General features: G+C 44.0%; 8 protein-coding genes across 11 annotated transcripts; 2 read left to right on the top strand and 6 right to left on the bottom strand.

Annotated features, from left to right (window-relative positions):
* The first annotated feature begins 17297 nt into the window (after positions 1-17297).
* On the top strand, positions 17298-22810 carry rdh12 (retinol dehydrogenase 12). The gene is made up of 7 exons (XM_010751429.3): positions 17298-17504; positions 18138-18256; positions 19078-19233; positions 19321-19425; positions 19523-19732; positions 20004-20193; positions 21794-22810. The coding sequence occupies exons 1-7, from the start codon at positions 17431-17433 to the stop codon at positions 21894-21896; spliced, it is 957 nt and encodes a 318-aa protein (XP_010749731.2). The 5' UTR covers positions 17298-17430; the 3' UTR covers positions 21897-22810.
* A 108-nt stretch (positions 22811-22918) lies between these two features.
* Positions 22919-41944, bottom strand: zfyve26 (zinc finger, FYVE domain containing 26). 3 transcript variants are annotated; one of them, XM_019277978.2, is made up of 43 exons: positions 41835-41944; positions 40804-41080; positions 40636-40711; positions 40452-40538; positions 40172-40315; positions 39753-40092; positions 38923-39047; positions 38550-38714; positions 38351-38439; positions 38112-38263; positions 37815-38030; positions 37011-37628; positions 36764-36928; positions 36519-36670; positions 36105-36348; positions 35752-36015; positions 35470-35589; positions 34824-34994; positions 34470-34703; positions 34274-34379; positions 33226-34085; positions 32860-33059; positions 32660-32764; positions 32404-32526; positions 32018-32194; positions 31422-31671; positions 31029-31127; positions 30721-30908; positions 30449-30585; positions 30203-30240; positions 29981-30117; positions 29570-29790; positions 28483-28630; positions 27892-28101; positions 27092-27307; positions 26144-26341; positions 25953-26033; positions 25722-25849; positions 25381-25555; positions 25206-25265; positions 24945-25127; positions 24794-24844; positions 22919-24585 (listed from the first exon to the last, which is right to left on the bottom strand). In XM_019277978.2, the coding sequence occupies exons 2-43, from the start codon at positions 40995-40997 to the stop codon at positions 24373-24375; spliced, it is 7860 nt and encodes a 2619-aa protein (XP_019133523.2). In that variant the 5' UTR covers positions 40998-41080; positions 41835-41944; the 3' UTR covers positions 22919-24372. The 3 variants fall into 3 exon arrangements, with proteins under 3 accessions (XP_019133523.2, XP_010749730.3, XP_019133525.2); XM_010751428.3 differs by having other exon boundaries at positions 30212-30240; XM_019277980.2 differs by having other exon boundaries at positions 37815-38027.
* A 911-nt stretch (positions 41945-42855) lies between these two features.
* Positions 42856-46825, top strand: si:ch211-10a23.2 (Galectin-related protein A-like). Of its 2 annotated transcripts, none has more exons than XM_019277836.2 (5): positions 42856-43007; positions 43647-43765; positions 44058-44143; positions 45525-45705; positions 46239-46825. In XM_019277836.2, the coding sequence occupies exons 2-5, from the start codon at positions 43739-43741 to the stop codon at positions 46380-46382; spliced, it is 438 nt and encodes a 145-aa protein (XP_019133381.1). In that variant the 5' UTR covers positions 42856-43007; positions 43647-43738; the 3' UTR covers positions 46383-46825. The 2 variants fall into 2 exon arrangements, with proteins under 2 accessions (XP_019133381.1, XP_027130654.1); XM_027274853.1 differs by having other exon boundaries at positions 43642-43765.
* A 303-nt stretch (positions 46826-47128) lies between these two features.
* On the bottom strand, positions 47129-51773 carry plek2 (pleckstrin 2). Its single transcript, XM_010751426.3, has 9 exons — positions 51361-51773; positions 51002-51166; positions 50345-50529; positions 50104-50195; positions 49721-49908; positions 49529-49630; positions 49156-49239; positions 48757-48835; positions 47129-48215 (listed from the first exon to the last, which is right to left on the bottom strand). Exons 1-9 carry the CDS (start codon positions 51412-51414, stop codon positions 48088-48090), a joined length of 1077 nt encoding a protein of 358 aa, XP_010749728.3. The 5' UTR covers positions 51415-51773; the 3' UTR covers positions 47129-48087.
* A 2761-nt stretch (positions 51774-54534) lies between these two features.
* On the bottom strand, positions 54535-65829 carry tc2n (tandem C2 domains, nuclear). The gene is made up of 12 exons (XM_010751425.3): positions 65733-65829; positions 64489-64557; positions 64197-64400; positions 62926-63096; positions 62488-62567; positions 60059-60128; positions 59380-59480; positions 58590-58706; positions 58274-58465; positions 56266-56380; positions 55971-56170; positions 54535-55831 (listed from the first exon to the last, which is right to left on the bottom strand). Exons 1-12 carry the CDS (start codon positions 65734-65736, stop codon positions 55721-55723), a joined length of 1434 nt encoding a protein of 477 aa, XP_010749727.3. The 5' UTR covers positions 65737-65829; the 3' UTR covers positions 54535-55720.
* Positions 65830-66996: 1167 nt separating this feature from the next.
* Positions 66997-77273, bottom strand: fbln5 (fibulin 5). Its single transcript, XM_010751424.3, has 11 exons — positions 76874-77273; positions 76656-76710; positions 76374-76422; positions 75984-76259; positions 71499-71621; positions 70566-70682; positions 70212-70328; positions 69750-69872; positions 69329-69455; positions 68995-69190; positions 66997-67782 (listed from the first exon to the last, which is right to left on the bottom strand). The coding sequence occupies exons 1-11, from the start codon at positions 76915-76917 to the stop codon at positions 67621-67623; spliced, it is 1389 nt and encodes a 462-aa protein (XP_010749726.1). The 5' UTR covers positions 76918-77273; the 3' UTR covers positions 66997-67620.
* A 257-nt stretch (positions 77274-77530) lies between these two features.
* trip11 (thyroid hormone receptor interactor 11) lies at positions 77531-95778 on the bottom strand. Its single transcript, XM_010751423.3, has 21 exons — positions 95138-95778; positions 91629-91705; positions 90387-90497; positions 89727-90032; positions 89585-89653; positions 89106-89271; positions 88668-88997; positions 88546-88586; positions 88336-88434; positions 88043-88249; positions 84863-87895; positions 84615-84755; positions 84335-84528; positions 84061-84224; positions 83809-83912; positions 83597-83696; positions 82356-82437; positions 81793-81907; positions 79961-80083; positions 79199-79343; positions 77531-79043 (listed from the first exon to the last, which is right to left on the bottom strand). The coding sequence occupies exons 1-21, from the start codon at positions 95274-95276 to the stop codon at positions 78829-78831; spliced, it is 5961 nt and encodes a 1986-aa protein (XP_010749725.3). The 5' UTR covers positions 95277-95778; the 3' UTR covers positions 77531-78828.
* A 1222-nt stretch (positions 95779-97000) lies between these two features.
* On the bottom strand, positions 97001-104175 carry golga5 (golgin A5). Its single transcript, XM_019277901.2, has 13 exons — positions 103973-104175; positions 100540-101212; positions 100248-100451; positions 99943-100162; positions 99735-99858; positions 99435-99638; positions 99181-99351; positions 98839-98967; positions 98642-98740; positions 98314-98533; positions 97591-97690; positions 97439-97502; positions 97001-97351 (listed from the first exon to the last, which is right to left on the bottom strand). Exons 2-13 carry the CDS (start codon positions 101195-101197, stop codon positions 97271-97273), a joined length of 2274 nt encoding a protein of 757 aa, XP_019133446.2. The 5' UTR covers positions 101198-101212; positions 103973-104175; the 3' UTR covers positions 97001-97270.
* Positions 104176-105695: the final 1520 nt, after the last annotated feature.

Raw genomic sequence — 105695 nt, 5'->3', positions numbered from 1 at the left:
GTGGGGGTCGTGCGAGGGCGGTGAGTCATTGCGTACCTCTCGTATCAGTGACGTCTATCGCCCCATTCACGACCTTGGTCGCGCAGGGTTTCTTTCATCGAGGACCTCCTCCTCTCTTTTCCCTGTTCTTTGACCCCACCGCTTGTCTCCCTTTAGTAGAAATGAAAAGTGGATGAAACTATTTTCACACAGATCAGCGGGACAGAAATATGTATTTTATCTTTTCCTCAGCATACCCTCGTGGCACTCCTCTTCTTGGCCTTCCATCGTTACTCTGGGCTGGTCTTGCGTCTTCTACTTTGACAAACAGCCTCCTTATCACCCAGGAGAAACTCGTGCAGAAGTCTGAGGGTCGCTTAGTGTCGACTCAGGCTTCTTTATACTCAAGAACCCAAAAAAAGCTGCCAGGATTTAAAAAGCAGAAGAAAGGAAAGTAGTTAACAAAATACCTGACTAACTGGACATGTTTGTCCTTAATTTCTGCTTAAGAGGCTGTCTGTAACTACGGATCACAGTGCTCTCAAGTCCGATCATACCAGTACCATTGATGCACCAATAAGGAGAAACATTGATTTGTGAAGTTTTGTTTTACCTAGAATTTCCCATGAAGCACCTTGGACCCTCTTTTCCAGCTTAGAAACAATACCCCATGTCTATCATAAAGAGAGAAGAGCAGAAATAAAAGCAATTATTACAGCTGTTAATTGTTTAGTCAATGGTCAATTAATTGTGTTATAGGATATCGAGGTTTATACTGTTTCAGATGTGTTAAATCTATACGATGTGTTTTCAGTTCTCAGAGTTGACACAAGGGTGCCGCTCACTGTTTCTCACGGTACGGAGCTGAATGTGTTTACTGACAACATCGGGCTTTGGCCGACGCCCTCGGTCCACTCACCGCTAGAAAGCTGCCTGACCAAAAACTGTCAGACGACTTTTCAGAGATGTTCCATACAAAAACGTTGGTGGTCGGGCCGCCGATGTCCTCGCGTCCTGGGCTTCTCAGGTATCCTTCTTTGGAGCCATTGGCTTCTGTTGCGACGCGATTGTGGTCGGGACAAGAACCTGCGACATCAAATGACATCTTAGGATATTCAAGGGTTTTATTTGACCAGAGCAACAGTAAAAGGCAACAAGGATGAATCAAAGTATTCAATAATCACATAATAATAAGATTAGTTAAAGTGGATTAATGATGCGTTTAAAGCAGGAATCTGTCTCTGACTCACTGGGGCGTGGGAGTCACAAAACCCATATACCGGAATAATGGAGTACCTGAAGACGGAACCAAACAATCAAACCATGTTAAGGCAAAAAACAATACACAACCACGCACGATGATGGGAGGACGGTGTGTGTTGTGGTGTGTGTGTGTGTGTGTGTGTTGTTGTGTGTGTGTTGGCTCACCAAACAAATGCCGACAACTGTACTTGATATTATTTTCTGTGATGGAGATCTGATCTGTGACATGAACTCCGGTTACTTGTTTTAAAGTTCCTTACAGATCACTGAGCTTCTAATGTTCTCGTGCAGTAGTTAACGTACTGTCTGACATCAAAATCAGAATGTGAGGCAGTGCTACCGAGAGATCACCTGACTCAGAATTCGAGACTTCTTTCTTCATGTGAATGTGGGACAGAGACGGTGGAGTGATGGGCAGCCACCCAGAGCAGCAGGTTGTGGGGGTCAGCGCCTTGCTCAAGGGCGGTTGACCTGGCACCTCCAGGCTTCCGTACTTTGGTCCATACGGACTTGAAACCGGGTAAAAAATGTTAAATATAAATCTGTAAAAATCTATAAATCTATATAATTAATGAACTCTATGAACCATCGTTATCAACTATGAAAACATTTCAAATACAGAATATTTAGAGGAGCAAGTGACTTTTTTTTAGATATTAATGAGGGACTGATTGTTTACAAACAAACACACACACACACCACACACAACACACACAGAGTTAGTTGTGGTTCTCCACCTGCATATGTTCGGGACTTGAAACGGCCAACCCTTAGGTGGATGAGTGATGCTGCCACAGTCACAGAGACTCACCTGCTTCTGAAGAGATCTGGCACTTAAAAAATGTGATTCTGCTGTAGGTACCACACACACACACACACAACACACCACACACACCCAAACACACAACCACACAGGTGTGACGTTACCTGCGAACAGTCGGCCCAAACCCTCCGTACTTGTCGCGGGATCCTGGTAGGTTGGTAATGGGAGGCCGAGCTGATGACGGTTCAGAGTTGAGGAGGGTAAGGAATCTGATTACACAACAGGACATGAGGCGGAGAGAGGAGAGAGGAGAGGTGAAGGAGGAGGAGAGGAGAGGGGAGAGAGAGGAGGGAGAGAGAAGAGAAGAAGGAAGGAGAGGAGGAGGCGAGGAGAGGAGATGGGAGGAGAGGATGAGGGAGCGGAGGAGGAGAGGGAAGAGTAGAGGAGAGATAAAGAGACGGAGCAGAAGAGGAGGGGAGGAGGAGGAGGAGGAGGACGGCGAGGAGGAAGGAAGTGGAAGGATAGAATGAGGAGAGGAGAGAAGGAGAAATGAGCGGAGAGAGGAGGAGAGGAGAGAGAAGGAGGAGAGGAGAGGAGGAGGAGAGAAGGTTGGGAGGAGAGGAAGGGAGGAGAGAAAGAGGAGGAAAGGAGAGAGAGAAGATGAGGAGAGGAGATGTAGAGAGAGAGAAGGGAGATAAGGAAGAGGAGAAGAGAAGGAGAGGAGGAAGATGAGGGAGAAGAGATAGAGGACATTAAACGGACGTTGTGTGTTGTGTGTGGTCGTGTGTGGTGTTGGTGTGTGTCTTGTGTGTGTGGTGTGTCGGTGTGTGTGTGTCTGTGTTATGTGTCTCTGTGATGTGTGTGTGTGTGTGTGTGTGTGTGTGTGTGTGTGTGTGTGGTGTTCCTCTGTGTGGTGTGTGTGTGTGTGTGTGGTGTGTGTCTTGGTGTTGTGTGTGGTGTGTGTGTGTGCTTGTGTGTGTGTGTGTGTGTCTCTGTGTGTGTGTGTGGCGGGTGTGGTTGCTGTTGTGTATATCGTCGTTATATGTGATCTGTGTGTGTGGTGTGTGTGTGTGTGTGGTGTGTGTGTGTGTCGTAAAACGTTAACTCGCCAATCAGCTCCTCTGAGCAACCTCCGCGGCCTCGCAGGTCACCGTCTCTCTCGGTCCCGGTTCTCAATCACCTTGTCGGTCGTAGAAACAGAAACCAAGCCTTAGTGAAAACTCTGTGTGATTCGGGTCAAAGCCCTAAACGCGCCTGAACGGGACAAACGGAGCGACGAGGGGATTCGCGTTCAAGTGATCCCCGTACCGACAACTGGACCTATTCTTTTCCCGAAAGGAATCATGGGATACCTCAGCGACCGAGAGGCTTTAATGCCCCGCCGAGCGAAGTCTGAAGGAGAACCTGAACCTGAGGGCTGAGCACGCCTCAGCCACACAGCTTGTCTGACCGGCAGGAGCATGGATAGATAGATAGCTAGATAGATTAGAAGATGATAGATATGATAGATAGATAGTAGATAGATAGCAGATAGGATAGATAGTAGATAGGATAGCAAACACAGGGTTTCCAAAGTGCTGCACAACAAGATAAAACACCCTAATCAACAATAGAAACACAAATAAAAACATGATAGTACACACTAGAAAGATTAACAAAAAATAAAATGAAAATACAATCAATAAAACGATTTCCCCGCACAAGCTTAAATAACTAAATAAGTAAACTATGCACTTATACAATAAAAAAAAACTCTCCATGTTGTCAGTCAGTGAAGCAGAGCCTGGGTACACAGAGTGTCTCTTCTGACAATTGCAGAAATCTGTTTGTATTAAAATTTGTACAAAAAAACCCGGATGGGACAAGTCTGGCTGTAACATCTCAGTCCTTCTCCAGCACATTCAAACTCTCTGCAGTCTCCGGCTTCAAACCACGGTGGCGACATGTGCTTTCCTTATCAGTTTTGCAGTCCCCACCTTCACTCATGCTTGTGTGTGTGTCTGTTGACTCGTCATGTCGTGGGGCCATAGGGTCGGTTATGTCAATTGTGCTCAGAATTCAGCTTCACGCGTTTTCTGTGCTTTTATTTTGTAATTCTCTTTGACACACATGACCAGTTCATGTGTTTCCCCTTGTTCTGTACATCGTGTGTATTATGATTATCTACAGTTGAGACTTACATAACAATAAGATTTATGGTAATTACAAAGGACAACCTGGCAGTCGGTGACATTGAAGAACATTTGCTCTCAGATTAAGATTATCCTACTTATTTAATCCATTTCTTTCACAGCCAGAACAAAATCCAGCATTCGAAAAATGCAGACATCCCGTTCATCCTGTTACAAACAGCAATTTTAAAGGAGCTTGTAGCTGCCTCGGGCAGATTCAACAGAGGCGGGTCTTGAGCCTGGAGGTCATTTTTTCTTTGAGTTAAATGTGGTACAACACTGAACTGAAGTAGCCTCTTTGGGATGAGACATGGCACGTCTTCACAACAAGTCAGACTGACCCAGATTAAACTCTCCTTCACTTATTATGAACACATCCCTTGATAATAACCCGGGTATAACATGGGACACGTTTCTCTTTCGGGTGTTTTGCAGAGTGGGACTAAAATTAATCAGAACTTACAGAAAATTATGTTCCACCACTTGCTGCATTGTGAATGCAGTAGATAATTATATTATGGTACAGTATGTTGTTTTCATCATTGCGTATCTGACCCGTGCGTGCGGGACAAAATCCAGGCCAAAGTTTAAAATGTAAACAAGCGTCTCTGGAATTTTCCACCATGCAGAAGCTTCAGTGCCGGCACAACAAAAGAAACGAGGCCTTATCAGCGGCTCACAGGCCCGCCCACAGAGCGAAGCCCCTCCGGTGTGGACACTTCCTATTGGCTGACCGAAGTGTGTCATCCCCCCTGAGTCAGAGATTAAATATAACTACCGCTTGTAAATAGATAAGAGTTCTATCAAGCGGGTTTAAATCCTCAGAGATAGCAGCAGCTTCTTGTTTTTATGCAATCAAATGAGGGCGTTACAATGTTAAACATTGTTTTAGCTCCTCCTTTTTTTTTAGAACGCTCATGAATTTAAAGTAGGTTTGGGAAACAACATAAGCCGGCCCTGCACCATCGCCGCTCCACACAGCAGCATCCATCCCAGCAACACCTTCAGAGCTTCATCAGACTTTCTGCGCGGAAAGAAGGAGGCTGATTTAGACCGTGTCTCGGTTCTGAGTTTATTCTAAAGAGAATTAAAGCTGGATTTGAGGGGACCTTGTTCGTCTTATCAGGGCTCAACCAACCCCAATGCCAACAAAAAGAGCGCTCAGTTGTTGGCTGTGTGGGAGCTCCTTTTTCAAGAGGACAGGTAAGGCGACCTCTAATTCTTATATGTGTTAAAATGTTAAACAGATCAGCATGCCTTGATCAAAAACTGATTTTTCGTTTATTTCTGTTGACAGAAGAAAAGAAGAGAGTGGAGCACGTGGCATAAATCATCAGAATGCCGGGTCATCGAGAGGCTCTCGGTTTAGGTGGGTGAGGACGGGAACGTGGTGGTGTGGTGTGGAGAATAATGGAGTATCGGCGCTGCTGTGTTGTTAAACAGGCTCGTTCAGACAAGATTTCTCCCGTCCTCTGTCTCCTCTCTTTGCTCTGTCTCTCTTTTGTCTCTCTCTCTGTCTGTTCTGTTCTCTGTTACACCACACGTTAGACAGTTTAAAGTATTAAACATCGAATGTTATTTCGTGTGGAGGGGTTATTCCGCAACCCGCTGCAGATAACAACGTGATCTCGCTGTCAGCTCCTTAAATCTCTTCCTCACGATTATCACAAACAGATCGCCATAAATATTGTACATCAACAAGGTTATCTCAAATATATAAATATAAAAACAGTTTGATGTGTGATCAGCCTCCGCTGTGATCATTAAATATGTGTATGAATGGAAATAATGGCGACAATCGTGATGGAGCCCGCGGGGACAGCCACCAAAGCGATGCCATTCACAGACGCAGGAGAAGAATTAATAACCCACAGAAATAACAGACACATGAACATTACATCAGTCTTTTGTGTTTTTTTATATTATTAATCTGGTCTTCGTCTCTTCTGTCTCGGAAACGCGCAGGAAGGGTGTCTCATTTGTTTCAAACGTGTCGTCACTTGCAGACAGACCAGCCACTTAACAAACCCTTCTTTCGTCTGCTGCGAGTGGAGAGAGAGTGCAGTGTAAACGGAACACCTCGGGGGAGGACTGGAAGAATCCAGCCTTTATTACGTTTGGACTACTGTGAGGTCATGTCATTGAAATCCACACCCTGCGGTACCAAAAGGAGAGTTTGGGGCCTAACAGGAAGATTGAAGTTTACAGGAATTACAGCCAGGACCATGAAGGTTACCATTGAAGGCCAGCCAGATCAGAATCTGCATGTTGGGCCAGAGTAGATAAGTCGTTGAACCAAGGGACCACTGAAGATTAATCGGGCATAAAGAGCTTTAACTGGCTTTGTTGATTGTTTATATTATTCATTTGTTTTCTACATACTGCTCAGCTATGTGTTCGAGATGATCCAAAAAAATATATTAACATATGTGGAGGTCACTTTGGCCAGGAGTGCCTGTTAGAACGTAAAGTTAGAATACCATGTACCACAAGGCTGCTCTAAATACACACATACAGACTTGCTGATAAATCCACTATCACGACCGGACAGTTGACAGGAATACCAGGCATTATGAACTGGTGGGTGTTCATGAGCTGTCAGGTTCAACGGCGGGTTCTTCACTCGGCTGCAGTTTTTAATGGTTGTGTTAACTACTTCAAAAAATGTTCTTGTTTAGATAAATCTTCAGATTTGACTCATTATGTCCTTTGTTACCTAATATGAATAAAATCATCTAATCTGCTGATCTGAATGGACTCTGCCCATTGCCACCAGCCAAAACATGTTATTACGTCGTTAAAAACACAGTGCTGTAATTGTCATTTTAAAAAACATCCGCTTTGCGCAACCACAATGGATGATCGGATGTTCGTCTATCGGTCGGTGGATAAGTGTTACGTTGCACCAGTTTAAGCAAAATGAAAGGGCAGTGGCAGATGTAAAAACTAATGTCATCGTTCGCGGCAACATCGGGAAGCCCTCCACATCCTCACAGGTCGTGTTTCTACAGTGTAATTATTCATCATTCCAGCAGTGATTGATGTTTCTTTTTTTTCTTACTGCCGAACGCACAGAATTACTAATGCATGCAGTTCATAGAAAGCGGGGGGGGATCAGCGGGGTTCACAATCCATGTGTCATTATTAAGGAAAGCTGGCATTTGTGTCAATCTGGTTTTGTTCATTTGGAGAAACTGTTCCGACAAACTCTTGTAAATATATTATTTAAGTATGTGCAACCTAGAGTTATGATCCCTTTCCCAGGAGTGCAAAACCATGTGATGTTTTTACTCGCTTCTTTAGGCCCTGCTCTACAATAGTTAAATTTCTTACATTACCCTACTCTGGCATATACAGGGTTTCATCAATTTTTTTTTAAGTTTAAGGAAACTTCAAAGTTCTGGAATCGTCCTCTAGCCTGCTTGTAGCTGGAGCCGGGCCTGACCGACCCGGTGGCCTCTGATGTCTAATTTGGCAAGCAGTGAATAAGTTACAGCTGCCATGTCACTAGCTGAGCTTCCACCTGAACCCAACCCTATAGTGATCTAAATACCATGTTCATTGTTCTATCTTCTGTCTAAATATAATCATCAATTTATCTCTGGAAGTGTCTCGTCCAGAAACAACATGCAGAAGTCTATCATTTCACGTAGGCCGAAGCTGAAACTCGCAGAGGCTTTTGCTGCGCAACAGACCTTTTGATTGTCTATAGTAGATGCACCAAAGACAAGGTCTATCCTCTGTCCTGTCTACGAATGGCCATTGAACCCATTGGTTCCCCCTTAGATCAGCAGAGTAACATACACTGCCCATCAAACGCTCAACATTCCAGATGAACCCCCAATTATGCGTGGATCACATCACTTTGTTACTCGAGGGGCCGTGTCCTAAAAACTAAGTGAATTTTCTTGGTCTTCGCTTCCATAGCCACCAGCACAGAGCGAACTGCAGTGACTGAACCAGAGTGATGTGGGAAAACCTGGACAGGAACGTTGCCCTGTCACTAATGTTCTCACTGGCATTGAAGACTCAGCCCACTGCAAGTTAGACAATGGGTTGTCATGAGTCAAAGTGAGAGATGGTTTTCCGCTGGAACTGGCAGATTCTCTTCAAGCGTCCAACAGTCAGAGAGATTGTCCAGAATACAAACAAATTGCAGATTCCTTTAGTGCGACAGCCCAAACGCGGTGTCTGTGTCCATGTGTCAAACTCCCTTTTCAACCAAAACAGCTCTAACTAACTGTCTTTCAAAAAATAAGAGCTTGAAACTGCCAGCAGCTCTTCTTCTTCTTCTTCTTCTTTCCTTCAGACGCACCGTCATTGACTTTCGGCTACCTCAGCTTACACGCCTGAGAAAGATGGACCCTACAGGATGTAAAGTTCCCTCGCCACCGTGGGGTGCAGCAAAGAAGCTGCGTCTGGCGCTCAGTGAGCAGAGCTGTCGGTGCTGGGACACACCCTGTCATGTGGGAGTTATCACCAGTAATTTTACCGGCGCCCCTGTGAGGATACACTCAAGCTCCCGAGTTTGATTGATGTAAAACCCAGCATTATTATAAATTCCCTTCCTTTACAGCCGCTATTGGAATCAGTGCGTGCCATGCCGACGCAGTGTCCTGACCCTGTGGTCTCATTGGCGTTGACGCTCACGCAGCGTAAACAGCCGGAGCGATTCTCCACCGGGAACCTTCTCACTGCAGCCTGTGGCATTCATGCCAAGAGTGCAGGACACGGTGAGGAGAAATATTCTGTTCACTAACAAAATGCAGCACAAAACATCAGAACCTGGTAGCAGGAGACAAGTTGTAATCACAGAAAATCTAGCACTGCAACATGACAGAGCCATCCTCCTGTGCATTGGTTACGAGATACTTCTCATACCGTACGAGCAAGATATCCCAAACTAAACGTCCAAATTATGTGCTGTTAGCTCAAAAAACACTACTCAGTATAAGATACTTAAAAACACGTTTTAGTCCCCCTTAATTTCAAGGTTCACTTGCGCACGTCCTGTATCAGAAGGGGACCCACGGATCGTTTTTTTCTGTACATCAGTTCCATGTTCCTTATCTTCCATCTGTCTAGCACAGGAATGCCAGATATCCCCGGTTTCTCCTGGACGACGCCGTCCTCTCATCAAGAGGACCTGGTGTACCATCGGGACCTGCCGGATGTTGACCCGGAGAGCCAGTAAGTACATGATATCACTTTTACTTTAAATCACGTGTGGCTTGTTGTGTGAACTTTCATTCCAACATGTAAGCACCGTGAAAATAGTTTCTTTTTTGTTTGATGTTTTTTTGATTTCTGTCTATCACAGCCACATCCTGACGACCTGGGATCCAGTACTTCACCATGAGGTATATCGACAGACTAAGGCATCCAGAGGGTCCTTGGCTGTCACCTTTGACCATCTTTTGGCGCAGGGTGCTTCAAACATACTTATGATATGAACTTACTGTTGAACTGTTAAATGATTGAACCCTCTTTAGTCACATCCATCTTAACTTCCTCCCCTTTTTTCCAACAGAAAGCAGCGACCGTACACCTGAGCTTCGAACATCGATGCATTCGACCCTCTCTCTGGCCAGCACGGACCCCAGGTAACGGCGGTTTTGACTTACAGGGAGGGGAATCTACATCACAGAGGCAATCCATAACACAGGTACAGCTGACTACACACGGGCTCACAGCATCACATATAAGGGCCGCTCCATGCTGATTTAACTTCTTATTCGTGTATTTGTTGACGTGCATGTCTGCTTCAGCCATGAGACCTGGTTTAGAAGTTAAACCTGTGCTGGGGCCAACCGCGAGCCGTAGCGGCACCGCCTGCTAGCGGTCGGACTCATCGCATCGTCTATGGGACAGACGAGTGAAGGCGCTCCACGTGTTTCCATCGACTAGAATCTCCAGTGAAGGAGGAACAACAGAGGCAAACTCGCCTGTGAGAGCATGATAGCACAGTATGGACTTTATCAACGTCATCCCGCGCATTCCACCAAAGCTGAATGTGTACGATGAAAACATTTTGGCAAGGGCTTTGAGGAGACAATAAATAATAATTCATAGTCATAACGCTGAGACAAAAAGCCGTTGAACATATTTAAACCCCACTACCTTGGATGGGATTGAGGGTGAATATACTGTAATTTAAATCAGCAATACTAATTATTTTTGCCCTTTAATCATACGTTAAGTGTTTAGACGTCACAGCTGCCACATATTTATGTGTGTTTTTTGGGTTCTACGCGCATGAACCTGCCTCAGAGGTATGATAAACCAAGTTTACTTAGTTTGAAAGTCCACGGCGTGATGTGTATGTGGCTGGCCATACCTAAAAATAAAGAAATTAGTAAAAGATGTGTTTCGGCACTTTGGACCAGCTGTGGTTACTGTTTTCTTTTAGAGTTTACTTTGTATTTTCACAGAGAACATGTACTATAATTCGCCATGTATGCGTCTTGACATGACGTAGCCTTAATTAGCTTGACAACTAATATCTAGCTTGTTAAAAATGCTGGCAAAAAGTCGTTTAAGCATTTGAACTGATCTGATCTTTCGTGTTGATTTGAGTAACAGAGTTATATTTTTGGTTTCCATAAATGTGATTACCATTTTTTGTTCATTTGTTTACAAAGCCGCTACTTCTTCCAACTCCAAGCCCGACCTTTTATTTTTCCAAAGCCAGGTCACCAAACGTTTGTTTTGCACTTCGCCCCACGTAAAAAACACATCACTAAAAAAACCTTATTCACTATTATTTGAGTATTAGAATTACACTCAATATTAACAGAGCTCTTACGCCAGCACTGGCCTGGCCTGGCGTCCGTCTTCAGCCAGTAACATATTTCAGCTGACATCAGGCTTCGCTCTCGTCGGTTGGCTGCCGTCTCAGAAAAACCGCTCAATCCAAAACTGAGGGTTAAAGGTTAGATTAGCTGTAATCATGAATGGGATATTTCTAACGCAGTTGTGTCATACCGTGGATTTAGAGACATTGTTAACTGTAACACATTGCCATATTAAGAGTCCACACATTTCATCACATTCACACACTGACTGACAGTAAACTGACAGAAAGTTGGCCTCAAGTCTGGAATAATTAGCTCAATAACAACCATGTGGATTACTGGGCACATGACACTGGTGGTGCCATTCCATATTTCATATCATCTATTACTTTATTATCAAGTATCCCACCTCTGAGCACTTTGCTTGCACCAATGCCAGTACCATTCGTTCTTAACAGGAATCTACACGTGTGGGGCGGTAAGTCAATGTGCTCATGCTTGATTAAAATCCTTACAGAGAATCAATGATGTGGTCTGCAGCCCGCATGCGAGCACAGATAATCATCCTGCAGGGCATCATTGGCCATAAAGCTGATAATGCAAAACAGTGGCAAATCTCAGTTCACAGTTGTCCGTGGAGTTTCTGTAGGTCGGCCAGGTTCACCCATTTTCAACTTCACCCTGCCCACGGACAGCATCCCTCTCGGTAACGGTTACGTTAACACTAGACATCTTAGTGTCTCTTATGCACTCAGGAAATCGTGGGTGAATACAGCCGAAGAATCTTATTGCTTCTACATTAGTCAGTGAGACCGATGCTAGCGGAGTTGCTCTGGATCCAGAGCGTAGGACTGTTCACTGGATGCCTATTCATCGGAAAGGAACTTCAGATAAACCAACAGCGCCTATGAATGGCCATCTCCATCAAATGGGTGCGCCTAACAGCACACTTGCTTGTCACCAACCTACAAGACCCAAAAAAAAGAAGACAGCCACGATGGGAGGGGGGCTCTGATCGTTGTTTTACAAGCATTAAATATTTATGGAGCACTAGAGGAAGGAAACGTAGTACAATGCCTGTACATCATAAACCGTGAGATCTAGTAAGATTCAAAGCAGTAAAAAAAACTCATTACAACTTTATGAATTACATTTTAACATACTTACCGGGCGTGCCATAGCCCGGAGAATTTTTTACTTCGAGAGGTTCTCTCCGGTTTCACCCAACAGCAAAAAATAAACTAGGAAGCAGAATAATTTATAAATCATTCGATCAACAAGGCTCAAAACAGCGACTGATTTAACACGTTACTTTGACTGATCGCGCGCACAGCTCATCCGTCAGTAACATAATAATATATAATAACGACACAGGTACACTTGTTTCTGGTGCGATCAGCTGTTCCCTCTGCTCTCCCAGCTCCTCGATGATATCCGTGCCGATCTGCTCCCGTTCTCTTGCGCGATGCGCTGACTCCGCTCGATGCTCTGCTGGCGTTGTTAGGGGAGACTCTGTTGCCCTGGAGCAGCAGGGTCTCTGGAGACTGCAGGTGTGTCTGTATAGTGGACAAAAATAACAGATCCAACAAATAAATGCACTAATAACTGCGACGAAAGATGAAAAATACAACATTTATAAAGAGGAATTCATCCTCAGATTAGTTCTCTCCAAGTATTATATTGTATCGTCTGAAGACATACAGGGGTTATCTTACTTACGTGCGCCAAACACTTGGAGCTGAAACCAGCTCAAACAGCATTTTATACATACCAAATAAGTTCACACGCCAACTTACACTGTGTTGTTTGTGATGATAGATCCATGATGACTCCTTCCACTGGCTGCGAAGAAAGAAGAATGGAACCAAGCCGGAGCAGAGTTCTTCATCTCCCTCTCCAACTGCCAGACTCTTCTGGTACTATGCCGCAGCTTTGTGCTATGCATCGGTGAGAGGATAGGGGCAGGCGCAGCTCTTTCTTATCATACCTTGTAACTGGGGACATTTGAAGAAAAAGAAGGAGACGGTGGATCTCCGTCTGTTAAAGTGCTCGTGAACACATGAATGGTGACACACCACAAGCGGACACCGACAGACTGAAACAGTAATTTACTTGAAATAAGAGCAACCTGTGACAATGCGCTTAGTTAAACCAAACTGTCGCGATGGAGTGCACTTTATTGTCAGTGTTAAACTAGGGATGGGAATTGATAGGTTTTTACTGATTCGGATTCCCTTATCGTTGGCGCTAACGATTCGATTTCTTATCGATTTCATTTGGGGAAAAAGGAGAACAAACTGTTTACGATCATACATTCTCTAAGGAGGACATGACACTGGACGTTACAGTAGCAGTACCAGCTGCCAGCCTCTCTCTCTCGTATGTCATCTTTTCTGTACATGCAGAAGCTCGTTTAATGTATGTTACATCTGTTCAACTTGTTTTACCATATACATGGCGTACTAAATGTAGCAGGTGTTATTTCCTTCTGTAGTAACCACAGAGGTGATCATAGCCTGGCTGCTTGCTCTGCTGCTAGGTTTGAGATTCATCCCATCACGTGTCAAAACCCGACATTCATTTAAAAATATTGCCTGTTTTTGTGTGTGCAGACAGTTTATGCATGTCGTCTCGTTTCCCTCCGCTGTTGTTATCTCCACTTGCAATGATTGCAAGTCGCGCCTGTGACCGTCTGTTTTGGTGTGAAATGGGCCAAACCTTGAGCTTGTTTGAACCGCGTGGGGACACTGTGTTTACTACTGATTGCACTGAGGTGTGAGTTATGTTGTAATGTTATGTGGCGTAATTAGTTCGTGCTTGCTGGATATCTAGAAGAGAACTCGTTCGATATCTTGCCAACGATCGGAATTGAAACACACGAACAACCGGTTCTCCATGAATTTAACGATTTGCACAGTTTTGACAACTGGAGTCGTTATTGCTTGTTTTTTGTCCAAATCAGAATTGTGCAGTTTTATCTGGACTTGGCCTGTATTCTTTTGTTTCCTTTCGTAGTTAATCTTGTAAAATGTAAACTCAATAAAATAAAATACCTGCGGAGCTGATGAACCTGGGCAGAGCCGCGCGCAGGTTCAGTAGCCTTTCTTCAAGGTGAATCGGAGGTGAAACTGGCACCTGCTCCAGCTGCCCAGTCACCACCAACTTGTTCCATGTGACTTACCTGGGACGGTCTGCCACCAGGACAAGTGACCGTGTCCGTGCCCGCATCTGATTTCTGGCCTTGACGCAGTAGTTAGTAGTTCTGCTTTTCTCTGGTGGTCGTTAATATGGCAGATTAACACAAATGTATTATAATGTAATTATAGCGAGGGCATGGTCCTCGAAAGTTTACCTTGTTGTGTGTATATTCTACATCTGTGGCCAAACGAAGAAGGCGAAATCGGACTGTGATAGCCCGTCTCTCTGTGTTTGGTGGTCTGATGAATTGTTTGGCCTGTCTTTGAAAATGCTTTCTAGTGTGTTTCAATAGAGATGAATAACTTTGCAATGTCCTCGTGGACTCTGCTTTGTTTCTTATCTGTCCTGGGGCTCTACATAGCATTTTGGTTCCCATGTTTGGAATGTTTTGCAGCTTTTACCTGTCAACAAACTGATTTGAAGGCCGTAGTCTATAGTTTACTGAGGTATTTGATCTATTCAAGACGGCTTATAAGATAAAAGATCTGAGCTTTTAAAAAGGGAGCCTGATCAACATCAAAGGGGTCTTTTCCGGCCAGAATAGTTTGAAGTCCAAATAGTACTATGAACGTACTAATATAATATACTTCAATACCTAAACATGAAAGGAAATCAGATTCTGCAGAAACACCTTTTGGCACGGAACGGTAGTCCGCAGGTAAACACACACACCCACCCCCCAACACACAACACACACCACACACACACTCTCTCTCTTCTCTCTTTCTGTCACACACACTCCACCCACACACAACACACACACACACAACACTCTCTCTCTCTCTCTCTCTTCTCTCTCTCTGTCACACACAACACCCACACCCACACCCCACACAACACTCTCTCTCTCTCTATTCTCTCTGTCTCACAACACACTACACACCACTCTCTCTCTCTCTCCGTCCAACACACACACACACACACACACACACACACACACACACACACTCTCTCTCTCCTCTTTCTCTCTCTCTCTCTCTGTCACCCACACACACCCCCCCCCCCACACCCACACACATAAACACACCGCTCCTCTCCTCTCTATCTCTCTCTCTCTTCTCTCTCTGTCACACACCCACCACACACATTTCTCTCCTCTCTCTCTCTCTGCACACACACACACACACACACACACACACAACCACACACCACACTCTCTCTCTCTCTCTCTCTCCTCTTCTCTCTCTCTCTTGTCACACACAACACACCCACACACAACACACACTCCTCACTCTCTCTCTCTCCCCTTCCCCCCCTTTTCTCTCTCTGTCACACACCACACACCCAACACCCAACAAACACAACACACACACACACACACACACTCTCACTCTATCTTCTCTCTCTCTCTTCTCGTCACTCTACTCACACACACACACACACCACACACACACACACACTCACCCCTTCCTCCGCCTCCCCCTTCCCTCATCCGAAGCTCTCTCACCAGCTTCTTCCTCTCCTCTGCTGACACACAACAACACAACAACTTGACCGGTCAGTGGTGAAATCGGTAGATGCCATCTGTGTTCCCCTGTAGCACATCGATATACTTGTTTACCGTCACTGTGTAAAATCAGCTGTTAGCACATCAACATGATCGTTTGTTTACCCGGTCAGCTGTGGTTAAAATCAGCTGTTAGCACATCAACATGATCGTTTGTTTACCCGGTCAGCTGTGGTTAAAATCAGCTGTTAGCACATCAACATGATCGTTTGTTTACCCGGTCAGCTGTGGTTAAAATCAGCTGTTAGCACATCAACATGATTCGTTTGTTTACCCGGTACCGGTGGTTAACACTAGCTGTTAGTACACCACCATTGATCCTTTGTTTACCGGTCAGCTGTGGTTAAAACCAGGTTGAGCAATCAACATGCATCGTTTGTTCCCAGGTCAGCTGTGGTTAGAATCACTGGTGCACTCGACCATGATCGTTTGTTTACCTCCGTGGGCTGCGCGAGCTCGGTCCGCATCAAGCCTCAGCCTCGTCGTACAGAGATCTGTAGCTGTCGTGCAGCTTCTCGAACTTCCGTTCCGACGACATGTGCTGTATTGTGTCTCTGTGTCTCACTAACCACGCTGTCTGCTGCGGTGTTAATTAAAAACTAATAACAAAGTATCAGACTGTGGAGTTATCCACCGCTTCAGTTTCGATGCTAATGATCCGCATGGTCATGCATCGTGATGCCTGTACTGAAACATCCCAGAGCAAAAAGCACAAACAAGTTTATTATTTTTAGAATATAACTAAACATATCGACAGCACACGTAACATTCACACACACCAAACAAATCATGTAAATCGTGATAAATCATGATTAAAAAACTATATCCAGATATTATTTTTAGTCAGGCAACGGACTGCAGAAAGCTTTCGCGGCGATCTTTCTGGGAAATGTTTGTTAACGCGAACACTACAACAGCTGTATATTTACTAAAACATTTAAACCGCTACAAACAACCAACTTTAGTTTGTATGAAGCTAAAACACACTATATTAATACAGTATAGTCAAGATTATAGATGATGATATAACAGTATAACAACACACACAAAATAATAAAATAGATATAAAACAGTATATAACAAATAACTAATCGAGAGTCTATAATAATAATACTTCATAATTAATAATAATATTAAGAATATACAGAAGTATTATAAACAGTATAAGGTCATATAATAGAAAAATCTAGAATGAATATATAAAAGATATATTAAAATAAATGAGTATATAATAATAATAATAATAATAATAGGTATAAATAAACAAATCATAACTAAAAATATAACAAACAGCTATATATAATGAAAGATAATCCAGTATATATAAAATACATAATAATAATAATATAATAAGAAGATAATCACAAATAACCGTATATAGTGTTTGTCTTGATATAATAAAATAGTTATTGTTTTTAAAAACTATATAAAAATATATAAAATGAATAATTAGAAACATTTGCTTGTATTGAATTATTATGATACACTAAAATTGTGAATATCAGGATATGTCTTAACACCGTAAATCAAATACATTTGAACAGACACGGTCACCTTAATGTAAAACAGTACAGATGTCAGGTAAACCATTGGCTCCAACATAAAAAACTACAATCCCATGATTCCGTTCGCGGTGTGTCTTTCATCCCACTGCGCTCCGAGCCTCTTTCTGCGTGGCCATCAGCTGTTCAGCCCGCAGAGCCGAGCTGAGCATCCCGCAGCTGGAGGACGCAGAGAGGCGCGGATCCGTGGACGATGGTGCTGGTAGTTATAGTCGCGGGCCTCGGAGTGGTGACGTTACTGGTGATTTTATTTGCACCACACATCAGGTGAGCAGCACCGATCTCACACACACACACACACACACACACACACACACACACACACACAGAAATGCAGTGTGGACACATCACGGCTGGGTTGGTGCTTGGTTGACAGGACGTTACATTGCACTGATGCAGCTATCACGGTCACATATAAAAACACTGTGCCTGCACGCGCACTGTGAATCAGCTGATCGTCGTTTTAAATATTTATTTTTTTAGGATCTCTCGTTTCACACGATGCCAAATGATCCCCGGTGCAGAAAATCAGTGGGACAGGTTGATAGAGCTGTGGGAGTCTGTGCAGAGATGAACCGGGAGTCTTCAGTAGATCAGCTCGGGCCTATCAGCAGCTGAGCGTGGGAGGAGTTTTATATGTGTGCTTTACTCCAGCAGAGCTATTGGTTATGAGGCAGGCCTGCTCAGTGGCGTGGGTCGTACGACTCAGTACTATCCATTATCCAAGTTCCTCTGTGAATTATTAAACCAGGCTGTCCATATGTCCAACCCTATAATGAGGACATTACTTAAACCTGCTGCAGGAGGAGCTGCTGGTCATTCAAACAGAGCTGTCCACAGCAGGTCAGTGTCTCCAGTGTTAATCCAATGGTCACTGTGTGTGTGTGTGTGTGTTCACAGGAAATATGCAGCAGGAGGAGTGTGTCAGTCCTCAGCGGTGCTGGATGGGAAGACGGTCCTCATCACTGGAGCCAACACAGGGATCGGGAAGGAGACGGCTCTGGACATGGCAATGCGAGGTGACTTCACACAGCAGAGCGTCTCTGTACACCCATAACACAATCAGTATTATATGAATATATATTAAGATATGTCATAATAAATCAACATTAATATAATCATAATAATAATGTTACATCAGACCAAACCCCTGAATTAAACTTGGTTATGTCATTGGTGACCTTCTGTCCCAGCTGACTTTGAGTGACTGGACTAGTCACCAGTTCATCACAGCACACACAGAGACAAACAACCATTCACGCCTAACATGGACACCTAGAGACAATTTAGAGGCACCAATTAACCCGTTAAGGTTCATGTCTTTGGACTGTGGGAGGAAGCCGGAGCAGACATGGGGAGAAAATGCAAACTCCACACAGAAAGAGCCTTTTATTTGTGCCTTTATTTTGGTTCAGACAACCTGCTAAGATATAAAATATAAAGACTGTTTGGTCGGGTTGTTGTTTAGCTCAGTTGGTGCACAAAGGCTCAGTCCTCGCTGCAGCAGCCCAGAGTTCGAATAAGACCTGCGGCCCTTTGCTGTGTCATTCCCCATCTCTCTCTCTCTCCCCTCACTCAGTATTCAGCTGTCTCTATACAATAAAGGCCAAAAAGATCTTTAAAAATAATAAAACCACTGCACACATTAAAGTTCATCCTAAATGTCAGAAGAATATCCCAAACAATACAAATATTAAAGTTCATGATCTTTGCTTTAGGAGTGACATAATATCACATTCTGTCCTCTAACACTCAGCATCACCTTCGGTAAATGAATTCATGTAGTTTCTGTTTGGTTCATCGTTCATAGTTTAGCTGCTGCTTATTTTTCACACGACAGGTGCTCGGGTGATCATGGCGTGCCGAGATGTGGAGAAAGGAGAAGAGGCTGCAGCCAGTATACGAGCTGCGTGTTCTAAAGCACAAGTGGAGGTCCGGGAGCTCGACCTGGCAGACACCTGCTCCATACGAGCCTTCGCACAGCAGTTCCTGAGAGGTGAGCACCAGAGGATCTGAGTCTACCTGCAGAGCCCTGCTCTTTGTTGTGTTGGAGTCACAGCTGCTGTGATGTTCTCTTCTGCAGATGTCAACCAACTTCACATCCTCATCAACAACGCCGGCGTGATGATGTGCCCCTACACAAAAACAATCGATGGCTTTGAGATGCACATCGGAGTCAATCACTTGGGTAAGACCGAGCTGCTCACCCAAAAATACTAAAGTATTTAAATTGTCAATAGACTTTGAAAGCTGGGCAAACAGAACCATGTGTGTTCTTACTTCAGGCCACTTTCTGTTGACGTACCTGCTGATCGGCCAACTGAAGCGCAGCGCGCCGGCCCGGATCGTGGTGCTCTCGTCTCTTGCGCACAACTTTGGCTGGATCCGTTTCCACGACCTTCACAGCCAGGGGAGCTACAACAGCGGACTGGCATACTGCCAGAGCAAACTGGCCAATGTGCTGTTCACCAGAGAGTTGGCACGCAGACTCAAAGGTACACAAACAAACAAACACACATGTACACAAGTGTGGGAGAACGGACAGATGACCTGCAGGAGTAGTAGTGTAGTAACAAATAGAGGATTAGTGATCACAAAAACACTTTTTGGAGTAATGTTGGTGTTTCAGGTAGTGCAGGATGACGTGTCATTTCACCTCACAGAACACACTGACAGTCCCTTCACCCTGAGCTCAGGTTCAGCTCAATTAAAATAGACTGTAGATTAAAAAGAGGTGATACTGATGCAGGTCTGTTCTCCTCACAGATACCAATGTGACGGTGAACTCGGTCCACCCGGGGACGGTGAACTCTGACCTCACCAGACACTCAACCCTCATGACGATATTCTTCACCGTCTTCTCCATGTTCCTTAAAACCCCGCGGGAAGGAGCACAGACCAGCATCTACTGTGCCGTGGCAGAGGAGCTGCACTCTATCTCTGGGAAACACTTCAGGTCGGTGACAACAAGTCAGCTTCACGTCTGAGGCATCTGAAACTGGTTCTTGGCTATGACTTCTTCCCCTGTATGTTATTCTGATGAGGAATCATCAGCATTTTAACAGCTGAAGGGAAATGTAGGAGGCGTCCTGTTATGTAACAAACCTGTTCCTGTGCGGCCGCTTCTTTAGTTAGTTTTATTCTCCGTTTTCTTGTGGGAAACTACACAACCCACGAGCTTTAGTGTTGCCATGGGAGAGCTGCCTGCTCCAGAACTTCAGAACGACTCCGACATTAGACAGTTTGTCATTTTTTAATAAGATTTTATTGTCCCTCTGCTGGGATGAGTCAGACTGACATGCAAGAGCTGGGCAGCAGTTCAGAGGTCTGCAGCCGAGCTACTGCCCTTCATATTTCTTTTAATGTTAACAGTTATTCTCTGGTAGTCGACTGGTTTAGTTTCATAGAGGAGGGTTAGCTGGGTTAACCGCTGTCACATCAGGGCCCATGTACTTCCCCTTCTTGTATTTCTGGTTTCTGCGTTTGGATGAAATATTGTTTATCTACAAGGTGAAGAGTCATTCTGAGAATGCCACCAAGGCGAACGAGACTGCAGAGGCTGCAGCCAAAGTTGCAGTCCCGGCAGGGTGTACTAATATTAACATGTTAGCACATCTAATATTTACCATCGTGGCTTAATCTGATAGCATGCTAATATTTGTTAAGTCAAAAGTACAGCTGAGGCTGATGGGAATGAATGATCTGCATGTGTTTTTGTTTATTTTTTTATCTTCATTATCTTGAAGGGAACATGGATGATTAATCCGTCATTTAAAGTCACCATGGTCATCTGTAACAAAATTCATGTCTGTGCCTCCAACAGTTATTTAAATGTTTCACATCTATGGACCAAAGTGGTGGAACAAACATCCGGTGTGTGAGATTTGAATATAGCATTCATATGTATGTTTCCACCAGTGTGTAATCACTTTAAAATAACAATCTTCTGTCTTTGAAAGAGACTTTTACATCTACAGACACTGCAGGGCCTCCTCTGTGAAGTCCACCATGTTTCTACAGGAAAGAAACTAAACCCGGGCTTTAGATAGGGCGTTTAACTTCTTCTTTTTTTTGCTTGCTCCTTCACACAAGGAAGAAGAGGGTGAGGTGAATGGGTTGCAATCAGCTCGCAGCCACAAAATGTTTCATATTCTGTTAAAGAAATTACCCTGTGAAACCACAGACAATGTTTCAGCTCTAGCTCACATCATCAGGGTAGCTGTACTTCTGCTTTTCTCATTCCTGATTATTAGTTTCTCGTCTCCACGGATGAAAGTACGTTGAATTCAGTGGAAATCTAAAAGATCCTGCAGCTATCCTCTCACTTTCTTCATTTTAAAGAACCCTGTTTGTAAAATCAAACGTGGAGAAGCATCTCCTCGTCTCCTCGTCTCCTCGTCCTTCACAGAGCGTCAACGGATCGAATGAATTACGTTTCTAAACGTTCTAATCACGAACAAGGTCACAGAGAAACGAGCTCACCGCACTCCCAGAGTGATGACTCACACCATCATTAGCCCTTATGCAATAATTACCCCCCCCTCCTTTCTTTTCAGTGACTGCGCCCCTGCCTTTGTAGCGCCACAGGGAAGAAGTGAAGAGACGGCGAGGAGACTGTGGGACGTCAGCTGCGAGCTTCTTGGCATCGAGTGGGACTGATTCGACTTTTAACCACCACCTATCTCAGTTCTCGACTCAGTTCTCTCTGTTATCATTCATTTCATTATGGTTTTGATGTTCTGTACTTTGAACGTTTCTTACCTAATCAGCAGTCAGGTAATACTGTAAGAGGTCCTATAATGTGAAGTTGCTTTTTTGTGTAATAATGCAGTAATTACATCATAATAACTTGAGTATTTTTGGTGTTCCACAACAAACCAAAACCGCTCAATTGTATTATCGTGTAGCCACAAATAACTTTTTGACTCTCTATTTTTGTGACACGATGTGAATCCAGTGTAGGCAAAAAAGCAACTTGATGTATTGTAATGCTGTAGGATACTGTGAAGGGTCAAGCCAGGGTAAATGACCAGCAACTTTAGCAAATATTGTGTTTTAATATATATTATTATTTCTCCAGAATCCGCAGCTAAATTGTTTGACTTTTTTGCGCCAGCGTTTCTAAACAACTGCAGGGGTTCTTACGGCGTTTCCAGGTCGATAAATAATTAGTAAACTATCGAAGATCAGCGACAGTCTGAGCCATGATTAACGCTTGAATTGCATAGATGTATTTTGTGATAATTGTAGTCAATGTAGATTATTAAGAAGGGTTTTCTATTTTAACCAAATCCGAGTTAGAATCACGTCATTGCAATATTTGCAAAGGATTTTTTTTTCCATTCACATTGCCAAAAAACAAAACAAAACTGCACATTCCTGGAGGAACTACAGTTTTACATTTCTAAGGATCTCCCTGCTCATGTTTCCCTCTCAGCATTCACATGCAAGGTTGCCAAGAGTTTACATTCTGTGTTTTATACAAGTCAAACATGCCTTTTACTACACTTACATTCATGTTAAGAGTTGAATGTTTACAATTGATGTAAATAAACGGGAACTATTACTATAAAGAGTGCTCGTATGCTTTGAAATTCAGCAATGTAAGCACTGGATCGGTACACCAAAACAGAGAAATGGGTCATCGTGAGCATCAAATGTTGGAGCATTAACATCAACAGTTTTTTTTTTTATTATTTTATTTCTTTTACAGGAGATAGAGAAATCAGTTACATTTGAAAATCATTCATCCCTGCATCATCAGAGCATTTCTGTATTTTAAAGTCTAACTCGCTCAGTATAAAGTGCGGCAGTGATGAGACAACAGTCCAAGATAAGAAGGATTAGAGTGCAAGAATGTCGTACGTGCGCATCTCTTCATTTCATCTCTTGCCGATAAACACATATTATTATTATCATCACAGGCAGATTCGTCAGTCTCAGTCTTTAAACTAGTGCAGCGGAGGGAAGAATGGCAAAAGGACAACACAGCATCTCGTGTAAATAAAGATGAACGACTTGACCGTGTTATCAGAGTTTCTCTGAAATAAACCTTCGTGTGTCCTTGGAGAGACAGCTTGAGCAACATAGGCGATTGTCAGTGAGATGAGCTGAATATATCTGTACACAATTACACATCCAAAGAAAATCATATGGGGAAAAGTCCCTTTTTTTTTATAGATTATTGGCTGATTATCTGTGTGAGTTCATCATTAAGAATTCATATGTTCACACAGATATGGGTCGAGTCTTTCGTGAGAGCAAATTAAAAATTAGTGACATTACCGAAACAGGAGACACAAGATGAGACATAAAAACTAGACAAAACTAACGAGCGACTCGAGCGACTTCTGGACAATCGATCGAGGCTAAAAGATGATCTGTAAGCGAGTCCCTTTCTGTATCCAGCCTCATGTTTTATCTTCAATGCCCTTATAGACTTCAAATTCTGTTTGACGTTAATTTCCCTTTCCGAAAGGGAATATACAGACTGAAAGCTGGCCGTAAAATGTGCTATACAGTATGACATAAAACAACATTTGACACCTTTAAGGGTGGAAACATGTACCTTTCTTTAGTGGCGGACACCTCATTAGGCTCAGAATAAAACCTTATTCACACACGGAGACGATAAGGACATTAAAAAAAAGAGACAGAGGCCTTCTAGTCAGTTAAAGATATTTTCCCTTTTGGATGAGGTAGGAGATTAATCTAGTCAAATACTGAGTAACAGATAATATGCTTACGTTGTGTAAGAATCTGTTTGTAGATTGCAGTTAGGTAACAGCCGCTGTAACATCGGTGACCCTGTTCCCTCTCAAGTATTGTACACGAGAGATAACAGCGAAATATTTCAGGAATGAAAGTAAAGCACAGTGGTGGTTTTGTTGGTTGACAGACAGGAAGGCCGCACAAACGCAGAAAGTGATCACCAGGGTTCAGAGTTTCCGCTGAAATAGAAATCTATCTCGCTCGTCTTCAAATAATCTGCAGCTGAAAGTTTACCGATCGCTCTTTTCTAGAGCTGCGTCACGTCAGAAAACCTGGATCCATTTTGTGGCTCATCTCTTTTTAAGTGCTCCGTGTGTGTGTGTGTGTGTAATCCCTTGTTGTGCCGACTGCGCCTCGACCCCTTTTACCTGGCGTTGGGTCGGCCCTGGCGCTGCTGAGATGACTTGTTGTGGTGTTCGGAAAGCCACTGGCGACAGATATTCTGCATCACAGAGTCCTGCGTTCCCTCGGCGGCCTGAAGGACGTCCTGGACCAACGGGCCGGCTCGGCTCGGCTCCAGCTTCACCGCCTGCAGGTACGCCGGCCGCAGTTTACTGCACAGCAGGTAGGCTTTGATCTGCAGAGAGAAGAATGAGAATTAGACCATCAGTGAGTTTCACAACTTTTTGTCTTTAAACATCGATTTCAAGAGTGAAGAGGGTCATTCTTCTTGAACTTGGCAGGCCAGTGGTCAGGTAACAAGAACAGGTGTCACAAGAAACAAAGTGATATCACTGGTGAGAGGAGAAATTATGTGACAGAAAGAATAAAACACTAAGCACTACCTTGCTTTCTGTGCTCTTGATCTCCAGAATGAGACTTTCCAGCTCTTTAGCCTAAATCAGACAAAAGACAATGAGGACAGACAACATGGAGCCAAGTCATGGGCATGATTTGTTCTGACAGTACACTCGATGTTTCATTTCTGTCACTCACATCAGCTGGCCCCTTATCTGCGATGGAGACGCAGCTGAGGATGAGGGCGTCGCAGTCGTTTTTGGTGGCGGTGCCCGACTCGCCGACACACTTGAGCAGCTGACGTACGGCTTTGTGCTGCCGCTGTCGGACGAGCCTCTGGCCGGCCCGCACGTAGACCGCCTGGGCCTGAAGCTGGAAGTCCTGAGGCAGGAAGAGAGGGAGAAGAGTTAAAACGACCAGTAAACACTTTGGCTGTGTATCTGCTGTATTATATTTTACCTGTATGACTCTGTATGCAATGCCAAAACCCTCTTCTATGTTTTTTCCTCCAAGCATCACCTGAAAAAATACAAATAAAGACATAATATTTATTTCATGATTGAACATGAACAGACAAATCTATTTTAAGTGGATGAGACAGGAAGGACTGGGATAACCACAACGGGAAGCTCACCTTGCAGGCAACCTCAACTTTCATGGGACTTCCTCCAAACAGTGTAGGTAGTGAGCTGGTTCCAGTGGACTTGGAGGAAGGCGTACTGGTCTGTGGGGTCTTGGAGGAGGCTGCGTTCTCACAGCGGGACAGGAAACGAGTCACCTCCAGCTGAAGCTCAATGGTGTTCATGTGCCTGATGAACATAGGACAGGAGAGGTCCACACTTTAAAAAAACAAGTCAATCTGACAGGTGGAAAACATGTATGAAGATAAAAAACAAAGCCCTAAGATTGAATTATACTTTTAATTTTCTGTTTTATTTCCATCCCGTTCATTTACATAAGGACACATTAAATAACCTGGACACGTCATTGGACGACATCATCTTCCTGAATGAGTTGACTTGAGACTTCCTCCTCCCGCCGCCCCGACCCTGCTGCTCCTGTAGGTATGTCCTCAGGTGCTCTTTGGCTTTGACCAACCAGCTCTGTAAGAAAGTCAAAAGGAGGGTCAGCGTTCTCATATGAGCAGATGAATCTTTAAAACATTTTAAAGCTGCATGACTGTGGGGGGGAAAACAGGAGAAATACCTGCTGATCTCCCAGCTGCAGGTACGAACTGGCTCCATGTGTGAAGAATCGGATGCAGGTCATGGCCGCGCGCACATGATCCTGTCCAGGTAAACAGCATTCGACATGTTAATGAAAAGTACTTTGTACTTTTTTGGGAGACTTTTTCTGGCATTTGACTGTATAGATGAAAATCATAATAACACTCTAACCATCATGAACTGCTGAAGCTGGTAGAGAGTGTGGTAGTATCCCCGCCTCTGCAGGAACTGACAGGAGGCGATGAGGTAGCGGCTGCATGATTCCAGGCCAGGGTCAAGTTTTTCCAGTATCACCTGCAGTGTGCCAAGACACCCCCGCTCCAGACTGGGCTGCAACACGCCCTCCAGAAACACCTCGTCCGGGCAGTCCTGAAGTAGAAAAACACAAAGCAATGGCACATGCAGCAGTTCTTTCAGACAAATGACGATGACTACATCGTATTTAAATATGATTTTAAAACAGGAAAGTGCTGTCAGACTGTGGAATGATCTTTTTTAAGGGTTTGGTCAAACTACAGCTTGTTTCTTTGCTATAAACAGGATACTGAAGTGTATGTTGTATTTCTGCACAGTTAAAAGAGAGCCAAGGCCAAACCAAAGCCAAATGGACTTTGTTTACTGAACCTGATATCCTGCCATATTTTAGATATTGGCAACAGAGAGGTGTCACCAGGTGTGTGTCTGTCAGACTGGATATTAAAGTCAGTGTGAAGGCAATTCTGAGATTTCCAACATTAAATATGTTGGAAAATAGTTGCTGAAAAGTTAGAGTCAGAGGTTCAAACAGTTTTTCACCAGTTTTCAGTCTCAGGATGTTGTTAGTTCAAAGTTAGTCATGTGGCTTCACCACACTCAGAGGAGGACACGCCCCCACAGTCCTGGAGATGAAAATTCATCTCTACCTGATTTTGACACCTAATTTCATAAACGTAATTATTCAAATTTGGCCGGGTGGTTAATAACACTTTCTTCTTTGGTCTGACACACTCAGAACATATTTATTCTGACTTTACACAGACTTTGATTTAACACCTCAAAACATTCTTAAAGTTACACCAACGTCTTTTTTTAGGATATGAGGATCAGCTTAATGCAAACTGAAAACAAACAAAGCCTCACCTTGTTGAGCAGGTACGTTAACGCCTCTGTCATGCAGTCGTGACGCATGTAAAAGCTGATCAGAGCCAGGTGAGTGCCGTATGTGTTCAGATAGAAGAGACACTCCTGGTGGAGGCTGCTGGTCTGCGTCTGACCCTCGGGTCGATCCACAGGACCGGCCTCGCACAGGACGTCCTCCAGCTCACGCAGGGACGCCAAGATGTCCTCTTCAAAAGACTGACACGGACACACAGAACGTCACACAACAAGTCAGGAGTGTATACGTGCACATCGAGTAGTTTATTGCAGTTGTGCTTTCATGGTATAGTCTGAAGAAGTGTCAATAAAACACCAACAGTAGTTTGAAGCACATATACGTAACAACTCTCTCTCACGTTGGAAACTCTGATGTAATCCTGTCCAATAGAAACCACACATGCACATATCATGCCACACATTCCCCTCTGTGTGAAGGAGCAAAGACCCTCTGGCACCAAACAATACGTGGGAGATTCTTCAAGTGTCATGTACCACCAGGGGTGAAGAAGTGCTTCACATTCTGTACAGTGCAACTCCAGCGTGTGCACACCTGACCGTAACTAAGTGTTAATGTGGTTCTATATATGTATATGTGCATTTCAGAATGATGGTGTGACTGGAAGATTGGAAAATGCCATGCCAGATAAATTAAACGGGGATCGTGACACATCATATTTTCTGCTTGTGTACAGGCTACATGGAGGCCTCAGTCAGTGGCTTGTCCTAACACTGCAGCAGTGATTCTGCTCGGACTAAGAATAGGACTGCCATCTTCTTCTTACCGTGGCCACAGTGAAGTGTACGTACGTCTCCAGGTTCTGGACGACCTCCTGCAGCAGTAAAGGTCCCATGTTGAGATGATTGCGGTCCACTGGAGCCTTCAGGCAGCGGGCGAACTTCTCCCTCGCCCCTGAAAGGTTCCCCGCCTTGAGAGACGCCATCCCCCATGCCTGCCACACTCCACCAGGGTCCAGGCCACTCTTAGTAGACACCTAACAGCGAGCAACGATAAGAACGGTTTATCTAACTTAATTATTAAATAGGTTGGGTCCGTTATGAAGCTGTATAACTACCCACATCTTACAGGTACAGGAGACTTTTCCACTCCAAGATCATGGCAGCTGCGTTACAACATATTTTAATCGACTGCATGCCAGAGCTGCTAGTAGCTTTAAGTTATGTAACAGACGGGGAGGGATATCCCTGACTGAAACATGACTACAGGAGTCATTGTACACGGCACTTGATTGATTTACTGTATTTTTTTAGTGCTTGTGTTTATCTGCCCAGTAACTGCAGGTGAAGCTGGTATCTTTATTTGAAATGACTTGACATGTAAAATAAAAATATAGACAAACCACCGACTTCCTCACCTCCACTGCTAGCTGGTAGTGCTCTGCTTCCAACAGCTGGTTACGGAGACGCGTGACAGCGGAAGTCTCCAGAATGTCATCCAGAGAGGGAATATACTTGTAGTTGGCCGACACGAGAATTTTAAGCACGTCGACTTTGCTGATGTAACTGCAGAAACACAGGATATATAAAAAAAAGGGGAAGCAAAACAGACAAACAGACAGAGAGTTCCTTGCATATTAGCTGCGGTGCATGAGAATACTAAGCAAGTCGTGACACATGAGCATGCAATGAGTCAGTAAGTTTAGAGCTGTCGGAGGTTATTCGAACTAGCGGCTTCTCCAGGGTGTAAAAGTCAGCTGGGATAGGGTCCAACCTCACCGTGACCCTGATGAGGATAAGCGTTACAGAAGATAGATGGATGGATGGAGGTTATCTGACTTCCTGTGTTTGACTCAACTGCTCTAATTTGAGAGAAGAAGCTGCATGATTGAGATTAATCCTTGTGGAATGGATCCTGCTTAGTTATGAACTCATACAGAATGATCATGCACCTCTGCTTCAGCTCATTGTTTGCATTTACAGCCACAGATTTTACAGCATATTCATGTAAACCGAACTAAGACTAAAATGCCAGAAGAGCTTTTTTAAGTAGTAGTTGCTTTGCATTGTTTTGAGTCATTTTTCAGCATTTTATGGACCAATAAATCGAGAAAACTATAAAATTAGTTGCAGCTTTAAATGCCAGTGACTGTAAAACTTTTTCCCCAGCAGACATTTTCACCTGTTACAGTGGTGGTGTCACTAACAACATTAACAATGTTCTATTCAACTGTTCCAGGAAGGTATTGAAGCGTGGCAGTGAGCCAGCAGGACTGTACCTTACCTTACCTTACCTTAACATTACATCTGAAAATGTTCTGAGAAAACAGCCTGTACATACTGTGCAGACCGCAGGTATGTTTGCATTCATGTCACCTGAAACTGTCTGGGCATGCACTATAGGAACTTGACTGACAGCCCCAGGCCTCTGATCTGCTTCATTCTCAGTTTCCCACAGTCAATACCGAGCCGCCTTAAAAACACAAACAACGTCTAACCTCTTACCTGTCACATAAGGCGAGATCCTGGCTACGGCCAACTTTCACAAACATCAGCTTGGCGCTGAACAGCAGCCGCCGCATGATGTCAGTGAGGAGGCAGGCGTCCACCTCTGGATTGGTCAGCTTACGTGACAGAGAGCGGCAGTGGCTGATGAGCTGATGACCGCAGGCTGTCTGGTCACTGTGCAGAGACAAGATGGCCACGCAGAGGAACGCACTGGGAGCCTTGAGGGTTCAGCAAAAGACCAGGATTAGTCTCACTCTTACAACTATTTAAAATGCTAGAAATAAACTCAGCTTTAGGCTCACTATTTCTGCATTCAGCTGTAAATCTTTTACAGGGCGTGGACCCTAATCTTTAATAATAGCATTCCAGGAATTTCAGATGAATGATGCCAAACGTTCAAATCCAGACCTGTTCGTAATAGAACTCGCTCCTAAGCAGCTGATTCTCTGCAGGATTCGTGCTGAGTTGGATCGGCCTTTGGACCACTTCAGGCAGATGCAGCATCCCGTCCAGAGCTTCTTCTGTGACCACGGGGCTTCCAGCCACTGCAGAGGACAGCATCGTTAGAGAGTCTCATCTGATAAAGATGAGATAGTTTATATGAAAATGACATTAAATTTCTGATGTTACCTAATTTACCTTCAGCTGGTTCCAGTTCATCGTCAGAACTGCACATGGAGGAAAAAAGAAGACACATTTAAAAACACAGAAACATTTTACAGATCTACATCTGCATCTGCATCTAGGCACACTTGGAAAACTTCCATCCTACAGTTTTAGACACTGAACTAAACAACTGAACTGAGAAGTTTCCAATATAGATTTTTTCCATGTAAGTTAAAGATGATTTGATTGGACGGGACTACAGGGTCTTACTCAGGGTGAAAATAGGCGTAACACTGGTCACAGACTCGGACTTCCTCTCCTGGGCAGCCCTCTACAAGCATCTTGTGCTCTGAACACGCATTACAAACCAGGCGTCCACATCTCCGACAGTGATGCCGTCTGTTGAACTAAACGAAATATAAAAGAAAAATAACACTTATTACTCCTGATTATTCTTTTCACAAGTTCTGTTTTTATTTCCTTTTAACTGAAGGTAACTGAAGGCACCGACAGTGAGCCTCACACTTTTCCCACCGACTCACCATGGTGAACCTCTCACGCTGGCAGACCATGCACACATGCTGCTGGGTGTCAGGGACCCAGTCTTTGCGGGCCGGGGGTTGGTCTGGAGGCTGGAACTTGGCAGACGAGCGGCGTTTTCTCCCTGCTGAGCTTCGATCTCTCTCCCTGTCTGTGCTACTTGAGGAGCGTGTGCGCGTTGGGGTGCTGCCTGTGGAATCAAACACGACGGAGGAAACAATCAGAGGAAGTTTGAAATCATCAATCAATCGATCATTCAAAGGAAACTCCCTGTGCAGGATCGATATGTGTTACTGTGAAGCATCCTCACCTGCAGAGGATGTTGGAGAATCAATTCGACTCGACAATACGGAGTAGCTGTCCTGAGCGGGACACTGCAGCAGCGTGTCCTGGAGGCTGATTACAGAGTCTAAAAGAAAAGTCACATATTTAGTTACAAGTTGCTATTGATGGTCACTGGCTGTGCTAAAACATGAGCTCCACATTTCTTGAAGAACATTTGGTTCTTTAAACTTTGATTCCAAGCCAATTTGTTTATAAAGATTTTCCCAGAACTTCTGAAACGTCCTCGTCTCAGTACTCAGTAAGTAAGTGTCCATTTGAAAACCTGTGTGACACGTTTCAGTCAGCCTCAACAATCTTCGTAAATATTTGTGCGCCTATGTTGGCGATCATCACTGTGCAGAGTGCCCTGAGCACTGACCGGATCGGGACCTCTCTCTGGGGGCGCAGGAGAAGTCGAGGGCCTTGCAGGCGTAGTCTGCCAGAAGCTTATCGGTGTCTTCGGCGCTGAAGCCGGCCTCCTGACCGACCAGGAGGCTCCGCAGGGTTCGAACACCCACGTCTGCCCAGTCCACCTTCAGGTTCATCAGCAGCTGCTCGAGCATCAGCAGGGGCTCTGACAGCAGGGGGAAATAGTCCTGCCTGGAAGCTGCGGGCAGAGTCAGCAACACCTGGAGGATAAAACAAATGTTTTAATGGGAGAGCAAGATCAGAGTTAAAACATCAAATGTGCAGGACTTTCAACTTGGCCATATCACTCTGTAGCAGAAGATAATTCTCTATGATAAACATTTCCTAGCAGGAAGCGATGAGCACATCTTTTTAAGAATTAAGAAGTTGCAACACTATTTACCACAAGCCACAGTTCCTTTAAGCTTCTTTAAGATTTCATTAGAATCATGACTGAGTTACAAAAAAGGAACTTGACTGAGAAATTAGTACTGAGGAATTCATAGAAGATTTACATTTCCTGTCCTCTCCGATTTCCAGTGCAGCTCTTCACAAAACTTCACCAACCTTAGAGCCCAGATGGAGGGCGTGGATGTGTCGCCGTCGGGCCGGAGACACCTGCCTCTGGAAATGCAGGGTGAGGTAGTCGGCCAGGAAGTGACAGGCGGCCAATCCAGGTCGGCGGTCCAGGGCGCGCTCACAAACGTCGAGGCCGACTGCAAAATCTGAGAGGCCCTCGAGTAACTAAACAGAAACAGAAAAAAATTCAACTGTTGAAGAGGGGAACATGTTCTTAGACCTTACGAACAACAATAAATGTGTTTTATGGAACACAAATACAAAGAATTTGGGCATTTCTGCACAGAGGTGCATCAGTAGTGTTTGTTAATATCAGCTCAGCAACACAGCCCAACATTTTATTTAATGGATTTCAGACTAATGTTCGTTTGGACCTCGAAAGCCTCATCTGTCTGTCCCTTCTCCAGCAGGTGAAGCAGATGCTCAGTCTTCAGCTGCAGCCTCAGCTGGTCGGATACAGGATAGAGCTCAACCCACTGTGCACACAGAGCGAACTCCTGCGGGAAAAGATGGATCATATGATATCATTAAACCTAGACAAACATGTATTTTAAAGATGAATGTGTGTTCACTTCTAATATTAACTTTATATTTGTCTAACAAAACCTCCTGCAGGTGTGCTGTGCTCACCTTCGCTTCCAGCATCATGGACAGCATGGACTCAGAGTTTGTCTTAGACTCGGTCCTCAGCTCTTGCCATGTGGACCAGGGTAACGGAGGATGTAAAGTCAACATCTGGAAGAAGAGAGAAGAGAAAAACCTCATTATCAACAGAAAACTTGAGATAAAGAAAACAACTAACTTAATCTCCGTTCAGCTCTAAGAATTACCCAGCGGTAGAGGTCCAGTTCTTTTTTCTTCAGATCCAAGTCTGTCCTCAGTGAGGCTTCTGTGCTCGGGTCATTGAGGCAGAACTCGAGTAGCTCCAGGCAGGCTGACAGAGGCCAGCGCTCCAGAGCCTGGAGAGCAACATGAGCTCGCAGGTTAGCGTCCTGCACGCGGAACAGCTGACCGATACCTTCACCTCCATCTGAACGTATAAAACCAGATATACGACGTTACAGTTACATTTATAAACAACTGTGAAGCAACTGCTGCATTCAACATATATGTATCAAGTGCATGTACAGGCAGGTACAAAGTGTCTCCAACGCCATCCCATGAGCCTCCAGGTTACATTTACCATCATTTCTCACCTTCTAAGGCAGCGCAGGCAAGCAGGCGGTCTCTCAGCGCCCCCTCCTGGCTGCAGCCTTGCCCATACAGCTCCAGCAAGCTGAGGGCTCGGCCCAGGTCTCCAGAGGTAAGAGCCTTCTGGAAAGCCTCAGCAGCCACAGCCTGGGCGACTTCTTCTTGAGGCCCTGACAGCAGGAGACTGACGAGGGGTTTCCCACAAACAACCGCCCCTAGTCCAGCAGAGCCTTCCTCGCCCTCGCTTAACAGGGTGCCCAGCACTGGTTCAACCATGGTGTGCAGGTAAGCCCGGAGAATAGGGAACTCCTTCAGGAGGTTATCTGCCTCACGAGAAATCTGCTCTCCGTCTAGGACGACCTCTTTACGGCCGCTACGAAAATAGCCGGACCATCCGGAGGATTGTGTCCGTGCAGCTTCTCCTTTGCAGGCGCTCAGACATGCCAGTGTGGCGAGTAAAGGGGAGCGAGCCTTTAGAAAGGACAAAGCTGATGGTGTGAGGAGGAAAGAGTTTAAAGAGGAAGAGGAGGATGAATGAGACGGTGGCGATGTGGAGAGGTTGGTGGGGGAGGTGGAGAGGTTGGTCGGTGTCGCTGAGTGGTCTTCCACCGAGCTCTCCGAATCGGAGCTCGCATCAGATTGAGGCTCTGCGATTGCCAGAGTTGGCATATGCTCCTGAGCGTGCTGCTGGAGCAGGACAGACAAACTGGCGACACCGAACACTCCGTCATCTTTCTTGGTCTGACTGGAGTCTCTTGCCTCACCTGGACAGGACGTCCACACGGGCAGAGACTCACAGCATCGCCGGACAATCACCTGCTGGACGCTCAGTCGCAGTTCTTCCTGCTGCAGCAATGACAGAACTCTGGAGATAAAACAGGACATGGAATAGTTAGATAAGCTGCTGCCTTCGTACCAAATAAGTTTTTTTATATAGTTTCTCTCTTAAATATATTTGAGTTTTACTCATTTTACTGCATGAGACCAACTTGAGGAATAACGCAGCATGCCGTGTCTTTGTTTTGACTGAAGGGACTTAATCACTGCACGTACTTGTCAGGAGAAACCTGTCTGTCAAATAGCAGGTGGGAGAGAAGCTGAAATGGGGCCTGAAGCAACACCAGCAGTGGATTCCCAAGCTTCACTTCACTGCTCTGGTCTGCGATAAACACATAAAGAAGAAGAAAAGTCACTGATGGTCCTGTGATAACAGTGGTGCTGATAACTTTTAATAAAACAGCACTTTTACCTTCTGAACCCAGGCTGCGCACTAACACTGACACTAGTGTGTTGATGTAGTCAAGGAAACTGCGCACATAATCCGGTCTGACGAGATCTCTGTCTGGCTCAAAGGGACAAAGCTGGTCCAGAGAACGAAGCAGCTGCTTCATGCTGGAGCGCACGGGGTGAGCGTCCAGCTCAGGCTGCTTCAGACTGGCCTGCTCAACCAACAGCGCTAGAAGAGCGCTGCCCACGCTGCCCTCTGTTAAACCGGAGACATAAAGAACAATCAGACTCTTCAATCCTGCAACAACAGAGTCTCAAGACATGTACATGTTTGAGAAAACAAAGTCAGTGTTCAAGTCTTTGTTACTGTGCCAACCTGTGCCATCTGTGGCAGTGCTCAGGATGTGCAGGGGGCTCTCCAAACGTTGTGCTAGACCGAGCCGAGCAGCGATGCATTCCTCGCTCAGTGATGGGTGGCAACACAGGAGCACTTCCTGGATACAGCAACCAAATGGGCTGGCAAACACTTGGTCTTCCCCAACGGCTTCTACAAACAGGAGTGGAGCAGGACATAAACATCAGATTCATTTTATAGAAATAACAGATTTTAAACTATTTGGTGCTCACTTTTCCCACCCGATACACCTGTTCTCACACTCAATCACACATGTAACTTTGGCTTTCAGGTCAATTCCCACAAGAAGTACGTAAACTAAATCACACACCACCAACTATTTCACTGATTTTGATGAAACTGGATCATATTTTATGGAGAAAATGTGCTGATGTCCTCCACCTCAACTCTCTGTGATTTACAGAGTTTCCTGGTGGACAGTGAAGTAAACTGTAGCTGCTGTTAGCACTCTTAAATAATAATTCCCAACGTTATAATGTTGCTTTAAATCTCTGGTGAGGAAAGTTTCTTTGCATCTGCATTAACACGGTTATTGTGTGATTATTTCTATCGTTAAGTTATCTGTAAGCATCACTACTGGAGTGTTGGTGTGAGTATTTTTAATCACCTGTTTTGGCAGAGCCTTTATTGGTCGTAGAATGATTCAGGATCTTGTTGATCTGTTGTAATATCATGGGAAATCCACAGATCCCCTCCGAATGTGGAACCTTTGGGTCAGCTCTGACTCCTGGGGAAGCAGAAAGGGATTAAAGATGAAAACCAAAATTACAAGCTGCTAACAGACACATGAAATTGTAGTTGGTCTTGTTCTGTGTCAGAATAAATCTGTTGTATAACCAGCACCAAAGCTTCCCAAAAAAAAAAAGACCCTAAAACTGAGGCTGCATACCTCGAGCCTCCAGGCTGCTGTTGAGTCGGCGCTCTGCTGTGTCCAGCAGCTGTCGGGACGTCTTCCAGAGCTGACAGTGGCAGCAGGCCAGGTCAAAGGCAGCCATGGCTGCTGGGCTGAGCTCCTCCAACAGCGTGTAAATGAGGCCGGAGGGGTCTGAAGCACAGCGGCTCAGCCAGTAGTCTTCCTCCAGCGAAGGCATCGGGTGAGCAGGGGTGCTGAGGAGCCGGTCTGCTATGTCTGAGATGGAGTAGAAAGCCACACCTGAGAGGAAGCACAAACAGAAGTCAGGGTTCAAAGGGCACTCTAAATATGAATTATTATTCCTCAAATTAATTAAAAAGTTATCGAACCTGCAGCAGCCGCACTCCCGATGGCCTGCAGGGTCGATCGACCACTGCTCCCCAGCCGAGTCCTCCCTGCACCCGACACAGCCGCCGTCACCAGACCCTCTGAGGACGATGAGGACGAAGACATTGACTGGCTCTCCATCTTCTGCTCCACCTGTCCCAACTCCACCAGGACTTCTTTGTAGCGCTCCATGAACACCAGCTCGCCGCAACAGGCAGACGCCCCAAGATCAAACACCAGAGATACCTGCAGAGAAATATGCAGCACTGAGCTCAGCGGTCTCCACGTCTTAGACACTCTGTATATGTTTTTAGACTGCAGCTGAGTCAGATGCAAACATCTACTGCGTTAAATAAAGATTTATCGTAATCATAATTAGTAGATGTAGTTGTAATACAGATAGCAGACATAATGACCTGATGTGCCTCCATGAAGTTCCCTCGGCGGATGCAGGACATGAGCAGAGACTCAGGAGAGGACAGCATGGCGGGGACGAGCCAGCTGTGGGGACCTCCGCACGGACACACCTCCATTTCCACGCTACTTGCTGCTGTCACTCCTCCACCATCTGACAAAGGACAAATAAAATGTCTTGAGTCCACAGACATGACATTCTGCATGACTTCAATTCACTGCCCCTAAAAACAGAAATACAGTTTACCTGATGCGCTCGTGCTAACTTCTCCTTTGTGTTTCTCCATGGAGGTTTGTCTGTCCATAGCGGGTCTCCCTGGTCTCTTCCTTCTCCTCAGGCTTGAGCTCTTGCTGTGCCCCAGAATAGTGACGGGATAGTTGACCGCTGACATCGGACGAGGACTCTCTGAACCTGCAAGAGAATTTTAACTCATTCCAACACTAACATTGGCATGAACACAAAGGCGCGTGGAAACAAAGCTTGTCTTTCTCACCGCTTCCACCGCCCTGATTGCTGGTGATGATCTGCAGCCTCCACTGGGCCTCTGCGTTGCGTTTGGACAACCTCTGCAGGCGAGCCCCGAATGTCTCAGCCGTCACAGAGCAGCCGATGTTTTCCGCCACCTCAGCCTCTGGAGGTAGCGCTCTCCCGGCCTCCTGTCCCTCCTGCTGGCCCACCACAGACATACCGTCCAACTCTTCTTTCAGCAGCTTCAAAAAACCCTCCATGGTCGTCACATTGACCAGAAACCCCCTGCAGCCCTGGATAAAGTGCCCCAGGTCCAGGTGATGGCTACGATGGGCTGCTGTTGTTGAACTTGAACGCTGCTTCTGATCCTCTGTCCTACTGTGCTCAGTCTCATCTGTCTTTGCTTTGGTTCCGAGTTCAACATTTGTGTTTGCTGTATCTGACGCACATTCTGACATCGTGGCACCGCCGCCCGTGGTCAGGTTCGAGTTTGTGTCTTTTTGGATCTGCTGGGCAAAGTCAGTGGTGGATACAAAGAGGAGGGAGAAGATGTTCTCCAGGAGCTCCAGGCGGAACATGGCAGGCACAGCCTGCAGGTAGAGTTGACACTCTGACAGGTAATGCTGGAACAGCGAATGGCAACCTGGAAAACACCACAAACTTCCTTAGTTTCTCATACAGCATGATTTAAGACTACCAGAACTAACTATACACACTGTGCCAATGACATCAACGTCTATTTTTTTTGGAAGTGAGATTATATAATCTGCTAAATTTAGCAGACAGGACGTCTATTGTCATCTACGGGGAAGAAAAACAGCCTTTGTACCATCTGAGGAAGTTGAGGTTTGGTTTTGGTCCATTTCTGCTTCACTGGGCTGGTGATGTTGCCGCTGCTGCATGGACTCGCACTCGGTGCAGTTTGAGTATTTATGTGCATTCACACAGAGAGCGTAGATGGCGTACTTCATGGCACAGAACCCCTGGAACAAAACTATGTTCCTCTGCACGGTGGGACTGAGAGGACGGGCGGCCTCAGTGTCTTCTACAAGGAATGAAATGTGTGACAATTAACGCCCCAAATTCATTTAAATTCAACAAGAGAGAGGATGGTGAAGATTCTGACCTGTTCCTGGTGAATTTGGCAGCTGCTGCAGCAGATCTAGTATCCTGCGCTCTTCAAACTGAGCCAAAGGAGTCAGGGAATGCAGAATGTAGAGAGCAGAGTGATTGTCCAGAGTGTGAAGCTGTGCCAGCAATGCCTCCATGGAAATCCCTCTGAAGGAACAAAATACAAAAAACAAATAATGATTAAGAAAGAGTTAAATGCCACTTAAACTTCCAGAAGAAAAGAAAAACGCTTACGTATTGTTGTTTTTACACCATTCAAGTATTCCAAGCTGAGAGGACAGAAGATTGGCAAAGTCCTGCAGAACAGAGTCACTGGCCGCTGCCTAAAAACAGGTAAAGATTGTATCAGCAAACCACCAAAGTTACACTTCAACATAATTTGAGGAGGAGGTGTATGTTGACGTGTGGACAGCTGGATGATTTCAGCTCTGACCTGCTCTCTGTGCAGGATGCTGAGCAGCGTTTGAGCCGAGCTGAGGCTGCGACACTGAGTCCATCCCAGGAGCAACAGCAGACGGGACAGAGGCTGAAACTCCAACTTCAGTAAGTCTCTCAGCTGAGCAAACTCCTCATGTTTAATTAGGTCGAGTGCAGTGACCTACAGGGAGGAAGCAATCTTATTACATTATTGAATTTCATCACATGTGGTTTACGAGGTTGTTAGGATCCAGCACAGCTTACAAAACACATAGCTACTAAAACAGACTACATACATAACATCGACAGTTAGATCAGCTGTTTTTCACATGTTGAACTCTACATTTATGTCAGTATTAACATGTTTCCAATGGTCCTGGTACACTTACCAAGACCTGCTCGAGGAAGTGCTTTCCACTACTAAGGCACTCAAAGTAAATGGTCTTCCAAATGGATGGTCGATCTTTGTGGCAACACAGACTGAGGGCCAGCTTCTCTGCTTCAGGAAGGTCCACTAGGAAAAAATATAGAGAGAGATAACAGAGAAAATAGTTTTAATGTTTGCACTGCAACGGCATGCAAAGAATGTTGCAAGTGAGGTAAATGTTATATAAAAAGTTTTGTGAGGGAATTTAAAAGTATTTCAGCAAAAACATTGTCATAGAGATTCTGAATATTTATGGGAGTTTTTTTTAGGGGTAAACCAGATTTATCCTTGATGTAAGCTCGGTCTGCGTCATAAATAAAATACATGATTAACGCTAAAATATCATGTAATCATGTAAAATAATATTTTATGGCCACCCCGAGAATTAACCACCAATCACCACTGTTGGTATAATGACACATTATCAGAGACAGGAACAGCCGCTTGTCACATGAAACGTTTTCACGGCCACAGAAGCAGAAGTGCGTTCAAAAGAGGAAAAGTCATGATGATGCTTTAAGACTGAAAGCAAAGAAGGCCAAATATCAGGCTATAAATATTTTGTGTGTTGTTACGTTGTCATGTTAACATAAAATCTGCTTAAAGGGCCCAAATCTTGTGTTATATTTTAAATATTGGGCAAATCCTGATGATCACGAGATAATTATTAACAAATATTGGGCAAATCCTGATGATCACGAGATAATTATTAACATCAACTCAAAGGTGAAAGTTTTATGTGGCACCACAGCCAATCAGAGCTTTCTTTAATCATCTCATTGCTGCATCTACCTTGTGTGTCAGGTGCGCTCCTCAGCAGGTGATCCCTCTGAAGCCTCAGAGCGGTGGAGCAGTATGCAGTGACGAGAGCGTTGCACCGAGGGCGGAGCAGCGAGCTCAGGATGCGCTCCTCTTTCAGGGGCCCGTCTCTGGCTACCCACAGCACCTCACACAGCGCCTCCAGCTGCCCGTCACTCCTGCGAGAGCTCCACGGCATCACGGACAGCACGGCGTATATCTCCTCCACCCACTCCTCCACCTTGTCGAACCTCCTCTCCGGTTTTCCCAGTCGCTTCATCAGGTGTTGGATGAACGTGTGCTGCAGAGTGTGGTCCTGTGAGCATGACTGGTCCTGGAGGAGATGTGGAAGATGAGGAAGATGGAGCATGCTGATGGTCTAAAATACATTTTATTGATAAAACATGTCTGACCTGTAAGAACTGTGCTAAAGACTGGGCCAGTCTGGGCTTCTTTTTCTCCAACAAGGTTCGCAGGCAAGACTCAACAGAAGCATCTGTTGTCCTTTCTGGAGCCTTTTGTTCAGTCTGCGTGTCCAAGAAGGTTTTGTGCAACTCCTGCTGAAAGACAAGTTATCTCAGTGCTGAATTCTGCCTACAGTCAAAGTTAAAACACTTTCTTATCTCATGTTTACTTCCTTATTATCAGCTGTATGTTTGACTGAATACAAAAGTCCAAAATAATAATGATGACCTTGAGAACAGTGTCTGGTATGCCCTCTGACCACAGCTCCTCGAGGAGCAGGAGGAACTCCAGCTCTCTTCTGATGTGAGGAGGAACCTGAAGAGGAGAGTCATCATGTCAGAAGACTTTTCACCCCATTTCACAACACAACATTGTCTGCTGTGTCAAAGGGTCTTTGTAAATACTGTCATACCTGCTCTTCTGTCCATTTCTCCAACACCTGAAGCCAAAACCAAGCCAGTCTGTGCGGACTCCCCACAGACTCCCATCTACAAAACACACAGGCATTAAATCAGTAATAAAACACATACATTATTTTTGCAGACCTAAATAAGAAACGTGAAAGCTGCGTGCAGCTCACTTCAAACTGTAAGGCTGGCAGACAATAGCTTTGATTATGTCTCGTAGCTTCTCTGAAAGTCCTCCTCCCGTCGAGTTAACCAGCTGTGGCACGCAGGCGTTGGCCAGCTCCCACTCTCCGTGCTGCAGGCACCTCTTGAAGTACTCAAACAGGTCCTGGAGGGAGGTCTGGGACTCACAGCCGAAGGGATGCATGGCCACTCCTCTGCTCAGCGGTCACAACTGGAGAAGCACCTTTACTTCCATACAGGCAGAGAGGACGCTCGAGCTTTCTTCACCTGAAACGGGAAAGAAAGTTTGACAAAGGAAAGATCGCTTTGTCAGCTCGTACAATCTCAACCACCTCCACATCAACGGCAGCGAGACGAAGGAGACCTCAGACCATCGAGACAAATACCCGGTGTTCACCTCAACAACACACTGGACACAGACATCCTGAACTCACTGAGGAGGCTGATCTATCTTATCTTAACTTATCTTGATGAAATAAACAGTGGTTCTTGATAAGCAGCTTTATTTACAACTCTCTTTTGATGTATATATATTTATATTACACAGTGCACTGCATGTATCACAGTTTTAAATGAACAACATAATGCTGAAGTTCAAATTTTATGTGATGAACAACAGACCTTACTGATCTGTAATCAGAAATACTTCAATTATTATTTATTCACTATTTATTTATTATTATTTATCACCCCTGAAGCTTTTATACACTCTATTTTTGACTTTAATGTCATGCTTTGTAATTAATATAAACACAAACAGCTGTGACAGTGACACAGATTACTCAGATTACTCAGATTACTCAGATTACTCAGATTATTCAGATTACTCAGATTACTCAGATTACTCCTGCATGTTTTTTACTGACAGCCAGATCTGACAGCATTAGCATTAGCGTTAGCTCCAAACGCTGCTGACCGGTCGACACTTTAAGTTTCCTTCGTTACTTTAACGTCACTAACAGCTCGCAGAGGCTCCGGCTGGAGCCCGTGAAGCCCGCGGACACTCCGTGGAGTCACTCACTCATCTCTCTGCGCTGTTTCCCGCCATGAACGGTGAAAGTTTCCGTCCACATCCAGCTGCTGCTCCGAGCTGTGATGCTAGCTGAGCTAGCTGAGCTGAGGTCATGTGACAGAATCAGCTGATCCTCAGCCGCTGATTGGTCAAAGGTCGGCACGAGGGGGGCGTTCCGGAAGCGCGAGACGGGGTCGCTTTGTGACTGCTGCCTTCAGGTGCTGTCGGAAATACGAGTATCAGAGTAACAAGCGAGAGCACGGTACTGTGTACATATATATATATATACACACACATATATATGTACATATATTATATTATATATATATACTATATTATATAATATATATCTATATATATATATATATATTCTATCTTATATATTATGTATGTGTTATGTATGTGTGTGTCTGTGTATAATAACAGTATAACCGTATAATAATGTGTGTATATAATACACATGATATATATTACACATATATATAACATATATATATATATATACTGTTTTATACTGTTTTATCACAGAACACACTCAACACCACAGATATTGTGTACATATATCTACACACACATATATACATATATATATATACATATATGTGTGTTGTATTATAGATTGAACTAATAATAATATCTCTCTCTCTTATATATAATAAATATTATATATATATCTCATCTATATATATAATATATATATATATATATTAATTATATATTATATATCTACTCATAGAAAAAGCGAGAGAGAGAGAAATAGAAAATAATAATAATATATATAGATAATATATATATAAATAGATGGATAGATATATATATAGATATAAATATAGACAGAGAGAGAGAGAGAGTGTAAAAACTGCAATAGATTAAAATTAAAATTAACTCAATCCAATCTATCTGAATTTAAATTAAACCCGTGCTGACACGAACTACCACTGTGAAACATCTGAGTGTTATTATTTAACATAGAATACGTTAGAGTTCGGTTGCCATGGAGCTGTTGTTGCTCGTCAAACATTACTGCGTGATTGTCACCAATGTTGACATCAACATGTTTAAGTTTCTCAGTCACCATGGCAACTTGACAAACTCAATCTGTTGACGTGGACCGTGTGATGCTGTTGGAAAAAGCTCCAGAAAAAAAAAGAGTGGACCTTCAGTTGAGATAGTTTGATCAAGGCAAGTTGTATTTTCTTTAGGTAAAGAATAATTATGGGTGTAATAATGTAATAATGTATTTTTTGTTGTTTTCCTGCTCACAATACACTGTCTGTAATGTTAACAAGGTCTTGCTGCAGGAGTATGATTGATTCATTGCAATTAATTTGGTAATATGTACCACTAAAAACACAATGTAAACTGAAATATAAGAGCTCCAACTGATACTGTGCTTACACAGTGAATAATATTGTCATAATCTGTAAAAAGGCGGTGGGGGGTGTTTAAGGTCCATTTGGGAGCAAATACAATACTTTACTTTCTCACTTTCCCTCTAAAAATAAGACTATTATTAACAAACAAACAAAAATAATATTATAATATTGTGTTCTTTTAGTAATATTGTTATAGCAGCTGCAGGAGGAAGGTGATCAGTGAAGGCAGCTCAGGTTGACTAAAGGAAACAGAAGCACTGACATGACTGGAAAGAGATGCAACCCTTTGTGGTCTCTAACTAAACTTTTCGTCCACATTACCAGGACTGAATCGCCATGTGTCTATTCATATTTTAATGTATCCCCCCCTCTCTCCCTCTCTGTCTGTCTCCCACCATCATGGATGGCCAAATCGGGAGCCTGTCTCTATGACAACGTAGTACAGGCGGGGTCTGCCAGCTGGAGGCAGAGTCTCAGTCAGTCCTCAGTTGGCATCACGGCTCGAAACCTCCACACTGCATCACGCCCTGGGTGGGAATGGAAGAAAAGGACAAGAAAGAGCATGTATGTAGCTGCGTTTTATCAGATTTACGGCATGTCTGCAAGAAAAAAATATTTTTAAATATTTGACTCTGGCGTGGCATGCTGAGAAGAGAAATAAAAAGCATGCATAGTTTGTCCAGCTGAGTCACTGATTGTGGATCAATACACCTATTGTTCCCATCGGTGCCATAGGTGGCAGCTGAGCGCAGATTAGAGACAGCAGCATGAAGGAGTGATGAACTAACAATGCTGTCTGTATCAGGAGTAGGCCTCATCCTCATCTGTGCGTATAAACATCTCTATTGTTTCACAGGGGGAGTATATCGGAGAGATAAAGGGTGGGCTGCGGCCTTCAATGAAGCTGGTTGTTATGGGAATTATTAACAAGAAACCCAAGAGGTGAGTGCGCACACCTGCGTTCATGTCCTAATAAAAAGAGAATGATGTATTATTGATGTACTGTTGCACATGTGACGTGGCAGCCAATTAAAGTGAGCGTTAAAAATGCTCATTTTAAAACAGATGTGCAGCTGCTGCCTGTGTTTCGGTGCATGTGCCAACCACCCAGCTAGTCCCTGTTTGGGGAAAATATCCCCGCGATGCCAAGTGCGTTTCCTAATTATAGGTCAGTCTGCGTATGTGCGTGGGAGAACTCCACATCCCATGAAATCTGAAGAGTCACGCTGGAGTTTCTTTGGCTGATAACATCAGCTTGCTATTTGTTCATTCAGTCGTCAATTATGTCCGACAAAAGATGATAATTATGCCTATCCCCAAAAAAGGCAAGCTGAGCAAAAATAAACTTTTTTTTATGGCAGGAAACTTATTTTTAGAACATCAGGAGGGTTTTAAGGACAAATCCTCCCAAAGGACCATTTTCCTGGATACTGGACGACACAGACTGGTCATTTTTAGAGCTTTTCATTTGATTTCTTTGTTGTGATTATCATGATTGTGTAAGGCAGCTGGAATATTAAGAGCCAGGTTAACTGGTTCATTAAAACTTGGTTGTTATTAGGTCATTGTGATAGGAAATTACTAGAAATGTGCAGCCTTCTTTGTCATCTTTGTGCTCAGGTCAGGTTCAAATATAATGTAAATGGACATAAACTGTAATAATACGACGTCAAGAGCCAAAATTAAGTTAAAGTTGTAGCTTTGCGTATAATCATACTGTAAATAGAAGTATTCAAATCATGTAATACCACATCAAAAGTATCAAAAGTATATTTATTATGCAGAATAGTGACTGTAGTTGTATTATTAAAATCGCACTCAATTAAACTGTGGGAGCAGATGTACTTAATTATTTTCCAGCACTGATATTAAATGAAGGAATGAGCCAAAGCGCCGTCCACACATTTTTATCCAGGTTATTTGACGTGATGTGCTTAAACTTACTGTCCATTATCAAGATCATTTGATACTCAGTCTTCTTCAATAAATACTTAATTAGTCACCATAAAGACCAGAAGATGTCCCTGTTCTCCGAAGAAGCTGCACAGGTTTATAAGCCAGTTAATTCCATTAGAGGAAAAGACTGAAAAGCTAAATGTCAGCAGGAAGTGTTCAGATCATTTAGTTAAGTAAAAGTATTCACAAAGTATGAAAGTATTAAACATAAAAGTACTCTGTCATACTATTACTACTGTTTTCATTATGGATCAGTCATTAATTGATTGATTATTTCTATAAAATAGTGAGAAATGGCATCAGAATTACGATTAAAAAATCAAACTAAATGTTGTATTCTGCGTCACGTTTGTGTGTGTTTGAACAGCATTGAGGTGATTCTGTCCAGTAAACCTCAGGAGGAGGACACGGAGGGCGACGTGGGACTTCAGTTAAAGGTCAACTTCACGGATAAGGCCGTCCAACGCAACGCCCGCCTGGCAGGAAAGTGGGGTCCAGCTGAAAACACCCTGTCCTTCTTTCCTTTTGCACCCGGAGAATCATTCAAGGTACACCACTGACATCTGATCATCCGTTATGACTGACTTCATCGTATCACCCTGAACAGAGGATTACGCCATGAGAAATAATAATAATAATCAGGTCTACGTGTTGAATAAATATCAAACTATTTTGGCTTCATGCACCACTGAGATTCCTCTGTGAGAATAAAAAGATCTGCACCACCAACACTGGATTCAGTTCTCTCATCCATCACTTGTGGTTGGCCACTCATCCAATCAGAAGAGAAGAGAAAAAGTAGTAAAACCATATTGATATAGAAAATTAATGAGCAACAATCAAAGTTAAGATCAAACAAACACAAAGGCAGAAATCTCTCAAGTCAAATAAACAAAACTGTTCAAACAGAGTAAGAAACTGACTGAGAAAATGTGTTTTCAAGACATTTTAGTTGCATCTTTTATGGTATAAATATTTCACGTCAGAATCAGGCAGTATGTGTTTTTGTTAAAAGTACAAATGTAATCAAACTGACCCCCTCCTCCTCCTCCTCCTCCTCTTCCTCCCCTCTGACTCTCAGATGGAGATCGTTTGTGAGCATCAGCAGTTTCGTATCTTGGTGGACGGACAGCCTCTCTGTGGATTCAGCCACCGCTTCTCCCCGCTCGCTTCCCTCACTGCCTTACGAGTCTTTGGAGACGTACAGCTCACCAAGGTGGCTTAACACCAGCAAGGGGAAAAAAATACTAGGATATTAGGATGTTCTGGGACAGTATTGAATACATACGATTAGGATAGATCTACTTTTTTGAGTGAATAAATTAACCCACGATGGGGATGATGTGTCTCCAGTTACAAATAAAGTTACGCCTGCCTCGTAATCGCGTGTTAAGACAAAGTGCCTTCACTAGATTACCTATTTGGAGACTTGAAGATAATGACTGAATGTTACAGTCATCAAGGTCTTAAATAAACTGAAGAATGTGATTTGAAGTGAATTCAAGAAAATGTGGTCTAAGCTATAATATTTGCCCTTAATGAACATTTGTACAAACACGATGTGTCGCCGCACGTCGGTCTTTGTGCGTTCAGATCTCAGACGTTTGTCTTTGATTTCCTTGGAGTTAACCTTTGAAAGCACTTACGTTTACGAGCGCCTGCATGAAGATGAATGTCTCTGGAATCAATTGATTTTCATTCCACGCCCGACTAAGTACTGTAACAGGTGTAATAATGTAAAACAGTTTCAGTAGCCCACTTTAGTGCATGCGAGTAATGTCTCACTCCTCTGAGTTTGCCTCCAGATTAAACACGAAGCTGGAAGGATTAGTTTACTTTCTGTTATTATATCAGTTGAAGTTTTTAAAAGCGCCCTCTGGTTTGTGTATTTTTTTCTTTTACCACTAGCACTTTTTATGTGAATGTTTCATATTGACTTTACTCCACTGCAATAAATCACTTTTGTTGTTATCTGTTTGTCGTTTTCAACTAACTACGACTTGGATTCACTCCAAATCCAACCCCTGTATTATCGTATATATCACAGAGGTATTGTGTCACTTGTGATTTCACAGTAAGAGGGCCGTAAACCAACACCAGCTCAGCTTGAGTCATTCAGATAAAAGCTTGACTCAGCTTGCTGAGTGGGAGTGCCAGTCTGTGATCGCTGGGAGCAGCCGGTCTGAGCTAGAACTTGATGATTGTGACGAATACATCCTGAGGCTGTTCTTGTCTCTGCTTGTACTTCCTTCAGGAATCAGATCCTAGTAAATGTACCACATAAAACCATGTAAAAAGACTCCCCTCAAGGCTTTTACAGGGTTCACCAAGTTCGATTTATGACTTTTTAAAGCACAAACTGTACAACCTGTTTTATGGCCATATTACAATGTGAAACTATGAATATAAAACCAGTAGGGATAATAGATTATTATATCCCATTCCTTCCAGCAGTATGTGACAATAATTTGATGTATGATCCACTGAAATGGGATGAATTCATTTACGTTAATTTAATTTGCAGCTGTAAAATCAAAAACGTCTTTTGAGATGATAAAAGAGCAGCAGTGACAAAAAGGATTGAACAGTGTGCACACAATCAAAACATGGGAAAATGAAGTCAAAACTACTCAGTTTATTAATGAAAAAAATCTGGTGAAATACATAAAAATCCTTTAACTTAAACTGACAGATTACAAGACATTTTGTTACAACTGTTGGGCTTTTAAAACACTTTAAATTCTCCTCACACGAGCTTTAAAACACACAGACTAATCCAGCTGAAAGCAGTGACATGAACAGAAATGTTATGTAATCATCTGATTGCGTGTTCCCAGTTTGTTGCTACAGTATACATTCATGGAATGTGTAAATTCAGACGTGTTGATGGCTGGATGAATCAGGATAAATTCAAGTTTTAGCCCTGTGCTCTATGTCTGCTCTCTAATCGCATCTATCCAGTCCATCTTGTCCTGGTGGGTCGGAGCCTGGATGAAGTAATGCGTGTCGGACTGAGTGATGATTTTAAACAAGTTGCCTTGGATGTTTCCTTTCACGCCTGCGTCAGAGGAGAAATTAGGGTCAATTAACTGATTTAGTACAGAGACAATGAAGCTAAATAATGTATTTATAACTTAATATGGAAGACGAACAACACATTTTCACTGTGAAAGTGATCAAAAGATCTGACAAGGAAAGCATGCAGTCCAAAAATATGACATAAGCAGAGTAACTTTTGTTCTTCTCTCTTTGTCAACTTATATTTCATCTGCGGTAAGAAACACGCTTTAAAGGATTCATCTGTTTTGTTTCTGTCTCTCGACACTTTTTGACTCGCTTGTCCTGTTTGTGGTTCTCAGACAGTAAATAATGTTTTTTATTCAGGACGATTTCAGCTGCACTTGATGAGTAAATACAGCACCAGGACTGAACAATTACAAGATAAAGTTTATACAGATGTATCTGTATGTAGTTTAAGTATCATCACACAAACCCGATTTACTCTTCATCTGTAAAGGAGGCAAAGTATTCTCCCTCAGTAACCTCCCTTGTTTAGAAATGTACACAGATCCCTGCTGGAGTTGGAGGCAGTGACTCACCTGAGGGAACTCCGTTATCGTTCAGAGAAGATATCAGACAGCCTCGCAGCGAGAAGCCTCCAGCGGGGCTGATGTCGTCCTGAGGAGTGACATAAGACAGGAATTAGACCGACTCAGATTCAGAAATGAAGTGCTGAGAAGTCAGAGTGTTGTAAATATCATGAGTAATGGCAGCAGAGTCAGAGTCGGCCTGAGGCGGCACAGAAAACAAGAGCTTTGTTTGGGCCAGGCCTGCTCTGCTCACTGTCATAACTGAGTGTTTACTCAGGTCATGAAATCCTCCCTGTGTGCTGTTTTCATATTTGCTGTGGCCTTAAAACACTTTTGAGCCAAAGCTCAAGATTTCTTTTTTAGGTTTAGGTCTGCGTTGGTCCTCCATAGATCACGCTGCACACTCACCTTAGTGGGATCAAAATAGTGAAGGAAAGCCGGCTCTGAACGCAGCACGAACAGTCGCACCTTCCAGTTCTTCCTTCTGTGCCCCTGTTTCAAATGTCGGCAGTGGTTAGTTTGTGGTGTCTTCATTTGTTTACATCATGTTTGTGATAATAGTTCCACTTTCAAATAAGTCAACATTTTAGGATAAATAAGTCTCACACACTTGGCTTGTGATTTTGATCCTGAGTCTCTGCAACCCCTTTCTGGAAGGTGATGTCTTCTAACTGATCAGTGGAGTCTTATAAAGACATTAGATCTAACTTATAAACCCCTTTTTAAATATTATTATTATTTAATATAGTTATTTTCAGCCTCTTCACAGGGCTGTGTTTACCTGTTTAAGTAGATATCCTCTCTTTATCACTTTTCCACTCAGCTCCACCGCAGACAGCGACGTCTCTGCCTTCACACTGCCTCTCTTCTTTAAGCTGTCAGACTGTGACATTAAAACAAGTTAACCCTGACAATCTGTATATACACAGCACAGTTATCACCCAGCAGTAAGGTGTTATAGAAAGACACTCACAAAGCTGTACAGTGCGGTGGAGTCGTCCATGAACTGCTCACTGAGGCCGGCGGTGCGGAGAGCTTCCACACTCTTCAGGCCGATGGTGCGCAGGAAACCCTCCTCCAGCAGGGCTGAGGCCAACGTCATGGCCTCCACACGGGTCAGAGCCAGCTGCATGAACACCAACCAGTCCACCACCGCTGAGCCTGCAGGGACATCGCATTACTACATGTCTTCTGTACTTTATTTTGCAATATACAAACACCAAATGCATGTACAGATACAGAAATAGAGACGTGCAAAGAGATAAATATATATTATGTACAGTTAATGTGCATAAAAACACCGTTATACATATTTCCAGGCATTGATGGAAGAATAAAGGTGTGGATGAGGCTCACCTGAGAAACAGTTGCTGTACGTGTTACCCTGCTCCACATGGTTGCTCATCTTGATGCCACTGTGGACGTCATACATGGAGTCCAACACTTTGCTTTAATGGAGACAAACACAGTTCAAATAACAGCAACAAACAAGCTGAGACAAAAATCTGTCTGCAGGATGAAGCAGTGAAAACACCACAAGGTTTAACACGTGGACGATGCTGCAACATGTGGGAGAACTTTTGTTTGTAAGGCTTACCTCAGATTTATGTTGTTTAACTGGGATTCAGGGGGATCTTCCTGGTTTGTCGCCTTCTCGCCTCCGGACGTCTGCAGCTTGTCGACGGCAGCGGTGATGTCAGCGGCCCAGTCATCTCTCTCCTCCCGGGAACAAGCCTCCAAAAAATGATCCTCCCCATTCTTTGTCTGGAGCTTGAACACCAGCTAGGAAAAAAAAAAAGAAACAAGAGATTGATGTTCAGTTTTATTATCGCCACAGGACTTCACAAACTGTTCTTGAAAGTTGGTAGATGATGGAGATCAGGTCCTGACAAAACAGCAACCTGAGGCAAAACATTTTCACATCAAGGGAGCTGTGAGAAGATCAGACTCAGCTGAAGCCACAGCAACAAAAACAGAAAGAAAGGAAAACACTGCACAGGCTTCTTTGAGTTTAACTATGGATTTCATGAATGAAGACCTCAGACAGAAAACTATAGACGTCTGTGATGAAATGTTTCAAAAATACAAGAGAATGACTGAATCTGAATCCCTATAATTACTTCCACAATACACTCCATTTCTTCCAGGTTTAAATGAGGTGATTTCCCAACAGTAATCTTATTTCGAAGCCCTGTTTAGTCTCTGAAATCTTTTGAAACTTTCCTTGCTCTATATAGAGTCTGGGAGAACTCACCGGACGATTTTCATGCTCCAGAAAAGGACACGTTATTTCACAGTCCTTCAGTAGGATCTTTCCTCGCTGGCACGAGTCCCTTTTGCCTCCTTCGTACTTGTAATACAGCAGCTTGTCCGGCATCAACACGAACCAACGTGCCTTCCAATTGTGCACAAGATGACCCTGGAAATACATGATATTTGTTCTTTCAGAGAAGCAACATACTCTTTTACTCGTGTCCTTGGGCTACCTGGATTTTAGTGATTCAAAGTTTACATCAGCCTCAGAAACAGACAAAATTCAGTTTCACACTGACTCAATCAAATCTATATTTCACAGCAGTTGTATTGTTGTGTATTTCACAAAAAATGTCTTACCCTTTTCACCAGGAATCCTTCTCTTAAAATGCTCTTTTTCTTGTCTGTAGCCATACTGTTTGGTTTGATCTTGGCAATGGAGCTTTGTCTCTTCAAGTCTGCTCAGGTTTTTCAGTGTGGAGGGTTTTGTTTCTCTTTTTATGCCTCAATAAGTGCGTCACCCTCCTCACACACACCCACACACACACCTTGCTCAACACTTCCATGCCAATCCCATCCTGCAGTTTCTGTCGATTATCACACGAGGGCGCACTGACTCCTTGGCATGTTTGAAAGGTGAGCGTGATTGCTGTTTACCTGCAGTGTGTGTGTGTGTGCAAGGCAAAGAAAATCAGACAGGGAGGGGCAAAATCTTTCTAAACCTGAAGCTCAAAATAAGTTTGCACTCCATCAATTTCAGTATGTGAAGAATTCAAATGCAGCAGACGAAGCTGGAACGTTCCTCAGAAGGGGAAGAGTTTTAATCCCATTTTGATGAAAAACCAGCAGCTGGTGGCCGACCACAGCTGTACCCAATAAGTGCACATATACTTGAGAATAATGTGGTTCATTAGCCTGAAAAAGTTTAGTTACTGAGACGACTTGTGCAGCCACATGTGGTCTCTGTTCCGTCTCCGTTTCCTGGTTTACATTCACAAAAGGTTTCCTCTTGACTGATCTAATCTCTGATTAATTCTTCAAGCCTTATTAACTTAACTAGTATTTACTCAATTTAACTCACCATTAAATTATTTTATGGCCACTGGGGGTCAGTGGAAACAGGATCTGAACATAAAACTGACACAGTGTTATCCGTATGACTTTCTAGTACAGTCAACCTGTCAGGAAAGGTTGTTCATTGGAGTCAAATTTCTGTTCAGTATTCATGCTCTTTTACCTCGGTTTTGTTCTCTACCAGCTCCCGAGAGGAAATATCTGGAGCTCTAGCTGATAAATGCACCACTGTGTTCACCAGCTGACTGCTAATGTGGTGTACGGTTGGTTTTTAGGAGCTTTATCATCGAATTCAGAGGCGGCTGAAGATCCAGGCAAAAGACACAAACAAAAGACTCAATAACCAGGCAAACAATCCAAAAGGACAAAAGCAAAGGCAGCGTCAAGAAACAGGCAAGACACAAAAACTGGTAACCAAGAATACACTGGGGGAAACCGCTGTAGAGAAGGACACACACAGAAACAAGGCACATAACGGACAGACAAACAAAGGAAACACAGCAGGTGAAACAAATCAGGGACAGGTGCAGAATAAAAAACAAGACAGGAAGAAGAATTAGACAAGACACAGACAGGGTAGAACTAAAAACAATAGAACAGGAAACACAGAACAAACTCCTAACTGTAACACAATGTGACTGTATACTGTATGTTTGGTTGGGCTGTAGTCATAGTTCTTCTTTGCCTTGTGACTTATTAAAATAATCCTGTGGTCATTCTCTGACTAATAAATAAAACACAGGTGGACCAAGTCAAGAACACTGCTGTGTTTGCAGGCACTAGAAACTTTATCTGACACAATAATTTTGACTTTGGCACCCTCCAATGGCAGCATCGTGATAGTTTTAGTGTCAGTATGGTGCTTCTAGAGGATGAAAAGAGAAATATGCAGAATATCAATATCTGTATCCTTTAATACCTCAAGCCTTTCTCGAGGGCAGTTTAAATAAATATAATTTCTTCAGACAATAGTTTTGAATGGTATTGTCTTGTTTTGGATTTGACTAAAATTATGGCTCGCTATAATCCCTTTTATAGTTTGCACTGTCTGAATACTATTGTCATGCAATCTTTGATCTTATATATCTTATATTTTGTCTATTTATTTTTTATTTTTAGCTGAAAAGTGCAAATTCTGCAGGATTTCATCATCACGCGTGATAACTGATCTGAACATCCTGAAGGAATGTTTTTTTTTTTTCTGCAGGATTTCAGAAAATACATCTTTGTTTTTATTTTCCTTCAGGGACTTCTGAGTTTTTTCCAACAGGTTGTTTTAATAAGCTTAAGTGGCCATACATCATGTACTGTCACATCACTCTTTATTTTGGATGAAACCCAAGGCGGCAGCTCTCCTCTCTGCTGCAGGATTCTTGTACACACCTCTGCATTGTGTCTCCCAGGTGAAGGAACCTGCACATACAAGCATGCAGTTATGAGACGAGTGGAATGTGCAGTGCACTCAGTGTAGCAACCGAGCCAAAGAATGTCAGCAGGGGAGGAACAATAACTCCAAATGCTGCTTATGTGACTCAAACACCTTTGCTTATTGAAAGTCACACATGATCCTCTGAGCTGAGAGCTGAGTGTTAACTCGGGTTACAGGTTAAGGTGTGTCTGGAATGCCTTCTGTGTAACATTAACCATAAATCAAACATTAATTACGTAAAAAATAAGATGATGTTTTGGCACGCCAGGATATGAAGGGCTATGACGCAGGTCAGCTCACGTGGAGTGCCTGGTTGTCTTGGACACACACACACACACTTAAAACGCAAACACTTGGCTGTTTTCTTGGTCCACAGACTTATTGTTCACTGGGTGTGTGTTTGCGTGTCCACATCCACAGCTGGTCACACAGAACACCACGCTGGTCAATCTCATGCTTTATGGGACTGAGTTGGAGGAGCAGGATTCCCTCTGGGATGACACACCTGAAGGTTTGCTACTTTAAGTAAAGATGGTTACAAAGCTCCAAACTTTCACACAAAACGTGTGAGTGAAATATTATTTTATATTAAACATATTTGGGTGAAATGAAACTTTTCAAAGGGGTGCAGCTGAAAGGAAACTGTTCCACGAACAAATATCTTTTTCGATTGTCACTCCTCAGGTGTCGAGGATGAGACTGAAATTGGCCTCTCTCTATAATAAAGGGTCAAATTGGAAAAACAGGATGTTGCAGAGTCAGGAGGAGATGAACCGTGGCAGATTATCCTGCTGTTTGCCTTGAGATTTCTCAATCAGTGGCCACTTCAATAAAAAGTGACATGGTGACACAGTGGTTTATGGCTGTTGACCTATTTTACAGGCGCTGCAGACTGTGTGTAACGTGTGTACATGCACAGATGCTGACGTCTTTGCCCTGTTTTCACTTTATCCACTTCAAATCCCCAGACTATCGTAGAAACCTGAAGCGGCCATCTTCTTAATTCAGATTCTGATGAAAGGAAATGAAACTTTTTCAAATGACACGTAGTTTTTAATCACTAAATTTACAACATTAAAACATTAAATACATACAAAATTAAAGTGCTTCACTATCAAAAGCGTACAGATATGGTTTGATACTGCTGCGTTGTACAGTAACATGATATCCTACATAGTTACAACCTCTTAATTAAGTCAAGAGATATCTATATTTTCCTTATTGCCAACAAACACCATGAAAACAGCCCCCCCAAAAAAGTCTCTGTATCCAAAGCCAGATAACGCTCATGTATTAAATATTAAAACATATCATTGAGCCTCATGGTTGCACAGGCTGAGATGTTCCTTCATTACAAAGACATTTTCTCACAAACAGACCGAATATGTATTAATGTCTAATCTAAAATAGTCCCCAAAAATACAAGTTCAACGCAGCTATAACCAACATGTTACACTAACAACCTATGAAATGTCAGTGCTACAATGTGAAAGTCTGAGTATGATAGTTAGTAGATAGTAATTTAGCTATCTGGTCTGTAAATGTGTAAATGTACTATTTTGGTTCAGGCTTTCAGCTGCACAACGTAACAAGGAAACAGTTTCCAGTACAAAAGCTTTAAAACCCGTCAAACACACAGACACAGTTACTGTAGTGACAATAGCAGGTTGAACACAGCGGAGCGTTTAGCAACAAAAGAGGCAGATAATTCCCCAAAGAGTTGGTGGAGACCAAAAACAGAACTAAAAGAAAGTGAAGCCTTGACTTATGTTCACAGCCGTATCAACTTAAAGTTCCAGTGTGTCAGATTTATAACCACCTCCAGACTTTTACAGATGCTCGCCATGTTGAACCAACATGTTTCTACGGGGAGTTTAGTTTTATGGTCATTTTCTCTGCTTGTAAACTTTCTATCCAACTGAACCAGAGTGAGAAAGGTTTCACTAACTGGACTGACATGTAATACAAACGCCTATATACAGCTAAATGCTATGCAGTTGAGTTGTTGTCAGTTCTAGCTCTGCTGTTTTTAAAAAGAAGAATTAATAATGAATAATTAAACAGCTACACTTTGTTCGAACCCCCTATTTACAACCAAGCAGCTGAACTGTCTCTGCAGAGTCTCTCTGGTCTGTCGTCGGGCGCAGCTGGACCTGCAGCACGAGAGCATCAACATCACCATCACATCCATATCGAGAGGGAAGAGGTTTTTTCTTTTTAGGTGGCACTCAGCCTGTGCCATGCAGTCACCACTTTCTCTGGGTTAGCCATCGTGTCCTTCCACAGCTCCACTGCTTCAAGGACGGGGCTGTCGAATCCCAGATGAACCTGCCAGAAACAAACATTTAATCGCCAATTATCTTCTCCAGAACTTTACTGGGGTGTCCAAACTTTGTAAGAAGGACCATCCTCTTATAAAAGTTTCATTTCATAAGCAATAAAACATTCCCTTATCCTCTATCCTCACCTGTCCAAGACACTGTTTCCTCCTGACAGAGCTCCTACTGTAGAGTTTGACCGACAGCGAGCAATCGTGATCTAACGCTGTCAGGAGGAAGTGAAAAGTTTCCTTCCACTGACACTGACCCCCCGAGGCCTTCAGCACACGAGTCTTCTTCTTCATCACCACCCGCTCCAACTGGTACATCTCCACTTTGACAAAATATGCTTCAGAAGGGGGGGGCGAAACAACAGCACGGTTACTCACATGAGCCACGCAGAACTGGACTTACTGGATTTCTCGTTAGATTCACGACACCTACCTTGAGTGAGTGGTGAGGAGGATGAGGGGAGGTTCTGGGCGGCGAGGACCTGAAGCTGGATGCGTCCGTTGACTGGCTGAAAGCAGGTGGTGAGATGCAGCTCAGAGTGGCACACCTGAAAGAGGATATTAAATCATCTTTTAATAATCAAGCATTCTATTGTTCACAATACAAAACTTCTTTTGTATTAAATCAAATATCAAGTACCAGGTGATCTCATCTCAGACCTGGAGCATCAACTAACAGTAAGACAAGACATAAACATATGAGCCATTTACTGAGGGAGGCATCAAGTAAACACATTGTCTTCCAAGATGCATCATCAAGTTTCATCAAAACTGGACCAGCAATGTATCAGCTACGAGTTCCCAGAATGAGATTTCCTTTAATTTCAGCTTTCTCACAATAGTCAGTCTTAAATTTTTGTACATTTTGTGTAATTATGTATAAAAATCACCTGAACTGCTCTTCACGGAGCCACTGACGTGACTGCAGACTCCTGTTTTATGACTCACCTTCATCTGTCTGCTGTCCTCTTTCTTTTCATCACGCTGCTGATATATTTTTTTTTTACGTGCAGCGCTGTCTTCACCTTTGAGAGCCTCCACTGAGTGACAGTGATTTGAACAATTTGTGCCTTTGTGTCCACAGATGGGTAAATCCACTGAATGTATCAAATTGTCCCTGTGAGAGCCTAATTATGACACACTGTCTGATCCTCTAAGTGCAGAAACAGTTCACATTTTACTGTCACTGGCCAGACATGCATCCATTTATCAACAAAACCACTCACTGCTGTTGAGGTTTGACCTCCTTTCCATATCTTACATTTCCAGAATCCGTACTTTGTTTTTTTTCCCTCTCCAATAAAAGCCTGTTTCACAATTCCCCCTCCATAATGAATCCCTCTTTCTTTTTTCCCGTGATTATGCAACAACAAAAAAGTCTGACTCAACGTCAATATTACGCCGTTAGGGCCAGGAGAGCGCTACATGCCAGTGGGCTACGATGCATCATGGGGACAGTTTTATGAGCCACACACAGTGCTTTGTTCTTATTTACTGTGCACATACAGTGGGGTGATAAAATACAGCAACCGACAGAGGAAATGTGGAGAATAAGTAGTAAAGGTCTCCCAGAGTGAAAGTTTTGTCCTCTTGGCTGCAGCAGCTGGGCAGCAAGTAAGACAATATCAGCTAATTGCTACAATTTCTGAAATTACTGGCAAACATCAAGCATTATTTGTCCCTGTGCCTTTCTTTTCTTCGTTTTAGTTGTCATGTTTCCATGATCTATCCAGAATTATCATTTTACTTTTGTATTTTGGAGTCAAGTTCAACTTCCAAGATCAAGATTTAGACTAAGCAAGTAAAAACACACTGTTAGATTAGAAGTTAAACCCTCTTTGTGTATTTTTGGTTTTTAAAAAAAGTCAGTCGGTCGGTCGGTCCTCCACTGTTCCTCAAACGTCCACCTGAGGCTGGCTCCAGAAGTGAGTCAGTCTCCATAAGTCCCCATGTCCAAATGTCCAACTTCACAGCAGAAATAAACATGTTTACAGCCTGGTACAAAAAACAGTTTTGGTCTCTGTAGCTAATTTCCCCGTTCATGACAACTGTACTGAGGGTGAATTTATATACAACTCACCTGTTCACATTATATTAAGGCTTAAAGTTATGCAGGATTAAGAGTGTGGACGGTGGGTGTTGTTACAGATGGATTGTTTGAGCACCCAGGTGTCATTCAACCTGCCTCAGATCCACTGGTGATCTATGTCTTTGCCCATTTTTAGATTAGCCAGGACGCAGCAGAAGCAGAATTTTTTTAGACTAAATATGAATTAAGCTAAATAATTACGTCTCTGGCTACTAAAGAAATCAGAAAACTTGATGTCAGGCTGAGAGAGGAATAAGAAATTGGCAATTCAGTTTGATAATCAGCTTTAAGTTGTGAGATAATCTTGTAAATGTTCTCAAACTGACTCATAACCTGTGAAGTGAGCACTCACAGAGGATTTGGACGGAGGGTTGAGGTTGAGCCAGTGCTCTGTTTCCTGAGAGCTGAGCTGTCGTAGGGAGAGGACGCACTCGGCCACCGTACGTTTCCTGGGCAGGTGTGTTTGCAGCCGCAGCACCAAAGCACTGCAGCGCAACTGCTGGAGACGCAGCGCAAACACAAAGGTCTCCATGAAGGAAACATCCTGAAGAACAGAGACAGGAAAAATCAGGTTGTTTCTCCACGACTCATTCAAGAATAATAAATCAATCTGATGCAAAGTATGAGATCATTTGTGTTTCATCAGGTTTTAGACTTTGGTCATTTACCTGACAGTACTCCTTGATCGAGCTCTTGAACTGTATTGGTTTGGGGATGGTGATGATCCCTTTAAATCCAATCTTTTGTTGTTCCACTCCGTCCGTAGGAAGGCTGAAGTCTGAACACTGATAACCAAAGAGGTAAAAAAAAGAACGTTTTAGTTGAGGCAGGTCAAATCTATTTTTAGGCTCAAGTGCTCTCAAGCAAACAGGTCTGGAACAAACTGCTCTAGTTAGTAAAAAAGGACATAACACATCGATTATGTGGACATATTTCTATTGTTTTAAATATACTCAGACACAACAGCAGGCTGCTTTAACGTTTGAAATTATTCATGCAGGATTTGCTTCATATGCTCCAGGAAAGACTCAGTTTTTTGACATAATGTCACACAAAAGGGGCCTTTGTGTCGCCCCATTTGCTCTACTTGTTCATCCAAAATGTCCCAATGGAAAATTCAAGTGTACACTGATGTGACCTTTTGACCCCGTTCCCTCAGGAATGAATGCATGTCTCTGCATCGTAAACAAAGATTCAACCCTGTAGGTGTCGCCTTCTGCGTGAATTCACATCCGCAGATGATGCATGGATCAGTGTGTTTTAGCATCAGTGGAGATGGTTTTGTTTCTTACATAAAAACAACCTTTCCTTCCCCGAGTGTCCGAGCCAAAGTTAATAGAGCACTGAGAGCAGCTAACAGAGACCTGTGTTGTGGACACACAGAGGGTCCATTGAGAGATGTTCCACCAGAGCACAATGAAGCTTTCTGTGCCCTCTCCTCAAAGCATGTAACCTTACCTGGACCAGAGTGATCCACACCTGCTCCAGAGCCTCCTGGTAACTCACTCTGACACACACCTTCCCATGCTCACGCTCGTCCCCAGATAGGGTGATGGAGTCTGTAACATTTGGGAATGAAATGAGAGAAACAAATTACAGTTGTAATGTTACAAAGAGCTCATAGTGCAGCTATATTAGGCTGTTATAGATGTAAATGTGTATGCTACTGCACCAAATGGAGTGTATAATCTGTGATTACAGCTGATTAAATCACTGAAAGTGTCTTCAGAACGAGCAGAACAACCAACGAAGCTGAGATTTGAAAAAAGTAAAAATAAGGGAGGTGGTTATTTCTCATGGCAGCGCAGGCGTTCTAGCTGAGAATGCATTAAAAAAGGAAAAACAGCTTTATCTTCATGTAAATAATTTATCTCCTATTATAACAAAGCTGCCTCTCTTCATGGAATAATGCAATCTTTATGTAAGAAGGCTTATCTCTGGAGCTCAATGGCGGACTGCAGTGAAAACATTTGGAAGTGATTACTGTGTCTGCCCTTTCATGGTTATACAATGCAGAGTGATTTTAATCAGACTTAAGTCATGACCCCTTGGGTCTTTATGTTTTTTAAAAATTTTTCCTTGGTCACCATGAAGAGGACGGTGATTCACCCAAACAGAAAGTTTGAAAGAGAGTTACCCAGGCTGCTTTCAATGGAGCCTATCGCAGACGACGTGCTGCTGAGGACGCTGGACTCGGAGTCGAAGCGCTGTAGGTGAATCAAACACAGAGAGAGTCAGGACAGGAGACAAGACTAAGAGTCCACAGCCATGTTATCAGCTTTGTCAGGTCCTACTCTGGATACATATAATGTTAGTTTAACAGGTATAATGTTTAGCATGTTCACTATCTTAGTTTAACACAAGGTACACCTGAGGCTGATGAGAATGTTGGTTTATCACACAAAATGTCAAAGTTATCACAGTTCATCCTCAGAGGAACACGAATGTCTGAACCAGCTTTCATCAGTCAATCATCAGTCCATCCAATGGAGACATTTCACTCATGTCAGTGGCGCTAGAGGGAAAGTCAGCAGATCGACGAAAACACGATTCATCATGTGGGGACCATGAACGTCTTTACAAATTTTCATTGCCAAGAACCAGGAGCTTAATGTAGAAAGAAGGTAGTAAATTATAGAAAATGTAATTTCAAATGTATTATTAGACCAGATCAGGTTCAACTTTACTGTCACTGAACAAAGTAACAAGTACTCAACAACGAAATGCAGTTAGGCATCGAACCAGAGTGCAGAGTATGTACATATGAACAGGACAGAGCGTTGTCCGTTTGTTATATCATATCTGTTCATATGTTGAATATATGACGAGCTGCTACATCTGCACCAACTCACTTAGATTCTATAGAGACACCAACTAAACGAGGGGCTCATTAAAGAGTAAAACTCAGTGTTTTCCGTAGAGTTAATATAATACAATTGTGTATTGAGAATGATATTATGTGGAGAAAATGTGTATGTTTGAGTATCATATATATATATATATTGGTATATTCAACTGATTGTATAATCTCTATAATCTGATTATTCTCTGTGGTTCTAATGTTCCCCACACATCCTCTCCCTCGCCATATTAAACTGGTTAAAGGAAGCTTCTCTTGTTTGCCTCCTTAAATCTGCCATGACTCTGAAAACATTGAACCTCTCACTGCTTTTTGTTTCTCTACCTGCGGTTTTCACGTCACAGCTTCATTCTGGAAACTCCAATGTTTACCGGGAGACATATTACCAAGATGCTCTGCCTTTGATAAGTTTAATTACCTTAATTAATCAGTGTTTGCTCATAATGTTTCCAAACTAAACACCAGAGCTGGATGAATGTCATTTTACACTTTCAGTTTTGTTTAACGTTGCTCTGACGTTTATCACGGTGTGAGATATCAGAATGTTTGTTGAGGTTTTGGGCGAGTCGAGTTGGATTGATTGTTCATTATAATTAATAAGGAGCTGCAGATAGATATACCACACCACATCCTTTACAGAACAAAGATACACGCCCCACTTGCTCATTGTTGTCCCTATTGTATTACTGATTAAATAACACATTAAGCAGCTCAATCGCACGGAGCAAACAGAAAATACATTCAGGGACAGAACTTAAACTGGAGGAATAACTGCTGAAGATGAAATTAAACATCACTTTGGAAATCATTTGCATAATACCTGTTTAGATCAACTTCAAACAGACTCACTTATCTCCATCATTCACTGTTTGGAATAAATAGACGACCTCTGAGTCTCTCTGAGACTTTAAAGTCCCAGATTAGATATAAAGTAGTTGTGTGACTGAATACTTCAATAACTGAAGCCTGTGCAAAAAAAGTGCCAAAAACTGCAGTTCCTCTAACGTCCACCTGAGGCTGGCTCCAGCAGTGAGTCAGTCTCCATAAGTCCCCATGTCCAAATGTCCAACTTCACAGCAGAAATAAACATGTTTACAGCCTGGTACAAAAAACTGTTTTGGTCTCTGTAGATAATTTCCCCGTTCATGACAACTGTACTGAGGGTGAATTTATATACAACTCACCTGTTCACATTATATTAAGGCTTAAAGTTATGCAGGATTAAGAGCGTGGACGCTTTGATTGACAGGTGGGCATGGTTACAGATGGCCACCCAGGCATCATTCAGGCCACCTCACGCCCAATGATGATCCACGTCTTTGCTCGTTTTTAGATTGGACAGGAGGCAGCAGAGGCAGGACTACAAACATGGCGGCTGCTGGTGATGTCACGGACACAAGGTCCATTCTTTATGCTGTCAGTGGTTTCCCCCTGTTTCCAGTCTTTGTGCTAAACTATGTGAATATATTTTAAACACAGTTAACGTCATAGGCGTCATTGAAGATTAGCTCCACCCATCCAGCAGCTGAAATGACCTCCTCACTTTGACCCCTTAAATCAAAACACCAGCCTCTGAGGCTTGTCTCCAGTTTTCCACTATGCTGCTGAGGACAGTGGAAACTGTAAAACTATATTTAGTCTTGGTTTACTCAGGGTGAGAAACGCTGTGTGAATACAGATTAGATAGAGAGCGAGCGCGGCCTCACCTGCATGTGATTCGGAGAGCTGGAAAGATCAAACATGGAGCTGCTCAGTCGCTCCTCGCCGCCCTGCTTCAGAGTCCAACCTGGAAGTGAAACATCAGTCCAGGTTTAATTAGGAATTTGTAATTACGTGTCTGTAGGTATCTGTTATTAATTCAGGGATGCATACAGTTTCTTATCCATATATTTAACACCTCTCTTTCTACAACTGCAAACAAACTGTAAAGTGGGACAACAGGTGTCATATAATAATGAACATGCACATTGAATGTAATATAAATTTAACTGTAGATATCCAAAATCATTTACTGTCATATTTAGCATCTCAAACATATATAATCGCTGTAAATTCATAGAAAATGAAAAGAAAGCATGAGTAAAAAACAGTTTTCTTCTGTAAGAGAAGAAGATTTTGTCGTGGCGTACTGCTGGTTCTGATACCTGGACTTCGGGGACTGGAGTTTTTGTTCTTCAGTGTGTTGCGGCGGGACGAGCCGGGAGAGATAAACTCAAACACCTGACCCTGATGGAAGCTGGACTCGGGGCTGTAGGTGAATTGACTTGTGCCCACCAGCTCTGCCTTCCTCTCTGCATACGTGCACCGGGCTGAACCTGCACACACAGACAGCAGGGCTGGAGGTCAGCGTGCATACACTGATCAAAATCCTTCTTTTCGGTCAGGGAAGTAAAGACTTACAGCTATTCAGTTAGAAGCAGGATATCCTGGTACTTGTCTCCTGTGTAATCAAATTAGGTCAAACCTCAGTAACCTCTGAGCTGATTTTAATGAAACATGAGGCATTGTGACAGTTGGGCTGATTTGGGTGGAGTAATATGTGTCAGTCACTTTAATCTTTAACTCTGAGGCAAGATTGCATGTCTTATTCCTGTAACTATGTGCTCCATCAGGCTGCAGCACGAGGGACTTTATGGCATAAATTCTTATACATTTGACTGGTAACATGCAGCCAATAAATGGCCTGATCGGGGCACTGTTGAAGTGAATCGCCCCAAACACACATAATCAGACCTTTGTCTTGTCAAACTAACGAATATCTGTAGTAATTCAAGCCGATTTACTGAGCTCAGCGATTAATTGCAAACGAGTATCCGTACTATCAGCCTCAACCTGCCAATCGGAGGACAAGATGCTCGCCAGCTCGGCCGTACACTGAGCACTGTGCATATCAGATCGCTTCCAATTCGACAAAATCAGACAGTTGTCTTTAAAAATCAACATAAGATTCAAACATTGTGTAAATCACCAGAGAAACAAAAGAAACACACTGTGATTACAGACGGGTTTTTTAGACATTTCACTGAACTCATGTACCCAAAATAAATTGTTCCTTCACTGGATGATTTATGACGATTAATGTGCCAGAACTTCTTTGGCCCAAAGTTGGTCTGACTGAGCTGATTTCTACCCTGAACGGGCCAAAGTCCACGCCCTAAAAAATCCAATTCTGGCAGCTGTAGCGTACAGTATGATCAGTATGAAGCAGTGTGTTGTGTAGTCAGTGCTGATGATGGGACTGGCATTATTTACCAACCCAACCCTTAAGCCAACATGGACATCTGAGTCAGGTTTCTGATATGTTGCACTTCATTACCATATGATATCGAGACTGTGTAAACTAGTTTTGATACAGAGCATCTTTCAATGCAAACAGAGGAAGATCAATTAGCTTATGTTACTGTTCAGTACATACTCTGTGGGCCGGCCTGTAAACTGGGGAAGCGGGAGCCTCTGGGTTGGATGTAGGAGGCCTTAAATGTGGGCAGGACAAAAGGCACCTCTCTGCCATCCGGAGGCAGCTTGGACAGGAGGTAATCCTCTCTGACCCCGCTTCTGCCTTCGTCCGGCTCCTGTTTGGATGTTATGGCCTTGTTGGGAGGCATCTTCAGTTTGATCACTTGAAAGTAGAAGAAACGACTCACAAACAAAATACAAGAACATAGTCAAAGATGGCTGACGTGCACCTGTGCAGGACGTCACTTTACCTTGGGTCTCCGTCTCCTTCTCCTTCTTCTTCATGAAGTTCTTGCAGCAGTCTTTTAAGCACTCCATGGCTGCAATGTTTCAGAGTTTAAAGAGTACGTGTAAGTTACAGTTTACACAGTGATACCACCAGCGGCAAATCTTTCTGGGAACCTAATCGGGAGTTGATAACACACAACATGCAAATAGGAAAATGTGTTTTTTTTATTTATTTTGGTGATCAAAAATCACCAAAGTTTGACATAACAACCCTAAAATGTGAAATCCTGACTTCAGCATAGTGCCAAAACACCCCAACAAACCACAATTGTTATGATCCCAATATCTTTTGTCTCATTGGCAAAATGAGGTATGTTGTCCCATAAAAGCACTCGGATATTCCCCAAATTTGTTCCACCAAATATAAATTTGCTACAGTCCTAAAGGCTGAAAGTTTGCTACTCCTAGAATGCATTGCTAGAATCTCAGAATGTGTTATGCACATATTCCCAAAATATGGTACAGTCATCCCAAAACGTGTTTACTGTTATGATGCTACAATCTTTAATAGTTCACTGAAATCCTCCTGATTTTAGTGTAGTGAGACATAATCCCACAAGTGCTGCAAAAATCGAAACTGATTTACCGCCCAAAACCCAAAAAATTCAAGAGAGTGCCATGAATATTTGTTGTTGAAAATGTAATATAATTCCTAAAATTCTGGTTTAGAGCCCAGTTCATTATATCTAAAAATGTGACACAGTGCCCAAATACTGGCACAAAAACATATATTTACAATTTAAAGATTTGTTTTTGTTTCCATAAATCTTGTAAAGTTTGTGAATTGATTTGATCCAAACGTGACAAATCCACAAGGAATGCTGTAATTCCCCCCAAGTATATGAATTATTACAATAATTAGTCACCTCAAAACACAGTTTGGAACAGTGCCCCCCGAGTTATTGTATCAGGTGTAACCCCCACATTTGTCGAAGTGCTCTCAGATCACTAATTTCACTGTGATAGCTGCTGTATTATGACAAAAAGTAACAAAAGAGCACATTTTGAGCACCAGTTGGAATATTAATAAACCCTCAGCAGCACATGGAAAGTGAATAAATGATTTCATTAGTCCTGATCCAACAACAAACAGTGCTTTGTGCTGCCGCTGTATGAAGGAATGTGTCGGTGTCCCCTTTCTACATAAATACATAGCATTTAATCAACTGTTAGACGACCTCAGGTTACAGAAGAAAAGGAAACTTACCCATGCGGTGTGTTTTCACTCACTGAGCTGCAGCTCACTCTCCTGGGCCGACTGGAGGGAAATGCCAGTGAGTGAGTGAGCTCAGGTTTATGGTGTGCTTTGGTTACAGGTCTCTCCCTCCCTCCCTCTCTCTCTAATTCCCGGACTGTCTCTTTGTGTTTGCGCTTCCTTCCTCGAACAGCCAGGAGATCACCACTTTCTGTTTTGATTTTTCGTTTGACTCATTTCTCATCACTGACACAGATCACAGTAATTTTATCTTCCTCATCAGTCGATACAGTGTTAAGTGTCATCCGGGAAGACACTTAACCACCAAACAGGTCCAGTAGGTCTCACTTACACTTTCAACAGCTTTAGAATTGTGTGGTGTAGACATTTATTGATGTACTTGTGCACCTTAATGCCCCAGATTTGGTGTTGTGTGTCAATAGATATAATTCCAAATCTTATTATAGTGAAAAGTAAAATTTACATTTGTAATTTGATAAAATCCCCCCAAAACCGAACCGAGAAGCCCCCCACCTGTTCTTCATCTCTCCACATTTGTCTATTGGAAGTGTGTGTGTGTGTGTGTGTGTGGTTGTATTTCGGATCGATACGTGTAAAAGTGAAAAAATCCAATAAATCCCAGCGAGGGATGAATAAAATAAATCTTCTTCCTTCTTGTTTTTTTCTTGCTTCAATCACAACATTTATTCTACTTATCCCAAACCACAAAATATGTAATTCAATAGAATCCGCAGAGTTGTTACAGCACCTCAAATCCTCCACATTTAATGTTGTTATAATAAGAGATAATAAAAATAGTTTTCGTGTGCCCAAATTCCCTAAATTTGCAGAGCTGCTCCACAAAGTTCGGCATTTGCTGAGGTCTGGTTGCCAAAATCTCCCAGATTTGATCGAGAGTGCCTCAAATGTGTTAAATGATATAATCACAGATGTTGTCGTGCTCCCTGACTGCCAAAAATGTGTACAGTGCTCCAAAATGTGTCAGTGTAATCCCTCAGATTCATTGTGTGTTTGATTTGATCCCACCATGGTAATTTGGTAGTTTCAGGAGTTATATAACTGAGATATTTATTACTGTGCACCCAAACCCACAAATTAAGTTTGGCTTGGTTGATATAATCCAGAATTCTGTTTTACTTCACAAGATTTGTTGATTTAATCCCAAAGATTCGGTCCCCTTATTCCCAAACCCCAAAATAAACATTACATAGTCGTCTCAGGAGTTCAGAAGCCGGCTCATGTCAGGGGACGGTTGTGTGGTGAAGACATTTATTGGACTAAAAGAAACTGTGATCAATAATTCAGTTAATGACTGCTTGTTACATCATTTCAAATACTGCCACTATAAATGTGCAATTACACTCCAATTACTCTCCTCCGGGCTCATAAAAAAAAACACGACAATGATGATGATGGCACTCATGATGTAATGACAGCTCTTCGATTCAGGCAGATAACAGTCACTTTCACAGCTTATCTGAGGGGATGAAAATTCACAGACAACTGGGGAGAACTGCATTGTGCATACACTAAACTCAGCGGGGGTAATTTCCATTCATTTTCAGGTCATTTTCTAAATAGAGGATGTCAGAAATTGTACACCATAAATATCCCTCTGTGTTGAAAGTCCATATCGCAGCCATAAAAGCTCAGTGTCCATTAAACCAGGGCGGGGATTCGAGCACAGGGATGCTTTCCCATCAGCTGATCTTTGCTGAGTCTTTATCGGACGTGTCTTTACTGAGGATGACATAATGATTTAAAAACAAACAAAAGAAAGGCGAGCCGTCTCAAACAAACCATCACATCAGCTGCAGATGAGTGCAGCCTGATTCTTTTTTTGGGGGGGGGGGGGGTTGATGAAGTTCATTTGGGACGCTCAGAACGGGTGCTCCGAGACAAATATCGTCAGACGTATGATGGAGCTGCCTCTGAAGTTGATGACGTTGTTGACCGTGACCATCTCCAGGTCCAGCACCACCTCCCTCGGTCCCTTGATGGGCCGTGACAGGACGAGCGTGGCGCTCACGTTACTGGTTTGCTGTGAGAGAGAGAGAGCAGAGCAGACAGGAGAGGAATGTGAGGAATGAGATGCAGGAAATGATTCAATCTGATGTGATGTGAGGTAATCAGAGACTCTCTGGGCTTTGGCTGTAGCATTTACAAATCACAAACACAGAGGCAGGTAAAGTTTTCTTTAGAGTGAGGCTTGTTTAAACAGCAAGACCAACAGAAGGTAACTCAGGATGATGCTGTCCGAATCTTATGTGGTATTTTAATCATGCTGCAGAGACTCTTTACGCTTCAAAATACTCCGAAAAAGTTTCTGCATTTAACACATTTGGGAAAAATCACCCTCTTAAACTCATCACACACTTATTGCACCATCTGCTGGCTGCACGCTGCACTGAAAGGTAAGGTCAGCATTGTGCCCTCTGTATTTGTGTTTACACAGCAGACATTTGGACTTACTAATGACATTAAAAATGCCTCTTTTCTATTCAGATGTATCATTATTTACACCTGTGCTTCTCCGACTGAGACATGTCAGAGTATTCTGTGGGAAAAAGTTACAAAACCAAAATGTTTTGCAGCAGAGCTGATTCACAAATCCTCAAATTTGACATTGCATGTGTTATTATCCCAAAATTATAGTGTGCAGTTACAGTGTTTTCAAATCAGCGTGGTGTGAAACCACCAAATATCACACTGTAGCACTAAAATATAGTGTGGAAGCACCCACAACATGATAACTGTTACAGTCTGCACATTTGTTACAGCGCTCCTCAGATCAGAGCGTGTGGTATAACCCTTTAATATGTCGTGTGTTTGTCCCATTGCTCTCAGCTGCATTAGTCATTAGCTGGGAGGATGTTTTGGTCACTGCACACGATAACAAAACGAGGAACTGTTCTGAGTTTGAATATCAGCATCCAGAGTGTGACGCAGTGAGTGCCGTTACTTCTGATATGACGTGCTTACCGTCAGCCTCACTAATGAGCACCATGATCACATCAAACCAACACAAGACTTTTCTGTTTAATGAATTTGGCAGCGTGCTCTGCTGCTAAGCACTCGCAGCTGTGCAGTTTCTGCAGTCTGCGGATTGCTTAACACTCAAACAGAGTTTTGAGTTTTTGGGTCATGCTCACTACTCGCTTCTTTCTCTCCCTCATTAGAAAACTCTCCTGTAACACTGCACCATGTTTCCTCGCCTTCATAATCTACGTGTTTGTGTCCCTGAAGTACTCACTCTCATGTAAAACTCTCTTCCATCGTTGCCCGACTTTATCTGGAAGATGTAGAAGGCGCCGGGGTAGCGCGTGGTGGCCTGCATCTGGAAGATGTCTGCAGGCACACTGCGCCCCGACGACAAGTCCATGTGTCGGTAGAGAATAGTGAAGGGTTTGTCCCTGCAGGCAGGGTTCTCAGCCGAACACATACACTGGCTGCAGAGCAGGAGACACACGGGGAGTTACACATGACAGACGTCGTAAATAAATGAACGTGTGCGTGGTGGTGTGACGGTGAACATGAATGTAATGGAACACAGATGACGACGCGTTCAAGGACAAACAGTAACTCACTTGTCACTGACTTCGATGTAAGGAGAGTGACACTGTAAAGGATCCAGGCATGTATAGCCTCCCTGGAAATTGAAACATACTTGTGCTGTTGTACAGGTGTTGTTACCAGTGTCACATTCATTGATATCTTCAAAATCAAACACAACAACAAAGTCAGTTAAAACATCATCATCATCATCATCATCATCATCATCATCATCATCATCATCAGAGAAACAACATTCAGAGAGCATCAACAACACCTACATAGATAAATTAACATGCAACACACATGTGCAGCCATCCTATCCTCAAATAAAAACACTTTTTAGGTAACAGATAAAAGTATCACAGGATATCACACTGCAGTAATATTTCCATTCATAGCTGCTCAGATATTTGCATTTATCCATGTTCTTCCGTCCTGAGCTTGAACTTTTACCTTCACAGCTCCTGCCATCCTCGTATACGTAATATCCAGTTGGACAGATGCAGGAGAAAGAACCGGGGGTGTTCACGCAACTGTGCTGACACAGAAACTCAGAGAAGCTGCACTCATCCAAGTCTACGGAGGAGTTCAAACAAACAGGATTAACGCTCATCAGAGGAAAGATTATGAGGACTCAGCGGTCAGCCCGGTCTGAGCTGGGATCAGCTCTGTGTGATGCTGCACAGCATAAGTGGATAAATTAAAGAATGGATAAGTGTGTTAATGTGAAAGAAAACATTGAGCATATGTATCTAAAAGCACATTTTCACTTCTTTACAGGGAGGTTATTACATATAATGTATATGGATGTATGGCTAAAATATGAATTTGAACAGTCTTACTCTATGGCATGTCAAAGGACACATAAAATACTGATTATACACCATTAAAATACAAAAACAACATCCAGCTCACCGATGCAAGAAGTGCCATCGGCCGCCAGCTCGAATCCCTCGTCACAGTTGCACATGAAGGAGCCGTAAGTGTTGAAGCAGCCGTGAGTGCAGGGTTCATCTTCACACTCATCGACATCTGGAGGAACAAACATGGACAGGAGTTACATCAGCACGCTGCATGAAGTGTGTTTGCCTCTGCGTGTGTGTGTGTTTATTTGAGGTGTCAGTGACTGTGGATTGAGTTACATATGAACCGTGCATGTATTTTCTTTGCATGCGTGTGTGTGTGTTTATTTGAGGTGTCAATGACTGTATTGAGTTACATTTGAACCATGCATGTATTTTCTTTGCACGCGTGTGTGTGTGTGTGCACCTTGACAAGTCCTGCTGTCTGGGTTGAGGATGAAGCCGGGGTTACAGGAGCAGGAGTAGGAGCCGGGGACGTTGGCACACAGCTGTTGGCAGTAACCATAGCGACATTCATCAATATCTGGTCAAAGAGAAAAAGACAAACTGGTTATGAACCACAACATGTAACATCTGTGTGTGTGTTTAAATAAAAACTAAGATTATGATCCCAAAATTACTTAACAACATTTTATTATTGATCATTTACAATAACTGCTGAGCTGCTTTATTCCTAAAGCCCGGAAGAGGGCGCTGTTCTGTCTGCGGGGAGTTCAAGCTCATAATAGCAAAATGCAGCATTGTGTTTTTGCACAAATTATCCAACAGTACTCACATGCATGGTCTTAATTTTAGGGCTGATATCCTTACTTGGACATGGTCTCATTTGTTTACAGTGTAACTGACCTCTTGGGTGGTTTAGACCATTAACTACAAACCATGCAACTTTACTGCCAGATCAATTTTCTACCTTCGAGGTTGCAGTTAGATTCATTAGAGTATTGAAAAATCAATTTGCAGAAACTAGAAACCTGCATGACAGAGATAAACCATCACGGTGGGTAATTACTCCACTTAATTCACCGGTAATGAGCGATGACTCTTTCTTTGTTTGTGGTTTATAGGGAAAACAGCTGCAGGACATGGTGCACATGATCCTTTTCAAGACAGATGTGAATAAAGTGTCTTTTAGCAACAAAAGTTTCACATCCAAAAGTCAGAGCTTCCCTTAAACACACCACAATGCATTATTTAATAGATTAGTGACCAACAAGAAGTTTTTAATATATACAAATATTAACTATGAGCAATGTGAAGTTAAAGGTCCAGTGTGTGACACTGAGGAGGCTGAAAAAAATGGATTATTTTGACAATGCTGAGCTAACAGAGTCTGTCTCACCCTGACACTGTCCACCAATGAGCCAGAATCCCTCGGTGCAGGAACAGGTGTAGCCACCTGCTGTGTTGATGCAGACCTGGGTGGGGTTACAGTGATGAGAGTTTGTCTCACATTCATCAATGTCTGGAAAAAGAGAGGAGATGTTAATATTAGTGTTTCATCAAAACCTTCACAGAGACAAACATATGCTACTGCAGAACCAAGCAGGCAGCCCTGGCCTGGAAATATAAACTTTTTATTATTTCCAGGAGGAAAATGTCGTGAATAAGACAGATAACGAGATAGATAATGTGTTGATCCTAAAGTTAAAGTAGATACAGCAGCCAAATCAAATCAAAGAATCATAAAATAACATAAACGTAGGTAAGAGATCAGCAGTAATAACATAAATAAATAGATTTTTAACTAGAAACTGAAACTGGTCGACCCCTCTGTGTTTGAGGCAGGGTGGACATAGCTCATCTTTTTTCCTGATTCACAGTCCTGATGTTATACTAAATCCTGATGGCACCTCTGCTGCAGAGTTTCAGCTTTACATGCCTCGCCCTCCAGACGAGAACTCACCCTGCTGCACCGCTAAAAGTCTGTTTCTCCACCAGCTCAGGTTTTCTCCGCCTTGTGTTGAAAAGAACTCTTAACACCGCCGTTAACATTTCAATGCAGCATCAATTTACTATTGTTTTTCTACAAGATTAAAGATTTCTCAGATTACTATCTGAATTCCTCTTGCGCCCCTGAAACGGGCTCACACAGTACATCATAATAACCACATTTCCTTATGAGGACATAACAAATCAAAAATTCCAAACTCTGTTTATGGTTCTTAGACCATGAAGTCACCAATCTCTAGAAAACCGGCGGGGGAAGTGGGTGGGAGCCTGGCCTTTTTGTTTGGACAGGCAGCTATGATAAGCGATAACGTCTGTCGGTGAGACCGTTGACTTTTGTGCCAACTTGGACCAGTGGTCCTTCACGGGGGTGGAGGAGGCCCGAGGCGCTGGGCCGCCCGCCAACAGCTACACGGCCCCGGCACCTGCTTGGAGTTACCAGTCAAAACCTCTCTGAAGGGTCCTCATCTGCTCCCCATGTGTAAGCCTTACTGCAGATCTCCAACCTACACTCACACACACACACAGGCTTGCAGGAGCGTTTCAGTTCAGCTCCTTATATAGACTGTTTCATGAGCTGCAGCTGACAATCCTGATCAGCTTCAGCGAAGACATGACCGATGGGATTTATTTGAAACGCCTGAATGTCACTTACATGAAGGAAAACTGAGAAAAGATGAACAGCTGAAAGACTCTGACACCAAATTTGTACACAAATAATTCCAAAGGGGGCTTTTAACGCCAGCTGTGCTTAAAAACACATGGGGAGAGCGCTGAATGTGATCAGGAGCCGTTTATAACAGAGTGACAAGAAAAATGTGACACTCACTCTCATGCATGGAGTTTTTTTTCTAAAGGTTGGAAATGTTTCTGAAGCCACAGAGGAGCGTGTAATCCTTCAGTTCGAGTCAAAACATGAAAATCCCCTAAAAAACTGGAGTTATGAGAAAACGAACAGCGCATGTCCCATGTGCAATTTAAAACATAAGATAAGTTACATGACTCGTTTGACTCAGAGGAGTCTCGATCTTGAGCAATCTGGTTTCCCGGTTGAAGCATCAGTTCACCCGAACACCATGCAATTGTTTTTACAAGCAGAAGTATTGAGACATCTGCCTCCAGAATGTCTGTCGTAATGACGGTGAGTAAAATGTCACATGTTCTTGAAATTAGATCAGAAACACGGATGATTTCTGTGGAAAGACACCGCTGACACACACTTTTACACTCTTTGTCTGGTGAATTCCAGATCAGTTGGTGTTATGTTTGTGTCTTTATGAGAGTTGCTCTCAAAATCCACCTGCCAGCAGCTCTTAATCTTGTAAAGTGATAAAAACGGCAAGTCATGGTTGTGGTAAATTGCACCAGACCATTTCTTGGCTTTTTTACCCTTTTCATTTCTGTGCAGATTAAACAAACAAGATACGGCGTGTGTGTTAATAATGGAGGCACAGAGCCAGGATTGCTGTTTCCAGTCTTTATGCATCAATCTCCACATCTAATGTTCAGTGCATTATCCCAAAAAAGTTGAATCTGTTGAAGGAAAACTTCAATGCTGCCACATTACAGTGACTGAAACAGTTAGGGGAAGGCCCCTTCTTGTTTCAAAGCAATGCCCCGCGTGCAGAAAAGACTGATTGAGTGGCCCTGACCTCAAACCCCACCCAAGCACCTTTGGGACTCCCAACACAGACTGCGAGCCAGGTGATAACATATCACCCGACATCAGTAAGTCAATGGGAGTAAATCCCTGCAGCCAGGCACTAAAAGTTTCCTCCCAGAAGAGTTGCAGCAGCAGATTAATGCACATGTTTTATTTGGAAAGTGTATCTGTGAGGCTGAACACCACCAGGGGCAGGTCAATAATAATAATAATAATCTTTTTGTATATCGTGTGACTTTTACACACCAGCTAAGAGGAAAACAAACCCCACAGATGCATTAACACGTACCCGAGGGCTAATCTGCTCCATTGTTCTCACAGGCTGCTGCCATTAGTGACACTCATGGAGCGCGGTGCCATTAGTGTAAAGACAAAGCCATGTTTGTTGCCGGTTCAGACAGGAAGTCACAGTCTGTGTAATTTCAACCCCATAACAACATCAATCAGCAACCCATGACATCACCCCAACCACACACACACACACACACACCAGCCTTTAGGGGTGTGAGGACTCATTACTATTGGACCCCACAGAGACATGCCTGTTCTCTGGGCTCAGCTCGGGCACGGATTTGGCAACACATGACCTCATCTTTGGCACCCTGGCGGTGTAGTTTACCCAAACAAGGTTGTGAGCCGATTCCCTGACGGCCTTCTCCCCTACAAAGAGCTATGAGCTAAACTCTGAAGCTCTCTTTTAGGTGGAGAAAAGTGAATTATGTGTGTGTACATTTTCCACTCATTACAGGGTCACGGCTGACTTATCCAGAATGACAGAAAAACTCCCTAAATGGTCTTCAAGGAGGGCACTGTCGACAGCTTGTCCCGGCTGGACATGTTGAGATGTATTTAAGACAGCTGGTGGAGAGAGGGCATTGAACGTTTTGGAACGTTCTTGTGATTGTGAAATTCAACCAAATCAATCAGAAAGCTGCAATTCTGTCCCTGCCAGGACTTGAAGGCCCCTTTGACTCTTTGGCTTGGTGACGGCTGATACGCTGCTGGCTCTTCACTTCCTGATGGATTCATGCATTCCCCTGGAGTTCAACCATAATCTTTTTTTTTTTATTTTCAATGACTTACACTGAATGTCTGGCCTCTGCAGCCTTCCCCTCATGTCACCTCGTCCTTCTATGTTTCACTCAAACATCTGATAAACAGCAGGCGGCGGCAGATGTCGCGGAATGTCTTTCACAAAGCGTTTCGCATCTTTCAAGCAGAGATCGCAGCAAAAAAGGGGGAGAACAACTGCAAACAGCTGCAGCAGAGGACAGACACCATCCAGCCGTGCATCTCTTTCAACTTATTAAGCTGTAATTATTCAAGAGTCGACGTGAGAGTCGGTGTACGTCACCTTGTAAGACTCTCCTGTGGCAGCCACTAAAGAACCACTTAAATGAGGATCTTGTGATTTTGAAAGCAATGTTGGAAAAGTGAGTAGAAATCTGAGCTCCATCTTAAAAGGAGTCTTAAACAAAGAGGTCAGGATCCTGACAGAAGATAAATCTGTGAGGTTACACCATGATCTACATTGTAGGGAAGCAAAAACTTGTTTTTTCTCTAAGCCTTGCTGCTTTCCTGACAAACTGACGCAGAATTTTGCATCTTCAGTTCCCCTAAAACTAAAATGAAACATTCTGAGAAGGAAAAAAAATAAAATCTCTTTCTTTTAATCCAGCCACCAACTTGCAACACATGCAACTTGAGACAGAAGGGACTGCGAGCAGACATAACTTTATTTTCAGGGGGTCACAATCCAACAAACAACAAACTGACTGTTGGCTACATTTGCGTTGAATGGGGAATACACGCTGACCCGCTGTGAATAACTAAATGAGTGTTTTTGTGCAAGCAAACAAAAACTGAACAATGAGCAGCACTTTTTTTTTTTTTTTGGAAAAGCTCGAGACTTTAGATAAGACCAGAAACATTTTAAATGTGGTATTTCCTCCACATTTTTTCAGTGTGAATCAGAACTTTGACTTTTTCTTCATTCCTGCCCCGTTAACCATCTCAGGACACCTCGGATTTATCCAGTGAAGATGGCCAAGGTCAGGAACCACTGATCCAAACTACCAGACTATAGAAAGTGGGTAAAAGTTGCTCCGCCTCACTTCTGTGACTGAAGTCTGTTTGACTCTTTAAATATATTCTGCTGCAGGAATTGTGTGAAGCATGAAGTGCATGCTCACACACAGACAGGCAGTAACTCACCATTACAGGAGCCATCCTCTGCAACAGTATATCCCAGCACACACTGAGCAGTGGTCCTCACTCTGGGGTAGCTGGGCTCCACAGACCTCGGACCTGGGACGAAGGTGTCTGAAAATCCAACCGACGTGTCCGGGTAAAGTGGCTCAGCGAGGCTCGTGTCCGGTCTGTACGGCTGGTTGTACAAGGTCCTCGGGATGCACAGGTAGCCTCCATTCTGGTTCACACAGCGCATGTCTCCTCGGCAAGCATCTGGCAGAGTGCGGCACTCATCCACATCTGGAATACAGAGAGGGGTGCACTGATAAAGTCATTCCTGCATGCAGGACTCCTCAGTGTTTAGTTTGGATGCTTATTATACTTTAAAGAGAGAGCTGAAGACATGCCACTCACCTATACACTGTCTTGCCCTGCGGTCATATGCAAAGCCTTCTGTGCAGGTCTGAGGAGGGATGAAAGAGTCTGTTTGAGTTCCTGCATGTTATCAGCTGTCTAATGCAAATACTTCAGGTTTGATCTGCTTCAGTCTGCCTGTCCACCTTCACATGTTGACTTTGTGACGGTTTCCTTGTGTCATTAAAGCAGCACAACAATATTTGCAGACTGTGACCATGACCCGAGTTCTAAATGAATGAAACACCTCCAGAAACTTCAATGAATTCCAGTTGTTGTTACCTGTCCGTGTCCCGGCTGGATACAGAGCAGAATAAATACCAGAGCTGCCAACATCCTGCAAAAAAAAACAACAACACACAAAAAGGAATTCAGGTTTCAGAGACAGCGTCGCTGAAAAGAAGAGAGAGTCCGAGCGCGCGTCCCGTTACATTCATTCAAACACAGAGCGAAAGCAAAAACAAGCCGTTACGCAAAAGGTAAAAAAACTGATTACTGACCTTACACACGAGCAAAACCTGAAGCCACGTTGTTCAAAAAGCATGCTTGATGCTTTCTCTCAAAGGAAAGATTCAGACGACCCGTAAATCTCCCCAAATCCCCTCTCCAATCCCCAGCAGCAGGGCTCTCACCACCCCCCCAACTATGCGCCTTTACGCGAAAGTCGACACCAGGTTTTCATTAAGCGCTGTCTGCTCGAGCTGAAGCTCCGGTACATTGACCAAGTGTTGCAAGAGTGCCTTTTCCAAAATGGACTGTTCTGTTTTCTGCCCCAAACTCTATCGGCTCTACAGATTATTTAGCAATGCAAATTGAAGGGCCCCCTCCGAGCTCCTTTCACAACAGCTGGATTCAATCAGGGGCGAGAGAGAGCCAGCCCCCTCCGAGTCAGAGCAGAGCGCACAGAGAGAGAGAGAGACACTCCACTCCCGACAGGCTGCTGCTGCTACTCCTGTGTGTTTGGGGGGGTAAAAAGGCATAAAACATACAGTGAGTGTCTGTTTCCAGAGATGTAAACATCCCCCCCCCCCCCCTGTCCTTTTCCACACAGCTGAGTTGACGCTGCACATCTGGCGCAGCCCATTGCGCAGCTATCCACGCTGTAGTAGACACATCTGGTTTGCATAGAGAGAAAATAAAGACAAAACGCGCAGCAGTGAAGGGTCAGCAGTCACCTTTATTTGATTTAGATTCCAATTAAGTCACAGGTATGTAACCTCGGCTGAAGATCATCCAAGGTCAAGGTCATCCGAATCCTTTTTTTCTCTTTTTGACACATCTGAGTTTCTGATTTCACGTCTACAAAAAGAAAAATGTTTTACAGTGAGGATTTACATTTTATACATTTTATCACCACACCTGGAGAGACCCTGTAACATTCCTTCTGCAGCGGCTGATTGATGTCTATACAAAAATGCAGAGCAGCACAGTTCCACGTCTGGCTCAGCTCTGGTCAGGTAAAACTTTTTAAATGTGCAGTTTTTACACTTTGTAAATATATATATTTATATTAACCATTTACAATCCTGATTTTACAACTATCTAATTAGCAAAAAATGCAGGCACTTAACTTCCAAAACTTCCTCAGTGCCCATAAATAGGAAAAACAAACGCCACCCATTTACATATATATAACTATATAATAGTACTGTACTTAAACATGAGAGCAGTCTCAAGCCTCTGATCAACCACAGTCCACAGTCACAGCCATAATTACGCTGGTTGCATATCACAGTCTGGCCGCCTGGAAAAGACAAGATTTAGCAAAAAAATGTCTTTATGGTTTTAACAGATGTACTGAACCACATAAATCTCTACGCAGGCTACTGCTGCCAGAGTTTTTAGGCAAGTCCTGGATCAGAAACAATTCACTGCATTGTTGAAAAGAAGAAGGAGAAGAAAAAAAGACAAGGAAAGCTGTTCAATGCAAGTCAAAGAGGATGGAAGCTAAAGGACATGTTTCCTTTTGCAAATGGAGGTGATGATTAACGGAGGCCGCGCGTGTCGAGCTGCATGTGTCGAGCGTACGAGCTCACTCGTGTTCAGCACTAATTTAACTTTTAATCTAAGACAGTTTCTGTGCGTTACTCTCACTCTGAGCGACCCACGACCTGAAAAGACTCTCGTCCTGCACCCTCTTTGCACGTGGACTCATTTCATTGATCATTTTTCAACATGTAACAATAAATGCTGAGTGGGGAAACACTGGAGCTGATGCATAAAGGGAGACTCTGTTGCATAGAACAGTAATTGCAAGTCTAGAAAGAAAAAGCGCTTCATCCCCTTCCAAAAAAGGGAATATTAATGTTTCATGAACTCTCTGCTCGTTTATTTTAAAAAAGAAAAGAAAAGAAACGAGCAGCAATAAATAGCGGAACTGCTCAAATATCTCGTCTGTGTAGTGTAAAACTCGTGTTGAATTAAGATGTCTATCTGGCACTTGTTACGGGAGCGATCACTGCTTCAACAAGTCTTTGAGCACGGCTCCGCCGCTGGCCTCGGCTGAGACCGGCACAGGCGTGAAGGTTGGCAGGGCATCAGAGATGGGCTTCATCAGCAGGTGACCTCCCGAGCTGCCCGAGCCGGAACCACCCAGCAGGGGCACGGCGGCGGAGCGAGGGGCCAGGAAAGGGTTGGAGTCGCCGGCTCTCTTGCCGGCAGCTGCAGCTCCTGTGGGGAGAGGAGAGGAGATAAGAGGCTTGAATTTATGCGAGGTGTGTTGTGGAAATGAGAAAGAACAACGCCTCGTGGCTGTCATGACTGATTAAGCGCGTGAGAGGAGGAAACAACCTGGCAGCGCTTTTATTCCCAGACGGGTCGTTTACCTGCTGCGGTGCTGGAAGCGGCGCTGCTGGTTCTTCTCGGAGGCGGGGCGCCCAGAGGCTTGATGTCACGGACTGAAAGCTTTGGTGCGGGAAGTGAGGGGGTCGACTCGACCTCCAGGAACTTTACGAACATCTCTGAGAAGGACTGCAACAAGAGAGAGAGTTAAAATCCTGCTTTAGTGCTCAAGAACACTCCAGCAGAGCACATGCTCACAGTATGAGGGGTACAAATGAACACGACTTCAGATAGATTTCTTATTTTTCTTTTCTTCTGTTCAAATTAAAGGATTCATTTGCAAACACAGTTCTCCGTTTTGATTTATTTTGACCAAATCATGTCATTTTCTCTCGTGCACATCAGGTAATATCAGTCAAAGTGGCGATTCTTCATTTCAAATCAAATCTTATTTTCGTTTTGACAGAAAGTAGAAAGATTGTTTTACTGCCACATTTCTTGGAAACATACTCTTCTTCTTCTTCTTTACTTTCAGTGTTTTTTTGAGTGGCGCCAAGTTACTTTAAACAACGTGGAGATATTTTTACATTTTGAGACCGTGCTGGCCGGCACGGAGCGGCGAGCGACTGTTTGTGGTGTCACACAAGCGCAGAGAGCACGTCTGTGGATGTTTTGATATGTGGGTTTATGTATGGCTGTTGTTTTTTTTTTTTTGTCAGAAAGAATGTATTTATGTATTTCATGAGAATATCAGGACATTATAAAAACACACAGCGTGTGTTTAAAGAGCTTCATGTGTCTCTTACCGAGTTGAGCCCTTGGCCGCTCGTCGGCCTCTGGGGAGTGTTCGGGACACTTTGGGCTCCTCTTCCTCCGAGCCAGCTCGACACCCATCCACTAACACCGTGCCGATTATCCTCGTCCAACATCTGCAGAAGAGACGTGAGGAAATGTAGACACTCATACTCAGACACAGATACTAGCGGATTCTTAGAAGAAAGACGGCCTCTAAATCATCACAGTGGCGTGTTCGAGGACACTGAGCTCCTCATATTTTAAGATCAAGCGCAGAAGATAAGCCGTTAACCCTTATTTAACAAAGCAATGAGACGAACAGTGCAGGTACTGTAAATACTTCTGTCTGTTCGCTCAGGCTGTTTTGAGGGAAGACGGTTGGTTTATTTGAGTTTTAATTGCTCTTAGTTTCCTCTCTGCCTGCCACCACGTTCTGGAAAATGATTTTGTGGAGCCACTCACTAGTTAAGCTCATATACAGACAGATTTTTTGCTGACAGCTCACACTCCTAGAAGTAACTTGTGGCTTTATCATTCACACTCCCTACTCATCAACGTCATTTCCCTGGAAGGATTCAGCTGGTTGGTTCCTGTGTATATGTGTGAGTGTATGGATCACAGCTTAAAAAAGAAGAAGGGGGGGGATACGAGCAGCTCCACTGAGGTCGATTTTGAAAAGTCGTCTGGTTTTGTGGGACGCTTGGCTACCGTAAACACGAGTTGTGTGGAAAATTTAAATAGCATTAACAGGAAATGAGGGAGAGATGAAAAAAAGAAGTGGAATGACCTCCAACGTATTAAAAGTGGGTCTTCTGAGCGGTTGTAATCGCATTTGCCCCTCATCCTGTATCTGTTTTCCTTTAAGAGTGTTCGGTAATATACTTTGGAATCACTGGACGGAGTCCCACAGGGCTCCTGCCAGAAGATCTGGATGAGGAAATGCTTTCTTTTCTTGAACTCCGAGGAGGATTTTCGGGGGCTGCCGGAGTTAAAAGTCACCGTTTGAACACAGCGAGTCTCGGGGTTGACTCTCGAGGGCGTGTTTAACTAATAAAACATTTCCAAAAGGTGGGAGAAGGACGGGCACAGCCCCAGGACACTATGTGAACAGTCCAGTGAAGTATTTCAACAACTACTAGATGTTGTACATACATTCATGGTGCCCAGAGGATGAACCCTGCTGACTTATTGAACCCCAGACTTTTCCTGTAGGTTTATATTTTCTTATTTTTTGTGAAATGTCGGTTCGAACTCCCTTAAATTTGGTACACACATTCATGAACCCCTCAGGATGAATTCACTATTTTATTATGCGCAAAACTTTAACGATTAGACATCAACTTTTTATGACGAACACCGGCCAAATGTTTTGCATCAGCCAGTTGTGAGTAAAACAGCTTCGTGCACGATGAGGAGCGAATCACGGCTGCAGACTCGTTGTACATTGTTTTGTTACACTCTCATGATATATCGTGACGGAGACATAGAGTAGACTCCCATGTCCTCACATTTGACTCGAACTCATGTTAACTGTCTATTTCAGTATGCAAGCTTCAGTCTTGCCAACACGGTTCGTCTTTATCATCCAGTTTCTCGATGCTGTCGTGCTTTTTCAGGCTTGGCGCCATAACAAACTCTAAGTAAGCTCTAAGTGAGACCTCTTGTGCCGATGACACCTGCTGCTAAGCTCTTTGTACATATGACAAGTTAAAAAGACTTTATTCATTTACTCCCAATGCTGCAAACATTGTTCACTGACTGTTACGCTGCGATCAGGTTTTGTATTATCAAACGTGGATTGCTCAATTAAAATACTTTGACGGTGAGTCAGGGAATGTCTCACCTTATCTACGTCTTCTCTGCTCAGGCCCAGAACGCTTCCCATGAGCCTCAGCACATCGGCACGCTTGGTTTTAGGTGTGTGGAAGTATCCCAAGAACAAGTTATGCATCAGGACTCTGGAAACAGGACAACATCAATAATAGGGGCATGATGTCATTCAAGAACGCGCTCCATGCTTCATACAGCTGCATGAATCATAAATGAAATTTATCAGAGTATTTATATTCAATCCTCCAGAGGAACAGTCGAGCTTTATTCATGTCAAATCAGAAGAACACGCCTCTTCTCATGTAGCTTCAGATGCAGGAACATTTTCTCAGCCCATAAAGAAACACTGCATCACTCCAAAGTCAAGCGCTTGTGCAATCGCAGGCGTGACCCTCCCAGCGTCACAGCGCTTTAAATAATGGGACATTATCACGTTTTTTTAATACTTGCAGCGTGACCCAGTGCGGCAAATAATCATTTCTGACAGTCCGATGAAAACCATATGGGTTAGTAATTATAATCTCATTTAGAAGGATAAAAAAACGTCAGATTAAATCCAGACACCGCTGAACTTACTTGTCTATCTTCCCCTCTGTGCTGTTCAGGAGGTTCATCAGTTTCTTCTGCGCCTCCTCCAACATCTCCTGTCTCACATCCACTGTAACACACACAGACAGTGTAAAGAGATGTGTTTTTAATACTTAGAGTCGTGTTTCCCCATCACGCTCAAGTCACAGCGCTGGAGCATCCGAAAACAAACACCCGATTCTCTTTTCAATAAGCCGGGAGGTTGTTTCACAACACACAACACGACTGTTGAAGTTATTTAAGAGTCGTCAAAGACTCTTCAAGGCATCTGGAGAAAAACACTCAGGCTGCTGAATGAGAAAGATGTTTTAACCATTTGGGATGCAGAAATGCAAAATAAAAACAGAGGACAAGCTGGATATGAAACATCATGTGCAGCTCCCAGTATGAGGGAGACACAACTTGAGAAACGGGTTAATAATCTTTGTTTTATTATACGAAACAAGGAGTTTTTGATCCAGATGGTTTCTAATATTTTATATGAAAACACTGAATTAGCATGTCGATATTTTGCTCGAGGATTTGCGTCATTTCCTGCTGCGGAGACGCAACACGAGAAACATGTTAGAAATCTTTTATATCGTGCAGCGGCCAGAATATTTTCTCATCCAGATGCTTTGAACAGTCTTCTGGAAATATATACGTGTTGTCAGATATTCATTTTTCAAAATATCAGCTTCAATTCAGCGTCGACATCCGCGTGGCACAAACCGAGGCGAAGTCGCGCAGACATACCAGAGTTACCCGCTCACTGGTGACACTGTGAGTGAGAACGTTCTCACAGCCAACCAACTATTAATAGAGCCAATGTAAATTTTCCATAGGTGACTGAATCATAAAGCAAATACATCGCCTCACATCGTGTCTGGACAAACGTCTGAACGGCCAAAGAAACAGTCTGAGAATTCGCTGCGACGTATCTGAGAATGATAAGAGTGAAATCTGCTGAGTGTGACAGAAAAAATAAATAACCCGGGGGGTTCACGGTTACTCAGACTGTGATAGTAGTAAGATGTTCAAAAGCTGCCAGAAAACGCCAGCAAAGGGAAGGTGAATATCTCCCGTAACATCTTAATAAACATTTATTTTATTGCAAACTTTCTTCTGCTGTAAAAATGGAAGGCAGGAGTTTATAAAGAGTTTCGTCTGATATTCTAATCATCCCCCTCGCGCAGCTTATAAACGTCCTCAGAGGACGCGTAGGAGTTGGCAGGTCGGCTGCGGCTCACCTTGTTTTTTCAGCTCTTCGAGTTGCTCCTCCTTCAGATCGAGCTGATCGGTGAGACGGGACGCCGAGTCGAGGGCGGCGTTGGCTTCGTCGAGGTTGATCTGACAGAGAGCAGAAGACGGTCAGTCATGTGGAGCGCAGCTTCATCAAGCTGCCGTCAGACAGAAATAAAGCAGGACGGAGGCTCTGATCAGTTATTGATTGCTGGTTTACCTGAAGGGCCGATGCTTGATCTTCCAGCCTCACAGCTTTCCTTTTCCACTCCTCCTTCTCCTTCTTGTGCCTCTCGAGCTCAGCAGAGTACATGGCTTTCTCCTCTGATCGGGGCAAGAGGCAATAAAAGTTTTACTAAAGGTAATATGGAATTCATTGACAGACTGCAGGTGTAAACTGCCTTATAAACACCACCAGCTTCTCTGATTTTAAAGGAAATGCTACTTCACTTCATGTGAAGAGCCGACTTGCCTTGTTGGAACTGCTCTAGCACCATCTGCAGGTTGGAGAGCGACACCGCATACTGGTTGACCTGCTCCTGAGACGTCCTGAGGTGGGCGAGCGCGTCGTCCCTCTGCTTCACCGCTCCGCTCAGCTGCTCCTGCAGAGACTCCACCTGCATGCTGGCCTGTTGGCTGGAGACAGATGGAGGAATGACTTCAACTAGCTATATAATCTTGTAAAAATCTTGTGCATGGTGAAAATCTTGATACGGACATCCCTGATGTTCTGTTTTCTAACTGACCTGGCATTCTCCACGGCGCTCGAGGACGTGGCCAGCTTCTTGTCCAGCTGTGCCACCCTCCTGCGCAGCTCCGTCTCCCTGTCCTCCGCTGCGAGCGCTTCCCTCGTGTACGAGTCCTCAATCTCCAAGAGGTGATTACGCAACCTCTCCAGCTCCAAGTTGAGGCGCTGTTCTTTATCCCGCACATGCTGAAGCTGTGAAGGGAAACAGAAACGCATGTTAACGGATACGTCCAGTCCAAAAGTAAAGGGTGGTGAGCGGGCGTGATCTGCTCTCCTACCTCAGTCTGCACTGCAGTGGTCTCCATTTGTTTTTGCTTAAGTGCCATCATCACCCGATCCCTCTCCTGCTGGAACATCACAGCTTTCTCCTGCATGGACTTCATTTCATTCAGGAGCTGATTCAGCTCTCCAGTCTTACCCTGCATCACAGCAACACATTTGAAGAGTTAAAGAGCAAAGAAAGCCACAGGTGCACATATAAAATCATTCATCATTCTCTCATGAGTATTCTCTCAGAAGTCCTGACCTGATCTTTGTCCTTCAGCATCTTCTCCACGGTTGCGGCCTTCTCGCTCACCGCGCTCAGTTCAAACTCCTTCTCTCTCAGCAGGAGGGAAACCTGCATGTTGGTTTCCTGCAGCGCTCTGAACTCCGACTCTTTCTCTCGAGAGCGCGCAGCCACCAGCTCGTTCTCCTCCTTCAGCTTCCTCCCGTCCATTTCCAGAATGAGAGCGCGCTCCTTCAGGTTGGTCACGGCCTGCTTCAGCACCTCGTTGTCGTTCTCGCGGTTACGTAGCGCCTCGCTGATGTGACTCAGCTGGTCGCCTTTGGTTTTGATGAGCAGGTCTTTCTCCCTCACGGACCTCTGCAGGGCGTCCAGTCTCTCTCTAAGCTGCCGGATCTCCTCAGCGTGACTTCTCTGCTCACTCTCGGAGGCAGACGCTGAGTTGGAGAGTCGTTGGTTGTTCTCCTGAATAGTCCTGATCAGGTTTTCCCGCTCAGCCAACTGAGTCTGCAATCGGACAAGTTCTTCCTGCAGTTTCTCGTTGTTTACTGTTGGAGATGTGTCGTGGCTTGGAGCATCAGCCTGGAGAGAAGGGGCACTAGACTGAGCGACTACACCTTCAGGAGTATGTGCTACACTGTCCAGTTTACCCATCAGGACCTCCTTGGTGGTGCTAAGCTGAGTGATGGTCTGCTGGACCTGAGCCAGTTCCTGACTCAGACTTCCCAGCCTCCTTTCCTTCAGCTCGTAGCTTTGGATGAGCCGGGTGTAGTCCACCGTCAGCTTGGAGCTGCAGTCGCTGTCAGCAGAGACCTGACCCTGTAGTTTGATCAGCTCCTCCTGCAGCTGAGCCGACTCGTGCTGCATGTTCTTCACCGTGGTGATCACCTGCTGCTTCCACTCCTCCATCTTCTTCACCTGCTGCTTCAGCGTGTCCCTCTCCTGCAGCAGCTCCTCGAACTGGTTGCTGCTGACGCCTCCGGAGCCGGCGCCGGACTCTCCGCCTGAGGTCTGCAGGACGGTCACCAGGGTTTGGCACTTCTGAGTCAACGCGTCGATCTCTATGTCCTTCTCCCTGATGATGCGGGACAAGTTCTGGATGGTCTCCTTGAACATCTCTTGGCTTCCTGAGGGATCACTCATGTTGGAGAGACGTTGGTTCTCCTGTTGGAGCTTCAGCAGGGCCGCCTCCTTCCCTGCCAGTATATCCATGAGACGGTGGTAGTCGGAGCGGAGCTGGCTGTTCTCTCGGGTCTTCTCGTTAAGCACCGCGAGCACTTGCTCTCTCTCCACGGCGTACGCCTGCAGCTGCTGCTGCAGGAACATGACATCCTGGCTGTGCCCGCCACCTACACCCATGGACACTCTGGCATGAAGCGCCTGGATCTCCAGATCCTTCTGCAGGATCATCTGGGACAGTTTGCCCACTTCATCACGAGACACCACCAGCTGATCCAGCTGCTTGGTCAGCGAGAGGTTCTTCTCGTTCAGCTGGCTGATCTCAGTCTCTTTCTCCTTGATGCCTCTCACCAGTTTTTCTATTTCGACCTTAGACAGGTCGTGTTTCTCGTTGCCGTTCTCCTGATTTAGCGTCTGGGTCTTCTCCTCCTGCAGGATGATGTCTCCTTGCAGAGTAGGGGAGTCGGCAGGACCCCGACTCTCACTGAGCCGATCCACCGTCTCCTGGAGGCGGGATATCTCCTCGTCTCTGGCATGGATGAGTCTGTCGTAGTTAAGCGTGGTCTGCTGATGGCGAGCGTCAGCTTGCTCAAGCTCAGTCTGCTGAGCCTGGAGGGACTGCTGCGACAGAAGGAGGGAGGCCTGTTGCTCCTCCATGGTTCTCCTCAGAGTCTGGACCTCCTCTTCCAGACCATTCCTGGAGGACTTGAGCTGGGTGATCTCCGTCTCCAGCTCTGTGATGATGTCTAAAGTCCTGGGCTCAGCCAGAGATTGAGGTCTGCTCTGCTGATCCCTGAACCGGTCGATCTCTTCTTTCAAATGACTGTTCTCCTCCTTCATACCCCCCAACTGTTTATCCTTCTCATCGAGTGCCTGTCTGAGAGCATCCGCCTCCTTTGTCACGACGGCGATGCGGTTCTCCAGCTCCACCTGCAAGTCGGAAGCGTTTTGTTTTAAAGTCTCCAGGAAAACGTCTTTCTCCTGCAGTAAATCTGTCAGCTGCTTCTGCCCCGCAACCGTGATGGAGAGCATCTCGTTGGTGTCTCTGTGGTCGGACGCCAGCTGCTCCATGTCTCTCTTCAGCTGAGCGATCTCCATGTCTTTCTCCTGGTTGAGTTTGACGGCTCGCTCGTGCTCCATCTGTAAAGCGGAGGCATCCATAGAGCGGGCTCGTGTCAGCTCTTCGATGGTCTGCTGGTACTGTTTGGATTGTTCCGTTAGCGTGCTCTCGGCCTGCCTCAGCTCACTTTCCAGCTGATTTTTCTCCAGCTTCAGAGCTTCGATGCGTGTTTCCTTCTCCCGCACGGTCCTGTTCAGGGCCGCTTGGCTCTCCTTCATCTGCTTGGTTAGTTCCTCGCCTTTACCCAGAGCTTGCTCACTCTCCACCTTCAACCGTCTGTTCTCCATCTTCAACTCATAATCCTCGGACTTCACCTTCTCCTGAGAGCTCCTCATCTCATCCAATTCTCTTCTGAGGTCCGACACCTCCCTCTCTTTCTCTGCTAGCTTCTCCGTGGTTCCCTGTGCCTCGGTTCCTCTATCCCCTGCCCGATCTAGCTCCGCTTTGGCGGCAGACAGCTCCTCCTCTCTCTCCCGCAGAGTCTTCTTCAGCTCTGTGATTTCTTTGCGTGCCTCTCTGTTGTGCTCTTGTGCGTGTCCTAGTTTGTTTCTCAGCTCCTTCGCTGTCCCTTCCAACTGCTGCTTGCCCATGTGCAGTTCATTCAGGGTGAAAGCGCTTTGGCTCATTTTCTCCTTTTGGGTCTCCAGCTCTTGCTTCAGTGACATGTTCTTGTCTTTGGTTGTGTTCAGCTCTGCAGTCAGACTCGTCAGTGCCGCCTCGGCCTCCTTCAGCTGCTCCTTCACTGAGATCATATGCTAAAAAAAAGACAAAATAAAGTCAATAAATTAAATTTTCCTCACTGTGTTTTATTGTGAAGGGCTTCTACACGTGTTTGTTCAAGTGAACTAAAGTTATGAACTTCACGATTATATAATAACAAAGAAAAGGGGCCACTGTCAGACCTGTGTCGCTTCCTGGTTTTGCTGGTCTAGTTCCTCCAGCTCAGACATCAGCGTGTCCCGTTCCTCCTCGAAGTTTCTCAGGGTCTTTTCCCTCCTCTCCAGCTCCGTCTTCAGATCCTCCACCAACTCCACCGACTCATCAGGCTGCGCTGCATCACTGCTAACTGTTTGTTCCTCTGCCATCTTTAGTCTTTCTTGCAGATCAAACTGCGAAAAGATCGGTGAGTTAACACTGATAAGATATTTTGAGCATCCTGTGGTGAAGACAATCAGACTTCATCAGACAAACAAACCTTTTCTTGTTCCAGGACTTCCTTTTCTTGTCTCAACGTCCCAATAATAGTGTTCAGTTCTAAGATGTCCGCATGCTCAACTTCTTCCTTTGGTTCGGCCTAATTATTAAAAAACAAGTAGAAAAGTCGTTAAACGAGGGAGTTAAATCATAAAAAATTATCCAATACATGCAACATGATTTATATTTAATGATTTATATTCACGTTTACCTCAGACAGGCTTTTCAGTCTCTCTATTTCTTTTTCTGATGCTGAAAATTAGAAATTTTAGTTAATACGCAGCAGCAAGTCTGTGTCTGTTTGAGGTTACAGCATTAATAATTAATATATACCTGCGAGGTTTGCTCTCAACACTTGGATCTCGTGGTCCAGCTGGGCTTTCTGCAGCGCCTTCCCTTCCTGCTCTTGCACCCGGGTCTGAAGCTCGGTAACGGAGGCCTGCAGCCGCGTGTAGTTCTGCAGCAGCCCGGCGTTCTCTTCCTGGGCGTCGTCTTTTTCCAGCTGCAGCTCGGCCTGTCTCCTCTGCGCCTCCTCCAGCCTGGCTGACAGCTCGGCCAGCTGCTTCTCCCGCTGATCTGCCGCTTCCTGCAGGGGGCTTACGGTCTTCTGGAGTTCGGGCAGCTTGGAGGAATCTGATGGGGCGGAAGAGGCTTGACCACCACCTGGAGAGACGGATTTGGTGGAGGGAGTTTATTTTGCTGGTTGCATCTGGCAAAGGTGACATTTTGAAGTTACAACAAGACATTTCATCAAAGTTAAGTGAGGCTAACCGCTGTGAATCTGCTCCTCCAGCTCCTCTATCCTCTCCTCGTACTCTGCCAACTCGTCCCTGTGTCGCCGCGCGATGTCGGCCATCTTCTGCCGCTGGACGTCCTGCAGAGCGGCCAGTTCGTGCTGGTGCTCGTCCACCTCACGACTCATCTCCTCTCGCAGATCCTGTTCCAAGGCAACAACGTCGAGGTCAAGAGTCACAGCGGCAAGCATCAATTATTTAAAGTCGCATTAATTGAAGCAAAAACAAACTTTAAAAACAACACGGACACATTCTACTTAATTTCCACTAAAGTATCAAACTCTTTAGCTGCTAAACGCGTCATAATGTTCAACAAGTAGTCGCTTTCTTTGTCTGTCTGCTGCTTACAGCCAAAACAATCAGCTGAAACACGTTCAAAAGAGACGAGAGGAACTCCAGAGTGGGGTAATACGTGTCTCCCGTGCTCAAAACTTGACAAAACTCAATGAAACTCACCTTAATAGTTCTTTGAAGCTTGAGAATTTCACCCTGGTCGCCATTACCAGCTCCTGCCGCTGTTGATGTCTGAAATTAAACAAGGTTAAAACGACGTGTAACAAAAATGAACCTGAAGCTGTTTCTCTGATCTCTCCATCACCTGAGACATCCGCCTCCAGTGAGCCGCCTCGGCCTCGAGGCGCGTGACTTCTGTCGACAGCCGGTTGATCTCCTGCTGCGACCAGATGACGTCGCTGAGGTCCATGTCGTCGCCTCCGTGGAAGCCCTGGTGAGACCCCGAGGGCCGCGACAGGAAGGAGGAAGCAGAAGAGGAGGTAGTGGTCGAGGAGGTGGTGGTGACCGGCAGCAGCGCGGGGCCGACGGAGGCGGACTGAGCCGACCGCTGCAGCTTCTGGACTTCTTCTTGGAGTCCGCTCTGACGAGCTTTCAGGTGACTGATCTCCACCTGGGGGAAGACAAAGACGCTGACATGAGATCCACACTCACATTTTAAAGACTTGAAAAGCAGGTTTTCCTCTGTTTGATGAGACTGTGTCTGACATGACCTCTGTGTGTTTTCATGATATTTTACATTTAAATTTTAAACACTATCTTGTGCTTTGAACCACCTTTAGACATGTTTTTGGAAATATGACATTCATCTAGCCGTATACGATCTGATATGGAAGTTACACAAACTGTATGAATATGTATAGCAGAGGTGGCGTTTAGATATCTAAATATATGATTAACCTGCGACACAGTTTTTTCACTGTTAATATCATCTAACCGGTTTAATTCTGCATAGAAATGTACGTACATCTTTCTGTTGCAGGAGGGTTCTGTACTCTGCAGACTGTCCTTTAATCTGGATCTCTGATGCCTCCAGCTTCTCCTCGAGCTCTGCGTGGAGCTTTCTTAATCTGTCATACTGCAACAAAGAGAGACAGGGAAGGAAGTGAATAAGATGGAAGTGTGGGGAATAAACATCTCCTTTACAGAAAGGTGGTCAGAGGTTACAAGTACAGAGCAGCAACACCTGGAGATTAGAGAGAAGCTACAGGTTCATCTAAGTTGGATGGATGCTTATTAATGAAATGATGTGCACCCGGGTGGCCGGGCTCAGCCTTAGAGATAAGGGTGAGGAGCCCAGAACCTGCTGGAGGGACTACATAGCCCATCTAGCCTGGGAAAGTCTCGGGATCCTCCAGGAGGAGCTGGAATATGTTGCTGCGAAGCCAGACATCTGGAGCATCCTGCTAAACCTGCTGCCAACACGACCCGACCCCGGCCGGATAAGAGGAAGAAAACAGATGGAGGGATCTACACCCATCTTAAAGAATAAGGCTGATGTCATAACAAATTCCATGAAAAGACCAAAACCAGTGATGTGTTTGTTTGTGGTCAGCCTCTCTGTGTTTGTTCCCCCTAAAGATGGAAAACATGAATGTGCCGAGTAATTTCCAGAACAGCTGGTTACTGCAGCGTTACTGGACAGCGGTATAAACTAAATTTGTTGGGGACTATTTTTTTTGCAGATTAATACACAAATGTGCGTGTTCAGGGTGACAAAAGGGAACATGCCACGGGGGGCAGCTTCTTAGACAACAGTGCGGCTCCGCGGTGCGGTGAAACCGGATCCGTCAGGCCTCGGATACACAGACAATACTTGTCTGGTCAAATTCACGACGATAATAAAAACATGAAGGATTTGATAGCACTGATATGACATTTCACTTTCCAGCACTGAGCCCCACAGGAAGCACTGAAGATGTCGAGCATACAGGTGTCAGGCTGGAGTTTATCACGGGAGACGTCTCCAACACAAGCGGAAACACTAACATGACATGGAAATGAGTGCATTCCATTCAGGTGTGTCAGCTTCAGGGCCTCCGGTGCAGTGTCAGCTGACTTACTGAGACGCTTCCACGGCACAAATCCATTGTTTGTGGTATAAGTTACAGCTGCTTTTTCTGCTACGACGAGCCGAAAAGTCTACGGCGAGAGAGGCGGATAGTTTTACGCCCCCCGTGACTCTGATAGAGCTGACGAAGAATCTCACCTCAGATTTCTGTGAAGCAAACGCAGCCTCGACTTCGGCCAACCTGGAATTGGAAACCTGCAACTGTGTGGCAGCATCTGCAGAAGCAAGGGAAGGACAGCAATGAATGTAAAGATGTGCACGAGTCAGAATTCTTCACAAGTCAATGTAAATAAATAAATTAAATGTGTAACAGTCAGAGAAATCTAAAGGTTTCATTTTATTCAGCTTTCTGGTGACATTCATTTCAAAATAAGACACGGCACATTCAACAGACTATCCTCTATCTCGGTGGCACGCTCAGACCTGCGTAACCCGGCTCACATGACAAACAAACATTTCTAGAGAGAGATCCTGCAATGTGATCTTAATGGCTGGACAGAGCTCAACATTCATTACTACTCAAACTAAACTGAAGCCTGTGGACACATCCAGCTCCACTTAATATAAAAAAATATTTAATTTAAGGGCTGACACGCTGAACACTTCACAGCTGCTCCCCACACGGTGATAAGACTTTTGTTTTTTGGACGAGAGCTGTGAGTTGGAGATCTGTGGCCAAAGTTCTCTTTGCGTCAATGTTTTATCTCTCGTTGTCTCTTCGCTTCAGGCTCTAATTCAGAACGAGGCATCGACGCCTCGAGGGGAGTATCGCTTTACTTTGTTGATCTGATCAGGAGCCAGAGCAAAGAAACAAAACAACGAAAGCCTGTCATCTGTGTCACCATCGGGCCGTCACCAGCCCCACTGACAATAAACGAGGGAGTGACTGCAGCGACGGAGAATGTTTACACCCGATAACCTTTATTCTGAACTCAGAGGAACTCAATATAAGAACTCGAGGAACATAATTAACAGACGTTAGCTGCGTTTGCATTAGGATAACAGGAAATAAATACAACAACTTCAAAATAAAAGCAGCTAGAAAAACACCTTCACACTGCTGACACTGTGTGACAACACTGTGTGGTGTAACACACTCGGAAGAAAGGAAATGTTTCTTTAAGCAGAGAAACTGAACCATCTGCAAACATGTGGCCTTCCTATCGACACGTCTGCACCGTGCATTAAAAACTGACGGAAAAGACTATATTTAAAAGGTATTTTTAAGTATTAAATAAAAAGTATTTACCACAGAGTTTAAATTACACTGCACACTGTAAGAACCTGGTCGAGCCTTAAATAGTTAGAAACTACAGAAAGGAAAAAAAACTCGCTGGCAGTGGAATAATGCTGACATTATAAAATTCTGACTACACTGTGATTTACACTCAGAGAGCTACAATTTTAACCCACTGCTGATGAAACGGTTTGAGTTCAAACTCAAACAGTCGGACTCAATCAGCGTCAACATGAAAAGGAGTACCCGATGCTGTAATGTTTACAGATACCATAAAACATAAAAAGTCAAAGAAACAAAGCAGAATTCATCAGCTGTTACGTAAAGTCAAACGTCTTTCAAACGTATTTCAGGTTTCTGACGCCCGGGAGAAGATTTAGACTTAGAGATCTGTGGTCTCAATCTGGAAGCAAGAACAGAGCGTTTAGTGTTGTGGTTTGGTCTCATTAATATTAACAAGCCTCTGTTTTGATTGGCTTACTGTTTTTCTGAGTGACACACAGCCAGGCTAACGGCAGGTAATGGATCACAGCCCGCCTCGTGGGTTCAGGTGTGACATCACGGCAGGTTTTGATACTTTGATACAGTATTTATATATCCGCCTCGTGATGAAGTCAGTTTCTTACTGCACCTCACAGCATCAGCACCTGTGGCCTCAGCAGAGGGTGAAGTTGTAGCTGTAGGAACCTCAAGCTCGAGGCAGAGTTACTGTAAAACGTTCATCCAGATTATTTTGGTGAAAATTTTTATGACAAAAACGGGGTCGCGGACCCCCGGGTTGAAGACCCCCGGGTTGAAGGCCCCGGGTTGAAGACCCCTGTTCATAACCTGAGTGTTTGTCTGAGTGTAGATGCCGTGTCATCCTGTAAGATTTGCATGCATGGCAGTTTATTCTTCAACCAAATCCTTCTCCTGGATGAAAGACCTGATTTTATTCTTAAAGCTGGAAAAGATAAAGTATTGCATTAGAGGGTCCACCCAATAATTCTATGAAACATGGGCCCCTCTACTATCTTATTTTGAAAAACTTGACAAGACTGAAAATTGAGCAGGCATAGTTCCATATCCACTTTCACTCTTACTTATTTTTTGTATTTTATTACTTATTTATTTTCATATGTGTATGTTACTATCGTTTTTATTTATGAATCATTATTTTAATTGTTAATTTTGTATTTTTTCATACCTGTACCGTGAGCTGATATTTGCACGACAATTATGACATCTGAGTATCTTCCAATGTTCCTAAAGACCAAAGTCTTTGTATATCAGGGACTACTAAGTGGAAAGTACGCTGAAAATACCAACCAGCCATTATAGACACACGTCCTATGAGTTTCTCTGTTTTCACATCATCTTTTTGGCAGTTTTCCAGTTTCTGGATCCTTTTTTGAAGAAGTAAACAACAGTCCTTTAACTCTTTAGTGAAATAAATCTTTCACTGCTCAGTTTGCTTTTTGTCTGTTGTGCCCAGGGCCGTTTTTATGCGGGGTCCTGCAGCGACCAAAGGGGGGGCCCCCAACCTGCAAGTTCAGCCTCAATATATAAAATACATTTATATGCATGTGCCTCACACAACAAATGAGCTGGTTTGCCCGGCTACACATAAAGACAGGTACTTTTTTAAGTAGTGTTATTTAACGGAAACATAAGACTGTGATCATACATGCAGGGGCGCTGCCAGGAATTTTGGGCCCCATGACAAAAAAAACAAATTGGGCTTGTAACTGTTTTGCGTCTTGTAGTTCAATACTAGTACTAGCACAATATTTACTGTTGGTGATTTGTACATGCATGCTGTCTGCATACAGTCTGCAGTGCAGTTCACTATTTGATGCAAGATTAAAAGCCACAATAAAAATGTGCTAAAGGCCATTTTTATTTAACTTTTACTGCCCAGAACACGTAAAAACAAAGAGATAATTCATTTCATTATTATATTTGAAATATATATACTCAATGATGATGGTTTAATCATTTTATACTGGTGTTTACCTATTTTTTGGGGCCCCTGTCAGTCGTGGGCTCTTGGAATTGTCCTAACTTTTCCCTCTTGTACATACGGATGCTGGTCCATTGTGGTTTTATTCATTTAAGTGAGTTAAGTTATTTATTTTATTTTGTTTTGGATTGTTTTTTAAAGTTTATGGTGAGTTATGCAGCTATGCTGTGAGTTCGGGGACATGCTGCATCTGTTTTATGTGTTAATGTCCATAAACAGCCTCCAAACAGTTTTTACAACTTTAAAGGTGCCTGAAGGCAACACCTGGGAGCCTGAAGGCAGCACCTGGGAGCCTGAAGGCAGCACCCGGGAGCCTGAAGGCATCACCTCGGTAGGTGTTTTATTCCAGGTGTGCTCAGTCTGATGATGTGTCCAACAAACAAACAAACATAAGAAACTCCAGCTCACCTCCGACCTCCTCCACCCCCTCCAGCAGCATGTCTTTGGTGAAGGTTGAGATCTGCCCGGTGAAGGAGGACAGGCTGCCCCCGACCTGGCCCAGAGACTGACCGAGGCCGGAGCCGAGTCCACCCAGCCACGATGACATGTTCACGGACAACAACAACAACAACAGAGCGGAGGGCCGAGCTAGCCTAGCTTTGACTCCAGGTGGGACAACTCGGTCATGAAGCTCAAAGTGTGGTCTGCGGACCCCCGGGACGCCGTTAACTTCTAATCCTCGGACACACGGTGAGTGTTTCCAGGCGGACCGAGCCCGGCTAGCGAACAGCTGTCTGAAGGAATCCGAGCTAAGCGGCTCCGGCCCCGGCCTGTCCCCGCAGCTCCTCCGTGTCCTCCGCGGGTCGTGTGAGCGGTGTCAGCGGGACTTGAGCCGTTTTTCAGCCGCTCCGAGCGACACAAGCGACACAGGCGACCCCCCCGGAAAGTGCCAGCTCGACTGCAGCCTCTTTATCAGCTTCGACGTGGACACGGCAGCGGCAGCGGTGCATTGTGGGATGCTGGAGGACCAACAAATCCATGGTGCGTTCACGGACCAAAGGTAGTTTCCTGGTTCTTGAACGCACCATAATAATATTTTTAATATTCTAACATATAAACTGTACATAACCCAATAAATAAATTAATTACTATCTTCTTTTCATACAATGTGAAACAGAGTCATTTTGGATTTTTCTTTTTTATTATAAAACTCATATTAAAAGGTTTATTTTATTGTATGTACTACTTTTGATTTATATTATGTTTTTAAATAATAACAATAATATTTTAAATAACAACAACAACAATAATAAATAATTAATATGTTAAATATTTTCTTTCTTACATTGCTTACATACAGTATGTTTATACATAATACATATGTTATTATTTTTATTTATTTATGTACATTAAATTCAAAAACATTCATTAAAACATGTAAGTTTATAAGTGTTTTATATGTGTGTGTGTGTGTGTGTGTGTTTCTGTATATATTAGCTTTCTGTATATATTATATTTTATTATATTATTCTTTACTTTTATTTTATTTTATCTTTTTATTGTACTATTCTTTATGCATTTTTAATGTGTTTTATTTTATTCCTTAATTTCATTCTAATTTATTTTAGCTCACTGTGCCTCTGGTGTTTCCTCAGTTTGCAAAGTGCATTGTTTATAATAGGGTGGAGGTGGTTGTTGGGGTGTCGGGGTTTTATTGTGTGAAGCACTTTGTGTTATTTTGTATGAAAAGTGTTGTACAAATAAAGTTTGATTGATTGATAAATAAGCCACAACAACCCCCAATATTCAATTTTTTCTAATCACTATAATGTTTTTGTTTGTATGTGAGAATCTTTCCTTATATTAATAACAATATAACACACAGTTAAAGGTCCAGTGTGACCACCATTTTTCTACAGTTGCCCACTTGTAACATATTAATTTTTCTCCTGGTTGTGTATCAGTTAGGATGAAGATAATTATATTGATAGTGCCAATATATCATAATGTGAAAATACATTAAATAGATAAAAAGTAAAGAGGTAATAGCAATAACATGACTGTTAGATTCAGTTCTCAGAAAGGCTTGTTATGAATTTCCAGACACAAACTTTATCGACTATTCATTAATAATAATGCAATAAACTGACTTTGTGTAGCTCTGGTGAAGTCTCTCTTTGTGTTGACTCAGACAATCTGTTAGAAAAGTGCCAGGCTGAGTTGTTTCTTCTAACTTGTTTATTAAAAGATTATTTTTTTTACATAGTGTTAATTAAATACAATCTCTGAAGTGAACAAAAGTCTGAAAGCAGATGATGAGAAGAACAGATGTGAGATCATGTTTGATTTAATATCCTTTCAGTCAACCACCAGTACAATATATCACTCTGTAATCATTTTAAAACTTAATGTCGGCCACCAATCTTCAGATGAAAACTAAATAAAATAAACCAGAGTAAGTAAATGTTCTAATTCATAACATTTCTGTGCAAAACGGGGAGAGTCAGGACCTGCAGCACATTCTTTAGCAGCTTGTATCATCCTTACACTGAAGGCCGAGAACAAATATATTTTAACACCCAACATTAAAATTCAAGCCTTCTATCTTCCTTCGGGATGACCGTGGTGCATTTCTGGTGTGTAAGTCAGGAGCACAATCATGACCCACAGGTGCAGCACGGCCTGTAAAAACAAGTTGAAATATTGTTAATTTCTTTGATTAACTACAGTTCATCAAGATGGAAAAAAAATGTTTTATTGTATACTCACCATGTACAGGATAACGAAAACTCTGGCCATGGGGTAACGCCGTAAGAAGATTCCCAGTCTGATGCTGAAATGAAAAGAGTTTCCGTTTATCACTCAGGAAAACGAGTGGAGTTATAATACAGTAACTGTGAGGACAAAAAGGAAAAGGTTACCTGAATCGGTCGATGGTGCTGGCTGCTTTGCGTACTCTGCCGTACACTCCTGGACTGTCCTGGTCGCTGAAGAGGATTGGTGTGTTTCTTTGTCGTGCCCCTGAAAATACAACACACAGAAATCTGATGAACGATGAGGCCGAATAAATCACAGAAGTACACGTCCAGTTTGAAATGTATGACTTGAGATCTTCTATTGTTTGACATCTATATTCAGCAGACTGGGATTTTCCCTGAGTTAGAGTCGAGTTTGCTACGATTATTAACTAGCAGTGCTCATATCAGGTACTAGTAATATTAATACAGATAATTATACCCACTGTGAGCTACTGTTACAAAAGCTTTGGGGGCTCTGATTGTGTAGCAGTTCCTTTTCTAACATTTCCCAAGATATGGAATTTTTGCTCTTATTTTCCAGGTTTTCCATGACTGTAAATTGACTGTTTTCAAGGCTTTTCCAGGACACATAGGAACTCTAAACAAAACCTTTCCAAAAGCCTGATTTCAATACTGAATTCCCAAACTATTATTCTACATGCAGACATTCTATCTCCACCATCTTCCCTGCTTGCTGTGGCCTCATGAAACTATTTACAATTTAAAGAAAATAGAAAATAAAGGTTGTGGTTTCATGACAGCACACGATGAAACTACCCTGGGAATCTGTATCACTGCCCCGTAACAACCACAAAAACACTTTGGCCCTCTTAAAACTTCTCCTACCTGGTCCCTCTAGTCCGCTCATGTTGATGGCTGGTCCTCCACTCTGTCCTCCCTGAGCGTTCTTCAGCTGCTGTTCCAGACGCTCCAGCTGGAAGACCAGGGAGCTTTTTTCCGTGCCCAGAGCCTCCAGCATCGTCTGCTTCTGGATCAGCGTCTCCGTCAGCTGGTGGAGCCGATTCTCCAGCTCCGTTTGGCTGTTGCTAATAGTCTTGTTGGTCAACTGGAAAAGTGTAACATCAGAGTGCCGTTTGTCAAACTGGTAAATTTAGAAGCATGTAGCACGTTTCTTTGTGTCACAGAAGCAGATGTTGGCCGAGTCGTGACTGACCTGGTTCCTGAGTTTTTGAATTTCATCTTCTCTGTCTTTGATTCTGCTCTGCAGAGTGGTTTTGGCTCGGTGTTGCTCTTCCTCTAGATACTGCAGCTCCTAGAATTTAAGAAAAATACAACAAAAAAAAACATTAATGGAACAACACAGGAAGTCTATGACGATTTGCAGTTTAAGAAATCATCACTGCTCCTCACGTGTTTGTAGCGCTCCACCTCAGCCTCCACCTCCTGCTTAGCTCTGTTCTGTAGGGCCTGTTGCTCCTCGAACTGCACCTGCTGCTCCCGCCACGTCTCCGCCTCTGTCAGGGCCTGATTCTCCAAATCCTGGGAGAGAGAAACAGATCTCACTGGTACAGCTGAATCAACAACATCTCGGCTTCGGTTGTTGCAGCCGTGTACAAACAATAACCTCGAATGTTTGTTTTAGCGGGAGGTGCACAGCTCCTCGGGTCATACAGACGGAGACATTTACAAACCTCCCAGTGCAGCCGTCAACTTTTTAAATCTACACCTCCTCTGCTGTTCACAGCATCTCACCTGGATTTCTGTCCGAAGTGTGTGCACTTGCCCCTGCAGTTTTTGGATCTCCTCCTTCTGTATTTCCTTCTCGTGGCGCAGATCCTCCAGCTCCAGAGTCATGGCCCCGCTCCCGTCCAGAGTGTCCAGACCAGATCCCTCCTTCAGACTGCTGATCAACTTCTCTTTGGACTAGAGGACCATTTAAAAACACAATCAAAAACACGAAATCCTAAAGAAATGATGATGCTGTACGAAAAAGACTCAAAGCTTACTTGAAGGATGCGTGAAGCTTTGTGCTTGTAGTCTTGTAACTCCTGTTTGGCAGCCTCAGCTGCAGCTTTGGCACTTTTCAGTTGCTGTTGGAGGTCGTCGAACCGGAGCTTCTCCTCTCCACCTCGCCGCTCTGCTGCAGTCACCGTCTCCGCGAGGGACTGCCTCTCAGCCTCCACTTTAGAAAGACGTCCGGCGTACTCGCTCTGCACAAGAACAGAGAATTAAGACGTTATGATAATTTCCAGCTCTATACTTAACTGTCACATTAAAAAAGAGAAGATGAATGACATCACGTGCACCTGCATTTGTCTGTAGTTGTCCTGTTCCCTCCTGAGAGCTGTGTCAGCCTCTCGCAGCCTCTCCTGGATCGTCTGAAGAGCTTGGGAGTGCATGCTGCTCCCTTCTGTGTGGTCTTGCATAATTCTAAAAACCCAACAAGGACGATAAAAATCTAAACCACTTCATACAAAGCAGAAACGATCTCTAGTTCAAACTTTAAGAGCTTACCTCAACTTTTCCTTCTGCGCCTCGTCTAACGCGGCGCTGCGGGACTTCAGCAGCTGGTCGGCTTCGTCGAGTCGGATTTTCAGCACCGCAAGTTGACCGTCTTTGGCAGAGAGGGCTTCCGTTAGGTCATCGACCTGTGAGCGAAGTTCCCGTAGCATCCGGTCACTCTGAGACTGCTCCGAGTTCCTTTTGTCTGCGCGTAGACGCGTCTGGTTCAGTTCTACAAGAGGAGAAAAAACACAATAACAAAAAGGGAGAGGTGTGGAAATGTAGGCCACTGCTTCCTCTCTGAGCTCATCTCTCACCATCTTGTAAGTCTTTCGCTCTCTGGATGACTGAGGCCATCTCCTGGTTGAGGGAGGCCACCTCGCTGCGCAGCAGCTGATTCTCCAGACGCAGACTGGACATGATCTGGCTCTGTGGCTCCTCTGTGGGAGGAGGAGGAGGAGGCTCCTGCCTGCTGGACTCCTGAGGGACAGCCAAGCCTGAGTCTGAACTCTCAGGTGTGTCTGTGGTGGCCAGGTGAAGAGAGAACATACATAAATATGTAATAACACATCAATAACATGTAGATACCTTGTCAAAATATAATCACACCTTGGCTTTGTTCTTTCGCAGAGCTCTCCTCGGATGTTTTGACGCTGTAAGCAGACAGTGAGCTCATGCTTGAGGCCCTGGATACGCCGCGGGTCGAGGGGGGCGTCGACGGTGCTGAGGGGACGGTATGGGTGTTTGAAGGAGGAGGCGGGGGTGGTGGTGTTGGGTTTCGGGCTTCAGTAACTGCTGTTTTCACAAGTTCTCTTCTCGAATCCCTCCTGCTGCTGACCGGAGGTTCAGAGCTGTTCAGAAAGTCAAAGAGCATGTCATCGTCCACATCCTGCTCACTCTTTTTGGGCCTCACGAAGCCAGACGAGGTCTTGGCAGAGCTCGGGGCACTGCTGCCAGAACCGGAGGGGATCTTAGCCACGTTGGCAGTACCAGCCAGCAGGCTTGTGTTGGATCTCTTGATGTTGCCGGCTGCTGCAGAGATGTAGCTTTGCGACACATCAGAGGATGCATAGGTGTGTTGTGTCACAGCTGCATCGGTCTTGTACCCCGCAGTATCGTATTCATGTTTGACGATTGATTCCTCGCCGTAGGGCGACGTAAAGGACGAAGTTCTCGTCTGGTTGCTGGTCAGGGCAGTGGCTGCTCCCTGGTCCACTTTGTTCAGGAAGTCTTCGGCTTTCCCGGCCAAGTCAGCAAACCAAGACATTTTGTATCCTGATGGCTGAAACAAAACACAAGGTGCCTTTAAAGAAGCTGTAATTAAAGGTTATACACAATATCTCCAAATCAAGTCAGTGAGTCATGTTTGACATTTAACAGCCTTCTTTCAGATCGGCTGTAGCCTCGGACGTTCCCGTGTGTTAAAGGTGTGTCTACGGTAGCCCAGAACAAACAAACTAAACTGTGACTCTAAACAGGCTCCTTAAAGAGTTTTGTCACATTGGTAAACTAGGAAGGTGAGGGTGATGTGAGATGATGGTGATGCACACTGAACCTTTAATGTACCTTCAACCACGCCTTGAGCACAAATATATGGAGCAGGCCATTCCCCAGTCTGTGCTGCGTAGATCTTTATTTGTATCTATTCTCCATGTGTCTATTTTTACATTACATTGATTTGGCATACATACAATGCAGAAGATAGAAGATAGATATCCCTGTAACCTCTTTAAACAGTGAGTGAAAGGTTAAGAGGCGCTACAGAACACTGCACGCTAAAACAAACAGACACAGGAACACGTCATAGTCTGTCATTCTGTCTGTTCTGTCTGTCATATTACCCTGCAAATCTGTGCAATAATAATCTATCTATATTTGCACACACACCTGGCCAATAAAGCGATTCTGATAAAAAGGCAGAAAGGCATCACCACATTTGAGAAGATGGCACCAGCAAATGTCTAAAATTTATGCCTGGAAATTAATCAGTTAAACTAATTATCTGAGCTCTAATGATGTTTTTTTTTAACCCTAAAATGGATGAGGAGAAAACTGTGAATACTTTGGGTTTATCCTGCAAACTTTAGGCTCTGGAAACTTGTGATAGTTTCCATTATTTCTGTGCAGATTGTGAAATGAGGCCTGACAGACTCTTCGCAGCAGCCTGACAGACTCTTCGCAGGCAGCCTGACAGACTCTTCGCAGGCAGCCTGACAGACTCTTCGCAGGCAGCCTGACAGACTCTTCGCATCCTGACAGACTCTTCACAGACATCCTGACAGACTCTTCGCATCCTGACAGACTCTTCGCAGACAGCCTGACAGACTCTTCGCAGCCTGACAGACTCTTCACAGGCAGCCTGACAGACTCTTCGCAGCCTGACAGACTCTTCGCAGCTTGACAGACAGACTCTTCACAGGCTGACAGACTCTTCACAGCCTGACAGACTCTTCACAGGCAGCCTGACAGACTCTTCGCAGCCTGACAGACTCTTCTCAGTCTGACAGACTCTTCTCAGTCTGACAGACTCTTCGCAGGCAGCCTGACAGACTCTTCGCAGACAGCCTGACAGACTCTTCGCAGCCTGACAGACTCTTCGCAGGCAGCCTGTCAGACTCTACGCAGCCTGACAGACTCTTCGCAGTCTGACAGACTCTTCGCAGTCTGACAGACTCTTCGCAGCCTGACAGACTCTTCGCAGGGAGTCTGACAGACTCTTCGCAGTCTGACAGACTCTTCTCAGCCTGACAGACTCTTCGCAGCCTGACAGACTCTTCGCAGTCTGACAGACTCTTCGCAGCCTGACAGACTCTTCGCAGCCTGACAGACTCTTCGCAGCCTGACAGACTCTTCGCAGCCTGACAGACTCTTCGCAGCCTGACAGACTCTTCGCAGCCTGACAGACTCTTCGCAGCCTGACAGACTCTTCGCAGCCTGACAGACTCTTCGCAGCCTGACAGACTCTTCGCAGCCTGACAGACTCTTCGCAGCCTGACAGACTCTTCGCAGCCTGACAGACTCTTCGCAGCCTGACAGACTCTTCGCAGCCTGACAGACTCTTCGCAGCCTGACAGACTCTTCGCAGCCTGACAGACTCTTCGCAGCCTGACAGACTCTTCGCAGCCTGACAGACTCTTCGCAGCCTGACAGACTCTTCGCAGCCTGACAGACTCTTCGCAGCCTGACAGACTCTTCGCAGCCTGACAGACTCTTCGCAGCCTGACAGACTCTTCGCAGCCTGACAGACTCTTCGCAGCCTGACAGACTCTTCGCAGCCTGACAGACTCTTCGCAGCCTGACAGACTCTTCGCAGCCTGACAGACTCTTCGCAGCCTGACAGACTCTTCGCAGCCTGACAGACTCTTCGCAGCCTGACAGACTCTTCGCAGCCTGACAGACTCTTCGCAGCCTGACAGACTCTTCGCAGCCTGACAGACTCTTCGCAGCCTGACAGACTCTTCGCAGCCTGACAGACTCTTCGCAGCCTGACAGACTCTTCGCAGCCTGACAGACTCTTCGCAGCCTGACAGACTCTTCGCAGTCTGACAGACTCTTCGCAGTCTGACAGACTCTTCGCAGCCTGACAGACTCTTCGCAGACTGACAGACTCTTCACAGGCAGCCTGACAGACTCTTCGCAGCCTGACAGACTCTTCGCAGGCAGCCTGACAGACTCTTCGCAACCGTGACAGACTCTTCGCAGTCTGACAGACCCTTCTCAGCCTGACAGACTCTTCGCAGGCAGCCTGACAGACTCTTCGCAGCCTGACAGACTCTTCTCAGCCTGACAGACTCTTCGCAGTCTGACAGACTCTTCTCAGCCTGACAGTTTCATCCAGGACTCAAAGGTCCATTTAAACTCCTGCTCGCTCGCAGCTGGTTTTTCTCAGGTTCATTTATTCCTTCTCGGGTCATCATGAGGTGTGTCCTCACTGTTTCTGGTGCAGACCCACGAGCACAGCATGATCAGCTGAGCTCAGCTCATCACATCACCAGTGTAAACACGGTGCTAAAGCTAACAGGCTAGCAGACCTCTCACGTACCGTCCGATCGACGTCAGCCGGTTCCGGATGGGTCCGCTCGCTGTGTTACCACCGGGCTTGGACCTGTGTGCATGAAACGGAGCTGTGGTTCCGACAAACACGGTCAGATGTCATCGTCCGAGTCCGAGCAGACAGGTGAGCTTCACTACGTGGACCAGGAAGAGCTGCTGCCAGGAGGAAGGACCCTACAACAGAGAGAGCTCAGAGAAGCCTGATCAAAAAACAACCAATCAGGCTTCAGCAGCCTCCTGCGCATGCGCGAATACAGATACATTTACCTATGTATATACTCTATTACTGCCTATGTGTTGATGATTGATAAAAAGGTTCATGCATATTTATTATTGGTTATTAAAGGTCCAGTGTGCAGAATTTAGCTGCATCTAGTGGTTTAATTGCTGCATTGCAATCTCCTCACCTCACCCTCACCTTAACATGAACACAGATAACAAACAACACAACAACAAAACAGCATGGCCACAAAAACACTTGAGAAAATCTTCTCCCTGTATTAATAAACTGTGAGAGTATCACTGGGAGGACGTGGGAGACAAGTATATGCACATATATACACAATCACACATATACATAAGGAAATGCTCTTGTTACATTAGTTGACAGCGATGCAGCAAATACATATCTGTAAAGAAAGAAAAGTAATAAAGAAAATAACAATGTCAGAAATTAATTAAAAAATAATTAAAAGTGAATTAATGTCCGACCTTATGACCCGAAAACATCAGTCAGTCAGTTTCCTTCATTGCCGTCTATCATCCCTTTTAGGCCGTCGGTATTTAGTTTGTCTGTTCTGGGCTACCGTAGAAACAGTGTTTCAATATGGTGACCTCCATGAAAGAGGACCCGCTCCTACTGTTGATATAAAAAAGTAACAAAAAGAAAAATATTCTTATTTTCAGGTGATTATACATGTATGAAAACATAGCTATGAATATTATGTTCCGTGTTTGTCTTATCTGACACACTGCACCTTTAAATGCCACCGCTGTTTATAGTTTCTCTAACTATCTGCACCCTCACATTCACCATTACTTTAGTAAAAATGATCAATTATTATGATAAAAAATTTGCAAACCCCCTGCAGTACCCCTGCTGTGTAACATTTAAAGGTCCAGTGTGTAGGATTTAGTGGCATCTAGTGGTGATGCTGCTGATTGCAACCATATCGCTTCACCCTCTCCTTTCTCCTAAAGGCCACACGTAGAGGCGGCATTTAGTTTGGTGGTCATTCTAAGGTAACAAACATACAATGATTCTTTTTTTTATTGGGCATTTATAATACAAACATACAAACAGAGTAATTACAGAACACATACACAGAAACAACAGAAACAGAACATAACAGGTTGACAAAAACCCACCCCCACCCCCTGGAGAAGACCCGCATGGAAAATATCACAGGAACTCTGCTATACATATAAGAGACCGAATTTTAAGTTGGATTTGTATTAGTAAGGTACTGTACTGTGGCGTCAAAATGTTGGAGTCTGTCTTCTGGAACATATCTTCTTCTTTCCAGATGGAGTGCATCAGTTAATTCTTCTAGCCACATCTTAGATGTTGGTGTGTTCATACTCTTCCAAAACGTAAGAATCATTTTCTTCGCTATTATAAGACCATAGGAAATAAAACATTGTTGTGCTTTGTTTAATGTTTTAAAGGAGAATAATAAGTAAGGGTTCTGGCTTTATCACAAACCTCATAA

Source organism: Larimichthys crocea, chromosome XXIV (assembly GCF_000972845.2).
Source record: "Larimichthys crocea isolate SSNF chromosome XXIV, L_crocea_2.0, whole genome shotgun sequence".
In the NCBI taxonomy this organism is placed as follows: Eukaryota; Metazoa; Chordata; class Actinopteri; family Sciaenidae; genus Larimichthys; species Larimichthys crocea.
The sequence above is the reverse complement of the archived record's forward strand: the minus strand, read 5'-3'. Positions and strand labels throughout refer to the sequence as shown.

What these genes read in the sequence shown, in the direction of transcription:
- rdh12 (XM_010751429.3), top strand. Translation starts at nt 17,431, where the DNA reads ATGGTGCTGGTAGTTATAGTCGCGGGCCTCGGAGTGGTGACGTTACTG. An exon ending in CGCACAGCAGTTCCTGAGAG is followed by an intron (nt 19,234 to 19,320) that starts GTGAGCACCAGA and finishes TCTCTTCTGCAG; the next exon opens with ATGTCAACCAACTTCACATC. An exon ending in CATCGGAGTCAATCACTTGG is followed by an intron (nt 19,426 to 19,522) that starts GTAAGACCGAGC and finishes TTCTTACTTCAG; the next exon opens with GCCACTTTCTGTTGACGTAC.
- zfyve26 (XM_019277978.2), bottom strand. Translation starts at nt 40,997, where the DNA reads ATGCATCCCTTCGGCTGTGAGTCCCAGACCTCCCTCCAGGACCTGTTT. An exon ending in CAATCAGGGCGGTGGAAGCG is followed by an intron (nt 36,929 to 37,010) that starts GTGAGAAAGACA and finishes ATTCTCTTGCAG; the next exon opens with GTTCAGAGAGTCCTCGTCCG. An exon ending in TCGTCCAATGACGTGTCCAG is followed by an intron (nt 25,556 to 25,721) that starts GTTATTTAATGT and finishes TATGTTCATCAG; the next exon opens with GCACATGAACACCATTGAGC.
- si:ch211-10a23.2 (XM_019277836.2), top strand. Translation starts at nt 43,739, where the DNA reads ATGGAAGAAAAGGACAAGAAAGAGCAT. An exon ending in ATTAACAAGAAACCCAAGAG is followed by an intron (nt 44,144 to 45,524) that starts GTGAGTGCGCAC and finishes GTGTTTGAACAG; the next exon opens with CATTGAGGTGATTCTGTCCA. An exon ending in CACCCGGAGAATCATTCAAG is followed by an intron (nt 45,706 to 46,238) that starts GTACACCACTGA and finishes TCTGACTCTCAG; the next exon opens with ATGGAGATCGTTTGTGAGCA.
- plek2 (XM_010751426.3), bottom strand. Translation starts at nt 51,414, where the DNA reads ATGGCTACAGACAAGAAAAAGAGCATTTTAAGAGAAGGATTCCTGGTG. An exon ending in CCACCGCACTGTACAGCTTT is followed by an intron (nt 49,631 to 49,720) that starts GTGAGTGTCTTT and finishes TTAATGTCACAG; the next exon opens with TCTGACAGCTTAAAGAAGAG. An exon ending in CGATAACGGAGTTCCCTCAG is followed by an intron (nt 48,216 to 48,756) that starts GTGAGTCACTGC and finishes CCTCTGACGCAG; the next exon opens with GCGTGAAAGGAAACATCCAA.
- tc2n (XM_010751425.3), bottom strand. An exon ending in TGTGGATCACTCTGGTCCAG is followed by an intron (nt 58,707 to 59,379) that starts GTAAGGTTACAT and finishes TTTGGTTATCAG; the next exon opens with TGTTCAGACTTCAGCCTTCC. An exon ending in CTCCTCACCACTCACTCAAG is followed by an intron (nt 56,171 to 56,265) that starts GTAGGTGTCGTG and finishes CCCCTTCTGAAG; the next exon opens with CATATTTTGTCAAAGTGGAG.
- fbln5 (XM_010751424.3), bottom strand. Translation starts at nt 76,917, where the DNA reads ATGCTTTTTGAACAACGTGGCTTCAGGTTTTGCTCGTGTGTAAG. An exon ending in CGATGGCACTTCTTGCATCG is followed by an intron (nt 69,873 to 70,211) that starts GTGAGCTGGATG and finishes ACTCCTCCGTAG; the next exon opens with ACTTGGATGAGTGCAGCTTC. An exon ending in GAAGAGAGTTTTACATGAGA is followed by an intron (nt 67,783 to 68,994) that starts GTGAGTACTTCA and finishes TCTCTCTCACAG; the next exon opens with CAAACCAGTAACGTGAGCGC.
- trip11 (XM_010751423.3), bottom strand. Translation starts at nt 95,276, where the DNA reads ATGTCATCGTGGCTGGGTGGACTCGGCTCCGGCCTCGGTCAGTCTCTG. An exon ending in GCAGAGAAGACGTAGATAAG is followed by an intron (nt 80,084 to 81,792) that starts GTGAGACATTCC and finishes TCTCTTCTGCAG; the next exon opens with ATGTTGGACGAGGATAATCG. An exon ending in GCGGCCAAGGGCTCAACTCG is followed by an intron (nt 79,344 to 79,960) that starts GTAAGAGACACA and finishes CTCTTGTTGCAG; the next exon opens with TCCTTCTCAGAGATGTTCGT.
- golga5 (XM_019277901.2), bottom strand. Translation starts at nt 101,197, where the DNA reads ATGTCTTGGTTTGCTGACTTGGCCGGGAAAGCCGAAGACTTCCTGAAC. An exon ending in GCGCAGAAGGAAAAGTTGAG is followed by an intron (nt 99,859 to 99,942) that starts GTAAGCTCTTAA and finishes TTGGGTTTTTAG; the next exon opens with AATTATGCAAGACCACACAG. An exon ending in TTTTCGTTATCCTGTACATG is followed by an intron (nt 97,352 to 97,438) that starts GTGAGTATACAA and finishes TTGTTTTTACAG; the next exon opens with GCCGTGCTGCACCTGTGGGT.